Below are 144,179 nucleotides of genomic sequence, written 5' to 3'. Positions count from 1 at the left end.
TTGAATAGGAAACAAACAGTACAGACAGAACTTAGAACTGCTTTATTGTGTCAAGTTCCAAGGAGCTAACAAAAACCGTGTTGGATTTAGCGTTCCAAATTCATCTATCAATATAGGAGAAACCAGAGTGAAACATAAAAATTGAAACTGTTACTGCAGAGGAATGCTTCAAGCTATAAGAACGAAATTTGGTGAGTCAAGTGGGAATGGTGTACTGATCATTACCTCCAAGTATCATAAAGATTGGGTGAAAGAACATTTGCTCAGATTTCAGGAAACTCGTAGTTTTTTGGAAGCAGAGGAATGCTTCAAGCTATAAGAACCAAATTTGGTGAGTCAAGTGGGAATGGTGTACTGATCATTACCTCCAAGTATCATCAAGATTGGGTGAAATAACATTTGCTGAGATTTAAGGAAACTCGTAGTTTTTTGGAAGCTAGGCAACCCGTTTCAGAGGAATTTGGTTTTCATCAGTCTCTGCTTAGGGCTACTTGAACAGGAAACAAACAGTACAGACACAACTTAGAACTGCTTTATTTTGTCAAGTTTCAAGGAGCTAGCACAAACCGTGTTGGATTTAGAGTTCCAAATTCATCTATCAATATAGGAGAAAACAGAGTGAAACCTAAAAATTCAAACTGTTACTGCAGAGGAATGCTTCAAGCTATAAGAACGAAATTTGGTGAGTCAAGTGGGAATGGTGTACTGATCATTCCCTCCAAGTATCATCAAGATTGGGTGAAATAACATTTGCTGAGATTTCAGGAAACTCGTAGTTTTTTGGAAGCTAGGCAACCCCTTTCAGACGAATTTGGTTTTCATCAGTCTCTGCTTAGGGCTACTTGAATAGGAAACAAACTGTATAGTTAGAACTTAGAACTACTTTATAGTGTCAAGTTTTAAGTAGCTAGCACAAACTGTGTTGGATTTAGAGTTCCAAATTCATCTATCTATATACTAGAAAACAGAGAGAAACCTAAAAATTCAAACTGTTACTGCAGAGGAATGCTTCAAGCTATAAGAACAAAATTTGGTGAGTCAAGTGGGAATGGTGTACTGATCATTACCTCCAAGTATCATCAAGATTGGGTGAAACAACATTTGCTGAGATTTCAGGAAACTCGTAGTTTTTTGGAAGCTAGGCAACCCGTTTCAGACGAATTTGGTTTTCATCAGTCTCTGCTTAGGGCTACTTGAATAGGAAACAAACAGTACAGACACAACTTAGAACTGCTTTATTTTGTCAAGTTTTAAGGAGCTAGCACAAACCGTGTTGGATTTAGTGTTCCAAATTCATCTATCAATATAGGAGAAAACAGAGTGAAACCTAAAAATTCAAACTGTTACTGCAGAGGAATGCTTCAAGCTATTAGATCGAAATTTGGTGAGTCTAGTGGGAATGGTGTACTGATCATTACCTCCAAGTATCATCAAGAATGGGTGAAATAACATTTGCTGAGATTTCAGGAAACTTGTAGTTTTTTGGAAGCAAGGCAACCCCTTTCAGACGAATTTGGTTTTCATCAGTCTCTGCTTAGGGCTACTTGAATAGGAAACAATCTGTATAGTTAGAAATTAGAACTACTTTATTGTGTCAAGTTTCATGGAGCTAGCACAAACCGTGTTGGATTTAGAGTTCCAATTCATCTATCAAAATAGGAGAAAACAGAGTGAAACCTAAAAATTCAAACTGTTACTGCAGAGGAATGCTTCAAGCTATAAGAACGAAATTTGGTGAGTCAAGTGGGAATGGTGTACTGATCATTACCTCCAAGTATCATCAAGATTGGGTGAAACAACATTTGCTGAGATTTCAGGAAACTCGTAGTTTTTTGGAAGCTAGGCAACCCGTTTCAGAGGAATTTGGTTTTCATCAGTCTCTGCTTAGGGCTACTTCAATAGGAAACAAACAGTACAGACACAACTTAGAACTGCTTTATTTTGTCAAGTTTCAAGGAGCTAGCACAAACTGTGTTGGATTTAGAGTTCCAAATTCATCTATCTATATACTAGAAAACAGAGAGAAACCAAAAAATTCAAACTGTTACTGCAGAGGAATGCTTCAAGCTATAAGAACAAAATTTGGTGAGTCAAGTGGGAATGGTGTACTGATCATTACCTCCAAGTATCATCAAGATTGGGTGAAATAACATTTGCTGAGATTTCAGGAAACTCGTAGTTTTTTGGAAGCTAGGCAACCCCTTTCAGACGAATTTGGTTTTCATCAGTCTCTGCCTAGGGCTACTTGAATAGGAAACAAACTGTATAGTTAGAACATAGAACTACTTTATTGTGTCAAGTTTCAAGGAGCTAGCACAAACTGTGTTGGATTTAGAGTTCCAAATTCATCTATCAATATAGTAGAAATCAGAGTGAAACGTAAAAATTCAAACTGTTACTGCAGAGGAATGCTTCAAGCTATAAGAACGAAATTTGGTGAGTCAAGTTGGAATGGTGTACTGATCATTACCTCCAAGTATCATCAAGATTGGGTGAAATAACATTTGCTGAGATTTCAGGAAACTCGTAGTTTTTTGGAAGCTAGGCAACCCCTTTCAGACGAATTTGGTTTTCATCAGTCTCTGCTTAGGGCTACTTGAATAGGAAACAAACTGTATAGTTAAAACTTAGAACTACATTATTGTGTCAAGTTTCAAGGAGCTAGCAAACCGTGTTGGATTTAGAGTTCCAAATTCATCTATCAATATAGGAGAAAACAGAGTGAAACCTAAAAATTCAAACTGTTACTGCAGAGGAATGCTTCAAGCTCTAAGAACGAAATTTGGTGAGTCAAGTCGGAATGGTGTACTGATCATTACCTCCAAGTATCATCAAGATTGCGTGAAATAACATTTGCTGACATTTCAGGAAACTCGTAGTTGTTTGGAAGCTCGGCAACCCCTTTCAGACGAATTTGGTTTTCATCAGTCTCTGCTTAGGGCTACTTGAATAGGAAACAAACAGTACAGACAGAACTTAGAACTGCTTTAATGTGTCAAGTTCCAAGGAGCTAACAAAAACCGTGTTGGATTTAGCGTTCCAAATTCATCTATCAATATAGGAGAAACCAGAGTGAAACATAAAAATTGAAACTGTTACTGCAGAGGAATGCTTCAAGCTATAAGAACGAAATTTGGTGAGTCAAGTGGGAATGGTGTACTGATCATTACCTCCAAGTATCATAAAGATTGGGTGAAAGAACATTTGCTCAGATTTCAGGAAACTCGTAGTTTTTTGGAAGCTAGGCAACCCCTTTCAGACGAATTTGGTTTTCATCAGTCTCTGCTTAGGGCTACTTGAATAGGAAACAAACAGTACAGACAGAACTTAGAATTGCTTTATTTTGTCAAGTTTCAAGGAGCTAGCACAAACTGTGTTGGATTTAGAGTTCCAAATTCATCTATCAATATAGGAGAAAACAGAGTGAAACCTAAAAATTCAAACTGTTACTGCAGAGGAATGCTTCAAGCTATAAGAACGAAATTTGGTGAGTCAAGTGGGAATGGTGTACTGATCATTACGTCCAAGTATCTTCAAGATTGGGTGAAATAACATTTGCTGAGATTTCAGGAAACTCGTAGTTTTTTCGAAACTAGGCAACCCCTTTCAGACGAATTTGGTTTTCATCAGTCTCTGCTTAGGGCTACTTGAATAGGAAACAAACTAAATATTTAGAACTTAGAACTACTTTATTGTGTCAAGTTTCAAGGAGCTAGCACAAACTGTGTTGGATTTAGAGTTCCAAATTCATCTATCAGTATAGGAGAAAACAGAGTGAAACCTAAAAATTCAAACTCTTACTGCAGAGGAATGCTTCAAGCTATAAGAACAAAATTTGGTGAGTCAAGTGGGAATGGTGTACTGATCATTACCTCCAAGTATCATCAAGATTGCGTGAAATAACATTTGCTGAGATTTCAGGAAACTCCTAGTTTTTTGGAATCTAGGCAACCCCTTTCAGACGAATTTGGTTTTCATCAGTCTCTGCTTAGGGCTACATGAATAGGAAACAAACAGTACAGACAGAACTTAGAACTGCTTTATTGTGTCAAGTTCCAAGGAGCTAACGAAAACCGTGTTGGATTTAGCGTTCCAAATTCATCTATCAATATAGGAGAAACCAGAGTGAAACATAAAAATTGAAACTGTTACTGCAGAGGAATGCTTCAAGCTATAAGAACGAAATTTGGTGAGTCAAGTGGGAATGGTGTACTGATCATTACCTCCAAGTATCATAAAGATTGGGTGAAAGAACATTTGCTCAGATTTCAGGAAACTCGTAGTTTTTTGGAAGCAGAGGAATGCTTCAAGCTATAAGAACAAAATTTGGTGAGTCAAGTGGGAATGGTGTACTGATCATTACCTCCAAGTATCATCAAGATTGGGTGAAATAACATTTGCTGAGATTTAAGGAAACTCGTAGTTTTTTGGAAGCTAGGCAACCCGTTTCAGAGGAATTTGGTTTTCATCAGTCTCTGCTTAGGGCTACTTGAATAGGAAACAAACAGTACAGACACAACTTAGAACTGCTTTATTTTGTCAATTTTCAAGGAGCTAGCACAAACCGTGTTGGATTTAGAGTTCCAAATTCATCTATCAATATAGGAGAAAACAGAGTGAAACCTAAAAATTCAAATTGTTACTGCTGAGGAATGCTTCAAGCTATAAGAACGAAATTTGGTGAGTCAAGTGGGAATGGTGTACTGATCATTCCCTCCAAGTATCATCAAGATTGGGTGAAATAACATTTGCTGAGATTTCAGGAAACTCGTAGTTTTTTGGAAGCAAGGCAACCCGTTTCAGAGGAATTTGGTTTTCATCAGTCTCTGCTTAGGGCTACTTGAATAGGAAACAAACAGTACAGACACAACTTAGAACTACTTTATTGTGTCAAGTTTCAAGTAGCTAGCACAAACTGTGTTGGATTTAGAGTTCCAAATTCATCTATCAATATAGGAGAAAACAGAGTGAAACCTAAAAATTCAAACTGTTACTGCAGAGGAATGCTTCAAGCTATAAGAACGAAATTTGGTGAGTCAAGTGGGAATGGTGTACTGATCATTACGTCCAAGTATCTTCAAGATTGGGTGAAATAACATTTGCTGAGATTTCAGGAAACTCGTAGTTTTTTCGAATCTAGGCAACCCCTTTAAGACGAAATTGGTTTTCATCAGTCTCTGCTTAGGGCTACTTGAATAGGAAACAAACTGTATAGTTAGAACTTAGAACTACTTTATTGTGTCAAGTTTCAAGGAGCTAGCACAAACCGTGTTGGATTTAGAGTTCCAAATGCATCTATCAATATAGGAGAAAACAGAGTGAAACCTAAAAATTCAAACTGTTACTGCAGAGGAATGCTTCAAGCTATAAGAACGAAATTTGGTGAGTCAAGTGGGAATGGTGTACTGATCATTACCTCCAAGTATCATCAAGATTGGGTGAAATAACATTTGCTGAGATTTCAGGAAACTCGTAGTTTTTTGGAAGCTAGGCAACCCCTTTCAGACGAATTTGGTTTTCATCAGTCTCTGCTTAGGGCTACTTGAATAGGAAACAAACTGTATAGTTAGAACTTAGAACTACTTTGTTGTGTCAAGTTTCAAGGAGCTAGCAAAAACTGTGTTGGATTTAGAGTTCCAAATTCATCTATCTATATACTAGAAAACAGAGAGAAACCTAAAAATTCAAACTGTTACTGCAGAGGAATGCTTCAAGGTATAAGAACAAAATTTGGTGAGTCAAGTGGGAATGGTGTACTGATCATTACCTCCAAGTATCATCAAGATTGGGTGAAATAACATTTGCTGAGATTTCAGGAAACTCGTAGTTTTTTGGAAGCTAGGCAACCCCTTTCAGACGAATTTGGTTTTCATCAGTCTCTGCTTAGGGCTACTTGAATAGGAAACAAACAGTACAGACACAACTTAGAACTGCTTTATTTTGTCAAGTTTCAAGGAGCTAGCACAAACCGTGTTGGATTTAGAGTTCCAAATTCATCTATCAATATAGGAGAAAACAGAGTGAAACCTAAAAATTCAAATTGTTACTGCTGAGGAATGCTTCAAGCTATAAGAACGAAATTTGGTGAGTCAAGTGGGAATGGTGTACTGATCATTCCCTCCAAGTATCATCAAGATTGGGTGAAATAACATTTGCTGAGATTTCAGGAAACTCGTAGTTTTTTGGAAGCTAGGCAACCCCTTTCAGACGAATTTGGTTTTCATCAGTCTCTGCTTAGGGCTACTTGAATAGGGAACAAACTGTATAGTTAGAACTTAGAACTACTTTATTGTGTCAAGTTTCAAGTAGCTAGCACAAACTGGGTTGGATTTAGAGTTCCAAATTCATCTATCTATATACTAGAAAACAGAGAGAAACCTAAAAATTCAAACTGTTACTGCAGAGGAATGCTTCAAGCTATAAGAACAAAATTTGGTGAGTCAAGTGGGAATGGTGTACTGATCATTACCTCCAAGTATCATCAAGATTGGGTGAAATAACATTTGCTGAGATTTCAGGAAACTCGTAGTTTTTTGGAAGCTAGGCAACCGTTTCAGACGAATTTGGTTTTCATCAGTCTCTGCTTAGGGCTACTTGAATAGGAAACAAACAGTACAGACACAACTTAGAACTGCTTTATTTTGTCAAGTTTTAAGGAGCTAGCACAAACCGTGTTGGATTTAGTGTTCCAAATTCATCTATCAATATAGGAGAAAACAGAGTGAAACCTAAAAATTCAAACTGTTACTGCAGAGGAATGCTTCAAGCTATTAGATCGAAATTTGGTGAGTCTAGTGGGAATGGTGTACTGATCATTACCTCCAAGTATCATCAAGAATGGGTGAAATAACATTTGCTGAGATTTCAGGAAACTTGTAGTTTTTTGGAAGCAAGGCAACCCCTTTCAGACGAATTTGGTTTTCATCAGTCTCTGCTTAGGGCTACTTGTATAGAAAACAAACAGTACAGACAGAACTTAGAACTGCTTTATTTTGTCAAGTTTCAAGGAGCTAGCACAAACCGTGTTGGATTTAGAGTTCCAAATTCATCTATCAGTATAGGAGAAAACAGAGTGAAACCTGAAAATTCAAACTGTTACTGCAGAGAAATGCTTCAAGCTATAAGAACGAAATTTGGTGAGTCAAGTGGGAATGGTGTACTGATCATTACCTCCAAGTATCATCAAGATTGGGTGAAATAACATTTGCTGAGATTTCAGGAAACTCGTAGTTTTTTGGAAGCTAGGCAACCCCTTTCAGACGAAAGTGGTTTTCATCAGTCTCTGCTTAGGGCTACTTGTATAGAAAACAAACAGTACAGACAGAACTTAGAACTGCTTTATTTTGTCAAGTTTCAAGGAGCTAGCACAAACCGTGTTGGATTTAGAGTTCCAAATTCATCTATCAATATAGGAGAAAACAGAGTGAAACCTAAAAATTCAAACTGTTACTGCAGATTAATACTTCAAGCTATAAGAACGAAATTTGGTGAGTCAAGTGGGAATGGTGTACTGATCATTACCTCCAAGTATCATCAAGATTGGGTGAAATAACATTTGCTGAGATTTGAGGAAACTCGTAGTTTTTTGGAAGCTAGGCAACCCCTTTCAGACGAATTTGGTTTTCATCAGTCTCTGCTTAGGGCTACTTGAATAGGAAACAAACTATATAGTTAGAACTTAGAACTACTTTATTGTGTCAAGTTTCAAGAAGCTAGCACAAACCGTGTTGGATTTAGAGTTCCAAATGCATCTATCAGTATAGGAGAAAACAGAGTGAAACCTAAAAATTCAAACTGTTACTGCAGATTAATACTTCAAGCTATAAGAACGAAATTTGGTGAGTCAAGTGGGAATGGTGTACTGATCGTTACCTCCAAGTATCATCAAGATTGGGTGAAACAACATTTGCTGAGATTTCAGGAAACTCGTAGTTTTTTGGAAGATAGGCAACCCCTTTCAGACGAATTTGGTTTTCATCAGTCTCTGCTTAGGGCTACTTGAATAGGAAACAAACTGTATAGTTAGAACTTAGAACGACTTTATTGTGTCAAGTTTCAAGGAGCTAGCACAAACTGTGTTGGATTTAGAGTTCCAAATTCATCTATCAATATAGGAGAAAACAGAGTGAAACCTAAAAATTCAAATTGTTACTGCTGCGGGATGCTTCAAGCTATAAGAACGAAATTTGGTGAGTCAAGTGGGAATGGTGTACTGATCATTACCTCCAAGTATCATCAAGATTGGGTGAAAGAACATTTGCTGAGATTTCAGGAAACTCGTAGTTTTTTGGAAGCTAGACAACCCCTTTCAGACGAATTTGGTTTTCATCAGTCTCTGCTTAGGGCTACTTGAATAGGAAACAAACAGTACAGACACAACTTAGAACTGCTTTATTTTGTCAAGTTTCAAGGAGCTAGCACAAACCGTGTCAGATTTAGAGTTCCAAATTCATCTATCAATATAGGAGAAAACAGAGTGAAACCTAAAAATTCAAACTGTTACTGCAGAGGAATGCTTCAAGCTATAAGAACGAAATTTGGTGAGTCAAGTGGGAATGGTGTACTGATCATTATGTCCAAGTATCTTCAAGATTGGGTGAAATAACATTTGCTGAGATTTCAGGAAACTCGTAGTTTTTTCGAATCTAGGCAACCCCTTTCAGACGAAATTGGTTTTCATCAGTCTCTGCTTAGGGCTACTTGAATAGGAAACAAACTGTATTGTTAGAACTTAGAACTACTTTATTGTGTCAAGTTTCAAGGAGCTAGCACAAACCGTGTTGGATTTAGAGTTCCAAATGCATCTATCAATATAGGAGAAAACAGAGTGAAACCTAAAAATTCAAATTGTTACTGCTGAGGAATGCTTCAAGCTATAAGAACGAAATTTGGTGAGTCAAGTGGGAATGGTTTACTGATCATAACCTCCAAGTATCGTCAAGATTGGGTGAAATAACATTTGCTGAGATTTCAGGAAACTCGTAGTTATTTGGAAGCTAGGCAACCCCTTTCAGACGAATTTGGTTTTCATCAGTCTCTGCTTAGGGCTACTTGAATAGGAAACAAACAGTACAGACAGAACTTAGAACTGCTTTATTGTGTCAAGTTTCAAGGAGCTAACACAAACCGTGTTGGATTTAGAGTTCCAAATTAATCTATCAATATAGGAGAAAACAGAGTGAAACATAAAAATTCAAACTGTTACTGCAGAGGAATGCTTCAAGCTGTAAGAACCAAATTTGGTGAGTCAAGTGGGAATGGTGTACTGATCATTACCTCCAAGTATCATCAAGATTGGGTGAAATAACATTTGCTGAGATTTCAGGAAACTCGTAGTTATTTGGAAGCTAGGCAACCCCTTTCAGACGAATTTGGTTTTCATCAGTCTCTGCTTAGGGCTACTTGAATAGGAAACAAACAGTACAGACACAACTTATAACTGCTTTATTTTGTCAAGTTTCAAGGAGCTAGCAGAAACTGTGTTGGATTTAGAGTTCCAAATTCATCTATCAATATAGGAGAAAACAGAGTGAAACCTAAAAATTCAAACTGTTACTGCAGAGGAATGCTTCAAGCTATAAGAACGAAATTTGGTGAGTCAAGTGGGAATGGTGTACTGATCATTACCTCCAACTATCTTCAAGATTGGGTGAAATAACATTTGCTGAGATTTCAGGAAACTCGTAGTTTTTTCGAATCTAGGCAACCCCTTTCAGACGAATTTGGTTTTCATCAGTCTCTGCTTAGGGCTACTTGAATAGGAAACAAACTGTATAGTTAGAACTTAGAAATACTTTATTGTGTCAAGTTTCAAGGAGCTAGCACAAACTGTGTTGGATTTAGAGTTCCAAATTCATCTATCAATATAGGAGAAAACAGAGTGAAACCTAAAAATTCAAACTGTTACTGCAGAGGAATGCTTCAAGCTATAAGAACAAAATTTGGTGAGTCAAGTGGGAATGGTGTACTGATCATTACCTCCAAGTATCATCAAGATTGGGTGAAATAACATTTGCTGAGATTTGAGGAAACTCGTAGTTTTTTGGAAGCTAGGCAACCCCTTTCAGACGAATTTGGTATTCATCAGTCTCTGCTTAGGGCTACTTGAATAGGAAACAAACAGTACAGACACAACTTAGAACTGCTTTATTGTGTCAAGTTTCAAGGAGCTAGCACAAACCGTGTTGGATTTAGAGTTCCAAATTCATCTATCAATATAGGAGAAAACAGAGTGAAACCTAAAAATTCAAACTGTTACTGCAGAGGAATTCTTCAAGCTATAAGAAAGAAATTTGGTGAGTCAAGTGGGAATGGTGTACTGATCCTTACCTCCAGGTATCATCAAGATTGGGTGAAATAACATTTGCTGAGATTTCAGGAATCTCGTAGTTTTTTGGAAGCTAGGCGACCCCTTTAAATGAAAGTGGTTTTTCTTGGGCTGTGCTTAGGGTTACTTGAATAGGAAACAAACAGTACAGACAGATCTTAGAACTACTTTATTGTGTCAAGATTCAAGGAGCTAGCACAAACCGTGTTGGATTTAGAGTTCCAAATTCATCTGTCAATATAGGAGAAAACAGAGTGAAACCTAAAAATTCAAACTGTTACTGCAGAGGAATGCTTCAAGCTATAAGAAGGAAATTTGGTGAGTCACGTGGGAATGGTGTACTGATCATTACCTCCAAGTATCATCAAGATTGGGTGAAATAACATTTGCTGAGATTCAGGAAACTCGTAGTTTTTTGGAAGCTAGGCAACCCCTTTCAGACGAAAGTTGTTTTTCTAAGGCTGTGCTAAGGGTTACTCGAATAGGAAACAAACTGTATAGTTAGAACTTAGAACTACTTTATTGTGTCAAGTGTCGAGGAGCTAGCACAAATCGTGTTGGATTTAGAGTTCCAAATTCATCTATCAATATAGGAGAAAACAGAGTGAAACCTAAAAATTCAAACTGTTACTGCAGAGGAATGCTTCAAGCTATAAGAACGAAATTTGGTGAGTCAAGTGGGAATGGTGTACTGATCATTACCTCCCAGTATCATCAAGATTGGGTGAAATAACATTTGCTGAGATTCAGGAAACTCCTAGTTTTTTGGAAGCTAGGCAACCCCTTTCAGATGAAAGTGGTTTTTCTCGGGCTGTGCTTAGGGTTACTTGAACAGGAAAAAAACTGTATAGCTAGAACTTAGAAGTACTTTATTGTGTCAAGTTTCAAGGAGCTAGCACAAACCGTGTTGGATTTAGAGTTCCAAATTCATCTATCAATATAGGAGAAAACAGAGTGAAACCTAAAAATTCAAACTGTTACTGCAGAGGAATGCTTCAAGCTATAAGAAAGAAATTTGGTGAGTCAAGTGGGAATGGTGTACTGATCATTACCTCCAAGTATCATCAAGATTGGGTGAAATAATATTTGCTGAGATTTCAGGAATCTCGTAGTTTTCTGGAAGCTAGGCAACCCCTTTCAGATGAAAGTGGTTTTTCTCGGGCTGTGCTTAGGGTTACTTGAATAGGAAACAAACAGTACAGACAGAACTTAGAACTACTTTATTGTGTCAAGTTTCAAGGAGCTAGCACAAACCGTGTTGGATTTAGAGTTCCAAATTCATCTATCAATATAGGAGAAAACAGAGTGAAACCTAAAAATTCAAACTGTTACTGCAGAGGAATGCTTCAAGGTATAAGAACGAAATTTGGTGAGTGAAGTGGGAATGGTGTACTGATCATTACCTCCAAGTATCATCAAGATTGGGTGAAATAACATTTGCTGAGATTCAGGAAACTCGTAGTTTTTTGGAAGCTAGGCAACCCCTTTCAGACGAAAGTGGTTTTTCTCAGGCTGTACTTAGGGTTACTTGAATAGGAAACAAACTTTATAGTTAGAACTTAGAACTACTTTATTGTGTCAAGTTTCAAAGAGCTAGCACATACCATGTTGTATTTCGAGTTCCAAATTCATCTATCAATATAGGAGAAAACAGAGTGAAACCTAAAAATTCAAACTGTTACTGCAGAGGAATGCTTCAAGCTATAAGAACGACATTTGGTGAGTGAAGTGGGAATGGTGTACTGATCATTACCTCCAAGTATCATCAAGATTGTGTTAAATAACTTTTGCTGAGATTTCAGGAATCTCATAGTTTTTTGGAAGCTAGGCAACCCCTTTCAGATGAAAGTGGTTTTTCTCAGGCTGTGCTTAGGGTTACTTGAATAGGAAACAAACTGTATAGTTAGAACTTAGAACTAATTTATGGTTTCAAGTTTCAAGGAGCTAGCACAAAACGTGGTGGATTTAGAGTTCCAAATTCATCAATCAATATAGGAGAAAACAGAGTGAAACCTAAAAATTCAAACTGTTACTGCAGAGGAATGCTTCAAGCTATAAGAAGGAAATTTGGTGAGTCACGTGGGAATGGTGTACTGATCATTACCTCCAAGTATCATCAAGATTGGGTGAAATAACATTTGCTGAGATTCAGGAAACTCGTAGTTTTTTGGAAGCTAGGCAACCCCTTTCAGACGAAAGTTGTTTTTCTAAGGCTGTGCTAAGGGTTACTCGAATAGGAAACAAACTGTATAGTTAGAACTTAGAACTACTTTATTGTGTCAAGTGTCGAGGAGCTAGCACAAATCGTGTTGGATTTAGAGTTCCAAATTCATCTATCAATATAGGAGAAAACAGAGTGAAACCTAAAAATTCAAACTGTTACTGCAGAGGAATGCTTCAAGCTATAAGAACGAAATTTGGTGAGTCAAGTGGGAATGGTGTACTGATCATTACCTCCAAGTATCATCAAGATTGGGTGAAATAACATTTGCTGAGATTTCAGGAATCTCGTAGTTTTTTGGAAGCTAGGCAACCCCTTTCAGACGAAAGTGGTTTTTCTAGGGCTGTGCTTAGTGTTACTTGAATAGGAAACAAACAGTACAGAGAGAACTTAGAACTACTTTATTGTGTCAAGTTTCAAGGAGCTGGCACAAACTGTGTTGGATTTAGAGTTCCAAATTCATCTATCAACATATGAGAAAACAGAGTGAAACCTAAAAATTCAAACTGTTACTGCAGAGGAATGCTTCAAGCTATAAGAACAAAATTTGGTGATTCAAGTGGGATGGTGTACTGATCATTACCTCCACGTATCATCAAGATTGGGTGAAATAACATTTGCTGAGATTCAGGAAACTCGTAGTTTTTTGGAAGCTAGGCAACCCCTTTCAGATGAAAGTGGTTTTTCTCAGGCTGTGCTTAGGCTTACTTGAATAGGAAACAAACTGTATAGTTAGAACTTAGAACTACTTTATTGTGTCAAGTTTCAAGGAGGTAGCACAAACCGCGTTGGATTTACAGTTCCAAATTCATCTATCAATATAGGAGAAAACAGAGTGAAACCTAAAAATTCAAACTGTTACTGCAGAGGAATGCTTCAAGCTATAAGAACGAAATTTGGTGAGTCAAGTGGGAATGATGTCCTGATCATTACCTCCAAGTATCATCAAGATTGGGTGAAATAACATTTGCTGAGATTTCAGGAAACTCGTAGTTTTTTGGAAGCTAGGCAACCCCTTTCAGACGAATTTGGTTTTCATCAGTCTCTGCTTAGGTCTACTTGAATAGGAAACAAACAGTACACACAGAACTTAGAACTGCTTTATTTTGTCAAGTTTCAAGGAGCTAGCACAAACCGTGTTGGATTTAGAGTTCCAAATTCATATATCAATATAGGAGAAAACAGAGTGAAACCTAAAAATTCAAACTGTTACTGCAGAGGAATGCTTCAAGCTATAAGAACGAAATTTGGTGAGTGAAGTGGGAATGGTGTACTGATCATTACCTCCAAGTATCATCAAGATTGGGTGAAATAACATTTGCTGAGATTTCAGGAATCTCGTAGTTTTTTGGAAGCTAGGCAACCCCTTTCAGATGAAAGTGGTTTTTCTTGGGCTGTGTTTAGGGTTACTTGAATAGGAAACAAACAGTACAGACAGATCTTAGAACTACTTTATTGTGTCAAGTTTCAAGGAGCTATCACAAACCATGTTGGATTTAGAGTTCCAAATTCATCTATCAATATAGGATAAAACAGAGTGAAACCTAAAAATTCAAACTGTTACTGCAGAGGAATGCTTCAAGCTATAAGAACGACATTTTGGGAGTCAAGTGGGAATGATGTACTGATCATTACCTCCAAGTATCATCAATATTGGGTGAAATTACTTTTGCTGAGATTTCAGGAAAGTCGTAGTTTTTTGGAAGCTAGGCAACCCCTTTCAGAGGAATTTGGTTTTCATCAGTCTCTGCTTAGGGCTACTTGAATAGGAAACAAACAGTACAGACAGAACTTAGAACTGCTTTATTTCGTCAAGTTTCAAGGAGCTAGCACAAACCGTGTTGGATTTAGAGTTCCAAATTCATCTATCAATATCGGAGAAAACAGAGTGAAACCTAAAAATTCAAACTGTTACTGCAGAGGAATGCTTCAAGCTATAAGAAAGAAATTTGGTGAGTCAAGTGGGAATGGTGTACTGATCATTACCTCCAAGTATCATCAAGATTGGGTGAATTAACATTTGCTGAGATTTCAGGAAACTCGTAGTTTTTTGGAAGCTAGGCAACCCCTTTCAGACGAATTTGGTTTTCATCAGTCTCTGCTTAGGGCTACTTGAATAGGAAACAAACAGTACAGACAGATCTTAGAACTACTTTATTGTGTCAAGTTTCAAGGAGCTAGCACAAACCGTGTTGGATTTAGAGTTCCAAATTCATCTATCAATATAGGAGAAAACAGAGTGAAACCTAAAAATTCAAACTGTTACTGCAGAGGAATGCTTCAAGCTATAAGAACGAAATTTGGTGTGTCAAGTGGGAATTGTGTACTGATCATTTCCTCCAAGTATCATCAAGATTGGGTGAAATAACATTTGCTGAGATTTCAGAAAACTCGTGTTTGTTTGGAAGCTAGGCAACCCCTTTCAGACCAATTAGGTTTTCATCAGTCTCTGCTTAGGGCTACTTGAATAGGAAACAAACAGTACAGACAGAGCTTAGAATTGCTTTATTTTGTGATGTTTCAAGGAGCTAGCACAAACCGTGTTGGATTTACAGTTCCAAATTCATCTATCAATATAGGAGAAAACAGAGTGAAACCTAAAAATTCAAACTGTTACTGCAGAGGAATGCTTCAAGCTATAAGAACGAAATTTGGTGAGTGAAATGGGAATGGTGTACTGATCATTACCTCCAAGTATCATCAAGATTGGGTGAAATAACATTTGCTGAGATTTCAGGAATCTCGTAGTTTTTTGGAAGCTAGGCAACCCCTTTCAGATGAAAGTGGTTTTTCTCGGGCTGTGCTTAGGGTTACTTGAATAGAAAACAAACAGTACAGACAGATCTTAGAACTACTTTATTGTGTCAAGTGTCAAGGAGCTAGCACAAACCAAGTTGGATTTAGAGTTCCAAATTCATCTATCAATATAGGAGAAAACAGAGTGAAACCTAAAAATTCAAACTGTTACTGCAGAGGAATGCTTCAAGCTATAAGAAAGAAATTTGGTGAGTCAAGTGGGAATGGTGTCCTGATCATTACCTCCTAGTATCATCAAGATTGGGTGAAATAACATTTGCTGAGATTTCAGGAAACTCGTAGTTTTTTGGAAGCTAGGCAACCCCTTTCAGACGAATTTGGTTTTCCTCAGTCTCTGCTTAGGGCTACTTGAATAGGAAACAAACAGTACAGACAGAACTTAGAACTGCGTTATTTTGTCAAGTTTCAAGGAGCTAGCACAAACCGTGTTGGATTTAGAGTTCCAAATTCATCTATCAATATAGGAGAAAACAGAGTGAAACCTAAAAATTCAAACTGTTACTGCAGAGGAATGCTTCAAGCTATAAGAACGAAATTTTGTGAGTGAAATGGGAATGGTGTACTGATCATTACCTCCAAGTATCATCAAGATTGGGTGAAATAACATTTGCTGAGATTTCAGGAATCTCGTAGTTTTTTGGAAGCTAGGCAACCCCTTTCAGATGAAAGTGGTTTTTCTCGGGCTGTGCTTAGGGTTACTTGAATAGGAAACAAACAGTACAGACAGAACTTAGAACTACTTTATTGTGTCAAGTTTCAAGGAGCTAGCACAAACCGTGTTGGATTTAGAGTTCCAAATTCATCTATCAATATAGGAGAAAACAGAGTGAAACCTAAAAATTCAAACTGTTACTGAAGAGGAATGCTTCAAGCTATAAGAACGAAATTTGGTGAGTCAAGTGGGAATGGTGTACTGATCTTTTCCTCCAAGTATCATCAAGATTGGTTGAAATAATATTTGCTGAGATTTCAGGAAATTCGTAGTTTTTTGGAAGCTAGGCAACCCCTTTCAGACGAATTTGGTATTCATCAGTCTCTGCTTAGGGCTACTTGAATAGGAAACAAACAGTACAGACAGAACTTAGAACTGCTTTATTGTGTCAAGTTTCAAGGAGCTAGCACAAACCGTGTTGGATTTAGAGTTCCAAATTCATCTATCAATATAGGAGAAAACAGAGTGAAACCTAAAAATATAAACTGTTACTGCAGAGGAATTCTTCAAGCTATAAGAAAGAAATTTGGTGAGTCAAGTGGGAATGGTGTACTGATCCTTACCTCCAAGTATCATCAAGATTGGGTGAAATAACATTTGCTGAGATTTCAGGAATCTCGTAGTTTTTTGGAAGCTAGGCGACCCCTTTAAATGAAAGTGGTTTTTCTTGGGCTGTGCTTAGGGTTACTTGAATAGGAAACAAACAGTACAGACAGATCTTAGAACTACTTTATTGTGTCAAGATTCAAGGAGCTAGCACAAACCGTGTTGGATTTAGAGTTCCAAATTCATCTGTCAATATAGGAGAAAACAGAGTGAAACCTAAAAATTCAAACTGTTACTGCAGAGGAATGCTTCAAGCTATAAGAACGAAATTTGGTGAGTCACGTGGGAATGGTGTACTGATCATTACCTCCAAGTATCATCAAGATTGGGTGAAATAACATTTGCTGAGATTCAGGAAACTCGTAGTTTTTTGGAAGCTAGGCAACCCCTTTCAGACGAAAGTTGTTTTTCTAAGGCTGTGCTAAGGGTTACTTGAATAGGAAACAAACTGTATAGTTAGAACTTAGAACTACTTTATTGTGTCAAGTTTCGAGGAGCTAGCACAAACCGTGTTGGATTTAGAGTTCCAAATTCATCTATCAATATAGGAGAAAACAGAGTGAAACCTAAAAATTCAAACTGTTACTGCAGAGGAATGCTTCAAGCTATAAGAACGAAATTTGGTGAGTCAAGTGGGAATGGTGTACTGATCATTACCTCCCAGTATCATCAAGATTGGGTGAAATAACATTTGCTGAGATTCAGGAAACTCCTAGTTTTTTGGAAGCTAGGCAACCCCTTTCAGATGAAAGTGGTTTTTCTCGGGCTGTGCTTAGGGTTACTTGAACAGGAAAAAAACTGTATAGCTAGAACTTAGAAGTACTTTATTTTGTCAAGTTTCAAGGAGCTAGCACAAACCATGTTGGATTTAGAGTTCCAAATTCATCTATCAATATAGGAGAAAACAGAGTGAAACCTAAAAATTCAAACTGTTACTGCAGAGGAATGCTTCAAGCTATAAGAACGAAATTTGGTGACTCAAGTGGGAATGGTGTACTGATCATTACCTCCAAGTATCATCAAGATAGGGTTAAATAACATTTGCTGAGATTTCAGGAATCTTGTAGTTTTTTGGAAGCTAGGCGACCCCTTTCAGATGAAAGTGGTTTTTCTCGGGCTGTGCTTAGGGTTACTTGAATAGGAAACAAACAGTACAGACAGATCTTAGAACTACTTTATTGTGTCAAGTTTCAAGGAGCTAGCACAAACTGTGTTGGATTTAGAGTTCCAAATTCATCTATCAATATAGGAGAAAACAGAGTGAAACCTAAAAATTCAAACTGTTACTGCAGAGGAATGCTTCAAGCTATAAGAACGACATTTTGGGAGTCAAGTGGGAATGATGTACTGATCATTACCTCCAAGTATCATCAATATTGGGTGAAATTACTTTTGCTGAGATTTCAGGAAAGTCGTAGTTTTTTGGAAGCTAGGCAACCCCTTTCAGAGGAATTTGGTTTTCATCAGTCTCTGCTTAGGGCTACTTGAATAGGAAACAAACAGTACAGACAGAACTTAGAACTGCTTTATTTCGTCAAGTTTCAAGGAGCTAGCACAAACCGTGTTGGATTTAGAGTTCCAAATTCATCTATCAATATCGGAGAAAACAGAGTGAAACCTAAAAATTCAAACTGTTACTGCAGAGGAATGCTTCAAGCTATAAGAAAGAAATTTGGTGAGTCAAGTGGGAATGGTGTACTGATCATTACCTCCAAGTATCATCAAGATTGGGTGAATTAACATTTGCTGAGATTTCAGGAAACTCGTAGTTTTTTGGAAGCTAGGCAACCCCTTTCAGACGAATTTGGTTTTCATCAGTCTCTGCTTAGGGCTACTTGAATAGGAAACAAACAGTACAGACAGATCTTAGAACTACTTTATTGTGTCAAGTTTCAAGGAGCTAGCACAAACCGTGTTGGATTTAGAGTTCCAAATTCATCTATCAATATAGGAGAAAACAGAGTGAAACCTAAAAATTCAAACTGTTACTGCAGAGGAATGCTTCAAGCTATAAGAACGAAATTTGGTGTGTCAAGTGGGAATTGTGTACTGATCATTTCCTCCAAGTATCATCAAGATTGGGTGAAATAACATTTGCTGAGATTTCAGAAAACTCGTGTTTGTTTGGAAGCTAGGCAACCCCTTTCAGACCAATTAGGTTTTCATCAGTCTCTGCTTAGGGCTACTTGAATAGGAAACAAACAGTACAGACAGAACTTAGAATTGCTTTATTTTGTGATGTTTCAAGGAGCTAGCACAAACCGTGTTGGATTTACAGTTCCAAATTCATCTATCAATATAGGAGAAAACAGAGTGAAACCTAAAAATTCAAACTGTTACTGCAGAGGAATGCTTCAAGCTATAAGAACGAAATTTGGTGAGTGAAATGGGAATGGTGTACTGATCATTACCTCCAAGTATCATCAAGATTGGGTGAAATAACATTTGCTGAGATTTCAGGAATCTCGTAGTTTTTTGGAAGCTAGGCAACCCCTTTCAGATGAAAGTGGTTTTTCTCGGGCTGTGCTTAGGGTTACTTGAATAGGAAACAAACAGTACAGACAGATCTTAGAACTACTTTATTGTGTCAAGTTTCAAGGAGCTAGCACAAACCGTGTTGGATTTAGAGTTCCAAATTCATCTATCAATATAGGAGAAAACAGAGTGAAACCTAAAAATTCAAACTGTTACTGCAGAGGAATGCTTCAAGCTATAAGAACGAAATTTGGTGTGTCAAGTGGGAATTGTGTACTGATCATTTCCTCCAAGTATCATCAAGATTGGGTGAAATAACATTTGCTGAGATTTCAGAAAACTCGTGTTTGTTTGGAAGCTAGGCAACCCCTTTCAGACCAATTAGGTTTTCATCAGTCTCTGCTTAGGGCTACTTGAATAGGAAACAAACAGTACAGACAGAACTTAGAACTGCGTTATTTTGTCAAGTTTCAAGGAGCTAGCACAAACCGTGTTGGATTTAGAGTTCCAAATTCATCTATCAATATAGGAGAAAACAGAGTGAAACCTAAAAATTCAAACTGTTACTGCAGAGGAATGCTTCAAGCTATAAGAACGAAATTTGGTGAGTGAAATGGGAATGGTGTACTGATCATTACCTCCAAGTATCATCAAGATTGGGTGAAATAACATTTGCTGAGATTTCAGGAATCTCGTAGTTTTTTGGAAGCTAGGCAACCCCTTTCAGATGAAAGTGGTTTTTCTCGGGCTGTGCTTAGGGTTACTTGAATAGGAAACAAACAGTACAGACAGAACTTAGAACTACTTTATTGTGTCAAGTTTCAAGGAGCTAGCACAAACCGTGTTGGATTTAGAGTTCCAAATTCATCTATCAATATAGGAGAAAACAGAGTGAAACCTAAAAATTCAAACTGTTACTGAAGAGGAATGCTTCAAGCTATAAGAACGAAATTTGGTGAGTCAAGTGGGAATGGTGTACTGATCATTTCCTCCAAGTATCATCAAGATTGGGTGAAATAATATTTGCTGAGATTTCAGGAAATTCGTAGTTTTTTGGAAGCTAGGCAACCCCTTTCAGACGAATTTGGTATTCATCAGTCTCTGCTTAGGGCTACTTGAATAGGAAACAAACAGTACAGACAGAACTTAGAACTGCTTTATTGTGTCAAGTTTCAAGGAGCTAGCACAAACCGTGTTGGATTTAGAGTTCCAAATTCATCTATCAATATAGGAGAAAACAGAGTGAAACCTAAAAATATAAACTGTTACTGCAGAGGAATTCTTCAAGCTATAAGAAAGAAATTTGGTGAGTCAAGTGGGAATGGTGTACTGATCCTTACCTCCAAGTATCATCAAGATTGGGTGAAATAACATTTGCTGAGATTTCAGGAATCTCGTAGTTTTTTGGAAGCTAGGCGACCCCTTTAAATGAAAGTGGTTTTTCTTGGGCTGTGCTTAGGGTTACTTGAATAGGAAACAAACAGTACAGACAGATCTTAGAACTACTTTATTGTGTCAAGATTCAAGGAGCTAGCACAAACCGTGTTGGATTTAGAGTTCCAAATTCATCTGTCAATATAGGAGAAAACAGAGTGAAACCTAAAAATTCAAACTGTTACTGCAGAGGAATGCTTCAAGCTATAAGAACGAAATTTGGTGAGTCACGTGGGAATGGTGTACTGATCATTACCTCCAAGTATCATCAAGATTGGGTGAAATAACATTTGCTGAGATTCAGGAAACTCGTAGTTTTTTGGAAGCTAGGCAACCCCTTTCAGACGAAAGTTGTTTTTCTAAGGCTGTGCTAAGGGTTACTTGAATAGGAAACAAACTGTATAGTTAGAACTTAGAACTACTTTATTGTGTCAAGTTTCGAGGAGCTAGCACAAACCGTGTTGGATTTAGAGTTCCAAATTCATCTATCAATATAGGAGAAAACAGAGTGAAACCTAAAAATTCAAACTGTTACTGCAGAGGAATGCTTCAAGCTATAAGAACGAAATTTGGTGAGTCAAGTGGGAATGGTGTACTGATCATTACCTCCCAGTATCATCAAGATTGGGTGAAATAACATTTGCTGAGATTCAGGAAACTCCTAGTTTTTTGGAAGCTAGGCAACCCCTTTCAGATGAAAGTGGTTTTTCTCGGGCTGTGCTTAGGGTTACTTGAACAGGAAAAAAACTGTATAGCTAGAACTTAGAAGTACTTTATTTTGTCAAGTTTCAAGGAGCTAGCACAAACCATGTTGGATTTAGAGTTCCAAATTCATCTATCAATATAGGAGAAAACAGAGTGAAACCTAAAAATTCAAACTGTTACTGCAGAGGAATGCTTCAAGCTATAAGAACGAAATTTGGTGACTCAAGTGGGAATGGTGTACTGATCATTACCTCCAAGTATCATCAAGATAGGGTTAAATAACATTTGCTGAGATTTCAGGAATCTTGTAGTTTTTTGGAAGCTAGGCGACCCCTTTCAGATGAAAGTGGTTTTTCTCGGGCTGTGCTTAGGGTTACTTGAATAGGAAACAAACAGTACAGACAGATCTTAGAACTACTTTATTGTGTCAAGATTCAAGGAGCTAGCACAAACCGTGTTGGATTTAGAGTTCCAAATTCATATATCAATATACGAGAAAACAGAGTGAAACCTAAAAATTCAAACTGTTACTGCAGAGGAATGCTTCAAGCTATAAGAACGAAATTTGGTGTGTCAAGTGGGAATTGTGTACTGATCATTTCCTCCAAGTATCATCAAGATTGGGTGAAATAACATTTGCTGAGATTTCAGGAAATTCGTAGTTTTTTTGAAGCTAGGCAACCCCTTTCAGATGAATTTGGTATTCATCAGTCTCTCCTTAGGGCTACTTGAATAGGAAACAAACAGTACAGACAGAACTTAGAACTGCTTTATTGTGTCAAGTTTCAAGGAGCTAGCACAAACCATGTTGGATTTAGAGTTCCAAATTCATCTATCAATATAGGAGAAAACAGAGTGAAACTTAAAAATTCAAACTGTTACTGCAGAGGAATGCTTCAAGCTATAAAAACAAAATTTGGTGATTCAAGTGGGAATGGTGTACTGATCATTACCTCCAAGTATCATCAAGATTGTGTGAAATAACATTTGCTGAGATTTCAGGAATCTTGTAGTTTTTTGGAAGCTAGGCAACCCCTTTCAGATGAAAGTGGTTTTTCTCGGGCTGCGTTTAGGGTTACTTGAATAGGAAACAAACAGTACAGACAGATCTTAGAACTACTTTATTGTGTCTAGTTTCAAGGAGCTATCACAAACCATGTTGGATTTAGAGTTCCAAATTCATCTATCAATATAGGAGAAAACAGAGTGAAACCTAAAAATTCAAACTGTTACTGCAGAGGAATGCTTCAAGCTATAAGAACGACATTTGGGGAGTCAAGTGGGAATGTTGTACTGATCAATACCTCCAAGTGTCATCAATATTGGGTGAAATTACTTTTGCTGAGATTTCAGGAAAGTCGTAGTTTTTTGGAAGCTAGGCAACCCCTTTCAGAGGAATTTGGTTTTCATCAGTCTCTGCTTAGGGCTAGTTGAATAGGAAAAAACAGTACAGACAGAACTTAGAACTGCTTTATTTTGTCAAGTTTCAAGGAGCTAGCACAAACCGTGTTGGATTTAGAGTTCCAAATTCATCTATCAATATAGGAGAAAACAGAGTGAAACCTAAAAATTCAAACTGTTACTGCAGAGGAATGCTTCAAGCTATAAGAACGAAATTTGGTGAGTCAAGTGGGAATGGTGTACTGATCATTACCTCTAAGTATCATCAAGATTGGGTGAAATAACATTTGCTGAGATTTCAGGAAACTCGTAGTTTTTTGGAAGCTAGGCAACCCCTTTCAGACGAATTTGGTTTTCATCAGTCTCTGCTTAGGGCTACTTGAATAGGAAACAAACTGTATAGTTAAAACTTAGAACTACATTATTGTGTCAAGTTTCAAGGAGCTAGCACAAACCGTGTTGGATTTAGAGTTCCAAATTCATCTATCAATATAGGAGAAAACAGAGTGAAACCTAAAAATTCAAACTGTTACTGCAGAGGAATGCTTCAAGGTATAAGAACGAAATTTGGTGAGTCAAGTGGGAATGGTGTACTGATCATTACCTCCAAGTATCATCAAGATTGCGTGAAATAACATTTGATGACATTTCAGGAAACTCGTAGTTATTTGGAAGCTAGGCAACCCCTTTCAGACGAATTTGGTTTTCATCAGTCTCTGCTTAGGGCTACTTGAATAGGAAACAAACTGTATAGTTAGAACTTAGAACTACTTTATTGTGTCAAGTTTCAAGGAGCTAGCACAAACTGTGTTGGATTTAGAGTTCCAAATTCATCTATCAATACAGGAGAAATCAGAGTGAAACCTAAAAATTGAAACTGTTACTGCAGAGGAATGCTTCAAGCTATAAGAACGAAATTTGGTCAGTCAAGTGGGAATGGTGTACTGATCATTACCTCCAAGTATCATCAAGATTGCGTGAAATAACATTTGCTGACATTTCAGGAAACTCGTAGTTGTTTGGAAGCTAGGCAACCCCTTTCAGACGAATTTGGTTTTCATCAGTGTCTGCTTAGGGCTAATTGAATAGGAAACAAACTGTATAGTTAGAACTTAGAATTACTTTATTGTGTCAAGTTTCAAGGAGCTAGCACAAACTGTGTTGGATTTAGAGTTCCAAATTCATCTATCAATATAGGAGAAATCAGAGTGAAACCTAAAAATTCAAATTGTTACTGCAGAGGAATGCTTCAAACTATAAGAACGAAATTTGGTGAGTCAAGTGGGAATGGTGTACTGATCATTACCTCCAAGTATCATCAAGATTGAGTGAAATAACATTTGCTGAGATTTCAGGAAACTCGTAGTTTTTTGGAAGCTAGGCAACCCCTTTCAGACGAATTTGGTTTTCATCAGTCTCTGCCTAGGGCTACTTGAATAGGAAACAAACTGTATAGTTAGAACATAGAACTACTTTATTGTGTCAAGTTTCAAGGAGCTAGCACAAACTGTGTTGGATTTAGAGTTCCAAATTCATCTATCAATATAGTAGAAATCAGAGTGAAACGTAAAAATTCAAACTGTTACTGCAGAGGAATGCTTCAAGCTATAAGAACGAAATTTGGTGAGTCAAGTTGGAATGGTGTACTGATCATTACCTCCAAGTGTCATCAAGATTGGGTGAAATAACATTTGCTGAGATTTCAGGAAACTCGTAGTTTTTAGGAAGCTAGGCAACCCCTTTCAGACGAATTTGGTTTTCATCAGTCTCTGCTTAGGGCTACTTGAATAGGAAACAAACTGTATAGTTAAAACTTAGAACTACATTATTGTGTCAAGTTTCAAGGAGCTAGCAAACCGTGTTGGATTTAGAGTTCCAAATTCATCTATCAATATAGGAGAAAACAGAGTGAAACCTAAAAATTGAAACTGTTACTGCAGAGGAATGCTTCAAGCTATAAGAACGAAATTTGGTGAGTCAAGTGGGAATGGTGTACTGATCATTACCTCCAAGTATCATCAAGATTGCGTGAAATAACATTTGCTGACATTTCAGGAAACTCGTAGTTGTTTGGAAGCTCGGCAACCCCTTTCAGACGAATTTGGTTTTCATCAGTCTCTGCTTAGGGCTACTTGAATAGGAAACAAACATTACAGACAGAACTTAGAACTGCTTTATTGTGTCAAGTTCCAAGGAGCTAACAAAAACCGTGTTGGATTTAGAGTTCCAAATTCATCTATCAATATAGGAGAAACCAGAGTGAAACATAAAAATTGAAACTGTTACTGCAGAGGAATGCTTCAAGCTATAAGAACGAAATTTGGTGAGTCAAGTGGGAATGGTGTACTGATCATTACCTCCAAGTATCATCAAGATTGGGTGAAAGAACATTTGCTCAGATTTCAGGAAACTCGTAGTTTTTTGGAAGCTGGCAACCCCTTTCAGACGAATTTGGTTTTCATCAGTCTCTGCTTAGGGCTACTTGAATAGGAAACAAACAGTACAGACAGAACTTAGAATTGCTTTATTTTGTCAAGTTTCAAGGAGCTAGCACAAACCGTGTTGGATTTAGAGTTCCAAATTCATCTATCAATATAGGAGAAAACAGAGTGAAACCTAAAAATTCAAACTGTTACTGCAGAGGAATGCTTCAAGCTATAAGAACGAAATTTGGTGAGTCAAGTGGGAATGGTGTACTGATCATTACGTCCAAGTATCTTCAAGATTGGGTGAAATAACATTTGCTGAGATTTCAGGAAACTCCTAGTTTTTTCGAATCTACGCAACCCCTTTCAGACGAATTTGGTTTTCATCAGTCTCTGCTTAGGGCTACTTGAATAGGAAACAAACTATATAGTTAGAACTTAGAACTACTTTATTGTGTCAAGTTTCAAGGAGCTAGCACAAACTGTGTTGGATTTAGAGTTCCAAATTCATCTATCAGTATAGGAGAAAACAGAGTGAAACCTAAAAATTCAAACTCTTACTGCAGAGGAATGCTTCAAGCTATAAGAACAAAATTTGGTGAGTTAAGTGGGAATGGTGTACTGATCATTACCTCCAAGTATCATCAAGATTGCGTGAAATAACATTTGATGAGATTTCAGGAAACTCCTAGTTTTTTGGAATCTAGGCAACCCCTTTCAGACGAATTTGGTTTTCATCAGTCTCTGCTTAGGGCTACTTGAATAGGAAACAAACAGTACAGACAGAACTTAGAACTGCTTTATTGTGTCAAGTTCCAAGGAGCTAACAAAAACCGTGTTGGATTTAGCGTTCCAAATTCATCTATCAATATAGGAGAAACCAGAGTGAAACATAAAAATTGAAACTGTTACTGCAGAGGAATGCTTCAAGCTATAAGAACGAAATTTGGTGAGTCAAGTGGGAATGGTGTACTGATCATTACCTCCAAGTATCATAAAGATTGGGTGAAAGAACATTTGCTCAGATTTCAGGAAACTCGTAGTTTTTTGGAAGCAGAGGAATGCTTCAAGCTATAAGAACCAAATTTGGTGAGTCAAGTGGGAATGGTGTACTGATCATTACCTCCAAGTATCATCAAGATTGGGTGAAATAACATTTGCTGAGATTTAAGGAAACTCGTAGTTTTTTGGAAGCTAGGCAACCCGTTTCAGAGGAATTTGGTTTTCATCAGTCTCTGCTTAGGGCTACTTGAATAGGAAACAAACAGTACAGACACAACTTAGAACTGCTTTATTTTTTCAAGTTTTAAGGAGCTAGCACAAACCGTGTTGGATTTAGTGTTCCAAATTCATCTATCAATATAGGAGAAAACAGAGTGAAACCTAAAAATTCAAACTGTTACTGCAGAGGAATGCTTCAAGCTATTAGATCGAAATTTGGTGAGTCTAGTGGGAATGGTGTACTGATCATTACCTCCAAGTATCATCAAGAATGGGTGAAATAACATTTGCTGAGATTTCAGGAAACTTGTAGTTTTTGGAAGCAAGGCAACCCCCTTCAGACGAATTTGGTTTTCATCAGTCTCTGCTTAGGGCTACTTGAATAGGAAACAAACTGTACAGTTAGAAATTAGAACGACTTTATTGTGTCAAGTTTCATGGAGCTAGCACAAACCGTGTTGGATTTAGAGTTCCAATTCATCTATCAAAATAGGAGAAAACAGAGTGAAACCTAAAAATTCAAACTGTTACTGCAGAGGAATGCTTCAAGCTATAAGAACGAAATTTGGTGAGTCAAGTGGGAATGGTGTACTGATCATTACCTCCAAGTATCATCAAGATTGGGTGAAATAACATTTGCTGAGATTTCAGGAAACTCGTAGTTTTTTGGAAGCTAGGCAACCCCTTTCAGACGAATTTGGTTTTCATCAGTCTCTGCTTAGGGCTACTTGAATAGGAAACAAACTATATAGTTAGAACTTAGAACTACTTTATTGTGTCAAGTTTCAAGAAGCTAGCACAAACCGTGTTGGATTTAGAGTTCCAAATGCATCTATCAGTATAGGAGAAAACAGAGTGAAACCTAAAAATTCAAACTGTTACTGCAGATTAATACTTCAAGCTATAAGAACGAAATTTGGTGAGTCAAGTGGGAATGGTGTACTGATCGTTACCTCCAAGTATCATCAAGATTGGGTGAAACAACATTTGCTGAGATTTCAGGAAACTCGTAGTTTTTTGGAAGATAGGCAACCCCTTTCAGACGAATTTGGTTTTCATCAGTCTCTGCTTAGGGCTACTTGAATAGGAAACAAACTGTATAGTTAGAACTTAGAACGACTTTATTGTGTCAAGTTTCAAGGAGCTAGCCCAAACCGTGTCAGATTTAGAGTTCCAAATTCATCTATCAATATAGGAGAAAACAGAGTGAAACCTAAAAATTCAAACTGTTACTGCAGAGGAATGCTTCAAGCTATAAGAACGAAATTTGGTGAGTCAAGTGGGAATGGTGTACTGATCATTATGTCCAAGTATCTTCAAGATTGGGTGAAATAACATTTGCTGAGATTTCAGGAAACTCGTAGTTTTTTCGAATCTAGGCAACCCCTTTCAGACGAAATTGGTTTTCATCAGTCTCTGCTTAGGGCTACTTGAATAGGAAACAAACAGTACAGACAGAACTTAGAACTGCTTTATTGTGTCAAGTTTCAAGGAGCTAACACAAACCGTGTTGGATTTAGAGTTCCAAATTCATCTATCAATATAGGAGAAAACAGAGTGAAACATAAAAATTCAAACTGTTACTGCAGAGGAATGCTTCAAGCTGTAAGAACCAAATTGGTGAGTCAAGTGGGAATGGTGTACTGATCATTACCTCCAAGTATCATCAAGATTGGGTGAAAGAACATTTGCTGAGATTTCAGGAAACTCGTAGTTATTTGGAAGCTAGGCAACCCCTTTCAGACGAATTTGGTTTTCATCAGTCTCTGCTTAGGGCTACTTGAATAGGAAACAAACAGTACAGACACAACTTAGAACTGCTTTATTTTGTCAAGTTTCAAGGAGCTAGCAGAAACTGTGTTGGATTTAGAGTTCCAAATTCATCTATCAATATAGGAGAAAACAGAGTGAAACCTAAAAATTCAAACTGTTACTGCAGAGGAATGCTTCAAGCTATAAGAACGAAATTTGGTGAGTCAAGTGGGAATGGTGTACTGATCATTACCTCCAAGTATCTTCAAGATTGGGTGAAATAACATTTGCTGAGATTTCAGGAAACTCGTAGTTTTTTCGAATCTAGGCAACCCCTTTCAGACGAATTTGGTTTTCATCAGTCTCTGCTTAAGGCTACTTGAATAGGAAACAAACAGTACAGACAGAACTTAGAACTGCTTTATTGTGTCAAGTTTCAAGGAGCTAACACAAACCGTGTTGGATTTAGAGTTCCAAATTCATCTATCAATATAGGAGAAATCAGAGTGAAACCTAAAAATTCAAACTGTTACTGCAGAGGAATGCTTCAAGCTATAAGAACGACATCTGGTGAGTCAAGTGGGAATGGTGTCCTGATCATTACCTCCAAGTATCATCAAGATTGGGTGAAATAACATTTGCTGAGATTTCAGGAAACTCGTAGTTTTTTGGAAGCTAGGCAACCCCTTTGAGACGAATTTGGTTTTCATCAGTCTCTGCTTAGGGCTACTTGAATAGGAAACAAACTGTATAGTTAAAACTTAGAACTACATTATTGTGTCAAGTTTCAAGGAGCTAGCACAAACCGTGTTGAATTTACAGTTCCAAATTCATCTATCAATATAGGAGAAAACAGAGTGAAACCTAAAAATTCAAACTGTTACTGCAGAGGAATGCTTCAAGCTATAAGAACGAAATTTGGTGAGTCAAGTGGGAATGGTGTACTGATCATTACCTCCAAGTATGATCAAGATTGCGTGAAATAACATTTGCTGACATTTCAGGAAACTCGTAGTTTTTTGGAAGCTAGGCAACCCCTTTCAGACGAATTTGGTTTTCATCAGTCTCTGCTTAGGGCTACTTGAATAGGAAACAAACTGTATAGTTAGAACTTAGAACTACTTTATTGTGTCAAGTTTCAAGGAGCTAGCACAAACTGTGTTGGATTTACAGTTCCAAATTCATCTATCAATATAGGAGAAAACAGAGTGAAACCTAAAAATTCAAACTGTTACTGCAGAGGAATGCTTCAAGCTATAAGAACGAAATTTGGTGAGTCAAGTGGGAATGGTGTACTGATCATTACCTCCAAGTATCATCAAGATTGGGTGAAATAACATTTGCTGAGATTTCAGGAAACTCGTAGTTTTTTGGAAGCTAGGCAACCCCTTTCAGACGAATTTGGTTTTCATCAGTCTCTGCTTAGGGCTACTTGAATAGGAAACAAACTGTATAGTTAGAACTTAGAACGACTTTATTGTGTCAAGTTTCAAGGAGCTAGCACAAACTGTGTTGGATTTGGAGTTCCAAATTCATCTATCAATATAGGAGAAAACAGAGTGAAACCTAAAAATTCAAATTGTTACTGCTGAGGAATGCTTCAAGCTATAAGAACGAAATTTGGTGAGTCAAGTGGGAATGGTGTACTGATCATTACCTCCAAGTATCATCAAGATTGCATGAAATAACATTTGCTGACATTTCAGGAAACTCGTGGTTTTTTGGAAGCTAGGCAACCCCTTTCAGACGAATTTGGTTTTCATCAGTCTCTGCTTAGGGCTACTTGAATAGGAAACAAATTGTATAGTTAGAACTTAGAACTACTTTATTGTGTCAAGTTTCAAGGAGCTAGCACAAAGTGTGTTGGATTTAGAGTTCCAAATTCATCTATCAATATAGGAGAAAACAGAGTGAAACCTAAAAATTCAAACTGTTACTGCAGAGGAATGCTTCAAGCTATAAGAACGACATCTGGTGAGTCAAGTGGGAATGGTGTACTGATCATTACCTCCAAGTATCATCAAGATTGGGTGAAATAACATTTTCTGAGATTTCAGAAAACTCGTAGGTTTTTGGAAGCTAGGCAACCCCTTTCAGACGAATTTGGTTTTCATCAGTCTCTGCTTAGGGCTACTTGAATAGGAAACAAACAGTACAGACACAACTTAGAACTGCTTTATTTTGTCAAGTTTCAAGGAGCTAGCAGAAACTGTGTTGGATTTAGAGTTCCAAATTCATCTATCAATATAGGAGAAAACAGAGTGAAACCTAAAAATTCAAACTGTTACTGCAGAGGAATGCTTCAAGCTATAAGAACGAAATTTGGTGAGTCAAGTGGGAATGGTGTACTGATCATTACCTCCAAGTATCTTCAAGATTGGGTGAAATAACATTTGCTGAGATTTCAGGAAACTCGTAGTTATTTCGAATCTAGGCAACCCCTTTCAGACGAATTTGGTTTTCATCAGTCTCTGCTTAGGGCTACTTGAATAGGAAACAAACTGTATAGTTAGAACTTAGAAATACTTTATTGTGTCAAGTTTCAAGGAGCTAGCACAAACTGTGTTGGATTTAGAGTTCCAAATTCATCTATCAATATAGGAGAAAACAGAGTGAAACCTAAAAATTCAAACTGTTACTGCAGAGGAATGCTTCAAGCTATAAGAACAAAATTTGGTGAGTCAAGTGGGAATGGTGTACTGATCATTACCTCCAAGTATCATCAAGATTGGGTGAAATAACATTTGCTGAGATTTCAGGAAACTCGTAGTTTTTTGGAAGCTAGGCAACCCCTTTCAGACAAATTTGGTTTTCATCAGTCTCTGCTTAGGGCTACTTGAATAGGAAACAAACAGTACAGACAGAACTTAGAACTGCTTTATTTTGTCAAGTTTCAAGGAGCTAGCACAAACTGTGTTGCATTTAGAGTTCCAAATTCATCTATCAATATAGGAGAAAACAGAGTGAAACCTAAAAATTCAAACTGTTACTGCAGAGGAATGCTTCAAGCTATAAGAACGAAATTTGGTGAGTCAAGTGGGAATGGTGTACTGATCATAACCTCCAAGTATCGTCAAGATTGGGTGAAATAACATTTGCTGAGATTTCAGGAAACTCGTAGTTATTTGGAAGCTAGGCAACCCCTTTCAGACGAATTTGGTTTTCATCAGTCTCTGCTTAGGGCTACTTGAATAGGAAACAAACAGTACAGACAGAACTTAGAACTGCTTTATTGTGTCAAGTTTCAAGGAGCTAACACAAACCGTGTTGGATTTAGAGTTCCAAATTCATCTATCAATATAGGAGAAAACAGAGTGAAACATAAAAATTCAAACTGTTACTGCAGAGGAATGCTTCAAGCTGTAAGAACCAAATTTGGTGAGTCAAGTGGGAATGGTGTACTGATCATTACCTCCAAGTATCATCAAGATTGGGTGAAAGAACATTTGCTGAGATTTCAGAAAACTCGTAGGTTTTTGGAAGCTAGGCAACCCCTTTCAGACGAATTTGGTTTTCATCAGTCTCTGCTTAGGGCTACTTGAATAGGAAACAAACAGTACAGACACAACTTAGAACTGCTTTATTTTGTCAAGTTTCAAGGAGCTAGCAGAAACTGTGTTGGATTTAGAGTTCCAAATTCATCTATCAATATAGGAGAAAACAGAGTGAAACCTAAAAATTCAAACTGTTACTGCAGAGGAATGCTTCAAGCTATAAGAACGAAATTTGGTGAGTCAAGTGGGAATGGTGTACTGATCATTACCTCCAAGTATCTTCAAGATTGGGTGAAATAACATTTGCTGAGATTTCAGGAAACTCGTAGTTTTTTCGAATCTAGGCAACCCCTTTCAGACGAATTTGGTTTTCATCAGTCTCTGCTTAGGGCTACTTGAATAGGAAACAAACTGTATAGTTAGAACTTAGAAATACTTTATTGTGTCAAGTTTCAAGGAGCTAGCACAAACTGTGTTGGATTTAGAGTTCCAAATTCATCTATCAATATAGGAGAAAACAGAGTGAAACCTAAAAATTCAAACTGTTACTGCAGAGGAATGCTTCAAGCTATAAGAACAAAATTTGGTGAGTCAAGTGGGAATGGTGTACTGATCATTACCTCCAAGTATCATCAAGATTGGGTGAAATAACATTTGCTGAGATTTCAGGAAACTCGTAGTTTTTTGGAAGCTAGGCAACCCCTTTCAGACGAATTTGGTTTTCATCAGTCTCTGCTTAGGGCTACTTGAATAGGAAACAAACAGTACAGACAGAACTTAGAACTGCTTTATTTTGTCAAGTTTCAAGGAGCTAGCACAAACTGTGTTGCATTTAGAGTTCCAAATTCATCTATCAATATAGGAGAAAACAGAGTGAAACCTAAAAATTCAAACTGTTACTGCAGAGGAATGCTTCAAGCTATAAGAACGAAATTTGGTGAGTCAAGTGGGAATGGTGTACTGATCATTACCTCCAAGTATCATCAAGATTGGGTGAAATAACATTTGCTGAGATTTCAGGAAACTCGTAGTTTTTTGGAAGCTAGGCAACCCGTTTCAGAGGAATTTGGTTTTCATCAGTCTCTGCTTAGGGCTACTTGAATAGGAAACAAACAGTACAGACACAACTTAGAACTGCTTTATTTTGTCAAGTTTCAAGGAGCTAGCACAAACCGTGTTGGATTTAGAGTTCCAAATTCATCTATCAATATAGGAGAAAACAGAGTGAAACCTAAAAATTCAAATTGTTACTGCTGAGGAATGCTTCAAGCTATAAGAACGAAATTTGGTGAGTCAAGTGGGAATGGTGTACTGATCATTCCCTCCAAGTATCATCAAGATTGGGTGAAATAACATTTGCTGAGATTTCAGGAAACTCGTAGTTTTTTGGAAGCTAGGCAACCCCTTTCAGACGAATTTGGTTTTCATCAGTCTCTGCTTAGGGCTACTTGAATAGGGAACAAACTGTATAGTTAGAACTTAGAACTACTTTATTGTGTCAAGTTTCAAGTAGCTAGCACAAACTGTGTTGGATTTAGAGTTCCAAATTCATCTATCTATATACTAGAAAACAGAGAGAAACCTAAAAATTCAAACTGTTACTGCAGAGGAATGCTTCAAGCTATAAGAACAAAATTTGGTGAGTCAAGTGGGAATGGTGTACTGATCATTACCTCCAAGTATCATCAAGATTGGGTGAAATAACATTTGCTGAGATTTCAGGAAACTCGTAGTTTTTTGGAAGCTAGGCAACCGTTTCAGACGAATTTGGTTTTCATCAGTCTCTGCTTAGGGCTACTTGAATAGGAAACAAACAGTACAGACACAACTTAGAACTGCTTTATTTTGTCAAGTTTTAAGGAGCTAGCACAAACCGTGTTGGATTTAGTGTTCCAAATTCATCTATCAATATAGGAGAAAACAGAGTGAAACCTAAAAATTCAAACTGTTACTGCAGAGGAATGCTTCAAGCTATTAGATCGAAATTTGGTGAGTCTAGTGGGAATGGTGTACTGATCATTACCTCCAAGTATCATCAAGAATGGATGAAATAACATTTGCTGAGATTTCAGGAAACTTGTAGTTTTTTGGAAGCAAGGCAACCCCCTTCAGACGAATTTGGTTTTCATCAGTCTCTGCTTAGGGCTACTTGAATAGGAAACAAACTGTATAGTTAGAAATTAGAACGACTTTATTGTGTCAAGTTTCATGGAGCTAGCACAAACCGTGTTGGATTTAGAGTTCCAATTCATCTATCAAAATAGGAGAAAACAGAGTGAAACCTAAAAATTCAAACTGTTACTGCAGAGGAATGCTTCAAGCTATAAGAACGAAATTTGGTGAGTCAAGTGGGAATGGTGTACTGATCATTACCTCCAAGTATCATCAAGATTGGGTGAAATAACATTTGCTGAGATTTGAGGAAACTCGTAGTTTTTTGGAAGCTAGGCAACCCCTTTCAGACGAATTTGGTTTTCATCAGTCTCTGCTTAGGGCTACTTGAATAGGAAACAAACTATATTGTTAGAACTTAGAACTACTTTATTGTGTCAAGTTTCAAGAAGCTAGCACAAACCGTGTTGGATTTAGAGTTCCAAATGCATCTATCAGTATAGGAGAAAACAGAGTGAAACCTAAAAATTCAAACTGTTACTGCAGATTAATACTTCAAGCTATAAGAACGAAATTTGGTGAGTCAAGTGGGAATGGTGTACTGATTGTTACCTCCAAGTATCATCAAGATTGGGTGAAACAACATTTGCTGAGATTTCAGGAAACTCGTAGTTTTTTGGAAGATAGGCAACCCCTTTCAGACGAATTTGGTTTTCATCAGTCTCTGCTTAGGGCTACTTGAATAGGAAACAAACTGTATAGTTAGAACTTAGAACGACTTTATTGTGTCAAGTTTCAAGGAGCTAGCACAAACTGTGTTGGATTTAGAGTTCCAAATTCATCTATCAATATAGGAGAAAACAGAGTGAAACCTAAAAATTCAAATTGTTACTGCTGCGGGATGCTTCAAGCTATAAGAACGAAATTTGGTGAGTCAAGTGGGAATGGTGTACTGATCATTACCTCCAAGTATCATCAAGATTGGGTGAAAGAACATTTGCTGAGATTTCAGGAAACTCGTAGTTTTTTGGAAGCTAGGCAACCCCTTTCAGACGAATTTGGTTTTCATCAGTCTCTGCTTAGGGCTACTTGAATAGGAAACAAACAGTACAGACACAACTTAGAACTGCTTTATTTTGTCAAGTTTCAAGGAGCTAGCACAAACCGTGTCAGATTTAGAGTTCCAAATTCATCTATCAATATAGGAGAAAACAGAGTGAAACCTAAAAATTCAAACTGTTACTGCAGAGGAATGCTTCAAGCTATAAGAACGAAATTTGGTGAGTCAAGTGGGAATGGTGTACTGATCATTATGTCCAAGTATCTTCAAGATTGGGTGAAATAACATTTGCTGAGATTTCAGGAAACTCGTAGTTTTTTCGAATCTAGGCAACCCCTTTCAGACGAAATTGGTTTTCATCAGTCTCTGCTTAGGGCTACTTGAATAGGAAACAAACTGTATTGTTAGAACTTAGAACTACTTTATTGTGTCAAGTTTCAAGGAGCTAGCACAAACCGTGTTGGATTTAGAGTTCCAAATGCATCTATCAATATAGGAGAAAACAGAGTGAAACCTAAAAATTCAAACTGTTACTGCAGAGGAATGCTTCAAGCTATAAGAACGAAATTTGGTGTGTCAAGTGGGAATTGTGTACTGATCATTTCCTCCAAGTATCATCAAGATTGGGTGAAATAACATTTGCTGAGATTTCAGAAAACTCGTGTTTGTTTGGAAGCTAGGCAACCCCTTTCAGACCAATTAGGTTTTCATCAGTCTCTGCTTAGGGCTACTTGAATAGGAAACAAACAGTACAGACAGAACTTAGAATTGCTTTATTTTGTGATGTTTCAAGGAGCTAGCACAAACCGTGTTGGATTTACAGTTCCAAATTCATCTATCAATATAGGAGAAAACAGAGTGAAACCTAAAAATTCAAACTGTTACTGCAGAGGAATGCTTCAAGCTATAAGAACGAAATTTGGTGAGTGAAATGGGAATGGTGTACTGATCATTACCTCCAAGTATCATCAAGATTGGGTGAAATAACATTTGCTGAGATTTCAGGAATCTCGTAGTTTTTTGGAAGCTAGGCAACCCCTTTCAGATGAAAGTGGTTTTTCTCGGGCTGTGCTTAGGGTTACTTGAATAGGAAACAAACAGTACAGACAGATCTTAGAACTACTTTATTGTGTGAAGTGTCAAGGAGCTAGCACAAACCATGTTGGATTTAGAGTTCCAAATTCATCTATCAATATAGGAGAAAACAGAGTGAAACCTAAAAATTCAAACTGTTACTGCAGAGGAATGCTTCAAGGTATAAGAAAGAAATTTGGTGAGTCAAGTGGGAATGGTGTCCTGATCATTACCTCCAAGTATCATCAAGATTCGGTGAAATAACATTTGCTGAGATTTCAGGAAACTCGTAGTTTTTTGGAAGCTAGGCAACCCCTTTCAGACGAATTTGGTTTTCCTCAGTCTCTGCTTAGGGCTACTTGAATAGGAAACAAACAGTACAGACAGAACTTAGAACTGCGTTATTTTGTCAAGTTTCAAGGAGCTAGCACAAACCGTGTTGGATTTAGAGTTCCAAATTCATCTATCAATATAGGAGAAAACAGAGTGAAACCTAAAAATTCAAACTGTTACTGCAGAGGAATGCTTCAAGCTATAAGAACGAAATTTGGTGAGTGAAATGGGAATGGTGTACTGATCATTACCTCCAAGTATCATCAAGATTGGGTGAAATAACATTTGCTGAGATTTCAGGAATCTCGTAGTTTTTTGGAAGCTAGGCAACCCCTTTCAGATGAAAGTGGTTTTTCTCGGGCTGTGCTTAGGGTTACTTGAATAGGAAACAAACAGTACAGACAGAACTTAGAACTACTTTATTGTGTCAAGTTTCAAGGAGCTAGCACAAACCGTGTTGGATTTAGAGTTCCAAATTCATCTATCAATATAGGAGAAAACAGAGTGAAACCTAAAAATTCAAACTGTTACTGAAGAGGAATGCTTCAAGCTATAAGAACGAAATTTGGTGAGTCAAGTGGGAATGGTGTACTGATCATTTCCTCCAAGTATCATCAAGATTGGGTGAAATAATATTTGCTGAGATTTCAGGAAATTCGTAGTTTTTTGGAAGCTAGGCAACCCCTTTCAGACGAATTTGGTATTCATCAGTCTCTGCTTAGGGCTACTTGAATAGGAAACAAACAGTACAGACAGAACTTAGAACTGCTTTATTGTGTCAAGTTTCAAGGAGCTAGCACAAACCGTGTTGGATTTAGAGTTCCAAATTCATCTATCAATATAGGAGAAAACAGAGTGAAACCTAAAAATATAAACTGTTACTGCAGAGGAATTCTTCAAGCTATAAGAAAGAAATTTGGTGAGTCAAGTGGGAATGGTGTACTGATCCTTACCTCCAAGTATCATCAAGATTGGGTGAAATAACATTTGCTGAGATTTCAGGAATCTCGTAGTTTTTTGGAAGCTAGGCGACCCCTTTAAATGAAAGTGGTTTTTCTTGGGCTGTGCTTAGGGTTACTTGAATAGGAAACAAACAGTACAGACAGATCTTAGAACTACTTTATTGTGTCAAGATTCAAGGAGCTAGCACAAACCGTGTTGGATTTAGAGTTCCAAATTCATCTGTCAATATAGGAGAAAACAGAGTGAAACCTAAAAATTCAAACTGTTACTGCAGAGGAATGCTTCAAGCTATAAGAACGAAATTTGGTGAGTCACGTGGGAATGGTGTACTGATCATTACCTCCAAGTATCATCAAGATTGGGTGAAATAACATTTGCTGAGATTCAGGAAACTCGTAGTTTTTTGGAAGCTAGGCAACCCCTTTCAGACGAAAGTTGTTTTTCTAAGGCTGTGCTAAGGGTTACTTGAATAGGAAACAAACTGTATAGTTAGAACTTAGAACTACTTTATTGTGTCAAGTTTCGAGGAGCTAGCACAAACCGTGTTGGATTTAGAGTTCCAAATTCATCTATCAATATAGGAGAAAACAGAGTGAAACCTAAAAATTCAAACTGTTACTGCAGAGGAATGCTTCAAGCTATAAGAACGAAATTTGGTGAGTCAAGTGGGAATGGTGTACTGATCATTACCTCCCAGTATCATCAAGATTGGGTGAAATAACATTTGCTGAGATTCAGGAAACTCCTAGTTTTTTGGAAGCTAGGCAACCCCTTTCAGATGAAAGTGGTTTTTCTCGGGCTGTGCTTAGGGTTACTTGAACAGGAAAAAAACTGTATAGCTAGAACTTAGAAGTACTTTATTTTGTCAAGTTTCAAGGAGCTAGCACAAACCATGTTGGATTTAGAGTTCCAAATTCATCTATCAATATAGGAGAAAACAGAGTGAAACCTAAAAATTCAAACTGTTACTGCAGAGGAATGCTTCAAGCTATAAGAACGAAATTTGGTGACTCAAGTGGGAATGGTGTACTGATCATTACCTCCAAGTATCATCAAGATAGGGTTAAATAACATTTGCTGAGATTTCAGGAATCTTGTAGTTTTTTGGAAGCTAGGCGACCCCTTTCAGATGAAAGTGGTTTTTCTCGGGCTGTGCTTAGGGTTACTTGAATAGGAAACAAACAGTACAGACAGATCTTAGAACTACTTTATTGTGTCAAGATTCAAGGAGCTAGCACAAACCGTGTTGGATTTAGAGTTCCAAATTCATATATCAATATACGAGAAAACAGAGTGAAACCTAAAAATTCAAACTGTTACTGCAGAGGAATGCTTCAAGCTATAAGAACGAAATTTGGTGTGTCAAGTGGGAATTGTGTACTGATCATTTCCTCCAAGTATCATCAAGATTGGGTGAAATAACATTTGCTGAGATTTCAGGAAATTCGTAGTTTTTTTGAAGCTAGGCAACCCCTTTCAGATGAATTTGGTATTCATCAGTCTCTCCTTAGGGCTACTTGAATAGGAAACAAACAGTACAGACAGAACTTAGAACTGCTTTATTGTGTCAAGTTTCAAGGAGCTAGCACAAACCATGTTGGATTTAGAGTTCCAAATTCATCTATCAATATAGGAGAAAACAGAGTGAAACTTAAAAATTCAAACTGTTACTGCAGAGGAATGCTTCAAGCTATAAAAACAAAATTTGGTGATTCAAGTGGGAATGGTGTACTGATCATTACCTCCAAGTATCATCAAGATTGTGTGAAATAACATTTGCTGAGATTTCAGGAATCTTGTAGTTTTTTGGAAGCTAGGCAACCCCTTTCAGATGAAAGTGGTTTTTCTCGGGCTGCGTTTAGGGTTACTTGAATAGGAAACAAACAGTACAGACAGATCTTAGAACTACTTTATTGTGTCTAGTTTCAAGGAGCTATCACAAACCATGTTGGATTTAGAGTTCCAAATTCATCTATCAATATAGGAGAAAACAGAGTGAAACCTAAAAATTCAAACTGTTACTGCAGAGGAATGCTTCAAGCTATAAGAACGACATTTGGGGAGTCAAGTGGGAATGTTGTACTGATCAATACCTCCAAGTGTCATCAATATTGGGTGAAATTACTTTTGCTGAGATTTCAGGAAAGTCGTAGTTTTTTGGAAGCTAGGCAACCCCTTTCAGAGGAATTTGGTTTTCATCAGTCTCTGCTTAGGGCTAGTTGAATAGGAAAAAACAGTACAGACAGAACTTAGAACTGCTTTATTTTGTCAAGTTTCAAGGAGCTAGCACAAACCGTGTTGGATTTAGAGTTCCAAATTCATCTATCAATATAGGAGAAAACAGAGTGAAACCTAAAAATTCAAACTGTTACTGCAGAGGAATGCTTCAAGCTATAAGAACGAAATTTGGTGAGTCAAGTGGGAATGGTGTACTGATCATTACCTCCCAGTATCATCAAGATTGGGTGAAATAACATTTGCTGAGATTTCAGGAAACTCGTAGTTTTTTGGAAGCTAGGCAACCCCTTTCAGACGAATTTGGTTTTCATCAGTCTCTGCTTAGGGCTACTTGAATAGGAAACAAACTGTATAGTTAAAACTTAGAACTACATTATTGTGTCAAGTTTCAAGGAGCTAGCACAAACCGTGTTGGATTTAGAGTTCCAAATTCATCTATCAATATAGGAGAAAACAGAGTGAAACCTAAAAATTCAAACTGTTACTGCAGAGGAATGCTTCAAGGTATAAGAACGAAATTTGGTGAGTCAAGTGGGAATGGTGTACTGATCATTACCTCCAAGTATCATCAAGATTGCGTGAAATAACATTTGATGACATTTCAGGAAACTCGTAGTTATTTGGAAGCTAGGCTACCCCTTTCAGACGAATTTGGTTTTCATCAGTCTCTGCTTAGGGCTACTTGAATAGGAAACAAACTGTATAGTTAGAACTTAGAACTACTTTATTGTGTCAAGTTTCAAGGAGCTAGCACAAACTGTGTTGGATTTAGAGTTCCAAATTCATCTATCAATACAGGAGAAATCAGAGTGAAACCTAAAAATTGAAACTGTTACTGCAGAGGAATGCTTCAAGCTATAAGAACGAAATTTGGTCAGTCAAGTGGGAATGGTGTACTGATCATTACCTCCAAGTATCATCAAGATTGCGTGAAATAACATTTGCTGACATTTCAGGAAACTCGTAGTTGTTTGGAAGCTAGGCAACCCCTTTCAGACGAATTTGGTTTTCATCAGTGTCTGCTTAGGGCTAATTGAATAGGAAACAAACTGTATAGTTAGAACTTAGAATTACTTTATTGTGTCAAGTTTCAAGGAGCTAGCACAAACTGTGTTGGATTTAGAGTTCCAAATTCATCTATCAATATAGGAGAAATCAGAGTGAAACCTAAAAATTCAAATTGTTACTGCAGAGGAATGCTTCAAACTATAAGAACGAAATTTGGTGAGTCAAGTGGGAATGGTGTACTGATCATTACCTCCAAGTATCATCAAGATTGAGTGAAATAACATTTGCTGAGATTTCAGGAAACTCGTAGTTTTTTGGAAGCTAGGCAACCCCTTTCAGACGAATTTGGTTTTCATCAGTCTCTGCCTAGGGCTACTTGAATAGGAAACAAACTGTATAGTTAGAACATAGAACTACTTTATTGTGTCAAGTTTCAAGGAGCTAGCACAAACTGTGTTGGATTTAGAGTTCCAAATTCATCTATCAATATAGTAGAAATCAGAGTGAAACGTAAAAATTCAAACTGTTACTGCAGAGGAATGCTTCAAGCTATAAGAACGAAATTTGGTGAGTCAAGTTGGAATGGTGTACTGATCATTACCTCCAAGTGTCATCAAGATTGGGTGAAATAACATTTGCTGAGATTTCAGGAAACTCGTAGTTTTTAGGAAGCTAGGCAACCCCTTTCAGACGAATTTGGTTTTCATCAGTCTCTGCTTAGGGCTACTTGAATAGGAAACAAACTGTATAGTTAAAACTTAGAACTACATTATTGTGTCAAGTTTCAAGGAGCTAGCAAACCGTGTTGGATTTAGAGTTCCAAATTCATCTATCAATATAGGAGAAAACAGAGTGAAACCTAAAAATTGAAACTGTTACTGCAGAGGAATGCTTCAAGCTATAAGAACGAAATTTGGTGAGTCAAGTGGGAATGGTGTACTGATCATTACCTCCAAGTATCATCAAGATTGCGTGAAATAACATTTGCTGACATTTCAGGAAACTCGTAGTTGTTTGGAAGCTCGGCAACCCCTTTCAGACGAATTTGGTTTTCATCAGTCTCTGCTTAGGGCTACTTGAATAGGAAACAAACATTACAGACAGAACTTAGAACTGCTTTATTGTGTCAAGTTCCAAGGAGCTAACAAAAACCGTGTTGGATTTAGAGTTCCAAATTCATCTATCAATATAGGAGAAACCAGAGTGAAACATAAAAATTGAAACTGTTACTGCAGAGGAATGCTTCAAGCTATAAGAACGAAATTTGGTGAGTCAAGTGGGAATGGTGTACTGATCATTACCTCCAAGTATCATCAAGATTGGGTGAAAGAACATTTGCTCAGATTTCAGGAAACTCGTAGTTTTTTGGAAGCTGGCAACCCCTTTCAGACGAATTTGGTTTTCATCAGTCTCTGCTTAGGGCTACTTGAATAGGAAACAAACAGTACAGACAGAACTTAGAATTGCTTTATTTTGTCAAGTTTCAAGGAGCTAGCACAAACCGTGTTGGATTTAGAGTTCCAAATTCATCTATCAATATAGGAGAAAACAGAGTGAAACCTAAAAATTCAAACTGTTACTGCAGAGGAATGCTTCAAGCTATAAGAACGAAATTTGGTGAGTCAAGTGGGAATGGTGTACTGATCATTACGTCCAAGTATCTTCAAGATTGGGTGAAATAACATTTGCTGAGATTTCAGGAAACTCCTAGTTTTTTCGAATCTACGCAACCCCTTTCAGACGAATTTGGTTTTCATCAGTCTCTGCTTAGGGCTACTTGAATAGGAAACAAACTATATAGTTAGAACTTAGAACTACTTTATTGTGTCAAGTTTCAAGGAGCTAGCACAAACTGTGTTGGATTTAGAGTTCCAAATTCATCTATCAGTATAGGAGAAAACAGAGTGAAACCTAAAAATTCAAACTCTTACTGCAGAGGAATGCTTCAAGCTATAAGAACAAAATTTGGTGAGTTAAGTGGGAATGGTGTACTGATCATTACCTCCAAGTATCATCAAGATTGCGTGAAATAACATTTGATGAGATTTCAGGAAACTCCTAGTTTTTTGGAATCTAGGCAACCCCTTTCAGACGAATTTGGTTTTCATCAGTCTCTGCTTAGGGCTACTTGAATAGGAAACAAACAGTACAGACAGAACTTAGAACTGCTTTATTGTGTCAAGTTCCAAGGAGCTAACAAAAACCGTGTTGGATTTAGCGTTCCAAATTCATCTATCAATATAGGAGAAACCAGAGTGAAACATAAAAATTGAAACTGTTACTGCAGAGGAATGCTTCAAGCTATAAGAACGAAATTTGGTGAGTCAAGTGGGAATGGTGTACTGATCATTACCTCCAAGTATCATAAAGATTGGGTGAAAGAACATTTGCTCAGATTTCAGGAAACTCGTAGTTTTTTGGAAGCAGAGGAATGCTTCAAGCTATAAGAACCAAATTTGGTGAGTCAAGTGGGAATGGTGTACTGATCATTACCTCCAAGTATCATCAAGATTGGGTGAAATAACATTTGCTGAGATTTAAGGAAACTCGTAGTTTTTTGGAAGCTAGGCAACCCGTTTCAGAGGAATTTGGTTTTCATCAGTCTCTGCTTAGGGCTACTTGAATAGGAAACAAACAGTACAGACACAACTTAGAACTGCTTTATTTTTTCAAGTTTTAAGGAGCTAGCACAAACCGTGTTGGATTTAGTGTTCCAAATTCATCTATCAATATAGGAGAAAACAGAGTGAAACCTAAAAATTCAAACTGTTACTGCAGAGGAATGCTTCAAGCTATTAGATCGAAATTTGGTGAGTCTAGTGGGAATGGTGTACTGATCATTACCTCCAAGTATCATCAAGAATGGGTGAAATAACATTTGCTGAGATTTCAGGAAACTTGTAGTTTTTGGAAGCAAGGCAACCCCCTTCAGACGAATTTGGTTTTCATCAGTCTCTGCTTAGGGCTACTTGAATAGGAAACAAACTGTACAGTTAGAAATTAGAACGACTTTATTGTGTCAAGTTTCATGGAGCTAGCACAAACCGTGTTGGATTTAGAGTTCCAATTCATCTATCAAAATAGGAGAAAACAGAGTGAAACCTAAAAATTCAAACTGTTACTGCAGAGGAATGCTTCAAGCTATAAGAACGAAATTTGGTGAGTCAAGTGGGAATGGTGTACTGATCATTACCTCCAAGTATCATCAAGATTGGGTGAAATAACATTTGCTGAGATTTCAGGAAACTCGTAGTTTTTTGGAAGCTAGGCAACCCCTTTCAGACGAATTTGGTTTTCATCAGTCTCTGCTTAGGGCTACTTGAATAGGAAACAAACTATATAGTTAGAACTTAGAACTACTTTATTGTGTCAAGTTTCAAGAAGCTAGCACAAACCGTGTTGGATTTAGAGTTCCAAATGCATCTATCAGTATAGGAGAAAACAGAGTGAAACCTAAAAATTCAAACTGTTACTGCAGATTAATACTTCAAGCTATAAGAACGAAATTTGGTGAGTCAAGTGGGAATGGTGTACTGATCGTTACCTCCAAGTATCATCAAGATTGGGTGAAACAACATTTGCTGAGATTTCAGGAAACTCGTAGTTTTTTGGAAGATAGGCAACCCCTTTCAGACGAATTTGGTTTTCATCAGTCTCTGCTTAGGGCTACTTGAATAGGAAACAAACTGTATAGTTAGAACTTAGAACGACTTTATTGTGTCAAGTTTCAAGGAGCTAGCACAAACCGTGTCAGATTTAGAGTTCCAAATTCATCTATCAATATAGGAGAAAACAGAGTGAAACCTAAAAATTCAAACTGTTACTGCAGAGGAATGCTTCAAGCTATAAGAACGAAATTTGGTGAGTCAAGTGGGAATGGTGTACTGATCATTATGTCCAAGTATCTTCAAGATTGGGTGAAATAACATTTGCTGAGATTTCAGGAAACTCGTAGTTTTTTCGAATCTAGGCAACCCCTTTCAGACGAAATTGGTTTTCATCAGTCTCTGCTTAGGGCTACTTGAATAGGAAACAAACTGTATTGTTAGAACTTAGAACTACTTTATTGTGTCAAGTTTCAAGGAGCTAGCACAAACCGTGTTGGATTTAGAGTTCCAAATGCATCTATCAATATAGGAGAAAACAGAGTGAAACCTAAAAATTCAAATTGTTACTGCTGAGGAATGCTTCAAGCTATAAGAACGAAATTTGGTGAGTCAAGTGGGAATGGTTTACTGATCATAACCTCCAAGTATCGTCAAGATTGGGTGAAATAACATTTGCTGAGATTTCAGGAAACTCGTAGTTATTTGGAAGCTAGGCAACCCCTTTCAGACGAATTTGGTTTTCATCAGTCTCTGCTTAGGGCTACTTGAATAGGAAACAAACAGTACAGACAGAACTTAGAACTGCTTTATTGTGTCAAGTTTCAAGGAGCTAACACAAACCGTGTTGGATTTAGAGTTCCAAATTCATCTATCAATATAGGAGAAAACAGAGTGAAACATAAAAATTCAAACTGTTACTGCAGAGGAATGCTTCAAGCTGTAAGAACCAAATTGGTGAGTCAAGTGGGAATGGTGTACTGATCATTACCTCCAAGTATCATCAAGATTGGGTGAAAGAACATTTGCTGAGATTTCAGGAAACTCGTAGTTATTTGGAAGCTAGGCAACCCCTTTCAGACGAATTTGGTTTTCATCAGTCTCTGCTTAGGGCTACTTGAATAGGAAACAAACAGTACAGACACAACTTAGAACTGCTTTATTTTGTCAAGTTTCAAGGAGCTAGCAGAAACTGTGTTGGATTTAGAGTTCCAAATTCATCTATCAATATAGGAGAAAACAGAGTGAAACCTAAAAATTCAAACTGTTACTGCAGAGGAATGCTTCAAGCTATAAGAACGAAATTTGGTGAGTCAAGTGGGAATGGTGTACTGATCATTACCTCCAAGTATCTTCAAGATTGGGTGAAATAACATTTGCTGAGATTTCAGGAAACTCGTAGTTTTTTCGAATCTAGGCAACCCCTTTCAGACGAATTTGGTTTTCATCAGTCTCTGCTTAAGGCTACTTGAATAGGAAACAAACAGTACAGACAGAACTTAGAACTGCTTTATTGTGTCAAGTTTCAAGGAGCTAACACAAACCGTGTTGGATTTAGAGTTCCAAATTCATCTATCAATATAGGAGAAATCAGAGTGAAACCTAAAAATTCAAACTGTTACTGCAGAGGAATGCTTCAAGCTATAAGAACGACATCTGGTGAGTCAAGTGGGAATGGTGTCCTGATCATTACCTCCAAGTATCATCAAGATTGGGTGAAATAACATTTGCTGAGATTTCAGGAAACTCGTAGTTTTTTGGAAGCTAGGCAACCCCTTTGAGACGAATTTGGTTTTCATCAGTCTCTGCTTAGGGCTACTTGAATAGGAAACAAACTGTATAGTTAAAACTTAGAACTACATTATTGTGTCAAGTTTCAAGGAGCTAGCACAAACCGTGTTGAATTTACAGTTCCAAATTCATCTATCAATATAGGAGAAAACAGAGTGAAACCTAAAAATTCAAACTGTTACTGCAGAGGAATGCTTCAAGCTATAAGAACGAAATTTGGTGAGTCAAGTGGGAATGGTGTACTGATCATTACCTCCAAGTATGATCAAGATTGCGTGAAATAACATTTGCTGACATTTCAGGAAACTCGTAGTTTTTTGGAAGCTAGGCAACCCCTTTCAGACGAATTTGGTTTTCATCAGTCTCTGCTTAGGGCTACTTGAATAGGAAACAAACTGTATAGTTAGAACTTAGAACTACTTTATTGTGTCAAGTTTCAAGGAGCTAGCACAAACTGTGTTGGATTTACAGTTCCAAATTCATCTATCAATATAGGAGAAAACAGAGTGAAACCTAAAAATTCAAACTGTTACTGCAGAGGAATGCTTCAAGCTATAAGAACGAAATTTGGTGAGTCAAGTGGGAATGGTGTACTGATCATTACCTCCAAGTATCATCAAGATTGGGTGAAATAACATTTGCTGAGATTTCAGGAAACTCGTAGTTTTTTGGAAGCTAGGCAACCCCTTTCAGACGAATTTGGTTTTCATCAGTCTCTGCTTAGGGCTACTTGAATAGGAAACAAACTGTATAGTTAGAACTTAGAACGACTTTATTGTGTCAAGTTTCAAGGAGCTAGCACAAACTGTGTTGGATTTGGAGTTCCAAATTCATCTATCAATATAGGAGAAAACAGAGTGAAACCTAAAAATTCAAATTGTTACTGCTGAGGAATGCTTCAAGCTATAAGAACGAAATTTGGTGAGTCAAGTGGGAATGGTGTACTGATCATTACCTCCAAGTATCATCAAGATTGCATGAAATAACATTTGCTGACATTTCAGGAAACTCGTGGTTTTTTGGAAGCTAGGCAACCCCTTTCAGACGAATTTGGTTTTCATCAGTCTCTGCTTAGGGCTACTTGAATAGGAAACAAACTGTATAGTTAGAACTTAGAACTACTTTATTGTGTCAAGTTTCAAGGAGCTAGCACAAAGTGTGTTGGATTTAGAGTTCCAAATTCATCTATCAATATAGGAGAAAACAGAGTGAAACCTAAAAATTCAAACTGTTACTGCAGAGGAATGCTTCAAGCTATAAGAACGACATCTGGTGAGTCAAGTGGGAATGGTGTACTGATCATTACCTCCAAGTATCATCAAGATTGGGTGAAATAACATTTTCTGAGATTTCAGAAAACTCGTAGGTTTTTGGAAGCTAGGCAACCCCTTTCAGACGAATTTGGTTTTCATCAGTCTCTGCTTAGGGCTACTTGAATAGGAAACAAACAGTACAGACACAACTTAGAACTGCTTTATTTTGTCAAGTTTCAAGGAGCTAGCAGAAACTGTGTTGGATTTAGAGTTCCAAATTCATCTATCAATATAGGAGAAAACAGAGTGAAACCTAAAAATTCAAACTGTTACTGCAGAGGAATGCTTCAAGCTATAAGAACGAAATTTGGTGAGTCAAGTGGGAATGGTGTACTGATCATTACCTCCAAGTATCTTCAAGATTGGGTGAAATAACATTTGCTGAGATTTCAGGAAACTCGTAGTTATTTCGAATCTAGGCAACCCCTTTCAGACGAATTTGGTTTTCATCAGTCTCTGCTTAGGGCTACTTGAATAGGAAACAAACTGTATAGTTAGAACTTAGAAATACTTTATTGTGTCAAGTTTCAAGGAGCTAGCACAAACTGTGTTGGATTTAGAGTTCCAAATTCATCTATCAATATAGGAGAAAACAGAGTGAAACCTAAAAATTCAAACTGTTACTGCAGAGGAATGCTTCAAGCTATAAGAACAAAATTTGGTGAGTCAAGTGGGAATGGTGTACTGATCATTACCTCCAAGTATCATCAAGATTGGGTGAAATAACATTTGCTGAGATTTCAGGAAACTCGTAGTTTTTTGGAAGCTAGGCAACCCCTTTCAGACAAATTTGGTTTTCATCAGTCTCTGCTTAGGGCTACTTGAATAGGAAACAAACAGTACAGACAGAACTTAGAACTGCTTTATTTTGTCAAGTTTCAAGGAGCTAGCACAAACTGTGTTGCATTTAGAGTTCCAAATTCATCTATCAATATAGGAGAAAACAGAGTGAAACCTAAAAATTCAAACTGTTACTGCAGAGGAATGCTTCAAGCTATAAGAACGAAATTTGGTGAGTCAAGTGGGAATGGTGTACTGATCATAACCTCCAAGTATCGTCAAGATTGGGTGAAATAACATTTGCTGAGATTTCAGGAAACTCGTAGTTATTTGGAAGCTAGGCAACCCCTTTCAGACGAATTTGGTTTTCATCAGTCTCTGCTTAGGGCTACTTGAATAGGAAACAAACAGTACAGACAGAACTTAGAACTGCTTTATTGTGTCAAGTTTCAAGGAGCTAACACAAACCGTGTTGGATTTAGAGTTCCAAATTCATCTATCAATATAGGAGAAAACAGAGTGAAACATAAAAATTCAAACTGTTACTGCAGAGGAATGCTTCAAGCTGTAAGAACCAAATTTGGTGAGTCAAGTGGGAATGGTGTACTGATCATTACCTCCAAGTATCATCAAGATTGGGTGAAAGAACATTTGCTGAGATTTCAGAAAACTCGTAGGTTTTTGGAAGCTAGGCAACCCCTTTCAGACGAATTTGGTTTTCATCAGTCTCTGCTTAGGGCTACTTGAATAGGAAACAAACAGTACAGACACAACTTAGAACTGCTTTATTTTGTCAAGTTTCAAGGAGCTAGCAGAAACTGTGTTGGATTTAGAGTTCCAAATTCATCTATCAATATAGGAGAAAACAGAGTGAAACCTAAAAATTCAAACAGTTACTGCAGAGGAATGCTTCAAGCTATAAGAACGAAATTTGGTGAGTCAAGTGGGAATGGTGTACTGATCATTACCTCCAAGTATCTTCAAGATTGGGTGAAATAACATTTGCTGAGATTTCAGGAAACTCGTAGTTTTTTCGAATCTAGGCAACCCCTTTCAGACGAATTTGGTTTTCATCAGTCTCTGCTTAGGGCTACTTGAATAGGAAACAAACTGTATAGTTAGAACTTAGAAATACTTTATTGTGTCAAGTTTCAAGGAGCTAGCACAAACTGTGTTGGATTTAGAGTTCCAAATTCATCTATCAATATAGGAGAAAACAGAGTGAAACCTAAAAATTCAAACTGTTACTGCAGAGGAATGCTTCAAGCTATAAGAACAAAATTTGGTGAGTCAAGTGGGAATGGTGTACTGATCATTACCTCCAAGTATCATCAAGATTGGGTGAAATAACATTTGCTGAGATTTCAGGAAACTCGTAGTTTTTTGGAAGCTAGGCAACCCCTTTCAGACGAATTTGGTTTTCATCAGTCTCTGCTTAGGGCTACTTGAATAGGAAACAAACAGTACAGACAGAACTTAGAACTGCTTTATTTTGTCAAGTTTCAAGGAGGTAGCACAAACTGTGTTGCATTTAGAGTTCCAAATTCATCTATCAATATAGGAGAAAACAGAGTGAAACCTAAAAATTCAAACTGTTACTGCAGAGGAATGCTTCAAGCTATAAGAACGAAATTTGGTGAGTCAAGTGGGAATGGTGTACTGATCATTACCTCCAAGTATCATCAAGATTGGGTGAAATAACATTTGCTGAGATTTCAGGAAACTCGTAGTTTTTTGGAAGCTAGGCAACCCGTTTCAGAGGAATTTGGTTTTCATCAGTCTCTGCTTAGGGCTACTTGAATAGGAAACAAACAGTACAGACACAACTTAGAACTGCTTTATTTTGTCAAGTTTCAAGGAGCTAGCACAAACCGTGTTGGATTTAGAGTTCCAAATTCATCTATCAATATAGGAGAAAACAGAGTGAAACCTAAAAATTCAAATTGTTACTGCTGAGGAATGCTTCAAGCTATAAGAACGAAATTTGGTGAGTCAAGTGGGAATGGTGTACTGATCATTCCCTCCAAGTATCATCAAGATTGGGTGAAATAACATTTGCTGAGATTTCAGGAAACTCGTAGTTTTTTGGAAGCTAGGCAACCCCTTTCAGACGAATTTGGTTTTCATCAGTCTCTGCTTAGGGCTACTTGAATAGGGAACAAACTGTATAGTTAGAACTTAGAACTACTTTATTGTGTCAAGTTTCAAGTAGCTAGCACAAACTGTGTTGGATTTAGAGTTCCAAATTCATCTATCTATATACTAGAAAACAGAGAGAAACCTAAAAATTCAAACTGTTACTGCAGAGGAATGCTTCAAGCTATAAGAACAAAATTTGGTGAGTCAAGTGGGAATGGTGTACTGATCATTACCTCCAAGTATCATCAAGATTGGGTGAAATAACATTTGCTGAGATTTCAGGAAACTCGTAGTTTTTTGGAAGCTAGGCAACCGTTTCAGACGAATTTGGTTTTCATCAGTCTCTGCTTAGGGCTACTTGAATAGGAAACAAACAGTACAGACACAACTTAGAACTGCTTTATTTTGTCAAGTTTTAAGGAGCTAGCACAAACCGTGTTGGATTTAGTGTTCCAAATTCATCTATCAATATAGGAGAAAACAGAGTGAAACCTAAAAATTCAAACTGTTACTGCAGAGGAATGCTTCAAGCTATTAGATCGAAATTTGGTGAGTCTAGTGGGAATGGTGTACTGATCATTACCTCCAAGTATCATCAAGAATGGATGAAATAACATTTGCTGAGATTTCAGGAAACTTGTAGTTTTTTGGAAGCAAGGCAACCCCCTTCAGACGAATTTGGTTTTCATCAGTCTCTGCTTAGGGCTACTTGAATAGGAAACAAACTGTATAGTTAGAAATTAGAACGACTTTATTGTGTCAAGTTTCATGGAGCTAGCACAAACCGTGTTGGATTTAGAGTTCCAATTCATCTATCAAAATAGGAGAAAACAGAGTGAAACCTAAAAATTCAAACTGTTACTGCAGAGGAATGCTTCAAGCTATAAGAACGAAATTTGGTGAGTCAAGTGGGAATGGTGTACTGATCATTACCTCCAAGTATCATCAAGATTGGGTGAAATAACATTTGCTGAGATTTGAGGAAACTCGTAGTTTTTTGGAAGCTAGGCAACCCCTTTCAGACGAATTTGGTTTTCATCAGTCTCTGCTTAGGGCTACTTGAATAGGAAACAAACTATATTGTTAGAACTTAGAACTACTTTATTGTGTCAAGTTTCAAGAAGCTAGCACAAACCGTGTTGGATTTAGAGTTCCAAATGCATCTATCAGTATAGGAGAAAACAGAGTGAAACCTAAAAATTCAAACTGTTACTGCAGATTAATACTTCAAGCTATAAGAACGAAATTTGGTGAGTCAAGTGGGAATGGTGTACTGATTGTTACCTCCAAGTATCATCAAGATTGGGTGAAACAACATTTGCTGAGATTTCAGGAAACTCGTAGTTTTTTGGAAGATAGGCAACCCCTTTCAGACGAATTTGGTTTTCATCAGTCTCTGCTTAGGGCTACTTGAATAGGAAACAAACTGTATAGTTAGAACTTAGAACGACTTTATTGTGTCAAGTTTCAAGGAGCTAGCACAAACTGTGTTGGATTTAGAGTTCCAAATTCATCTATCAATATAGGAGAAAACAGAGTGAAACCTAAAAATTCAAATTGTTACTGCTGCGGGATGCTTCAAGCTATAAGAACGAAATTTGGTGAGTCAAGTGGGAATGGTGTACTGATCATTACCTCCAAGTATCATCAAGATTGGGTGAAAGAACATTTGCTGAGATTTCAGGAAACTCGTAGTTTTTTGGAAGCTAGGCAACCCCTTTCAGACGAATTTGGTTTTCATCAGTCTCTGCTTAGGGCTACTTGAATAGGAAACAAACAGTACAGACACAACTTAGAACTGCTTTATTTTGTCAAGTTTCAAGGAGCTAGCACAAACCGTGTCAGATTTAGAGTTCCAAATTCATCTATCAATATAGGAGAAAACAGAGTGAAACCTAAAAATTCAAACTGTTACTGCAGAGGAATGCTTCAAGCTATAAGAACGAAATTTGGTGAGTCAAGTGGGAATGGTGTACTGATCATTATGTCCAAGTATCTTCAAGATTGGGTGAAATAACATTTGCTGAGATTTCAGGAAACTCGTAGTTTTTTCGAATCTAGGCAACCCCTTTCAGACGAAATTGGTTTTCATCAGTCTCTGCTTAGGGCTACTTGAATAGGAAACAAACTGTATTGTTAGAACTTAGAACTACTTTATTGTGTCAAGTTTCAAGGAGCTAGCACAAACCGTGTTGGATTTAGAGTTCCAAATGCATCTATCAATATAGGAGAAAACAGAGTGAAACCTAAAAATTCAAATTGTTACTGCTGAGGAATGCTTCAAGCTATAAGAACGAAATTTGGTGAGTCTAGTGGGAATGGTTTACTGATCATAACCTCCAAGTACCATCAAGATTGGGTGAAATAACATTTGCTGAGATTTCAGGAAACTCGTAGTTATTTGGAAGCTAGGCAACCCCTTTCAGACGAATTTGGTTTTCATCAGTCTCTGCTTAGGGCTACTTGAATAGGAAACAAACAGTACAGACAGAACTTAGAACTGCTTTATTGGGTCAAGTTTCAAGGAGCTAACACAAACCGTGTTGGATTTAGAGTTCCAAATTCATCTATCAATATAGGAGAAAACAGAGTGAAACATAAAAATTCAAACTGTTACTGCAGAGGAATGCTTCAAGCTGTAAGAACCAAATTTGGTGAGTCAAGTGGGAATGGTGTACTGATCATTACCTCCAAGTATCATCAAGATTGGGTGAAAGAACATTTGCTGAGATTTCAGGAAACTCGTAGTTATTTGGAAGCTAGGCAACCCCTTTCAGACGAATTTGGTTTTCATCAGTCTCTGCTTAGGGCTACTTGAATAGGAAACAAACAGTACAGACACAACTTAGAACTGCTTTATTTTGTCAAGTTTCAAGGAGCTAGCAGAAACTGTGTTGGATTTAGAGTTCCAAATTCATCTATCAATATAGGAGAAAACAGAGTGAAACCTAAAAATTCAAACTGTTACTGCAGAGGAATGCTTCAAGCTATAAGAACGAAATTTGGTGAGTCAAGTGGGAATGGTGTACTGATCATTACCTCCAAGTATCTTCAAGATTGGGTGAAATAACATTTGCTGAGATTTCAGGAAACTCGTAGTTTTTTCGAATCTAGGCAACCCCTTTCAGACGAATTTGGTTTTCATCAGTCTCTGCTTAGGGCTACTTGAATAAAAAACAAACTGTATAGTTAGAACTTAGAAATACTTTATTGTGTCAAGTTTCAAGGAGCTAGCACAAACTGTGTTGGATTTAGAGTTCCAAATTCATCTATCAATATAGGAGAAAACAGAGTGAAACCTAAAAATTCAAACTGTTACTGCAGAGGAATGCTTCAAGCTATAAGAACAAAATTTGGTGAGTCAAGTGGGAATGGTGTACTGATCATTACCTCCAAGTATCATCAAGATTGGGTGAAATAACATTTGCTGAGATTTCAGGAAACTCGTAGTTTTTTGGAAGCTAGGCAACCCCTTTCAGACGAATTTGGTTTTCATCAGTCTCTGCTTAGGGCTACTTGAATAGGAAACAAACAGTACAGACAGAACTTAGAACTGCTTTATTTTGTCAAGTTTCAAGGAGGTAGCACAAACTGTGTTGCATTTAGAGTTCCAAATTCATCTATCAATATAGGAGAAAACAGAGTGAAACCTAAAAATTCAAACTGTTACTGCAGAGGAATGCTTCAAGCTATAAGAACGAAATTTGGTGAGTCAAGTGGGAATGGTGTACTGATCATTACCTCCATGTATCATCAAGATTGGGTGAAATAACATTTGCTGAGATTTCAGAAAACTCGTAGGTTTTTGGAAGCTAGGCAACCCCTTTCAGAAGAAAGTGGTTTTCATCAGTCTCTGCTTAAGGCTACTTGAATAGGAAACAAACAGTACAGACAGAACTTAGAACTGCTTTATTGTGTCAAGTTTCAAGGAGCTAATACAAACCGTGTTGGATTTAGAGTTCCAAATTCATCTATCAATATAGGAGAAATCAGAGTGAAACCTAAAAATTCAAACTGTTACTGCAGAGGAATGCTTCAAGCTATAAGAACGACATCTGGTGAGTCAAGTGGGAATGGTGTCCTGATCATTACCTCCAAGTATCATCAAGATTGGGTGAAATAACATTTGCTGAGATTTCAGGAAACTCGTAGTTTTTTGGAAACTAGGCAACCCCTTTCAGACGAATTTGGTTTTCATCAGTCTCTGCTTAGGGCTACTTGAATAGGAAACAAACTGTATAGTTAAAACTTAGAACTACATTATTGTGTCAAGTTTCAAGGAGCTAGCACAAACCGTGTTGGATTTACAGTTCCAAATTCATCTATCAATATAGGAGAAAACAGAGTGAAACCTAAAAATTCAAACTGTTACTGCAGAGGAATGCTTCAAGCTATAAGAACGAAATTTGGTGAGTCAAGTGGGAATGGTGTACTGATCATTACCTCCAAGTATGATCAAGATTGGGTGAAATAACATTTGCTGACATTTCAGGAAACTCGTAGTTTTTTGGAAGCTAGGCAACCCCTTTCAGACGAATTTGGTTTTCATCAGTCTCTGCTTAGGGCTACTTGAATAGGAAACAAACTGTATAGTTAGAACTTAGAACTACTTTATTGTGTCAAGTTTCAAGGAGCTAGCACAAACTGTGTTGGATTTAGAGTTCCAAATTCATCTATCAATATAGGAGAAAACAGAGTGAAACCTAAAAATTCAAACTGTTACTGCAGAGGAATGCTTCAAGCTATAAGAACGAAATTTGGTGAGTCAAGTGGGAATGGTGTACTGATCATTACCTCCAAGTATCATCAAGATTGGGTGAAATAACATTTGCTGAGATTTCAGGAAACTCGTAGTTTTTTGGAAGCTAGGCAACCCCTTTCAGACGAATTTGGTTTTCATCAGTCTCTGCTTAGGGCTACTTGAATAGGAAACAAACTGTATAGTTAGAACTTAGAACGACTTTATTGTGTCAAGTTTCAAGGAGCTAGCACAAACTGTGTTGGATTTGGAGTTCCAAATTCATCTATCAATATAGGAGAAAACAGAGTGAAACCTAAAAATTCAAATTGTTACTGCTGAGGAATGCTTCAAGCTATAAGAACGAAATTTGGTGAGTCAAGTGGGAATGGTGTACTGATCATTACCTCCAAGTATCATCAAGATTGCATGAAATAACATTTGCTGACATTTCAGGAAACTCGTAGTTTTTTGGAAGCTAGGCAACCCCTTTCAGACGAATTTGGTTTTCATCAGTCTCTGCTTAGGGCTACTTGAATAGGAAACAAACTGTATAGTTAGAACTTAGAACTACTTTATTGTGTCAAGTTTCAAGGAGCTAGCACAAAGTGTGTTGGATTTAGAGTTCCAAATTCATCTATCAATATAGGAGAAAACAGAGTGAAACCTAAAAATTCAAACTGTTACTGCAGAGGAATGCTTCAAGCTATAAGAACGACATCTGGTGAGTCAAGTGGGAATGGTGTACTGATCATTACCTCCAAGTATCATCAAGATTGGGTGAAATAACATTTTCTGAGATTTCAGAAAACTCGTAGGTTTTTGGAAGCTAGGCAACCCCTTTCAGACGAATTTGGTTTTCATCAGTCTCTGCTTAGGGCTACTTGAATAGGAAACAAACAGTACAGACACAACTTAGAACTGCTTCATTTTGTCAAGTTTCAAGGAGCTAGCAGAAACTGTGTTGGATTTAGAGTTCCAAATTCATCTATCAATATAGGAGAAAACAGAGTGAAACCTAAAAATTCAAACTGTTACTGCAGAGGAATGCTTCAAGCTATAAGAACGAAATTTGGTGAGTCAAGTGGGAATGGTGTACTGATCATTACCTCCAAGTATCTTCAAGATTGGGTGAAATAACATTTGCTGAGATTTCAGGAAACTCGTAGTTTTTTGGAAGCTACGCAACCCCTTTCAGACGAATTTGGTTTTCATCAGTCTCTGCTTAGGGCTACTTGAATAGGAAACAAACTGTATAGTTAGAACTTAGAACTACTTTATTGTGTCAAGTTTCAAGGAGCTAGCACAAACTGTGTTGGATTTAGAGTTCCAAATGCATCTATCAATATAGGAGAAAACAGAGTGAAACCTAAAAATTCAAACTGTTACTGCAGATTAATACTTCAAGCTATAAGAACGAAATTTGGTGAGTCAAGCGGGAATGGTGTTCTGATCATTACCTCCAAGTATCATCAAGATTGGGTGAAATAACATTTGCTGAGATTTCAGGAAACTCGTAGTTTTTTGGAAGCTAGGCAACCCCTTTCAGACGAATTTGGTTTTCATCAGTCTCTGCTTAGGGCTACTTGAATAGGAAACAAACTGTATAGTTAGAACTTAGAACGACTTTATTGTGTCAAGTTTCAAGGAGCTAGCACAAACTGTGTTGGATTTGGAGTTCCAAATTCATCTATCAATATAGGAGAAAACAGAGTGAAACCTAAAAATTCAAATTGTTACTGCTGAGGAGTGCTTCAAGCTATAAGAACGAAATTTGGTGAGTCAAGTGGGAATGGTGTACTCATAATTACCTCCAAGTATCATCAAGATTGGGTGAAATAACATTTGCTGAGATTTCAGGAAACTCGTAGTTTTTTGGAAGCTAGGCAACCCCTTTCAGACGAATTTGGTTTTCATCAGTCTCTGCTTAGGGCTACTTGAATAGGAAACAAACAGTACAGACAAAACTTAGAACTGCTTTATTTTGTCAAGTTTCAAGGAGCTAGCACAAACCGTGTTGGATTTAGAGTTCCAAATTCATCTATCAATATAGGAGAAAACAGAGTGAAACCTAAAAATTCAAACTGTTACTGCAGAGGAATGCTTCAAGCTATAAGAACGAAATTTGGTGAGTCTAGTGGGAATGGTGTACTGATCATTACCTCCAAGTATCATCAAGAATGGGTGAAATAACATTTGCTGAGATTTCAGGAAACTCGTAGTTTTTTGGAAGCAAGGCATCCCCTTTCAGACGAATTTGGTTTTCATCAGTCTCTGCTTAGGGCTACTTGAATAGGAAACAAACTGTATAGTTAGAACTTAGAAGTACTTTATTGTGTCAAGTTTCAAGGAGCTAGCACAAACCGTGTTGGATATAGAGTTCCAAATGCATCTATCAATATAGGAGAAAACAGAGTGAAACCTAAAAATTCAAATTGTTACTGCGGAGGAATGCTTCAAGCTATAAGAACGAAATTTGGTGAGTCAAGTGGGAATGGTGTACTGATCATTACCTCCAAGTATCGTCAAGATTGGGTGAAATAACATTTGCTGAGATTTCAGGAAACTCGTAGTTTTTTGGAAGCTAGGCAACCCCTTTCAGACGAATTTGGTTTTCATCAGTCTCTGCTTAGGGCTACTTGAATAGGAAACAAACTATATAGTTAGAACTTAGAACTACTTTATTGTGTCAAGTTTCAAGAAGCTAGCACAAACCGTGTTGGATTTAGAGTTCCAAATGCATCTATCAGTATAGGAGAAAACAGAGTGAAACCTAAAAATTCAAACTGTTACTGCAGATTAATACTTCAAGCTATAAGAACGAAATTTGGTGAGTCAAGTGGGAATGGTGTACTGATCGTTACCTCCAAGTATCATCAAGATTGGGTGAAACAACATTTGCTGAGATTTCAGGAAACTCGTAGTTTTTTGGAAGATAGGCAACCCCTTTCAGACGAATTTGGTTTTCATCAGTCTCTGCTTAGGGCTACTTGAATAGGAAACAAACTGTATAGTTAGAACTTAGAACGACTTTATTGTGTCAAGTTTCAAGGAGCTAGCACAAACTGTGTTGGATTTAGAGTTCCAAATTCATCTATCAATATAGGAGAAAACAGAGTGAAACCTAAAAATTCAAATTGTTACTGCTGCGGGATGCTTCAAGCTATAAGAACGAAATTTGGTGAGTCAAGTGGGAATGGTGTACTGATCATTACCTCCAAGTATCATCAAGATTGGGTGAAAGAACACTTGCTGAGATTTCAGGAAACTCGTAGTTTTTTGGAAGCTAGGCAACCCCTTTCAGACGAATTTGGTTTTCATCAGTCTCTGCTTAGGGCTACTTGAATAGGAAACAAACAGTACAGACACAACTTAGAACTGCTTTATTTTGTCAAGTTTCAAGGAGCTAGCACAAACCGTGTCAGATTTAGAGTTCCAAATTCATCTATCAATATAGGAGAAAACAGAGTGAAACCTAAAAATTCAAACTGTTACTGCAGAGGAATGCTTCAAGCTATAAGAACGAAATTTGGTGAGTCAAGTGGGAATGGTGTACTGATCATTATGTCCAAGTATCTTCAAGATTGGGTGAAATAACATTTGCTGAGATTTCAGGAAACTCGTAGTTTTTTCGAATCTAGGCAACCCCTTTCAGACGAAATTGGTTTTCATCAGTCTCTGCTTAGGGCTACTTGAATAGGAAACAAACTGTATTGTTAGAACTTAGAACTACTTTATTGTGTCAAGTTTCAAGGAGCTAGCACAAACCGTGTTGGATTTAGAGTTCCAAATGCATCTATCAATATAGGAGAAAACAGAGTGAAACCTAAAAATTCAAATTGTTACTGCTGAGGAATGCTTCAAGCTATAAGAACAAAATTTGGTGAGTCAAGTGGGAATGGTTTACTGATCATAACCTCCAAGTATCGTCAAGATTGGGTGAAATAACATTTGCTGAGATTTCAGGAAACTCGTAGTTATTTGGAAGCTAGGCAACCCCTTTCAGACGAATTTGGTTTTCATCAGTCTCTGCTTAGGGCTACTTGAATAGGAAACAAACAGTACAGACAGAACTTAGAACTGCTTTATTGTGTCAAGTTTCAAGGAGCTAACACAAACCGTGTTGGATTTAGAGTTCCAAATTCATCTATCAATATAGGAGAAAACAGAGTGAAACATAAAAATTCAAACTGTTACTGCAGAGGAATGCTTCAAGCTGTAAGAACCAAATTTGGTGAGTCAAGTGGGAATGGTGTACTGATCATTACCTCCAAGTATCATCAAGATTGGGTGAAAGAACATTTGCTGAGATTTCAGGAAACTCGTAGTTATTTGGAAGCTAGGCAACCCCTTTCAGACGAATTTGGTTTTCATCAGTCTCTGCTTAGGGCTACTTGAATAGGAAACAAACAGTACAGACACAACTTAGAACTGCTTTATTTTGTCAAGTTTCAAGGAGCTAGCAGAAACTGTGTTGGATTTAGAGTTCCAAATTCATCTATCAATATAGGAGAAAACAGAGTGAAACCTAAAAATTCAAACTGTTACTGCAGAGGAATGCTTCAAGCTATAAGAACGAAATTTGGTGAGTCAAGTGGGAATGGTGTACTGATCATTACCTCCAAGTATCTTCAAGATTGGGTGAAATAACATTTGCTGAGATTTCAGGAAACTCGTAGTTTTTTCGAATCTAGGCAACCCCTTTCAGACGAATTTGGTTTTCATCAGTCTCTGCTTAGGGCTACTTGAATAGGAAACAAACTGTATAGTTAGAACTTAGAAATACTTTATTGTGTCAAGTTTCAAGGAGCTAGCACAAACTGTGTTGGATTTAGAGTTCCAAATTCATCTATCAATATAGGAGAAAACAGAGTGAAACCTAAAAATTCAAACTGTTACTGCAGAGGAATGCTTCAAGCTATAAGAACAAAATTTGGTGAGTCAAGTGGGAATGGTGTACTGATCATTACCTCCAAGTATCATCAAGATTGGGTGAAATAACATTTGCTGAGATTTGAGGAAACTCGTAGTTTTTTGGAAGCTAGGCAACCCCTTTCAGACGAATTTGGTTTTCATCAGTCTCTGCTTAGGGCTACTTGAATAGGAAACAAACAGTACAGACAGAACTTAGAACTGCTTTATTTTGTCAAGTTTCAAGGAGGTAGCACAAACTGTGTTGCATTTAGAGTTCCAAATTCATCTATCAATATAGGAGAAAACAGAGTGAAACCTAAAAATTCAAACTGTTACTGCAGAGGAATGCTTCAAGCTATAAGAACGAAATTTGGTGAGTCAAGTGGGAATGGTGTACTGATCATTACCTCCAAGTATCATCAAGATTGGGTGAAATAACATTTGCTGAGATTTCAGGAAACTCGTAGTTTTTTGGAAGCTAGGCAACCCGTTTCAGAGGAATTTGGTTTTCATCAGTCTCTGCTTAGGGCTACTTGAATAGGAAACAAACAGTACAGACACAACTTAGAACTGCTTTATTTTGTCAAGTTTCAAGGAGCTAGCACAAACCGTGTTGGATTTAGAGTTCCAAATTCATCTATCAATATAGGAGAAAACAGAGTGAAACCTAAAAATTCAAATTGTTACTGCTGAGGAATGCATCAAGCTATAAGAACGAAATTTGGTGAGTCAAGTGGGAATGGTGTACTGATCATTCCCTCCAAGTATCATCAAGATTGGGTGAAATAACATTTGCTGAGATTTCAGGAAACTCATAGTTTTTTGGAAGCTAGGCAACCCCTTTCAGACGAATTTGGTATTCATCAGTCTCTGCTTAGGGCTACTTGAATAGGAAACAAACAGTACAGACACAACTTAGAACTGCTTTATTGTGTCAAGTTTCAAGGAGCTAGCACAAACCGTGTTGGATTTAGAGTTCCAAATTCATCTATCAATATAGGATAAAACAGAGTGAAACCTAAAAATTCAAACTGTTACTGCAGAGGAATGCTTCAAGCTATAAGAACGACATTTTGGGAGTCAAGTGGGAATGATGTACTGATCATTACCTCCAAGTATCATCAATATTGGGTGAAATTACTTTTGCTGAGATTTCAGGAAAGTCGTAGTTTTTTGGAAGCTAGGCAACCCCTTTCAGACGAATTTGGTTTTCATCAGTCTCTGCTTAGGGCTACTTGAATAGGAAACAAACTGTATAGTTAGAACTTAGAACGACTTTATTGTGTCAAGTTTCAAGGAGCTAGCACAAACTGTGTTGGATTTGGAGTTCCAAATTCATCTATCAATATAGGAGAAAACAGAGTGAAACCTAAAAATTCAAATTGTTACTGCTGAGGAATGCTTCAAGCTATAAGAACGAAATTTGGTGAGTCAAGTGGGAATGGTGTACTGATCATTACCTCCAAGTATCATCAAGATTGCATGAAATAACATTTGCTGACATTTCAGGAAACTCGTAGTTTTTTGGAAGCTAGGCAACCCCTTTCAGACGAATTTGGTTTTCATCAGTCTCTGCTTAGGGCTACTTGAATAGGAAACAAACTGTATAGTTAGAACTTAGAACTACTTTATTGTGTCAAGTTTCAAGGAGCTAGCACAAAGTGTGTTGGATTTAGAGTTCCAAATTCATCTATCAATATAGGAGAAAACAGAGTGAAACCTAAAAATTCAAACTGTTACTGCAGAGGAATGCTTCAAGCTATAAGAACGACATCTGGTGAGTCAAGTGGGAATGGTGTACTGATCATTACCTCCAAGTATCATCAAGATTGGGTGAAATAACATTTTCTGAGATTTCAGAAAACTCGTAGGTTTTTGGAAGCTAGGCAACCCCTTTCAGACGAATTTGGTTTTCATCAGTCTCTGCTTAGGGCTACTTGAATAGGAAACAAACAGTACAGACACAACTTAGAACTGCTTCATTTTGTCAAGTTTCAAGGAGCTAGCAGAAACTGTGTTGGATTTAGAGTTCCAAATTCATCTATCAATATAGGAGAAAACAGAGTGAAACCTAAAAATTCAAACTGTTACTGCAGAGGAATGCTTCAAGCTATAAGAACGAAATTTGGTGAGTCAAGTGGGAATGGTGTACTGATCATTACCTCCAAGTATCTTCAAGATTGGGTGAAATAACATTTGCTGAGATTTCAGGAAACTCGTAGTTTTTTGGAAGCTACGCAACCCCTTTCAGACGAATTTGGTTTTCATCAGTCTCTGCTTAGGGCTACTTGAATAGGAAACAAACTGTATAGTTAGAACTTAGAACTACTTTATTGTGTCAAGTTTCAAGGAGCTAGCACAAACTGTGTTGGATTTAGAGTTCCAAATGCATCTATCAATATAGGAGAAAACAGAGTGAAACCTAAAAATTCAAACTGTTACTGCAGATTAATACTTCAAGCTATAAGAACGAAATTTGGTGAGTCAAGCGGGAATGGTGTTCTGATCATTACCTCCAAGTATCATCAAGATTGGGTGAAATAACATTTGCTGAGATTTCAGGAAACTCGTAGTTTTTTGGAAGCTAGGCAACCCCTTTCAGACGAATTTGGTTTTCATCAGTCTCTGCTTAGGGCTACTTGAATAGGAAACAAACTGTATAGTTAGAACTTAGAACGACTTTATTGTGTCAAGTTTCAAGGAGCTAGCACAAACTGTGTTGGATTTGGAGTTCCAAATTCATCTATCAATATAGGAGAAAACAGAGTGAAACCTAAAAATTCAAATTGTTACTGCTGAGGAGTGCTTCAAGCTATAAGAACGAAATTTGGTGAGTCAAGTGGGAATGGTGTACTCATAATTACCTCCAAGTATCATCAAGATTGGGTGAAATAACATTTGCTGAGATTTCAGGAAACTCGTAGTTTTTTGGAAGCTAGGCAACCCCTTTCAGACGAATTTGGTTTTCATCAGTCTCTGCTTAGGGCTACTTGAATAGGAAACAAACAGTACAGACAAAACTTAGAACTGCTTTATTTTGTCAAGTTTCAAGGAGCTAGCACAAACCGTGTTGGATTTAGAGTTCCAAATTCATCTATCAATATAGGAGAAAACAGAGTGAAACCTAAAAATTCAAACTGTTACTGCAGAGGAATGCTTCAAGCTATAAGAACGAAATTTGGTGAGTCTAGTGGGAATGGTGTACTGATCATTACCTCCAAGTATCATCAAGAATGGGTGAAATAACATTTGCTGAGATTTCAGGAAACTCGTAGTTTTTTGGAAGCAAGGCATCCCCTTTCAGACGAATTTGGTTTTCATCAGTCTCTGCTTAGGGCTACTTGAATAGGAAACAAACTGTATAGTTAGAACTTAGAAGTACTTTATTGTGTCAAGTTTCAAGGAGCTAGCACAAACCGTGTTGGATATAGAGTTCCAAATGCATCTATCAATATAGGAGAAAACAGAGTGAAACCTAAAAATTCAAATTGTTACTGCGGAGGAATGCTTCAAGCTATAAGAACGAAATTTGGTGAGTCAAGTGGGAATGGTGTACTGATCATTACCTCCAAGTATCGTCAAGATTGGGTGAAATAACATTTGCTGAGATTTCAGGAAACTCGTAGTTTTTTGGAAGCTAGGCAACCCCTTTCAGACGAATTTGGTTTTCATCAGTCTCTGCTTAGGGCTACTTGAATAGGAAACAAACTATATAGTTAGAACTTAGAACTACTTTATTGTGTCAAGTTTCAAGAAGCTAGCACAAACCGTGTTGGATTTAGAGTTCCAAATGCATCTATCAGTATAGGAGAAAACAGAGTGAAACCTAAAAATTCAAACTGTTACTGCAGATTAATACTTCAAGCTATAAGAACGAAATTTGGTGAGTCAAGTGGGAATGGTGTACTGATCGTTACCTCCAAGTATCATCAAGATTGGGTGAAACAACATTTGCTGAGATTTCAGGAAACTCGTAGTTTTTTGGAAGATAGGCAACCCCTTTCAGACGAATTTGGTTTTCATCAGTCTCTGCTTAGGGCTACTTGAATAGGAAACAAACTGTATAGTTAGAACTTAGAACGACTTTATTGTGTCAAGTTTCAAGGAGCTAGCACAAACTGTGTTGGATTTAGAGTTCCAAATTCATCTATCAATATAGGAGAAAACAGAGTGAAACCTAAAAATTCAAATTGTTACTGCTGCGGGATGCTTCAAGCTATAAGAACGAAATTTGGTGAGTCAAGTGGGAATGGTGTACTGATCATTACCTCCAAGTATCATCAAGATTGGGTGAAAGAACACTTGCTGAGATTTCAGGAAACTCGTAGTTTTTTGGAAGCTAGGCAACCCCTTTCAGACGAATTTGGTTTTCATCAGTCTCTGCTTAGGGCTACTTGAATAGGAAACAAACAGTACAGACACAACTTAGAACTGCTTTATTTTGTCAAGTTTCAAGGAGCTAGCACAAACCGTGTCAGATTTAGAGTTCCAAATTCATCTATCAATATAGGAGAAAACAGAGTGAAACCTAAAAATTCAAACTGTTACTGCAGAGGAATGCTTCAAGCTATAAGAACGAAATTTGGTGAGTCAAGTGGGAATGGTGTACTGATCATTATGTCCAAGTATCTTCAAGATTGGGTGAAATAACATTTGCTGAGATTTCAGGAAACTCGTAGTTTTTTCGAATCTAGGCAACCCCTTTCAGACGAAATTGGTTTTCATCAGTCTCTGCTTAGGGCTACTTGAATAGGAAACAAACTGTATTGTTAGAACTTAGAACTACTTTATTGTGTCAAGTTTCAAGGAGCTAGCACAAACCGTGTTGGATTTAGAGTTCCAAATGCATCTATCAATATAGGAGAAAACAGAGTGAAACCTAAAAATTCAAATTGTTACTGCTGAGGAATGCTTCAAGCTATAAGAACAAAATTTGGTGAGTCAAGTGGGAATGGTTTACTGATCATAACCTCCAAGTATCGTCAAGATTGGGTGAAATAACATTTGCTGAGATTTCAGGAAACTCGTAGTTATTTGGAAGCTAGGCAACCCCTTTCAGACGAATTTGGTTTTCATCAGTCTCTGCTTAGGGCTACTTGAATAGGAAACAAACAGTACAGACAGAACTTAGAACTGCTTTATTGTGTCAAGTTTCAAGGAGCTAACACAAACCGTGTTGGATTTAGAGTTCCAAATTCATCTATCAATATAGGAGAAAACAGAGTGAAACATAAAAATTCAAACTGTTACTGCAGAGGAATGCTTCAAGCTGTAAGAACCAAATTTGGTGAGTCAAGTGGGAATGGTGTACTGATCATTACCTCCAAGTATCATCAAGATTGGGTGAAAGAACATTTGCTGAGATTTCAGGAAACTCGTAGTTATTTGGAAGCTAGGCAACCCCTTTCAGACGAATTTGGTTTTCATCAGTCTCTGCTTAGGGCTACTTGAATAGGAAACAAACAGTACAGACACAACTTAGAACTGCTTTATTTTGTCAAGTTTCAAGGAGCTAGCAGAAACTGTGTTGGATTTAGAGTTCCAAATTCATCTATCAATATAGGAGAAAACAGAGTGAAACCTAAAAATTCAAACTGTTACTGCAGAGGAATGCTTCAAGCTATAAGAACGAAATTTGGTGAGTCAAGTGGGAATGGTGTACTGATCATTACCTCCAAGTATCTTCAAGATTGGGTGAAATAACATTTGCTGAGATTTCAGGAAACTCGTAGTTTTTTCGAATCTAGGCAACCCCTTTCAGACGAATTTGGTTTTCATCAGTCTCTGCTTAGGGCTACTTGAATAGGAAACAAACTGTATAGTTAGAACTTAGAAATACTTTATTGTGTCAAGTTTCAAGGAGCTAGCACAAACTGTGTTGGATTTAGAGTTCCAAATTCATCTATCAATATAGGAGAAAACAGAGTGAAACCTAAAAATTCAAACTGTTACTGCAGAGGAATGCTTCAAGCTATAAGAACAAAATTTGGTGAGTCAAGTGGGAATGGTGTACTGATCATTACCTCCAAGTATCATCAAGATTGGGTGAAATAACATTTGCTGAGATTTGAGGAAACTCGTAGTTTTTTGGAAGCTAGGCAACCCCTTTCAGACGAATTTGGTTTTCATCAGTCTCTGCTTAGGGCTACTTGAATAGGAAACAAACAGTACAGACAGAACTTAGAACTGCTTTATTTTGTCAAGTTTCAAGGAGGTAGCACAAACTGTGTTGCATTTAGAGTTCCAAATTCATCTATCAATATAGGAGAAAACAGAGTGAAACCTAAAAATTCAAACTGTTACTGCAGAGGAATGCTTCAAGCTATAAGAACGAAATTTGGTGAGTCAAGTGGGAATGGTGTACTGATCATTACCTCCAAGTATCATCAAGATTGGGTGAAATAACATTTGCTGAGATTTCAGGAAACTCGTAGTTTTTTGGAAGCTAGGCAACCCGTTTCAGAGGAATTTGGTTTTCATCAGTCTCTACTTAGGGCTACTTGAATAGGAAACAAACAGTACAGACACAACTTAGAACTGCTTTATTTTGTCAAGTTTCAAGGAGCTAGCACAAACCGTGTTGGATTTAGAGTTCCAAATTCATCTATCAATATAGGAGAAAACAGAGTGAAACCTAAAAATTCAAATTGTTACTGCTGAGGAATGCATCAAGCTATAAGAACGAAATTTGGTGAGTCAAGTGGGAATGGTGTACTGATCATTCCCTCCAAGTATCATCAAGATTGGGTGAAATAACATTTGCTGAGATTTCAGGAAACTCGTAGTTTTTTGGAAGCTAGGCAACCCCTTTCAGACGAATTTGGTATTCATCAGTCTCTGCTTAGGGCTACTTGAATAGGAAACAAACAGTACAGACACAACTTAGAACTGCTTTATTGTGTCAAGTTTCAAGGAGCTAGCACAAACCGTGTTGGATTTAGAGTTCCAAATTCATCTATCAATATAGGATAAAACAGAGTGAAACCTAAAAATTCAAACTGTTACTGCAGAGGAATGCTTCAAGCTATAAGAACGACATTTTGGGAGTCAAGTGGGAATGATGTACTGATCATTACCTCCAAGTATCATCAATATTGGGTGAAATTACTTTTGCTGAGATTTCAGGAAAGTCGTAGTTTTTTGGAAGCTAGGCAACCCCTTTCAGAGGAATTTGGTTTTCATCAGTCTCTGCTTAGGGCTACTTGAATAGGAAACAAACAGTACAGACAGAACTTAGAACTGCTTTATTTCGTCAAGTTTCAAGGAGCTAGCACAAACCGTGTTGGATTTAGAGTTCCAAATTCATCTATCAATATCGGAGAAAACAGAGTGAAACCTAAAAATTCAAACTGTTACTGCAGAGGAATGCTTCAAGCTATAAGAAAGAAATTTGGTGAGTCAAGTGGGAATGGTGTACTGATCATTACCTCCAAGTATCATCAAGATTGGGTGAATTAACATTTGCTGAGATTTCAGGAAACTCGTAGTTTTTTGGAAGCTAGGCAACCCCTTTCAGACGAATTTGGTTTTCATCAGTCTCTGCTTAGGGCTACTTGAATAGGAAACAAACAGTACAGACAGATCTTAGAACTACTTTATTGTGTCAAGTTTCAAGGAGCTAGCACAAACCGTGTTGGATTTAGAGTTCCAAATTCATCTATCAATATAGGAGAAAACAGAGTGAAACCTAAAAATTCAAACTGTTACTGCAGAGGAATGCTTCAAGCTATAAGAACGAAATTTGGTGTGTCAAGTGGGAATTGTGTACTGATCATTTCCTCCAAGTATCATCAAGATTGGGTGAAATAACATTTGCTGAGATTTCAGAAAACTCGTGTTTGTTTGGAAGCTAGGCAACCCCTTTCAGACCAATTAGGTTTTCATCAGTCTCTGCTTAGGGCTACTTGAATAGGAAACAAACAGTACAGACAGAACTTAGAATTGCTTTATTTTGTGATGTTTCAAGGAGCTAGCACAAACCGTGTTGGATTTACAGTTCCAAATTCATCTATCAATATAGGAGAAAACAGAGTGAAACCTAAAAATTCAAACTGTTACTGCAGAGGAATGCTTCAAGCTATAAGAACGAAATTTGGTGAGTGAAATGGGAATGGTGTACTGATCATTACCTCCAAGTATCATCAAGATTGGGTGAAATAACATTTGCTGAGATTTCAGGAATCTCGTAGTTTTTTTGGAAGCTAGGCAACCCCTTTCAGATGAAAGTGGTTTTTCTCGGGCTGTGCTTAGGGTTACTTGAATAGAAAACAAACAGTACAGACATATCTTAGAACTACTTTATTGTGTCAAGTGTCAAGGAGCTAGCACAAACCATGTTGGATTTAGAGTTCCAAATTCATCTATCAATATAGGAGAAAACAGAGTGAAACCTAAAAATTCAAACTGTTACTGCAGAGGAATGCTTCAAGCTATAAGAAAGAAATTTGGTGAGTCAAGTGGGAATGGTGTCCTGATCATTACCTCCAAGTATCATCAAGATTCGGTGAAATAACATTTGCTGAGATTTCAGGAAACTCGTAGTTTTTTGGAAGCTAGGCAACCCCTTTCAGACGAATTTGGTTTTCCTCAGTCTCTGCTTAGGGCTACTTGAATAGGAAACAAACAGTACAGACAGAACTTAGAACTGCGTTATTTTGTCAAGTTTCAAGGAGCTAGCACAAACCGTGTTGGATTTAGAGTTCCAAATTCATCTATCAATATAGGAGAAAACAGAGTGAAACCTAAAAATTCAAACTGTTACTGCAGAGGAATGCTTCAAGCTATAAGAACGAAATTTGGTGAGTGAAATGGGAATGGTGTACTGATCATTACCTCCAAGTATCATCAAGATTGGGTGAAATAACATTTGCTGAGATTTCAGGAATCTCGTAGTTTTTTGGAAGCTAGGCAACCCCTTTCAGATGAAAGTGGTTTTTCTCGGGCTGTGCTTAGGGTTACTTGAATAGGAAACAAACAGTACAGACAGAACTTAGAACTACTTTATTGTGTCAAGTTTCAAGGAGCTAGCACAAACCGTGTTGGATTTAGAGTTCCAAATTCATCTATCAATATAGGAGAAAACAGAGTGAAACCTAAAAATTCAAACTGTTACTGAAGAGGAATGCTTCAAGCTATAAGAACGAAATTTGGTGAGTCAAGTGGGAATGGTGTACTGATCATTTCCTCCAAGTATCATCAAGATTGGTTGAAATAATATTTGCTGAGATTTCAGGAAATTCGTAGTTTTTTGGAAGCTAGGCAACCCCTTTCAGACGAATTTGGTATTCATCAGTCTCTGCTTAGGGCTACTTGAATAGGAAACAAACAGTACAGACAGAACTTAGAACTGCTTTATTGTGTCAAGTTTCAAGGAGCTAGCACAAACCGTGTTGGATTTAGAGTTCCAAATTCATCTATCAATATAGGAGAAAACAGAGTGAAACCTAAAAATATAAACTGTTACTGCAGAGGAATTCTTCAAGCTATAAGAAAGAAATTTGGTGAGTCAAGTGGGAATGGTGTACTGATCCTTACCTCCAAGTATCATCAAGATTGGGTGAAATAACATTTGCTGAGATTTCAGGAATCTCGTAGTTTTTTGGAAGCTAGGCGACCCCTTTAAATGAAAGTGGTTTTTCTTGGGCTGTGCTTAGGGTTACTTGAATAGGAAACAAACAGTACAGACAGATCTTAGAACTACTTTATTGTGTCAAGATTCAAGGAGCTAGCACAAACCGTGTTGGATTTAGAGTTCCAAATTCATCTGTCAATATAGGAGAAAACAGAGTGAAACCTAAAAATTCAAACTGTTACTGCAGAGGAATGCTTCAAGCTATAAGAACGAAATTTGGTGAGTCACGTGGGAATGGTGTACTGATCATTACCTCCAAGTATCATCAAGATTGGGTGAAATAACATTTGCTGAGATTCAGGAAACTCGTAGTTTTTTGGAAGCTAGGCAACCCCTTTCAGACGAAAGTTGTTTTTCTAAGGCTGTGCTAAGGGTTACTTGAATAGGAAACAAACTGTATAGTTAGAACTTAGAACTACTTTATTGTGTCAAGTTTCGAGGAGCTAGCACAAACCGTGTTGGATTTAGAGTTCCAAATTCATCTATCAATATAGGAGAAAACAGAGTGAAACCTAAAAATTCAAACAGTTACTGCAGAGGAATGCTTCAAGCTATAAGAACGAAATTTGGTGAGTCAAGTGGGAATGGTGTACTGATCATTACCTCCCAGTATCATCAAGATTGGGTGAAATAACATTTGCTGAGATTCAGGAAACTCCTAGTTTTTTGGAAGCTAGGCAACCCCTTTCAGATGAAAGTGGTTTTTCTCGGGCTGTGCTTAGGGTTACTTGAACAGGAAAAAAACTGTATAGCTAGAACTTAGAAGTACTTTATTTTGTCAAGTTTCAAGGAGCTAGCACAAACCATGTTGGATTTAGAGTTCCAAATTCATCTATCAATATAGGAGAAAACAGAGTGAAACCTAAAAATTCAAACTGTTACTGCAGAGGAATGCTTCAAGCTATAAGAACGAAATTTGGTGACTCAAGTGGGAATGGTGTACTGATCATTACCTCCAAGTATCATCAAGATAGGGTTAAATAACATTTGCTGAGATTTCAGGAATCTTGTAGTTTTTTGGAAGCTAGGCGACCCCTTTCAGATGAAAGTGGTTTTTCTCGGGCTGTGCTTAGGGTTACTTGAATAGGAAACAAACAGTACAGACAGATCTTAGAACTACTTTATTGTGTCAAGTTTCAAGGAGCTATCACAAACCATGTTGGATTTAGAGTTCCAAATTCATCTATCAATATAGGATAAAACAGAGTGAAACCTAAAAATTCAAACTGTTACTGCAGAGGAATGCTTCAAGCTATAAGAACGACATTTTGGGAGTCAAGTGGGAATGATGTACTGATCATTACCTCCAAGTATCATCAATATTGGGTGAAATTACTTTTGCTGAGATTTCAGGAAAGTCGTAGTTTTTTGGAAGCTAGGCAACCCCTTTCAGAGGAATTTGGTTTTCATCAGTCTCTGCTTAGGGCTACTTGAATAGGAAACAAACAGTACAGACAGAACTTAGAACTGCTTTATTTCGTCAAGTTTCAAGGAGCTAGCACAAACCGTGTTGGATTTAGAGTTCCAAATTCATCTATCAATATCGGAGAAAACAGAGTGAAACCTAAAAATTCAAACTGTTACTGCAGAGGAATGCTTCAAGCTATAAGAAAGAAATTTGGTGAGTCAAGTGGGAATGGTGTACTGATCATTACCTCCAAGTATCATCAAGATTGGGTGAATTAACATTTGCTGAGATTTCAGGAAACTCGTAGTTTTTTGGAAGCTAGGCAACCCCTTTCAGACGAATTTGGTTTTCATCAGTCTCTGCTTAGGGCTACTTGAATAGGAAACAAACAGTACAGACAGATCTTAGAACTACTTTATTGTGTCAAGTTTCAAGGAGCTAGCACAAACCGTGTTGGATTTAGAGTTCCAAATTCATCTATCAATATAGGAGAAAACAGAGTGAAACCTAAAAATTCAAACTGTTACTGCAGAGGAATGCTTCAAGCTATAAGAACGAAATTTGGTGTGTCAAGTGGGAATTGTGTACTGATCATTTCCTCCAAGTATCATCAAGATTGGGTGAAATAACATTTGCTGAGATTTCAGAAAACTCGTGTTTGTTTGGAAGCTAGGCAACCCCTTTCAGACCAATTAGGTTTTCATCAGTCTCTGCTTAGGGCTACTTGAATAGGAAACAAACAGTACAGACAGAACTTAGAATTGCTTTATTTTGTGATGTTTCAAGGAGCTAGCACAAACCGTGTTGGATTTACAGTTCCAAATTCATCTATCAATATAGGAGAAAACAGAGTGAAACCTAAAAATTCAAACTGTTACTGCAGAGGAATGCTTCAAGCTATAAGAACGAAATTTGGTGAGTGAAATGGGAATGGTGTACTGATCATTACCTCCAAGTATCATCAAGATTGGGTGAAATAACATTTGCTGAGATTTCAGGAATCTCGTAGTTTTTTGGAAGCTAGGCAACCCCTTTCAGATGAAAGTGGTTTTTCTCGGGCTGTGCTTAGGGTTACTTGAATAGGAAACAAACAGTACAGACAGATCTTAGAACTACTTTATTGTGTCAAGTGTCAAGGAGCTAGCACAAACCATGTTGGATTTAGAGTTCCAAATTCATCTATCAATATAGGAGAAAACAGAGTGAAACCTAAAAATTCAAACTGTTACTGCAGAGGAATGCTTCAAGCTATAAGAAAGAAATTTGGTGAGTCAAGTGGGAATGGTGTCCTGATCATTACCTCCAAGTATCTTCAAGATTGGGTGAAATAACATTTGCTGAGATTTCAGGAAACTCGTAGTTTTTTGGAAGCTAGGCAACCCCTTTCAGACCAATTTGGTTTTCCTCAGTCTCTGCTTAGGGCTACTTGAATAGGAAACAAACAGTACAGACAGAACTTAGAACTGCGTTATTTTGTCAAGTTTCAAGGAGCTAGCACAAACCGTGTTGGATTTAGAGTTCCAAATTCATCTATCAATATAGGAGAAAACAGAGTGAAACCTAAAAATTCAAACTGTTACTGCAGAGGAATGCTTCAAGCTATAAGAACGAAATTTGGTGAGTGAAATGGGAATGGTGTACTGATCATTACCTCCAAGTATCATCAAGATTGGGTGAAATAACATTTGCTGAGATTTCAGGAATCTCGTAGTTTTTTGGAAGCTAGGCAACCCCTTTCAGATGAAAGTGGTTTTTCTCGGGCTGTGCTTAGGGTTACTTGAATAGGAAACAAACAGTACAGACAGAACTTAGAACTACTTTATTGTGTCCAGTTTCAAGGAGCTAGCACAAACCGTGTTGGATTTAGAGTTCCAAATTCATCTGTCAATATAGGAGAAAACAGAGTGAAACCTAAAAATTCAAACTGTTACTGAAGAGGAATGCTTCAAGCTATAAGAACGAAATTTGGTGAGTCAAGTGGGAATGGTGTACTGATCATTTCCTCCAAGCATCATCAAGATTGGGTGAAATAATATTTGCTGAGATTTCAGGAAATTCGTAGTTTTTTGGAAGCTAGGCAACCCCTTTCAGACGAATTTGGTATTCATCAGTCTCTGCTTAGGGCTACTTGAATAGGAAACAAACAGTACAGACAGAACTTAGAACTGCTTTATTGTGTCAAGTTTCAAGGAGCTAGCACAAACCGTGTTGGATTTAGAGTTCCAAATTCATCTATCAATATAGGAGAAAACAGAGTGAAACCTAAAAATATAAACTGTTACTGCAGAGGAATTCTTCAAGCTATAAGAAAGAAATTTGGTGAGTCAAGTGGGAATGGTGTACTGATCCTTACCTCCAAGTATCATCAAGATTGGGTGAAATAACATTTGCTGAGATTTCAGGAATCTCGTAGTTTTTTGGAAGCTAGGCGACCCCTTTAAATGAAAGTGGTTTTTCTTGGGCTGTGCTTAGGGTTACTTGAATAGGAAACAAACAGTACAGACAGATCTTAGAACTACTGTATTGTGTCAAGATTCAAGGAGCTAGCACAAACCGTGTTGGATTTAGAGTTCCAAATTCATCTGTCAATATAGGAGAAAACAGAGTGAAACCTAAAAATTCAAACTGTTACTGCAGAGGAATGCTTCAAGCTATAAGAACGAAATTTGGTGAGTCACGTGGGAATGGTGTACTGATCATTACCTCCAAGTATCATCAAGATTGGGTGAAATAACATTTGCTGAGATTCAGGAAACTCGTAGTTTTTTGGAAGCTAGGCAACCCCTTTCAGACGAAAGTTGTTTTTCTAAGGCTGTGCTAAGGGTTACTTGAATAGGAAACAAAATGTATAGTTAGAACTTAGAACTACTTTATTGTGTCAAGTTTCGAGGAGCTAGCACAAACCGTGTTGGATTTAGAGTTCCAAATTCATCTATCAATATAGGAGAAAACAGAGTGAAACCTAAAAATTCAAACTGTTACTGCAGAGGAATGCTTCAAGCTATAAGAACGAAATTTGGTGAGTCAAGTGGGAATGGTGTACTGATCATTACCTCCCAGTATCATCAAGATTGGGTGAAATAACATTTGCTGAGATTCAGGAAACTCCTAGTTTTTTGGAAGCTAGGCAACCCCTTTCAGATGAAAGTGGTTTTTCTCGGGCTGTGCTTAGGGTTACTTGAACAGGAAAAAAACTGTATAGCTAGAACTTAGAAGTACTTTATTTTGTCAAGTTTCAAGGAGCTAGCACAAACCATGTTGGATTTAGAGTTCCAAATTCATCTATCAATATAGGAGAAAACAGAGTGAAACCTAAAAATTCAAACTGTTACTGCAGAGGAATGCTTCAAGCTATAAGAACGAAATTTGGTGACTCAAGTGGGAATGGTGTACTGATCATTACCTCCAAGTATCATCAAGATAGGGTTAAATAACATTTGCTGAGATTTCAGGAATCTTGTAGTTTTTTGGAAGCTAGGCGACCCCTTTCAGATGAAAGTGGTTTTTCTCGGGCTGTGCTTAGGGTTACTTGAATAGGAAACAAACAGTACAGACAGATCTTAGAACTACTTTATTGTGTCAAGATTCAAGGAGCTAGCACAAACCGTGTTGGATTTAGAGTTCCAAATTCATATATCAATATACGAGAAAACAGAGTGAAACCTAAAAATTCAAACTGTTACTGCAGAGGAATGCTTCAAGCTATAAGAACGAAATTTGGTGTGTCAAGTGGGAATTGTGTACTGATCATTTCCTCCAAGTATCATCAAGATTGGGTGAAATAACATTTGCTGAGATTTCAGGAAATTCGTAGTTTTTTTGAAGCTAGGCAACCCCTTTCAGATGAATTTGGTATTCATCAGTCTCTCCTTAGGGCTACTTGAATAGGAAACAAACAGTACAGACAGAACTTAGAACTGCTTTATTGTGTCAAGTTTCAAGGAGCTAGCACAAACCATGTTGGATTTAGAGTTCCAAATTCATCTATCAATATAGGAGAAAACAGAGTGAAACTTAAAAATTCAAACTGTTACTGCAGAGGAATGCTTCAAGCTATAAAAACAAAATTTGGTGATTCAAGTGGGAATGGTGTACTGATCATTACCTCCAAGTATCATCAAGATTGTGTGAAATAACATTTGCTGAGATTTCAGGAATCTTGTAGTTTTTTGGAAGCTAGGCAACCCCTTTCAGATGAAAGTGGTTTTTCTCGGGCTGCGTTTAGGGTTACTTGAATAGGAAACAAACAGTACAGACAGATCTTAGAACTACTTTATTGTGTCTAGTTTCAAGGAGCTATCACAAACCATGTTGGATTTAGAGTTCCAAATTCATCTATCAATATAGGAGAAAACAGAGTGAAACCTAAAAATTCAAACTGTTACTGCAGAGGAATGCTTCAAGCTATAAGAACGACATTTGGGGAGTCAAGTGGGAATGTTGTACTGATCAATACCTCCAAGTGTCATCAATATTGGGTGAAATTACTTTGCTGAGATTTCAGGAAAGTCGTAGTTTTTTGGAAGCTAGGCAACCCCTTTCAGAGGAATTTGGTTTTCATCAGTCTCTGCTTAGGGCTAGTTGAATAGGAAAAAACAGTACAGACAGAACTTAGAACTGCTTTATTTTGTCAAGTTTCAAGGAGCTAGCACAAACCGTGTTGGATTTAGAGTTCCAAATTCATCTATCAATATAGGAGAAAACAGAGTGAAACCTAAAAATTCAAACTGTTACTGCAGAGGAATGCTTCAAGCTATAAGAACGAAATTTGGTGAGTCAAGTGGGAATGGTGTACTGATCATTACCTCTAAGTATCATCAAGATTGGGTGAAATAACATTTGCTGAGATTTCAGGAAACTCGTAGTTTTTTGGAAGCTAGGCAACCCCTTTCAGACGAATTTGGTTTTCATCAGTCTCTGCTTAGGGCTACTTGAATAGGAAACAAACTGTATAGTTAAAACTTAGAACTACATTATTGTGTCAAGTTTCAAGGAGCTAGCACAAACCGTGTTGGATTTAGAGTTCCAAATTCATCTATCAATATAGGAGAAAACAGAGTGAAACCTAAAAATTCAAACTGTTACTGCAGAGGAATGCTTCAAGGTATAAGAACGAAATTTGGTGAGTCAAGTGGGAATGGTGTACTGATCATTACCTCCAAGTATCATCAAGATTGCGTGAAATAACATTTGATGACATTTCAGGAAACTCGTAGTTATTTGGAAGCTAGGCAACCCCTTTCAGACGAATTTGGTTTTCATCAGTCTCTGCTTAGGGCTACTTGAATAGGAAACAAACTGTATAGTTAGAACTTAGAACTACTTTATTGTGTCAAGTTTCAAGGAGCTAGCACAAACTGTGATGGATTTAGAGTTCCAAATTCATCTATCAATATAGTAGAAATCAGAGTGAAACGTAAAAATTCAAACTGTTACTGCAGAGGAATGCTTCAAGCTATAAGAACGAAATTTGGTGAGTCAAGTTGGAATGGTGTACTGATCATTACCTCCAAGTATCATCAAGATTGGGTGAAATAACATTTGCTGAGATTTCAGGAAACTCGTAGTTTTTAGGAAGCTAGGCAACCCCTTTCAGACGAATTTGGTTTTCATCAGTCTCTGCTTAGGGCTAATTGAACAGGAAACAAACTGTATAGTTAGAACTTAGAATTACTTTATTGTGTCAAGTTTCAAGGAGCTAGCACAAACTGTGTTGGATTTAGAGTTCCAAATTCATCTATCAATATAGGAGAAATCAGAGTGAAACCTAAAAATTCAAATTGTTACTGCAGAGGAATGCTTCAAACTATAAGAACGAAATTTGGTGAGTCAAGTGGGAATGGTGTACTGATCATTACCTCCAAGTATCATCAAGATTGAGTGAAATAACATTTGCTGAGATTTCAGGAAACTCGTAGTTTTTTGGAAGCTAGGCAACCCCTTTCAGACGAATTTGGTTTTCATCAGTCTCTGCCTAGGGCTACTTGAATAGGAAACAAACTGTATAGTTAGAACATAGAACTACTTTATTGTGTCAAGTTTCAAGGAGCTAGCACAAACTGTGTTGGATTTAGAGTTCCAAATTCATCTATCAATATAGTAGAAATCAGAGTGAAACGTAAAAATTCAAACTGTTACTGCAGAGGAATGCTTCAAGCTATAAGAACGAAATTTGGTGAGTCAAGTTGGAATGGTGTACTGATCATTACCTCCAAGTATCATCAAGATTGGGTGAAATAACATTTGCTGAGATTTCAGGAAACTCGTAGTTTTTAGGAAGCTAGGCAACCCCTTTCAGACGAATTTGGTTTTCATCAGTCTCTGCTTAGGGCTACTTGAATAGGAAACAAACTGTATAGTTAAAACTTAGAACTACATTATTGTGTCAAGTTTCAAGGAGCTAGCAAACCGTGTTGGATTTAGAGTTCCAAATTCATCTATCAATATAGGAGAAAACAGAGTGAAACCTAAAAATTGAAACTGTTACTGCAGAGGAATGCTTCAAGCTATAAGAACGAAATTTGGTGAGTCAAGTGGGAATGGTGTACTGATCATTACCTCCAAGTATCATCAAGATTGCGTGAAATAACATTTGCTGACATTTCAGGAAACTCGTAGTTATTTGGAAGCTAGGCAACCCCTTTCAGACGAATTTGGTTTTCATCAGTCTCTGCTTAGGGCTACTTGAATAGGAAGCAAACATTACAGACAGAACTTAGAACTGCTTTATTGTTTCAAGTTCCAAGGAGCTAACAAAAACCGTGTTGGATTTAGAGTTCCAAATTCATCTATCAATATAGGAGAAACCAGAGTGAAACATAAAAATTGAAACTGTTACTGCAGAGGAATGCTTCAAGCTATAAGAACGAAATTTGGTGAGTCAAGTGGGAATGGTGTACTGATCATTACCTCCAAGTATCATAAAGATTGGGTGAAAGAACATTTGCTCAGATTTCAGGAAACTCGTAGTTTTTTGGAAGCTGGCAACCCCTTTCAGACGAATTTGGTTTTCATCAGTCTCTGCTTAGGGCTACTTGAATAGGAAACAAACAGTACAGACAGAACTTAGAATTGCTTTATTTTGTCAAGTTTCAAGGAGCTAGCACAAACCGTGTTGGATTTAGAGTTCCAAATTCATCTATCAATATAGGAGAAAACAGAGTGAAACCTAAAAATTCAAACTGTTACTGCAGAGGAATGCTTCAAGCTATAAGAACGAAATTTGGTGAGTCAAGTGGGAATGGTGTACTGATCATTACGTCCAAGTATCTTCAAGATTGGGTGAAATAACATTTGCTGAGATTTCAGGAAACTCCTAGTTTTTTCGAATCTACGCAACCCCTTTCAGACGAATTTGGTTTTCATCAGTCTCTGCTTAGGGCTACTTGAATAGGAAACAAAATGTATAGTTAGAACTTAGAACTACTTTATTGTGTCAAGTTTCGAGGAGCTAGCACAAACCGTGTTGGATTTAGAGTTCCAAATTCATCTATCAATATAGGAGAAAACAGAGTGAAACCTAAAAATTCAAACTGTTACTGCAGAGGAATGCTTCAAGCTATAAGAACGAAATTTGGTGAGTCAAGTGGGAATGGTGTACTGATCATTACCTCCCAGTATCATCAAGATTGGGTGAAATAACATTTGCTGAGATTCAGGAAACTCCTAGTTTTTTGGAAGCTAGGCAACCCCTTTCAGATGAAAGTGGTTTTTCTCGGGCTGTGCTTAGGGTTACTTGAACAGGAAAAAAAACTGTATAGCTAGAACTTAGATGTACTTTATTTTGTCAAGTTTCAAGGAGCTAGCACAAACCATGTTGGATTTAGAGTTCCAAATTCATCTATCAATATAGGAGAAAACAGAGTGAAACCTAAAAATTCAAACTGTTACTGCAGAGGAATGCTTCAAGCTATAAGAACGAAATTTGGTGACTCAAGTGGGAATGGTGTACTGATCATTACCTCCAAGTATCATCAAGATAGGGTTAAATAACATTTGCTGAGATTTCAGGAATCTTGTAGTTTTTTGGAAGCTAGGCGACCCCTTTCAGATGAAAGTGGTTTTTCTCGGGCTGTGCTTAGGGTTACTTGAATAGGAAACAAACAGTACAGACAGATCTTAGAACTACTTTATTGTGTCAAGATTCAAGGAGCTAGCACAAACCGTGTTGGATTTAGAGTTCCAAATTCATATATCAATATACGAGAAAACAGAGTGAAACCTAAAAATTCAAACTGTTACTGCAGAGGAATGCTTCAAGCTATAAGAACGAAATTTGGTGTGTCAAGTGGGAATTGTGTACTGATCATTTCCTCCAAGTATCATCAAGATTGGGTGAAATAACATTTGCTGAGATTTCAGGAAATTCGTAGTTTTTTTGAAGCTAGGCAACCCCTTTCAGATGAATTTGGTATTCATCAGTCTCTCCTTAGGGCTACTTGAATAGGAAACAAACAGTACAGACAGAACTTAGAACTGCTTTATTGTGTCAAGTTCCAAGGAGCTAACAAAAACCGTGTTGGATTTAGCGTTCCAAATTCATCTATCAATATAGGAGAAACCAGAGTGAAACATAAAAATTGAAACTGTTACTGCAGAGGAATGCTTCAAGCTATAAGAACGAAATTTGGTGAGTCAAGTGGGAATGGTGTACTGATCATTACCTCCAAGTATCATAAAGATTGGGTGAAAGAACATTTGCTCAGATTTCAGGAAACTCGTAGTTTTTTGGAAGCAGAGGAATGCTTCAAGCTATAAGAACCAAATTTGGTGAGTCAAGTGGGAATGGTGTACTGATCATTACCTCCAAGTATCATCAAGATTGGGTGAAATAACATTTGCTGAGATTTAAGGAAACTCGTAGTTTTTTGGAAGCTAGGCAACCCGTTTCAGAGGAATTTGGTTTTCATCAGTCTCTGCTTAGGGCTACTTGAACAGGAAACAAACAGTACAGACACAACTTAGAACTGCTTTATTTTGTCAAGTTTCAAGGAGCTAGCACAAACCGTGTTGGATTTAGAGTTCCAAATTCATCTATCAATATAGGAGAAAACAGAGTGAAACCTAAAAATTCAAACTGTTACTGCAGAGGAATGCTTCAAGCTATAAGAACGAAATTTGGTGAGTCAAGTGGGAATGGTGTACTGATCATTACCTCCAAGTATCATCAAGATTGGGTGAAACAACATTTGCTGAGATTTCAGGAAACTCGTAGTTTTTTGGAAGCTAGGCAACCCCTTTCAGACGAATTTGGTTTTCATCAGTCTCTGCTTAGGGCTACTTGAATAGGAAACAAACTGTATAGTTAGAACTTAGAACTACTTTATAGTGTCAAGTTTTAAGTAGCTAGCACAAACTGTGTTGGATTTAGAGTTCCAAATTCATCTATCTATATACTAGAAAACAGAGAGAAACCTAAAAATTCAAACTGTTACTGCAGAGGAATGCTTCAAGCTATAAGAACAAAATTTGGTGAGTCAAGTGGGAATGGTGTACTGATCATTACCTCCAAGTATCATCAAGATTGGGTGAAACAACATTTGCTGAGATTTCAGGAAACTCGTAGTTTTTTGGAAGCTAGGCAACCCGTTTCAGACGAATTTGGTTTTCATCAGTCTCTGCTTAGGGCTACTTGAATAGGAAACAAACAGTACAGACACAACTTAGAACTGCTTTATTTTGTCAAGTTTTAAGGAGCTAGCACAAACCGTGTTGGATTTAGTGTTCCAAATTCATCTATCAATATAGGAGAAAACAGAGTGAAACCTAAAAATTCAAACTGTTACTGCAGAGGAATGCTTCAAGCTATTAGATCGAAATTTGGTGAGTCTAGTGGGAATGGTGTACTGATCATTACCTCCAAGTATCATCAAGAATGGGTGAAATAACATTTGCTGAGATTTCAGGAAACTTGTAGTTTTTTGGAAGCAAGGCAACCCCTTTCAGACGAATTTGGTTTTCATCAGTCTCTGCTTAGGGCTACTTGAATAGGAAACAATCTGTATAGTTAGAAATTAGAACTACTTTATTGTGTCAAGTTTCATGGAGCTAGCACAAACCGTGTTGGATTTAGAGTTCCAATTCATCTATCAAAATAGGAGAAAACAGAGTGAAACCTAAAAATTCAAACTGTTACTGCAGAGGAATGCTTCAAGCTATAAGAACGAAATTTGGTGAGTCAAGTGGGAATGGTGTACTGATCATTACCTCCAAGTATCATCAAGATTGGGTGAAACAACATTTGCTGAGATTTCAGGAAACTCGTAGTTTTTTGGAAGCTAGGCAACCCGTTTCAGAGGAATTTGGTTTTCATCAGTCTCTGCTTAGGGCTACTTCAATAGGAAACAAACAGTACAGACACAACTTAGAACTGCTTTATTTTGTCAAGTTTCAAGGAGCTAGCACAAACTGTGTTGGATTTAGAGTTCCAAATTCATCTATCTATATACTAGAAAACAGAGAGAAACCAAAAAATTCAAACTGTTACTGCAGAGGAATGCTTCAAGCTATAAGAACAAAATTTGGTGAGTCAAGTGGGAATGGTGTACTGATCATTACCTCCAAGTATCATCAAGATTGGGTGAAATAACATTTGCTGAGATTTCAGGAAACTCGTAGTTTTTTGGAAGCTAGGCAACCCCTTTCAGACGAATTTGGTTTTCATCAGTCTCTGCCTAGGGCTACTTGAATAGGAAACAAACTGTATAGTTAGAACATAGAACTACTTTATTGTGTCAAGTTTCAAGGAGCTAGCACAAACTGTGTTGGATTTAGAGTTCCAAATTCATCTATCAATATAGTAGAAATCAGAGTGAAACGTAAAAATTCAAACTGTTACTGCAGAGGAATGCTTCAAGCTATAAGAACGAAATTTGGTGAGTCAAGTTGGAATGGTGTACTGATCATTACCTCCAAGTATCATCAAGATTGGGTGAAATAACATTTGCTGAGATTTCAGGAAACTCGTAGTTTTTTGGAAGCTAGGCAACCCCTTTCAGACGAATTTGGTTTTCATCAGTCTCTGCTTAGGGCTACTTGAATAGGAAACAAACTGTATAGTTAAAACTTAGAACTACATTATTGTGTCAAGTTTCAAGGAGCTAGCAAACCGTGTTGGATTTAGAGTTCCAAATTCATCTATCAATATAGGAGAAAACAGAGTGAAACCTAAAAATTCAAACTGTTACTGCAGAGGAATGCTTCAAGCTCTAAGAACGAAATTTGGTGAGTCAAGTCGGAATGGTGTACTGATCATTACCTCCAAGTATCATCAAGATTGCGTGAAATAACATTTGCTGACATTTCAGGAAACTCGTAGTTGTTTGGAAGCTCGGCAACCCCTTTCAGACGAATTTGGTTTTCATCAGTCTCTGCTTAGGGCTACTTGAATAGGAAACAAACAGTACAGACAGAACTTAGAACTGCTTTAATGTGTCAAGTTCCAAGGAGCTAACAAAAACCGTGTTGGATTTAGCGTTCCAAATTCATCTATCAATATAGGAGAAACCAGAGTGAAACATAAAAATTGAAACTGTTACTGCAGAGGAATGCTTCAAGCTATAAGAACGAAATTTGGTGAGTCAAGTGGGAATGGTGTACTGATCATTACCTCCAAGTATCATAAAGATTGGGTGAAATAACATTTGCTCAGATTTCAGGAAACTCGTAGTTTTTTGGAAGCTAGGCAACCCCTTTCAGACGAATTTGGTTTTCATCAGTCTCTGCTTAGGGCTACTTGAATAGGAAACAAACAGTACAGACAGAACTTAGAATTGCTTTATTTTGTCAAGTTTCAAGGAGCTAGCACAAACTGTGTTGGATTTAGAGTTCCAAATTCATCTATCAATATAGGAGAAAACAGAGTGAAACCTAAAAATTCAAACTGTTACTGCAGAGGAATGCTTCAAGCTATAAGAACGAAATTTGGTGAGTCAAGTGGGAATGGTGTACTGATCATTACGTCCAAGTATCTTCAAGATTGGGTGAAATAACATTTGCTGAGATTTCAGGAAACTCGTAGTTTTTTCGAATCTAGGCAACCCCTTTCAGACGAATTTGGTTTTCATCAGTCTCTGCTTAGGGCTACTTGAATAGGAAACAAACTAAATATTTAGAACTTAGAACTACTTTATTGTGTCAAGTTTCAAGGAGCTAGCACAAACTGTGTTGGATTTAGAGTTCCAAATTCATCTATCAGTATAGGAGAAAACAGAGTGAAACCTAAAAATTCAAACTCTTACTGCAGAGGAATGCTTCAAGCTATAAGAACAAAATTTGGTGAGTCAAGTGGGAATGGTGTACTGATCATTACCTCCAAGTATCATCAAGATTGCGTGAAATAACATTTGCTGAGATTTCAGGAAACTCCTAGTTTTTTGGAATCTAGGCAACCCCTTTCAGACGAATTTGGTTTTCATCAGTCTCTGCTTAGGGCTACTTGAATAGGATACAAACAGTACAGACAGAACTTAGAACTGCTTTATTGTGTCAAGTTCCAAGGAGCTAACGAAAACCGTGTTGGATTTAGCGTTCCAAATTCATCTATCAATATAGGAGAAACCAGAGTGAAACATAAAAATTGAAACTGTTACTGCAGAGGAATGCTTCAAGCTATAAGAACGAAATTTGGTGAGTCAAGTGGGAATGGTGTACTGATCATTACCTCCAAGTATCATAAAGATTGGGTGAAAGAACATTTGCTCAGATTTCAGGAAACTCGTAGTTTTTTGGAAGCAGAGGAATGCTTCAAGCTATAAGAACAAAATTTGGTGAGTCAAGTGGGAATGGTGTACTGATCATTACCTCCAAGTATCATCAAGATTGGGTGAAATAACATTTGCTGAGATTTAAGGAAACTCGTAGTTTTTTGGAAGCTAGGCAACCCGTTTCAGAGGAATTTGGTTTTCATCAGTCTCTGCTTAGGGCTACTTGAATAGGAAACAAACAGTACAGACACAACTTAGAACTGCTTTATTTTGTCAATTTTCAAGGAGCTAGCACAAACCGTGTTGGATTTAGAGTTCCAAATTCATCTATCAATATAGGAGAAAACAGAGTGAAACCTAAAAATTCAAATTGTTACTGCTGAGGAATGCTTCAAGCTATAAGAACGAAATTTGGTGAGTCAAGTGGGAATGGTGTACTGATCATTCCCTCCAAGTATCATCAAGATTGGGTGAAATAACATTTGCTGAGATTTCAGGAAACTCGTAGTTTTTTGGAAGCTAGGCAACCCGTTTCAGAGGAATTTGGTTTTCATCAGTCTCTGCTTAGGGCTACTTGAATAGGAAACAAACAGTACAGACACAACTTAGAACTACTTTATTGTGTCAAGTTTCAAGTAGCTAGCACAAACTGTGTTGGATTTAGAGTTCCAAATTCATCTGTCAATATAGGAGAAAACAGAGTGAAACCTAAAAATTCAAACTGTTACTGCAGAGGAATGCTTCAAGCTATAAGAACGAAATTTGGTGAGTCAAGTGGGAATGGTGTACTGATCATTACGTCCAAGTATCTTCAAGATTGGGTGAAATAACATTTGCTGAGATTTCAGGAAACTCGTAGTTTTTTCGAATCTAGGCAACCCCTTTAAGACGAAATTGGTTTTCATCAGTCTCTGCTTAGGGCTACTTGAATAGGAAACAAACTGTATAGTTAGAACTTAGAACTACTTTATTGTGTCAAGTTTCAAGGAGCTAGCACAAACCGTGTTGGATTTAGAGTTCCAAATGCATCTATCAATATAGGAGAAAACAGAGTGAAACCTAAAAATTCAAACTGTTACTGCAGAGGAATGCTTCAAGCTATAAGAACGAAATTTGGTGAGTCAAGTGGGAATGGTGTACTGATCATTACCTCCAAGTATCATCAAGATTGGGTGAAATAACATTTGCTGAGATTTCAGGAAACTCGTAGTTTTTTGGAAGCTAGGCAACCCCTTTCAGACGAATTTGGTTTTCATCAGTCTCTGCTTAGGGCTACTTGAATAGGAAACAAACTGTATAGTTAGAACTTAGAACTACTTTGTTGTGTCAAGTTTCAAGGAGCTAGCAAAAACTGTGTTGGATTTAGAGTTCCAAATTCATCTATCTATATACTAGAAAACAGAGAGAAACCTAAAAATTCAAACTGTTACTGCAGAGGAATGCTTCAAGGTATAAGAACAAAATTTGGTGAGTCAAGTGGGAATGGTGTACTGATCATTACCTCCAAGTATCATCAAGATTGGGTGAAATAACATTTGCTGAGATTTCAGGAAACTCGTAGTTTTTTGGAAGCTAGGCAACCCGTTTCAGAGGAATTTGGTTTTCATCAGTCTCTGCTTAGGGCTACTTGAATAGGAAACAAACAGTACAGACACAACTTAGAACTGCTTTATTTTGTCAAGTTTCAAGGAGCTAGCACAAACCGTGTTGGATTTAGAGTTCCAAATTCATCTATCTATATAGGAGAAAACAGAGTGAAACCTAAAAATTCAAATTGTTACTGCTGAGGAATGCTTCAAGCTATAAGAACGAAATTTGGTGAGTCAAGTGGGAATGGTGTACTGATCATTCCCTCCAAGTATCATCAAGATTGGGTGAAATAACATTTGCTGAGATTTCAGGAAACTCGTAGTTTTTTGGAAGCTAGGCAACCCCTTTCAGACGAATTTGGTTTTCATCAGTCTCTGCTTAGGGCTACTTGAATAGGGAACAAACTGTATAGTTAGAACTTAGAACTACTTTATTGTGTCAAGTTTCAAGTAGCTAGCACAAACTGTGTTGGATTTAGAGTTCCAAATTCATCTATCTATATACTAGAAAACAGAGAGAAACCTAAAAATTCAAACTGTTACTGCAGAGGAATGCTTCAAGCTATAAGAACAAAATTTGGTGAGTCAAGTGGGAATGGTGTACTGATCATTACCTCCAAGTATCATCAAGATTGGGTGAAATAACATTTGCTGAGATTTCAGGAAACTCGTAGTTTTTTGGAAGCTAGGCAACCGTTTCAGACGAATTTGGTTTTCATCAGTCTCTGCTTAGGGCTACTTGAATAGGAAACAAACAGTACAGACACAACTTAGAACTGCTTTATTTTGTCAAGTTTTAAGGAGCTAGCACAAACCGTGTTGGATTTAGTGTTCCAAATTCATCTATCAATATAGGAGAAAACAGAGTGAAACCTAAAAATTCAAACTGTTACTGCAGAGGAATGCTTCAAGCTATTAGATCGAAATTTGGTGAGTCTAGTGGGAATGGTGTACTGATCATTACCTCCATGTATCATCAAGAATGGGTGAAATAACATTTGCTGAGATTTCAGGAAACTTGTAGTTTTTTGGAAGCAAGGCAACCCCTTTCAGACGAATTTGGTTTTCATCAGTCTCTGCTTAGGGCTACTTGAATAGGAAACAAACTGTATAGTTAGAAATTAGAACGACTTTATTGTGTCAAGTTTCATGGAGCTAGCACAAACCGTGTTGGATTTAGAGTTCCAATTCATCTATCAAAATAGGAGAAAACAGAGTGAATCCTAAAAATTCAAACTGTTACTGCAGAGGAATGCTTCAAGCTATAAGAACGAAATTTGGTGAGTCAAGTGGGAATGGTGTACTGATCATTACCTCCAAGTATCATCAAGATTGGGTGAAATAACATTTGCTGAGATTTGAGGAAACTCGTAGTTTTTTGGAAGCTAGGCAACCCCTTTCAGACGAATTTAGTTTTCATCAGTCTCTGCTTAGGGCTACTTGAATAGGAAACAAACTATATAGTTAGAACTTAGAACTACTTTATTGTGTCAAGTTTCAAGAAGCTAGCACAAACCGTGTTGGATTTAGAGTTCCAAATGCATCTATCAGTATAGGAGAAAACAGAGTGAAACCTAAAAATTCAAACTGTTACTGCAGATTAATACTTCAAGCTATAAGAACGAAATTTGGTGAGTCAAGTGGGAATGGTGTACTGATCGTTACCTCCAAGTATCATCAAGATTGGGTGAAACAACATTTGCTGAGATTTCAGGAAACTCGTAGTTTTTTGGAAGATAGGCAACCCCTTTCAGACGAATTTGGTTTTCATCAGTCTCTGCTTAGGGCTACTTGAATAGGAAACAAACTGTATAGTTAGAACTTAGAACGACTTTATTGTGTCAAGTTTCAAGGAGCTAGCACAAACTGTGTTGGATTTAGAGTTCCAAATTCATCTATCAATATAGGAGAAAACAGAGTGAAACCTAAAAATTCAAATTGTTACTGCTGCGGGATGCTTCAAGCTATAAGAACGAAATTTGGTGAGTCAAGTGGGAATGGTGTACTGATCATTACCTCCAAGTATCATCAAGATTGGGTGAAATAACATTTGCTGAGATTTCAGGAAACTCGTAGTTATTTGGAAGCTAGGCAACCCCTTTCAGACGAATTTGGTTTTCATCAGTCTCTGCTTAGGGCTACTTGAATAGGAAACAAACAGTACAGACACAACTTAGAACTGCTTTATTTTGTCAAGTTTCAAGGAGCTAGCACAAACCGTGTCAGATTTAGAGTTCCAAATTCATCTATCAATATAGGAGAAAACAGAGTGAAACCTAAAAATTCAAACTGTTACTGCAGAGGAATGCTTCAAGCTATAAGAACGAAATTTGGTGAGTCAAGTGGGAATGGTGTACTGATCATTATGTCCAAGTATCTTCAAGATTGGGTGAAATAACATTTGCTGAGATTTCAGGAAACTCGTAGTTTTTTCGAATCTAGGCAACCCCTTTCAGACGAAATTGGTTTTCATCAGTCTCTGCTTAGGGCTACTTGAATAGGAAACAAACTGTATTGTTAGAACTTAGAACTACTTTATTGTGTCAAGTTTCAAGGAGCTAGCACAAACCGTGTTGGATTTAGAGTTCCAAATGCATCTATCAATATAGGAGAAAACAGAGTGAAACCTAAAAATTCAAATTGTTACTGCTGAGGAATGCTTCAAGCTATAAGAACGAAATTTGGTGAGTCAAGTGGGAATGGTTTACTGATCATAACCTCCAAGTATCGTCAAGATTGGGTGAAATAACATTTGCTGAGATTTCAGGAAACTCGTAGTTATTTGGAAGCTAGGCAACCCCTTTCAGACGAATTTGGTTTTCATCAGTCTCTGCTTAGGGCTACTTGAATAGGAAACAAACAGTACAGACAGAACTTAGAACTGCTTTATTGTGTCAAGTTTCAAGGAGCTAACACAAACCGTGTTGGATTTAGAGTTCCAAATTCATCTATCAATATAGGAGAAAACAGAGTGAAACATAAAAATTCAAACTGTTACTGCAGAGGAATGCTTCAAGCTGTAAGAACCAAATTTGGTGAGTCAAGTGGGAATGGTGTACTGATCATTACCTCCAAGTATCATCAAGATTGGGTGAAATAACATTTGCTGAGATTTCAGGAAACTCGTAGTTATTTGGAAGCTAGGCAACCCCTTTCAGACGAATTTGGTTTTCATCAGTCTCTGCTTAGGGCTACTTGAATAGGAAACAAACAGTACAGACACAACTTAGAACTGCTTTATTTTGTCAAGTTTCAAGGAGCTAGCAGAAACTGTGTTGGATTTAGAGTTCCAAATTCATCTATCAATATAGGAGAAAACAGAGTGAAACCTAAAAATTCAAACTGTTACTGCAGAGGAATGCTTCAAGCTATAAGAACGAAATTTGGTGAGTCAAGTGGGAATGGTGTACTGATCATTACCTCCAAGTATCTTCAAGATTGGGTGAAATAACATTTGCTGAGATTTCAGGAAACTCGTAGTTTTTTCGAATCTAGGCAACCCCTTTCAGACGAATTTGGTTTTCATCAGTCTCTGCTTAGGGCTACTTGAATAGGAAACAAACTGTATAGTTAGAACTTAGAAATACTTTATTGTGTCAAGTTTCAAGGAGCTAGCACAAACTGTGTTGGATTTAGAGTTCCAAATTCATGTATCAATATAGGAGAAAACAGAGTGAAACCTAAAAATTCAAACTGTTACTGCAGAGGAATGCTTCAAGCTATAAGAACAAAATTTGGTGAGTCAAGTGGGAATGGTGTACTGATCATTACCTCCAAGTATCATCAAGATTGGGTGAAATAACATTTGCTGAGATTTGAGGAAACTCGTAGTTTTTTGGAAGCTAGGCAACCCCTTTCAGACAAATTTGGTTTTCATCAGTCTCTGCTTAGGGCTACTTGAATAGGAAACAAACAGTACAGACAGAACTTAGAACTGCTTTATTTTGTCAAGTTTCAAGGAGGTAGCACAAACTGTGTTGCATTTAGAGTTCCAAATTCATCTATCAATATAGGAGAAAACAGAGTGAAACCTAAAAATTCAAACTGTTACTGCAGAGGAATGCTTCAAGCTATAAGAACGAAATTTGGTGAGTCAAGTGGGAATGGTGTACTGATCATTACCTCCAAGTATCATCAAGATTGGGTGAAATAACATTTGCTGAGATTTCAGGAAACTCGTAGTTTTTTGGAAGCTAGGCAACCCGTTTCAGAGGAATTTGGTTTTCATCAGTCTCTGCTTAGGGCTACTTGAATAGGAAACAAACAGTACAGACACAACTTAGAACTGCTTTATTTTGTCAAGTTTCAAGGAGCTAGCACAAACCGTGTTGGATTTAGAGTTCCAAATTCATCTATCAATATAGGAGAAAACAGAGTGAAACCTAAAAATTCAAATTGTTACTGCAGAGGAATGCTTCAAGCTATAAGAACGAAATTTGGTGAGTCAAGTGGGAATGGTGTACTGATCATTCCCTCCAAGTATCATCAAGATTGGGTGAAATAACATTTGCTGAGATTTCAGGAAACTCGTAGTTTTTTGGAAGCTAGGCAACCCCTTTCAGACGAATTTGGTTTTCATCAGTCTCTGCTTAGGGCTACTTGAATAGGGAACAAACTGTATAGTTAGAACTTAGAACTACTTTATTGTGTCAAGTTTCAAGTAGCTAGCACAAACTGTGTTGGATTTAGAGTTCCAAATTCATCTATCTATATACTAGAAAACAGAGAGAAACCTAAAAATTCAAACTGTTACTGCAGAGGAATGCTTCAAGCTATAAGAACAAAATTTGGTGAGTCAAGTGGGAATGGTGTACTGATCATTACCTCCAAGTATCATCAAGATTGGGTGAAATAACATTTGCTGAGATTTCAGGAAACTCGTAGTTTTTTGGAAGCTAGGCAACCGTTTCAGACGAATTTGGTTTTCATCAGTCTCTGCTTAGGGCTACTTGAATAGAAAACAAACAGTACAGACACAACTTAGAACTGCTTTATTTTGTAAAGTTTTAAGGAGCTAGCACAAACCGTGTTGGATTTAGTGTTCCAAATTCATCTATCAATATAGGAGAAAACAGAGTGAAACCTAAAAATTCAAACTGTTACTGCAGAGGAATGCTTCAAGCTATTAGATCGAAATTTGGTGAGTCTAGTGGGAATGGTGTACTGATCATTACCTCCAAGTATCATCAAGAATGGGTGAAATAACATTTGCTGAGATTTCAGGAAACTTGTAGTTTTTTGGAAGCAAGGCAACCCCCTTCAGACGAATTTGGTTTTCATCAGTCTCTGCTTAGGGCTACTTGAATAGGAAACAAACTGTATAGTTAGAAATTAGAACGACTTTATTGTGTCAAGTTTCATGGAGCTAGCACAAACCGTGTTGGATTTAGAGTTCCAATTCATCTATCAAAATAGGAGAAAACAGAGTGAAACCTAAAAATTCAAACTGTTACTGCAGAGGAATGCTTCAAGCTATAAGAACGAAATTTGGTGAGTCAAGTGGGAATGGTGTACTGATCATTACCTCCAAGTATCATCAAGATTGGGTGAAATAACATTTGCTGAGATTTCAGGAAACTCGTAGTTTTTTGGAAGCTAGGCAACCCCTTTCAGACGAATTTGGTTTTCATCAGTCTCTGCTTAGGGCTACTTGAATAGGAAACAAACAGTACAGACAGAACTTAGAACTACTTTATTGTGTCAAGTTTCAAGAAGCTAGCACAAACCGTGTTGGATTTAGAGTTCCAAATGCATCTATCAGTATAGGAGAAAACAGAGTGAAACCTAAAAATTCAAACTGTTACTGCAGATTAATACTTCAAGCTATAAGAACGAAATTTGGTGAGTCAAGTGGGAATGGTGTACTGATCTTTACCTCCAAGTATCATCAAGATTGGGTGAAACAACATTTGCTGAGATTTCAGGAAACTCGTAGTTTTTTGGAAGATAGGCAACCCCTTTCAGACGAATTTGGTTTTCATCAGTCTCTGCTTAGGGCTACTTGAATAGGAAACAAACTGTATAGTTAGAACTTAGAACGACTTTATTGTGTCAAGTTTCAAGGAGCTAGCACAAACTGTGTTGGATTTAGAGTTCCAAATTCATCTATCAATATAGGAGAAAACAGAGTGAAACCTAAAAATTCAAATTGTTACTGCTGCGGGATGCTTCAAGCTGTAAGAACGAAATTTGGTGAGTCAAGTGGGAATGGTGTACTGATCATTACCTCCAAGTATCATCAAGATTGGGTGAAAGAACATTTGCTGAGATTTCAGGAAACTCGTAGTTTTTTGGAAGCTAGGCAACCCCTTTCAGACGAATTTGGTTTTCATCAGTCTCTGCTTAGGGCTACTTGAATAGGAAACAAACAGTACAGACACAACTTAGAACTGCTTTATTTTGTCAAGTTTCAAGGAGCTAGCACAAACCGTGTCAGATTTAGAGTTCCAAATTCATCTATCAATATAGGAGAAAACAGAGTGAAACCTAAAAATTCAAACTGTTACTGCAGAGGAATGCTTCAAGCTATAAGAACGAAATTTGGTGAGTCAAGTGGGAATGGTGTACTGATCATTATGTCCAAGTATCTTCAAGATTGGGTGAAATAACATTTGCTGAGATTTCAGGAAACTCGTAGTTTTTTCGAATCTAGGCAACCCCTTTCAGACGAAATTGGTTTTCATCAGTCTCTGCTTAGGGCTACTTGAATAGGAAACAAACTGTATTGTTAGAACTTAGAACTACTTTATTGTGTCAAGTTTCAAGGAGCTAGCACAAACCGTGTTGGATTTAGAGTTCCAAATGCATCTATCAATATAGGAGAAAACAGAGTGAAACCTAAAAATTCAAATTGTTACTGCTGAGGAATGCTTCAAGCTATAAGAACGAAATTTGGTGAGTCAAGTGGGAATGGTTTACTGATCATAACCTCCAAGTATCGTCAAGATTGGGTGAAATAACATTTGCTGAGATTTCAGGAAACTCGTAGTTATTTGGAAGCTAGGCAACCCCTTTCAGACGAATTTGGTTTTCATCAGTCTCTGCTTAGGGCTACTTGAATAGGAAACAAACAGTACAGACACAACTTAGAACTGCTTTATTTTGTCAAGTTTCAAGGAGCTAGCAGAACCTGTGTTGGATTTAGAGTTCCAAATTCATCTATCAATATAGGAGAAAACAGAGTGAAACCTAAAAATTCAAACTGTTACTGCAGAGGAATGCTTCAAGCTATAAGAACGAAATTTGGTGAGTCAAGTGGGAATGGTGTACTGATCATTACCTCCAAGTATCTTCAAGATTGGGTGAAATAACATTTGCTGAGATTTCAGGAAACTCGTAGTTTTTTCGAATCTAGGCAACCCCTTTCAGACGAATTTGGTTTTCATCAGTCTCTGCTTAAGGCTACTTGAATAGGAAACAAACAGTACAGACAGAACTTAGAACTGCTTTATTGTGTCAAGTTTCAAGGAGCTAACACAAACCGTGTTGGATTTAGAGTTCCAAATTCATCTATCAATATAGGAGAAATCAGAGTGAAACCTAAAAATTCAAACTGTTACTGCAGAGGAATGCTTCAAGCTATAAGAACGACATCTGGTGAGTCAAGTGGGAATGGTGTCCTGATCATTACCTCCAAGTATCATCAAGATTGCGTGAAATAACATTTGCTGACATTTCAGGAAACTCGTAGTTTTTTGGAAGCTAGGCAACCCCTTTCAGACGAATTTGGTTTTCATCAGTCTCTGCTTAGGGCTACTTGAATAGGAAACAAACTGTATAGTTAGAACTTAGAACTACTTTATTGTGTCAAGTTTCAAGGAGCTAGCACAAACTGTGTTGGATTTACAGTACCAAATTCATCTATCAATATAGGAGAAAACAGAGTGAAACCTAAAAATTCAAACTGTTACTGCAGAGGAATGCTTCAAGCTATAAGAACGAAATTTGGTGAGTCAAGTGGGAATGGTGTACTGATCATTACCTCCAAGTATCATCAAGATTGGGTGAAATAACATTTGCTGAGATTTCAGGAAACTCGTAGTTTTTTGGAAGCTAGGCAACCCCTTTCAGACGAATTTGGTTTTCATCAGTCTCTGCTTAGGGCTACTTGAATAGGAAACAAACAGTACAGACAGAACTTAGAACTGCTTTATTTTGTCAAGTTTCAAGGAGGTAGCACAAACTGTGTTGCATTTAGAGTTCCAAATTCATCTATCAATATAGGAGAAAACAGAGTGAAACCTAAAAATTCAAACTGTTACTGCAGAGGAATGCTTCAAGCTATAAGAACGAAATTTGGTGAGTCAAGTGGGAATGGTGTACTGATCATTACCTCCAAGTATCATCAAGATTGGGTGAAATAACATTTGCTGAGATTTCAGGAAACTCGTAGTTTTTTGGAAGCTAGGCAACCCGTTTCAGACGAATTTGGTTTTCATCAGTCTCTGCTTAGGGCTACTTGAATAGGAAACAAACTGTATAGTTAGAACTTAGAACGACTTTATTGTGTCAAGTTTCAAGGAGCTAGCACAAACTGTGTTGGATTTGGAGTTCCAAATTCATCTATCAATATAGGAGAAAACAGAGTGAAACCTAAAAATTCAAATTGTTACTGCTGAGGAATGCTTCAAGCTATAAGAACAAAATTTGGTGAGTCAAGTGGGAATGGTGTACTTATCATTACCTCCAAGTATCATCAAGATTGCATGAAATAACATTTGCTGACATTTCAGGAAACTCGTAGTTTTTTGGAAGCTAGGCAACCCCTTTCAGACGAATTTGGTTTTCATCAGTCTCTGCTTAGGGCTACTTGAATAGGAAACAAACTGTATAGTTAGAACTTAGAACTACTTTATTGTGTCAAGTTTCAAGGAGCTAGCACAAAGTGTGTTGGATTTAGAGTTCCAAATTCATCTATCAATATAGGAGAAAACAGAGTGAAACCTAAAAATTCAAACTGTTACTGCAGAGGAATGCTTCAAGCTATAAGAACGACATCTGGTGAGTCAAGTGGGAATGGTGTACTGATCATTACCTCCAAGTATCATCAAGATTGGGTGAAATAACATTTTCTGAGATTTCAGAAAACTCGTAGGTTTTTGGAAGCTAGGCAACCCCTTTCAGACGAATTTGGTTTTCATCAGTCTCTGCTTAGGGCTACTTGAATAGGAAACAAACAGTACAGACACAACTTAGAACTGCTTTATTTTGTCAAGTTTCAAGGAGCTAGCAGAAACTGTGTTGGATTTAGAGTTCCAAATTCATCTATCAATATAGGAGAAAACAGAGTGAAACCTAAAAATTCAAACTGTTACTGCAGAGGAATGCTTCAAGCTATAAGAACGAAATTTGGTGAGTCAAGTGGGAATGGTGTACTGATCATTACCTGCAAGTATCTTCAAGATTGGGTGAAATAACATTTGCTGAGATTTCAGGAAACTCGTAGTTTTTTCGAATCTAGGCAACCCCTTTCAGACGAATTTGGTTTTCATCAGTCTCTGCTTAGGGCTACTTGAATAGGAAACAAACTGTATAGTTAGAACTTAGAAATACTTTATTGTGTCAAGTTTCAAGGAGCTAGCACAAACTGTGTTGGATTTAGAGTTCCAAATTCATCTATCAATATAGGAGAAAACAGAGTGAAACCTAAAAATTCAAACTGTTACTGCAGAGGAATGCTTCAAGCTATAAGAACAAAATTTGGTGAGTCAAGTGGGAATGGTGTACTGATCATTACCTCCAAGTATCATCAAGATTGGGTGAAATAACATTTGCTGAGATTTCAGGAAACTCGTAGTTTTTTGGAAGCTAGGCAACCCCTTTCAGACAAATTTGGTTTTCATCAGTCTCTGCTTAGGGCTACTTGAATAGGAAACAAACAGTACAGACAGAACTTAGAACTGCTTTATTTTGTCAAGTTTCAAGGAGGTAGCACAAACTGTGTTGCATTTAGAGTTCCAAATTCATCTATCAATATAGGAGAAAACAGAGTGAAACCTAAAAATTCAAACTGTTACTGCAGAGGAATGCTTCAAGCTATAAGAACGAAATTTGGTGAGTCAAGTGGGAATGGTTTACTGATCATAACCTCCAAGTATCGTCAAGATTGGGTGAAATAACATTTGCTGAGATTTCAGGAAACTCGTAGTTATTTGGAAGCTAGGCAACCCCTTTCAGACGAATTTGGTTTTCATCAGTCTCTGCTTAGGGCTACTTGAATAGGAAACAAACAGTACAGACAGAACTTAGAACTGCTTTATTGTGTCAAGTTTCAAGGAGCTAACACAAACCGTGTTGGATTTAGAGTTCCAAATTCATCTATCAATATAGGAGAAAACAGAGTGAAACATAAAAATTCAAACTGTTACTGCAGAGGAATGCTTCAAGCTGTAAGAACCAAATTTGGTGAGTCAAGTGGGAATGGTGTACTGATCATTACCTCCAAGTATCATCAAGATTGGGTGAAAGAACATTTGCTGAGATTTCAGGAAACTCGTAGTTATTTGGAAGCTAGGCAACCCCTTTCAGACGAATTTGGTTTTCATCAGTCTCTGCTTAGGGCTACTTGAATAGGAAACAAACAGTACAGACACAACTTAGAACTGCTTTATTTTGTCAAGTTTCAAGGAGCTAGCAGAAACTGTGTTGGATTTAGAGTTCCAAATTCATCTATCAATATAGGAGAAAACAGAGTGAAACCTAAAAATTCAAACTGTTACTGCAGAGGAATGCTTCAAGCTATAAGAACGAAATTTGGTGAGTCAAGTGGGAATGGTGTACTGATCATTACCTCCAAGTATCTTCAAGATTGGGTGAAATAACATTTGCTGAGATTTCAGGAAACTCGTAGTTTTTTCGAATCTAGGCAACCCCTTTCAGACGAATTTGGTTTTCATCAGTCTCTGCTTAGGGCTACTTGAATAGGAAACAAACTGTATAGTTAGAACTTAGAAATACTTTATTGTGTCAAGTTTCAAGGAGCTAGCACAAACTGTGTTGGATTTAGAGTTCCAAATTCATCTATCAATATAGGAGAAAACAGAGTGAAACCTAAAAATTCAAACTGTTACTGCAGAGGAATGCTTCAAGCTATAAGAACAAAATTTGGTGAGTCAAGTGGGAATGGTGTACTGATCATTACCTCCAAGTATCATCAAGATTGGGTGAAATAACATTTGCTGAGATTTCAGGAAACTCGTAGTTTTTTGGAAGCTAGGCAACCCCTTTCAGACGAATTTGGTTTTCATCAGTCTCTGCTTAGGGCTACTTGAATAGGAAACAAACAGTACAGACAGAACTTAGAACTGCTTTATTGTGTCAAGTTTCAAGGAGCTAACACAAACCGTGTTGGATTTAGAGTTCCAAATTCATCTATCAATATAGGAGAAAACAGAGTGAAACATAAAAATTCAAACTGTTACTGCAGAGGAATGCTTCAAGCTGTAAGAACCAAATTTGGTGAGTCAAGTGGGAATGGTGTACTGATCATTACCTCCAAGTATCATCAAGATTGGGTGAAAGAACATTTGCTGAGATTTCAGGAAACTCGTAGTTATTTGGAAGCTAGGCAACCCCTTTCAGACGAATTTGGTTTTCATCAGTCTCTGCTTAGGGCTACTTGAATAGGAAACAAACAGTACAGACACAACTTAGAACTGCTTTATTTTGTCAAGTTTCAAGGAGCTAGCAGAAACTGTGTTGGATTTAGAGTTCCAAATTCATCTATCAATATAGGAGAAAACAGAGTGAAACCTAAAAATTCAAACTGTTACTGCAGAGGAATGCTTCAAGCTATAAGAACGAAATTTGGTGAGTCAAGTGGGAATGGTGTACTGATCATTACCTCCAAGTATCTTCAAGATTGGGTGAAATAACATTTGCTGAGATTTCAGGAAACTCGTAGTTTTTTCGAATCTAGGCAACCCCTTTCAGACGAATTTGGTTTTCATCAGTCTCTGCTTAGGGCTACTTGAATAGGAAACAAACTGTATAGTTAGAACTTAGAAATACTTTATTGTGTCAAGTTTCAAGGAGCTAGCACAAACTGTGTTGGATTTAGAGTTCCAAATTCATCTATCAATATAGGAGAAAACAGAGTGAAACCTAAAAATTCAAACTGTTACTGCAGAGGAATGCTTCAAGCTATAAGAACAAAATTTGGTGAGTCAAGTGGGAATGGTGTACTGATCATTACCTCCAAGTATCATCAAGATTGGGTGAAATAACATTTGCTGAGATTTCAGGAAACTCGTAGTTTTTTGGAAGCTAGGCAACCCCTTTCAGACGAATTTGGTTTTCATCAGTCTCTGCTTAGGGCTACTTGAATAGGAAACAAACAGTACAGACAGAACTTAGAACTGCTTTATTTTGTCAAGTTTCAAGGAGGTAGCACAAACTGTGTTGCATTTAGAGTTCCAAATTCATCTATCAATATAGGAGAAAACAGAGTGAAACCTAAAAATTCAAACTGTTACTGCAGAGGAATGCTTCAAGCTATAAGAACGAAATTTGGTGAGTCAAGTGGGAATGGTGTACTGATCATTACCTCCAAGTATCATCAAGATTGGGTGAAATAACATTTGCTGAGATTTCAGGAAACTCGTAGTTTTTTGGAAGCTAGGCAACCCGTTTCAGAGGAATTTGGTTTTCATCAGTCTCTGCTTAGGGCTACTTGAATAGGAAACAAACAGTACAGACACAACTTAGAACTGCTTTATTTTGTCAAGTTTCAAGGAGCTAGCACAAACCGTGTTGGATTTAGAGTTCCAAATTCATCTATCAATATAGGAGAAAACAGAGTGAAACCTAAAAATTCAAATTGTTACTGCTGAGGAATGCTTCAAGCTATAAGAACGAAATTTGGTGAGTCAAGTGGGAATGGTGTACTGATCATTACCTCCAAGTATCTTCAAGATTGGGTGAAATAACATTTGCTGAGATTTCAGGAAACTCGTAGTTTTTTCGAATCTAGGCAACCCCTTTCAGACGAATTTGGTTTTCATCAGTCTCTGCTTAGGGCTACTTGAATAGGAAACAAACTGTATAGTTAGAACTTAGAACTACTTTATTGTGTCAAGTTTCAAGTAGCTAGCACAAACTGTGTTGGATTTAGAGTTCCAAATTCATCTATCTATATACTAGAAAACAGAGAGAAACCTAAAAATTCAAACTGTTACTGCAGAGGAATGCTTCAAGCTATAAGAACAAAATTTGGTGAGTCAAGTGGGAATGGTGTACTGATCATTACCTCCAAGTATCATCAAGATTGGGTGAAATAACATTTGCTGAGATTTCAGGAAACTCGTAGTTTTTTGGAAGCTAGGCAACCGTTTCAGACGAATTTGGTTTTCATCAGTCTCTGCTTAGGGCTACTTGAATAGGAAACAAACAGTACAGACACAACTTAGAACTGCTTTATTTTGTCAAGTTTTAAGGAGCTAGCACAAACCGTGTTGGATTTAGTGTTCCAAATTCATCTATCAATATAGGAGAAAACAGAGTGAAACCTAAAAATTCAAACTGTTACTGCAGAGGAATGCTTCAAGCTATTAGATCGAAATTTGGTGAGTCTAGTGGGAATAGTGTACTGATCATTACCTCCAAGTATCATCAAGAATGGGTGAAATAACATTTGCTGAGATTTCAGGAAACTTGTAGTTTTTTGGAAGCAAGGCAACCCCCTTCAGACGAATTTGGTTTTCATCAGTCTCTGCTTAGGGCTACTTGAATAGGAAACAAACTGTATAGTTAGAAATTAGAACGACTTTATTGTGTCAAGTTTCATGGAGCTAGCACAAACCGTGTTGGATTTAGAGTTCCAATTCATCTATCAAAATAGGAGAAAACAGAGTGAAACCTAAAAATTCAAACTGTTACTGCAGAGGAATGCTTCAAGCTATAAGAACGAAATTTGGTGAGTCAAGTGGGAATGGTGTACTGATCATTACCTCCAAGTATCATCAAGATTGGGTGAAATAACATTTGCTGAGATTTGAGGAAACTCGTAGTTTTTTGGAAGCTAGGCAACCCCTTTCAGACGAATTTGGTTTTCATCAGTCTCTGCTTAGGGCTACTTGAATAGGAAACAAACTATATTGTTAGAACTTAGAACTACTTTATTGTGTCAAGTTTCAAGAAGCTAGCACAAACCGTGTTGGATTTAGAGTTCCAAATGCATCTATCAGTATAGGAGAAAACAGAGTGAAACCTAAAAATTCAAACTGTTACTGCAGATTAATACTTCAAGCTATAAGAACGAAATTTGGTGAGTCAAGTGGGAATGGTGTACTGATCGTTACCTCCAAGTATCATCAAGATTGGGTGAAACAACATTTGCTGAGATTTCAGGAAACTCGTAGTTTTTTGGAAGATAGGCAACCCCTTTCAGACGAATTTGGTTTTCATCAGTCTCTGCTTAGGGCTACTTGAATAGGAAACAAACTGTATAGTTAGAACTTAGAACGACTTTATTGTGTCAAGTTTCAAGGAGCTAGCACAAACTGTGTTGGATTTAGAGTTCCAAATTCATCTATCAATATAGGAGAAAACAGAGTGAAACCTAAAAATTCAAATTATTACTGCTGCGGGATGCTTCAAGCTATAAGAACGAAATTTGGTGAGTCAAGTGGGAATGGTGTACTGATCATTACCTCCAAGTATCATCAAGATTGGGTGAAAGAACATTTGCTGAGATTTCAGGAAACTCGTAGTTTTTTGGAAGCTAGGCAACCCCTTTCAGACGAATTTGGTTTTCATCAGTCTCTGCTTAGGGCTACTTGAATAGGAAACAAACAGTACAGACACAACTTAGAACTGCTTTATTTTGTCAAGTTTCAAGGAGCTAGCACAAACCGTGTCAGATTTAGAGTTCCAAATTCATCTATCAATATAGGAGAAAACAGAGTGAAACCTAAAAATTCAAACTGTTACTGCAGAGGAATGCTTCAAGCTATAAGAACGAAATTTGGTGAGTCAAGTGGGAATGGTGTACTGATCATTATGTCCAAGTATCTTCAAGATTGGGTGAAATAACATTTGCTGAGATTTCAGGAAACTCGTAGTTTTTTCGAATCTAGGCAACCCCTTTCAGACGAAATTGGTTTTCATCAGTCTCTGCTTAGGGCTACTTGAATAGGAAACAAACTGTATTGTTAGAACTTAGAACTACTTTATTGTGTCAAGTTTCAAGGAGCTAGCACAAACCGTGTTGGATTTAGAGTTCCAAATGCATCTATCAATATAGGAGAAAACAGAGTGAAACCTAAAAATTCAAATTGTTACTGCTGAGGAATGCTTCAAGCTATAAGAACGAAATTTGGTGAGTCAAGTGGGAATGGTTTACTGATCATAACCTCCAAGTATCGTCAAGATTGGGTGAAATAACATTTGCTGAGATTTCAGGAAACTCGTAGTTATTTGGAAGCTAGGCAACCCCTTTCAGACGAATTTGGTTTTCATCAGTCTCTGCTTAGGGCTACTTGAATAGGAAACAAACAGTACAGACAGAACTTAGAACTGCTTTATTGGGTCAAGTTTCAAGGAGCTAACACAAACCGTGTTGGATTTAGAGTTCCAAATTCATCTATCAATATAGGAGAAAACAGAGTGAAACATAAAAATTCAAACTGTTACTGCAGAGGAATGCTTCAAGCTGTAAGAACCAAATTTGGTGAGTCAAGTGGGAATGGTGTACTGATCATTACCTCCAAGTATCATCAAGATTGGGTGAAAGAACATTTGCTGAGATTTCAGGAAACTCGTAGTTATTTGGAAGCTAGGCAACCCCTTTCAGACGAATTTGGTTTTCATCAGTCTCTGCTTAGGGCTACTTGAATAGGAAACAAACAGTACAGACACAACTTAGAACTGCTTTATTTTGTCAAGTTTCAAGGAGCTAGCAGAAACTGTGTTGGATTTAGAGTTCCAAATTCATCTATCAATATAGGAGAAAACAGAGTGAAACCTAAAAATTCAAACTGTTACTGCAGAGGAATGCTTCAAGCTATAAGAACGAAATTTGGTGAGTCAAGTGGGAATGGTGTACTGATCATTACCTCCAAGTATCTTCAAGATTGGGTGAAATAACATTTGCTGAGATTTCAGGAAACTCGTAGTTTTTTCGAATCTAGGCAACCCCTTTCAGACGAATTTGGTTTTCATCAGTCTCTGCTTAGGGCTACTTGAATAGGAAACAAACTGTATAGTTAGAACTTAGAAATACTTTATTGTGTCAAGTTTCAAGGAGCTAGCACAAACTGTGTTGGATTTAGAGTTCCAAATTCATCTATCAATATAGGAGAAAACAGAGTGAAACCTAAAAATTCAAACTGTTACTGCAGAGGAATGCTTCAAGCTATAAGAACAAAATTTGGTGAGTCAAGTGGGAATGGTGTACTGATCATTACCTCCAAGTATCATCAAGATTGGGTGAAATAACATTTGCTGAGATTTCAGGAAACTCGTAGTTTTTTGGAAGCTAGGCAACCCCTTTCAGACGAATTTGGTTTTCATCAGTCTCTGCTTAGGGCTACTTGAATAGGAAACAAACAGTACAGACAGAACTTAGAACTGCTTTATTTTGTCAAGTTTCAAGGAGGTAGCACAAACTGTGTTGCATTTAGAGTTCCAAATTCATCTATCAATATAGGAGAAAACAGAGTGAAACCTAAAAATTCAAACTGTTACTGCAGAGGAATGCTTCAAGCTATAAGAACGAAATTTGGTGAGTCAAGTGGGAATGGTGTACTGATCATTACCTCCAAGTATCATCAAGATTGGGTGAAATAACATTTGCTGAGATTTCAGGAAACTCGTAGTTTTTTGGAAGCTAGGCAACCCGTTTCAGAGGAATTTGGTTTTCATCAGTCTCTGCTTAGGGCTACTTGAATAGGAAACAAACAGTACAGACACAACTTAGAACTGCTTTATTTTGTCAAGTTTCAAGGAGCTAGCACAAACCGTGTTGGATTTAGAGTTCCAAATTCATCTATCAATATAGGAGAAAACAGAGTGAAACCTAAAAATTCAAATTGTTACTGCTGAGGAATGCTTCAAGCTATAAGAACGAAATTTGGTGAGTCAAGTGGGAATGGTGTACTGATCATTACCTCCAAGTATCTTCAAGATTGGGTGAAATAACATTTGCTGAGATTTCAGGAAACTCGTAGTTTTTTCGAATCTAGGCAACCCCTTTCAGACGAATTTGGTTTTCATCAGTCTCTGCTTAGGGCTACTTGAATAGGAAACAAACTGTATAGTTAGAACTTAGAACTACTTTATTGTGTCAAGTTTCAAGTAGCTAGCACAAACTGTGTTGGATTTAGAGTTCCAAATTCATCTATCTATATACTAGAAAACAGAGAGAAACCTAAAAATTCAAACTGTTACTGCAGAGGAATGCTTCAAGCTATAAGAACAAAATTTGGTGAGTCAAGTGGGAATGGTGTACTGATCATTACCTCCAAGTATCATCAAGATTGGGTGAAATAACATTTGCTGAGATTTCAGGAAACTCGTAGTTTTTTGGAAGCTAGGCAACCGTTTCAGACGAATTTGGTTTTCATCAGTCTCTGCTTAGGGCTACTTGAATAGGAAACAAACAGTACAGACACAACTTAGAACTGCTTTATTTTGTCAAGTTTTAAGGAGCTAGCACAAACCGTGTTGGATTTAGTGTTCCAAATTCATCTATCAATATAGGAGAAAACAGAGTGAAACCTAAAAATTCAAACTGTTACTGCAGAGGAATGCTTCAAGCTATTAGATCGAAATTTGGTGAGTCTAGTGGGAATGGTGTACTGATCATTACCTCCAAGTATCATCAAGAATGGGTGAAATAACATTTGCTGAGATTTCAGGAAACTTGTAGTTTTTTGGAAGCAAGGCAACCCCCTTCAGACGAATTTGGTTTTCATCAGTCTCTGCTTAGGGCTACTTGAATAGGAAACAAACTGTATAGTTAGAAATTAGAACGACTTTATTGTGTCAAGTTTCATGGAGCTAGCACAAACCGTGTTGGATTTAGAGTTCCAATTCATCTATCAAAATAGGAGAAAACAGAGTGAAACCTAAAAATTCAAACTGTTACTGCAGAGGAATGCTTCAAGCTATAAGAACGAAATTTGGTGAGTCAAGTGGGAATGGTGTACTGATCATTACCTCCAAGTATCATCAAGATTGGGTGAAATAACATTTGCTGAGATTTGAGGAAACTCGTAGTTTTTTGGAAGCTAGGCAACCCCTTTCAGACGAATTTGGTTTTCATCAGTCTCTGCTTAGGGCTACTTGAATAGGAAACAAACTATATTGTTAGAACTTAGAACTACTTTATTGTGTCAAGTTTCAAGAAGCTAGCACAAACCGTGTTGGATTTAGAGTTCCAAATGCATCTATCAGTATAGGAGAAAACAGAGTGAAACCTAAAAATTCAAACTGTTACTGCAGATTAATACTTCAAGCTATAAGAACGAAATTTGGTGAGTCAAGTGGGAATGGTGTACTGATCGTTACCTCCAAGTATCATCAAGATTGGGTGAAACAACATTTGCTGAGATTTCAGGAAACTCGTAGTTTTTTGGAAGATAGGCAACCCCTTTCAGACGAATTTGGTTTTCATCAGTCTCTGCTTAGGGCTACTTGAATAGGAAACAAACTGTATAGTTAGAACTTAGAACGACTTTATTGTGTCAAGTTTCAAGGAGCTAGCACAAACTGTGTTGGATTTAGAGTTCCAAATTCATCTATCAATATAGGAGAAAACAGAGTGAAACCTAAAAATTCAAATTATTACTGCTGCGGGATGCTTCAAGCTATAAGAACGAAATTTGGTGAGTCAAGTGGGAATGGTGTACTGATCATTACCTCCAAGTATCATCAAGATTGGGTGAAAGAACATTTGCTGAGATTTCAGGAAACTCGTAGTTTTTTGGAAGCTAGGCAACCCCTTTCAGACGAATTTGGTTTTCATCAGTCTCTGCTTAGGGCTACTTGAATAGGAAACAAACAGTACAGACACAACTTAGAACTGCTTTATTTTGTCAAGTTTCAAGGAGCTAGCACAAACCGTGTCAGATTTAGTGTTCCAAATTCATCTATCAATATAGGAGAAAACAGAGTGAAACCTAAAAATTCAAACTGTTACTGCAGAGGAATGCTTCAAGCTATAAGAACGAAATTTGGTGAGTCAAGTGGGAATGGTGTACTGATCATTATGTCCAAGTATCTTCAAGATTGGGTGAAATAACATTTGCTGAGATTTCAGGAAACTCGTAGTTTTTTCGAATCTAGGCAACCCCTTTCAGACGAAATTGGTTTTCATCAGTCTCTGCTTAGGGCTACTTGAATAGGAAACAAACTGTATTGTTAGAACTTAGAACTACTTTATTGTGTCAAGTTTCAAGGAGCTAGCACAAACCGTGTTGGATTTAGAGTTCCAAATGCATCTATCAATATAGGAGAAAACAGAGTGAAACCTAAAAATTCAAATTGTTACTGCTGAGGAATGCTTCAAGCTATAAGAACGAAATTTGGTGAGTCAAGTGGGAATGGTTTACTGATCATAACCTCCAAGTATTGTCAAGATTGGGTGAAATAACATTTGCTGAGATTTCAGGAAACTCGTAGTTATTTGGAAGCTAGGCAACCCCTTTCAGACGAATTTGGTTTTCATCAGTCTCTGCTTAGGGCTACTTGAATAGGAAACAAACAGTACAGACAGAACTTAGAACTGCTTTATTGGGTCAAGTTTCAAGGAGCTAACACAAACCGTGTTGGATTTAGAGTTCCAAATTCATCTATCAATATAGGAGAAAACAGAGTGAAACATAAAAATTCAAACTGTTACTGCAGAGGAATGCTTCAAGCTGTAAGAACCAAATTTGGTGAGTCAAGTGGGAATGGTGTACTGATCATTACCTCCAAGTATCATCAAGATTGGGTGAAAGAACATTTGCTGAGATTTCAGGAAACTCGTAGTTATTTGGAAGCTAGGCAACCCCTTTCAGACGAATTTGGTTTTCATCAGTCTCTGCTTAGGGCTACTTGAATAGGAAACAAACAGTACAGACACAACTTAGAACTGCTTTATTTTGTCAAGTTTCAAGGAGCTAGCAGAAACTGTGTTGGATTTAGAGTTCCAAATTCATCTATCAATATAGGAGAAAACAGAGTGAAACCTAAAAATTCAAACTGTTACTGCAGAGGAATGCTTCAAGCTATAAGAACGAAATTTGGTGAGTCAAGTGGGAATGGTGTACTGATCATTACCTCCAAGTATCTTCAAGATTGGGTGAAATAACATTTGCTGAGATTTCAGGAAACTCGTAGTTTTTTCGAATCTAGGCAACCCCTTTCAGACGAATTTGGTTTTCATCAGTCTCTGCTTAGGGCTACTTGAATAGGAAACAAACTGTATAGTTAGAACTTAGAAATACTTTATTGTGTCAAGTTTCAAGGAGCTAGCACAAACTGTGTTGGATTTAGAGTTCCAAATTCATCTATCAATATAGGAGAAAACAGAGTGAAACCTAAAAATTCAAACTGTTACTGCAGAGGAATGCTTCAAGCTATAAGAACAAAATTTGGTGAGTCAAGTGGGAATGGTGTACTGATCATTACCTCCAAGTATCATCAAGATTGGGTGAAATAACATTTGCTGAGATTTCAGGAAACTCGTAGTTTTTTGGAAGCTAGGCAACCCCTTTCAGACGAATTTGGTTTTCATCAGTCTCTGCTTAGGGCTACTTGAATAGGAAACAAACAGTACAGACAGAACTTAGAACTGCTTTATTTTGTCAAGTTTCAAGGAGGTAGCACAAACTGTGTTGCATTTAGAGTTCCAAATTCATCTATCAATATAGGAGAAAACAGAGTGAAACCTAAAAATTCAAACTGTTACTGCAGAGGAATGCTTCAAGCTATAAGAACGAAATTTGGTGAGTCAAGTGGGAATGGTGTACTGATCATTACCTCCATGTATCATCAAGATTGGGTGAAATAACATTTGCTGAGATTTCAGAAAACTCGTAGGTTTTTGGAAGCTAGGCAACCCCTTTCAGAAGAAAGTGGTTTTCATCAGTCTCTGCTTAAGGCTACTTGAATAGGAAACAAACAGTACAGACAGAACTTAGAACTGCTTTATTGTGTCAAGTTTCAAGGAGCTAATACAAACCGTGTTGGATTTAGAGTTCCAAATTCATCTATCAATATAGGAGAAATCAGAGTGAAACCTAAAAATTCAAACTGTTACTGCAGAGGAATGCTTCAAGCTATAAGAACGACATCTGGTGAGTCAAGTGGGAATGGTGTCCTGATCATTACCTCCAAGTATCATCAAGATTGGGTGAAATAACATTTGCTGAGATTTCAGGAAACTCGTAGTTTTTTGGAAACTAGGCAACCCCTTTCAGACGAATTTGGTTTTCATCAGTCTCTGCTTAGGGCTACTTGAATAGGAAACAAACTGTATAGTTAAAACTTAGAACTACATTATTGTGTCAAGTTTCAAGGAGCTAGCACAAACCGTGTTGGATTTACAGTTCCAAATTCATCTATCAATATAGGAGAAAACAGAGTGAAACCTAAAAATTCAAACTGTTACTGCAGAGGAATGCTTCAAGCTATAAGAACGAAATTTGGTGAGTCAAGTGGGAATGGTGTACTGATCATTACCTCCAAGTATGATCAAGATTGCGTGAAATAACATTTGCTGACATTTCAGGAAACTCGTAGTTTTTTGGAAGCTAGGCAACCCCTTTCAGACGAATTTGGTTTTCATCAGTCTCTGCTTAGGGCTACTTGAATAGGAAACAAACTGTATAGTTAGAACTTAGAACTACTTTATTGTGTCAAGTTTCAAGGAGCTAGCACAAACTGTGTTGGATTTAGAGTTCCAAATTCATCTATCAATATAGGAGAAAACAGAGTGAAACCTAAAAATTCAAACTGTTACTGCAGAGGAATGCTTCAAGCTATAAATACGAAATTTGGTGAGTCAAGTGGGAATGGTGTACTGATCATTACCTCCAAGTATCATCAAGATTGGGTGAAATAACATTTGCTGGGATTTCAGGAAACTCGTAGTTTTTTGGAAGCTAGGCAACCCCTTTCAGACGAATTTGGTTTTCATCAGTCTCTGCTTAGGGCTACTTGAATAGGAAACAAACTGTATAGTTAGAACTTAGAACGACTTTATTGTGTCAAGTTTCAAGGAGCTAGCACAAACTGTGTTGGATTTGGAGTTCCAAATTCATCTATCAATATAGGAGAAAACAGAGTGAAACCTAAAAATTCAAATTGTTACTGCTGAGGAATGCTTCAAGCTATAAGAACGAAATTTGGTGAGTCAAGTGGGAATGGTGTACTGATCATTACCTCCAAGTATCATCAAGATTGCATGAAATAACATTTGCTGACATTTCAGGAAACTCGTAGTTTTTTGGAAGCTAGGCAACCCCTTTCAGACGAATTTGGTTTTCATCAGTCTCTGCTTAGGGCTACTTGAATAGGAAACAAACTGTATAGTTAGAACTTAGAACTACTTTATTGTGTCAAGTTTCAAGGAGCTAGCACAAACTGTGTTGGATTTAGAGTTCCAAATTCATCTATCAATATAGGAGAAAACAGAGTGAAACCTAAAAATTCAAACTGTTACTGCAGAGGAATGCTTCAAGCTATAAGAACGACATCTGGTGAGTCAAGTGGGAATGGTGTACTGATCATTACCTCCAAGTATCATCAAGATTGGGTGAAATAACATTTTCTGAGATTTCAGAAAACTCGTAGGTTTTTGGAAGCTAGGCAACCCCTTTCAGACGAATTTGGTTTTCATCAGTCTCTGCTTAGGGCTACTTGAATAGGAAACAAACAGTACAGACACAACTTAGAACTGCTTTATTTTGTCAAGTTTCAAGGAGCTAGCAGAAACTGTGTTGGATTTAGAGTTCCAAATTCATCTATCAATATAGGAGAAAACAGAGTGAAACCTAAAAATTCAAACTGTTACTGCAGAGGAATGCTTTAAGCTATAAGAACGAAATTTGGTGAGTCAAGTGGGAATGGTGTACTGATCATTACCTCCAAGTATCTTCAAGATTGGGTGAAATAACATTTGCTGAGATTTCAGGAAACTCGTAGTTTTTTCGAATCTAGGCAACCCCTTTCAGACGAATTTGGTTTTCATCAGTCTCTGCTTAGGGCTACTTGAATAGGAAACAAACTGTATAGTTAGAACTTAGAAATACTTTATTGTGTCAAGTTTCAAGGAGCTAGCACAAACTGTGTTGGATTTAGAGTTCCAAATTCATCTATCAATATAGGAGAAAACAGAGTGAAACCTAAAAATTCAAACTGTTACTGCTGCGGGATGCTTCAAGCTATAAGAACGAAATTTGGTGAGTCAAGTGGGAATGGTGTACTGATCATTACCTCCAAGTATCATCAAGATTGGGTGAAAGAACATTTGCTGAGATTTCAGGAAACTCGTAGTTTTTTGGAAGCTAGGCAACCCCTTTCAGACGAATTTGGTTTTCATCAGTCTCTGCTTAGGGCTACTTGAATAGGAAACAAACAGTACAGACAGAACTTAGAACTGCTTTATTTTGTCAAGTTTCAAGGAGGTAGCACAAACTGTGTTGCATTTAGAGTTCCAAATTCATCTATCAATATAGTAGAAATCAGAGTGAAACCTAAAAATTCAAACTGTTACTGCAGAGGAATGCTTCAAGCTATAAGAACGAAATTTGGTGAGTCAAGTGGGAATGGTGTACTGATCATTACCTCCATGTATCATCAAGATTGGGTGAAATAACATTTGCTGAGATTTCAGAAAACTCGTAGGTTTTTGGAAGCTAGGCAACCCCTTTCAGAAGAAAGTGGTTTTCATCAGTCTCTGCTTAAGGCTACTTGAATAGGAAACAAACAGTACAGACAGAACTTAGAACTGCTTTATTGTGTCAAGTTTCAAGGAGCTAATACAAACCGTGTTGGATTTAGAGTTCCAAATTCATCTATCAATATAGGAGAAATCAGAGTGAAACCTAAAAATTCAAACTGTTACTGCAGAGGAATGCTTCAAGCTATAAGAACGACATCTGGTGAGTCAAGTGGGAATGGTGTCCTGATCATTACCTCCAAGTATCATCAAGATTGGGTGAAATAACATTTGCTGAGATTTCAGGAAACTCGTAGTTTTTTGGAAACTAGGCAACCCCTTTCAGACGAATTTGGTTTTCATCAGTCTCTGCTTAGGGCTACTTGAATAGGAAACAAACTGTATAGTTAAAACTTAGAACTACATTATTGTGTCAAGTTTCAAGGAGCTAGCACAAACCGTGTTGGATTTACAGTTCCAAATTCATCTATCAATACAGGAGAAAACAGAGTGAAACCTAAAAATTCAAACTGTTACTGCAGAGGAATGCTTCAAGCTATAAGAACGAAATTTGGTGAGTCAAGTGGGAATGGTGTACTGATCATTACCTCCAAGTATGATCAAGATTGCGTGAAATAACATTTGCTGACATTTCAGGAAACTCGTAGTTTTTTGGAAGCTAGGCAACCCCTTTCAGACGAATTTGGTTTTCATCAGTCTCTGCTTAGGGCTACTTGAATAGGAAACAAACTGTATAGTTAGAACTTAGAACTACTTTATTGTGTCAAGTTTCAAGGAGCTAGCACAAACTGTGTTGGATTTAGAGTTCCAAATTCATCTATCAATATAGGAGAAAACAGAGTGAAACCTAAAAATTCAAACTGTTACTGCAGAGGAATGCTTCAAGCTATAAGAACGAAATTTGGTGAGTCAAGTGGGAATGGTGTACTGATCATTACCTCCAAGTATCATCAAGATTGGGTGAAATAACATTTGCTGAGATTTCAGGAAACTCGTAGTTTTTTGGAAGCTAGGCAACCCGTTTCAGACGAATTTGGTTTTCATCAGTCTCTGCTTAGGGCTACTTGAATAGGAAACAAACTGTATAGTTAAAACTTAGAACCACATTATTGTGTCAAGTTTCAAGGAGCTAGCACAAACCGTGTTGGATTTAACGTTCCAAATTCATCTATCAATAAAGGAGAAAACAGAGTGAAACCTAAAAATTCAAACTGTTACTGCAGAGGAATGCTTCAAGCTATAAGAACGAAATTTGGTGAGTCAAGTGGGAATGGTGTAGTGATCATTACGTCCAAGTATCTTCAAGATTGGGTGAAATAACATTTGCTGAGATTTCAGGAAACTCGTAGTTTTTTCGAATCTAGGCAACCCCTTTCAGACGAATTTGGTTTTCATCAGTCTCTGCTTAGGGCTACTTGAATAGGAAACAAACGGTATAGTTAAAACTTAGAACTACTTTATTGTGTCAAGTTTCAAGGAGCTAGCACAAACTGTGTTGGATTTAGAGTTCCAAATTCATCTATCAATATAGGAGAAAACAGAGTGAAACCTAAAAATTCAAACTGTTACTGCAGAGGAATGCTTCAAGCTATAAGAACGACATCTGGTGAGTCAAGTGGGAATGGTGTACTGATCATTGCCTCCAAGTGTCATCAAGATTGGGTGAAATAACATTTGCTGAGATTTCAGGAAACTCGTAGTTTTTTGGAAGATAGGCAACCCCTTTCAGACGAATTTGGTTTTCATCAGTCTCTGCTTAGGGCTACTTGAATAGGAAACAAACTGTATAGTTAGAACTTAGAACGACTTTATTGTGTCAAGTTTCAAGGAGCTAGCACAAACTGTGTTGGATTTAGAGTTCCAAATTCATCTATCAATATAGGAGAAAACAGAGTGAAACCTAAAAATTCAAATTGTTACTGCTGCGGGATGCTTCAAGCTATAAGAACGAAATTTGGTGAGTCAAGTGGGAATGGTGTACTGATCATTACCTCCAAGTATCATCAAGATTGGGTGAAAGAACATTTGCTGAGATTTCAGGAAACTCGTAGTTTTTTGGAAGCTAGGCAACCCCTTTCAGACGAATTTGGTTTTCATCAGTCTCTGCTTAGGGCTACTTGAATAGGAAACAAACAGTACAGACACAACTTAGAACTGCTTTATTTTGTCAAGTTTCAAGGAGCTAGCACAAACCGTGTCAGATTTAGAGTTCCAAATTCATCTATCAATATAGGAGAAAACAGAGTGAAACCTAAAAATTCAAACTGTTACTGCAGAGGAATGCTTCAAGCTATAAGAACGAAATTTGGTGAGTCAAGTGGGAATGGTGTACTGATCATTATGTCCAAGTATCTTCAAGATTGGGTGAAATAACATTTGCTGAGATTTCAGGAAACTCGTAGTTTTTTCGAATCTAGGCAACCCCTTTCAGACGAAATTGGTTTTCATCAGTCTCTGCTTAGGGCTACTTGAATAGGAAACAAACTGTATTGTTAGAACTTAGAACTACTTTATTGTGTCAAGTTTCAAGGAGCTAGCACAAACCGTGTTGGATTTAGAGTTCCAAATGCATCTATCAATATAGGAGAAAACAGAGTGAAACCTAAAAATTCAAATTGTTACTGCTGAGGAATGCTTCAAGCTATAAGAACGAAATTTGGTGAGTCAAGTGGGAATGGTTTACTGATCATAACCTCCAAGTATCGTCAAGATTGGGTGAAATAACATTTGCTGAGATTTCAGGAAACTCGTAGTTATTTGGAAGCTAGGCAACCCCTTTCAGACGAATTTGGTTTTCATCAGTCTCTGCTTAGGGCTACTTGAATAGGAAACAAACAGTACAGACAGAACTTAGAACTGCTTTATTGTGTCAAGTTTCAAGGAGCTAACACAAACCGTGTTGGATTTAGAGTTCCAAATTCATCTATCAATATAGGAGAAAACAGAGTGAAACATAAAAATTCAAACTGTTACTGCAGAGGAATGCTTCAAGCTGTAAGAACCAAATTTGGTGAGTCAAGTGGGAATGGTGTACTGATCATTACCTCCAAGTATCATCAAGATTGGGTGAAAGAACATTTGCTGAGATTTCAGGAAACTCGTAGTTATTTGGAAGCTAGGCAACCCCTTTCAGACGAATTTGGTTTTCATCAGTCTCTGCTTAGGGCTACTTGAATAGGAAACAAACAGTACAGACACAACTTAGAACTGCTTTATTTTGTCAAGTTTCAAGGAGCTAGCAGAAACTGTGTTGGATTTAGAGTTCCAAATTCATCTATCAATATAGGAGAAAACAGAGTGAAACCTAAAAATTCAAACTGTTACTGCAGAGGAATGCTTCAAGCTATAAGAACGAAATTTGGTGAGTCAAGTGGGAATGGTGTACTGATCATTACCTCCAAGTATCTTCAAGATTGGGTGAAATAACATTTGCTGAGATTTCAGGAAACTCGTAGTTTTTTCGAATCTAGGCAACCCCTTTCAGACGAATTTGGTTTTCATCAGTCTCTGCTTAGGGCTACTTGAATAGGAAACAAACTGTATAGTTAGAACTTAGAAATACTTTATTGTGTCAAGTTTCAAGGAGCTAGCACAAACTGTGTTGGATTTAGAGTTCCAAATTCATCTATCAATATAGGAGAAAACAGAGTGAAACCTAAAAATTCAAACTGTTACTGCAGAGGAATGCTTCAAGCTATAAGAACAAAATTTGGTGAGTCAAGTGGGAATGGTGTACTGATCATTACCTCCAAGTATCATCAAGATTGGGTGAAATAACATTTGCTGAGATTTCAGGAAACTCGTAGTTTTTTGGAAGCTAGGCAACCCCTTTCAGACGAATTTGGTTTTCATCAGTCTCTGCTTAGGGCTACTTGAATAGGAAACAAACAGTACAGACAGAACTTAGAACTGCTTTATTTTGTCAAGTTTCAAGGAGGTAGCACAAACTGTGTTGCATTTAGAGTTCCAAATTCATCTATCAATATAGGAGAAAACAGAGTGAAACCTAAAAATTCAAACTGTTACTGCAGAGGAATGCTTCAAGCTATAAGAACGAAATTTGGTGAGTCAAGTGGGAATGGTGTACTGATCATTACCTCCAAGTATCATCAAGATTGGGTGAAATAACATTTGCTGAGATTTCAAAAAACGCGTAGGTTTTTGGAAGCTAGGCAACCCCTTTCAGAAGAAAGTGGTTTTCATCAGTCTCTGCTTAAGGCTACTTGAATAGGAAACAAACAGTACAGACAGAACTTAGAACTGCTTTATTGTGTCAAGTTTCAAGGAGCTAACACAAACCGTGTTGGATTTAGAGTTCCAAATTCATCTATCAATATAGGAGAAATCAGAGTGAAACCTAAAAATTCAAACTGTTACTGCAGAGGAATGCTTCAAGCTATAAGAACGACATCTGGTGAGTCAAGTGGGAATGGTGTCCTGATCATTACCTCCAAGTATCATCAAGATTGGGTGAAATAACATTTGCTGAGATTTCAGGAAACTCGTAGTTTTTTGGAAGCTAGGCAACCCCTTTCAGACGAATTTGGTTTTCATCAGTCTCTGCTTAGGGCTACTTGAATAGGAAACAAACTGTATAGTTAAAACTTAGAACTACATTATTGTGTCAAGTTTCAAGGAGCTAGCACAAACCGTGTTGGATTTACAGTTCCAAATTCATCTATCAATATAGGAGAAAACAGAGTGAAACCTAAAAATTCAAACTGTTACTGCAGAGGAATGCTTCAAGCTATAAGAACAAAATTTGGTGAGTCAAGTGGGAATGGTGTACTGATCATTACCTCCAAGTATGATCAAGATTGCGTGAAATAACATTTGCTGACATTTCAGGAAACTCGTAGTTTTTTGGAAGCTAGGCAACCCCTTTCAGACGAATTTGGTTTTCATCAGTCTCTGCTTAGGGCTACTTGAATAGGAAACAAACTGTATAGTTAGAACTTAGAACTACTTTATTGTGTCAAGTTTCAAGGAGCTAGCACAAACTGTGTTGGATTTACAGTTCCAAATTCATCTATCAATATAGGAGAAAACAGAGTGAAACCTAAAAATTCAAACTGTTACTGCAGAGGAATGCTTCAAGCTATAAGAACGAAATTTGGTGAGTCAAGTGGGAATGGTGTACTGATCATTACCTCCAAGTATCATCAAGATTGGGTGAAATAACATTTGCTGAGATTTCAGGAAACTCGTAGTTTTTTGGAAGCTAGGCAACCCCTTTCAGACGAATTTGGTTTTCATCAGTCTCTGCTTAGGGCTACTTGAATAGGAAACAAACTGTATAGTTAGAACTTAGAACGACTTTATTGTGTCAAGTTTCAAGGAGCTAGCACAAACATGTTGGATTTGGAGTTCCAAATTCATCTATCAATATAGGAGAAAACAGAGTGAAACCTAAAAATTCAAATTGTTACTGCTGAGGAATGCTTCAAGCTATAAGAACGAAATTTGGTGAGTCAAGTGGGAATGGTGTACTGATCATTACCTCCAAGTATCATCAAGATTGCATGAAATAACATTTGCTGACATTTCAGGAAACTCGTAGTTTTTTGGAAGCTAGGCAACCCCTTTCAGACGAATTTGGTTTTCATCAGTCTCTGCTTAGGGCTACTTGAATAGGAAACAAACTGTATAGTTAGAACTTAGAACTACTTTATTGTGTCAAGTTTCAAGGAGCTAGCACAAAGTGTGTTGGATTTAGAGTTCCAAATTCATCTATCAATATAGGAGAAAACAGAGTGAAACCTAAAAATTCAAACTGTTACTGCAGAGGAATGCTTCAAGCTATAAGAACGACATCTGGTGAGTCAAGTGGGAATGGTGTACTGATCATTACCTCCAAGTATCATCAAGATTGGGTGAAATAACATTTTCTGAGATTTCAGAAAACTCGTAGGTTTTTGGAAGCTAGGCAACCCCTTTCAGACGAATTTGGTTTTCATCAGTCTCTGCTTAGGGCTACTTGAATAGGAAACAAACAGTACAGACACAACTTAGAACTGCTTTATTTTGTCAAGTTTCAAGGAGCTAGCAGAAACTGTGTTGGATTTAGAGTTCCAAATTCATCTATCAATATAGGAGAAAACAGAGTGAAACCTAAAAATTCAAACTGTTACTGCAGAGGAATGCTTCAAGCTATAAGAACGAAATTTGGTGAGTCAAGTGGGAATGGTGTACTGATCATTACCTCCAAGTATCTTCAAGATTGGGTGAAATAACATTTGCTGAGATTTCAGGAAACTCGTAGTTTTTTGGAAGCTACGCAACCCCTTTCAGAGGAATTTGGTTTTCATCAGTCTCTGCTTAGGGCTACTTGAATAGGAAACAAACTGTATAGTTAGAACTTAGAACTACTTTATTGTGTCAAGTTTCAAGGAGCTAGCACAAACTGTGTTGGATTTAGAGTTCCAAATGCATCTATCAATATAGGAGAAAACAGAGTGAAACCTAAAAATTCAAACTGTTACTGCAGATTAATACTTCAAGCTATAAGAACGAAATTTGGTGAGTCAAGCGGGAATGGTGTACTGATCATTACCTCCACGTATCATCAAGATTGGGTGAAATAACATTTGCTGAGATTTCAGGAAACTCGTAGTTTTTTGGAAGCTAGGCAACCCCTTTCAGACGAATTTGGTTTTCATCAGTCTCTGCTTAGGGCTACTTGAATAGGAAACAAACTGTATAGTTAGAACTTAGAACGACTTTATTGTGTCAAGTTTCAAGGAGCTAGCACAAACTGTGTTGGATTTGGAGTTCCAAATTCATCTATCAATATAGGAGAAAACAGAGTGAAACCTAAAAATTCAAATTGTTACTGCTGAGGAATGCTTCAAGCTATAAGAACGAAATTTGGTGAGTCAAGTGGGAATGGTGTACTCATAATTACCTCCAAGTATCATCAAGATTGGGTGAAATAACATTTGCTGAGATTTCAGGAAACTCGTAGTTTTTTGGAAGCTAGGCAACCCCTTTCAGACGAATTTGGTTTTCATCAGTCTCTGCTTAGGGCTACTTGAATAGGAAACAAACTGTATAGTTAGAACTTAGAACTACTTTATTGTGTCAAGTTTCAAGGAGCTAGCACAAACTGTGTTGGATTTAGAGTTCCAAATTCATCTATCAATATAGGAGAAAACAGAGAGAAACCTAAAAATTCAAACTGTTACTGCAGAGGAATGCTTCAAGCTATAAGAACAAAATTTGGTGACTCAAGTGGGAATGGTGTACTGATCATTACCTCCAAGTATCATCAAGATTGGGTGAAATAACATTTGCTGAGATTTCAGGAAACTCGTAGTTTTTTGGAAGCTAGGCAACCCGTTTCAGACGAATTTGGTTTTCATCAGTCTCTGCTTAGGGCTACTTGAATAGGAAACAAACAGTACAGACAAAACTTAGAACTGCTTTATTTTGTCAAGTTTCAAGGAGCTAGCATAAACCGTGTTGGATTTAGAGTTCCAAATTCATCTATCAATATAGGAGAAAACAGAGTGAAACCTAAAAATTCAAACTGTTACTGCAGAGGAATGCTTCAAGCTATAAGAACGAAATTTGGTGAGTCTAGTGGGAATGGTGTACTGATCATTACCTCCAAGTATCATCAAGAATGGGTGAAATAACATTTGCTGAGATTTCAGGAAACTCGTAGTTTTTTGGAAGCAAGGCATCCCCTTTCAGACGAATTTGGTTTTCATCAGTCTCTGCTTAGGGCTACTTGAATAGGAAACAAACTGTATAGTTAGAACTTAGAAGTACTTTATTGTGTCAAGTTTCAAGGAGCTAGCACAAACCGTGTTGGATATAGAGTTCCAAATGCATCTATCAATATAGGAGAAAACAGAGTGAAACCTAAAAATTCAAATTGTTACTGCGGAGGAATGCTTCAAGCTATAAGAACGAAATTTGGTGAGTCAAGTGGGAATGGTGTACTGATCATTACCTCCAAGTATCGTCAAGATTGGGTGAAATAACATTTGCTGAGATTTCAGGAAACTCGTAGTTTTTTGGAAGCTAGGACACCACTTTCAGACGAATTTGGTTTGCATCAGTCTCTGCTTAGGGCTACTTGAATAGGAAACAAACTGTATAGATAGAACATAGAACTACTTTATTGTGTCAAGTTTCAAGGAGCTAGCACAAACTGTGTTGGATTTAGAGTTCCAAATTCATCTATCAATATAGGAGAAAACAGAGTGAAACCTAAAAATTCAAACTGTTACTGCAGAGGAATGCTTCAAGCTATAAGAACGAAATTTGGTGAGTCAAGTGGGAATGGTGTACTGATCATTACCTCCAAGTATCATCAAGATTGGGTGAAATAACATTTGCTGAGATTTCAGGAAACTCGTAGTTTTTTGGAAGCTAGGCAACCCCTTTCAGACGAATTTGGTTTTCATCAGTCTCTGCTTAGGGCTACTTGAATAGGAAACAAACAGTACAGACACAACATAGAACTGCTTTATTTTGTCAAGTTTCAAGAAGCTAGCACAAACCGTGTTGGATTTAGAGTTCCAAATTCATCTATCAGTATAGGAAGGAAACAGAGTGAAACCTAAAAATTCAAACTGTTACTGCAGAGGAATGCTTCAAGCTATAAGAACGAAATTTGGTGAGTCTAGTGGGAATGGTGTACTGATCATTACCTCCAAGTATCATCAAGAATGGGTGAAATAACATTTGCTGAGATTTCAGGAAACTCGTAGTTTTTTGGAAGCAAGGCAACCCCTTTCAGACGAATTTGGTTTTCATCAGTCTCTGCTTAGGGCTACTTGAATAGGAAACAAACTGTATAGTTAGAACTTAGAAGTACTTTATTGTGTCAAGTTTCAAGAAGCTAGCACAAACCGTGTTGAATTTAGAGTTCCAAATGCATCTATCAATATAGGAGAAAACAGAGTGAAACCTAAAAATTCAAACTGTTACTGCAGATTAATACTTCAAGCTATAAGAACGAAATTTGGTGAGTCAAGTGGGAATGGTGTACTGATCATTACCTCCAAGTATCATCAAGATTGGGTGAAACAACATTTGCTGAGATTTCAGGAAACTCGTAGATTTTGGAAGCTAGGCAACCCCTTTCAGACGAATTTGGTTTTCATCAGTCTCTGCTTAGGGCTACTTGAATAGGAAACAAACGGTATAGTTAGAACTTAGAACGACTTTATTGTGTCAAGTTTCAAGGAGCTAGCACAAACTGTGTTGGATTTAGAGTTCCAAATTCATCTATCAATATAGGAGAAAACAGAGTGAAACATAAAAATTCAAACTGTTACTGCAGAGGAATGCTTCAAGCTATAAGAACGACATCTGGTGAGTCAAGTGGGAATGGTGTACTGATCATTACCTCCAAGTATCATCAAGATTGGGTGAAATAACATTTGCTGAGATTTCAGGAAACTCGTAGATTTTGGAAGCTAGGCAACCCCTTTCAGACGAATTTGGTTTTCATCAGTCTCTGCTTAGGGCTACTTGAATAGGAAACAAACGGTATAGTTAGAACTTAGAACGACTTTATTGTGTCAAGTTTCAAGGAGCTAGCACAAACTGTGTTGGATTTAGAGTTCCAAATTCATCTATCAATATAGGAGAAAACAGAGTGAAACATAAAAATTCAAACTGTTACTGCAGAGGAATGCTTCAAGCTATAAGAACGACATCTGGTGAGTCAAGTGGGAATGGTGTACTGATCATTACCTCCAAGTATCATCAAGATTGGGTGAAATAACATTTGCTGAGATTTCAGAAAACTCGTAGGTTTTTGGAAGCTAGGCAACCCCTTTCAGACGAATTTGGTTTTCATCAGTCTCTACTTAGGGCTACTTGAATAGGAAACAAACAGTACAGACAGAACTTAGAACTCCTTTATTGTGTCAAGTTTCAAGGAGCTAACACAAACCGTGTTGGATTTAGAGTTCCAAATTCATCTATCAATATAGGAGAAAACAGAGTGAAACATAAAAATTCAAACTGTTACTGCAGAGGAATGCTTCAAGCTATAAGAACGACATCTGGTGAGTCAAGTGGGAATGGTGTACTGATCATTACCTCCAAGTATCATCAAGATTGGGTGAAATAACATTTGCTGAGATTTCAGGAAACTCGTAGATTTTGGAAGCTAGGCAACCCCTTTCAGACGAATTTGGTTTTCATCAGTCTCTGCTTAGGGCTACTTGAATAGGAAACAAACGGTATAGTTAGAACTTAGAACGACTTTATTGTGTCAAGTTTCAAGGAGCTAGCACAAACTGTGTTGGATTTAGAGTTCCAAATTCATCTATCAATATAGGAGAAAACAGAGTGAAACATAAAAATTCAAACTGTTACTGCAGAGGAATGCTTCAAGCTATAAGAACGACATCTGGTGAGTCAAGTGGGAATGGTGTACTGATCATTACCTCCAAGTATCATCAAGATTGGGTGAAATAACATTTGCTGAGATTTCAGAAAACTCGTAGGTTTTTGGAAGCTAGGCAACCCCTTTCAGACGAATTTGGTTTTCATCAGTCTCTACTTAGGGCTACTTGAATAGGAAACAAACAGTACAGACAGAACTTAGAACTCCTTTATTGTGTCAAGTTTCAAGGAGCTAACACAAACCGTGTTGGATTTAGAGTTCCAAATTCATCTATCAATATAGGAGAAAACAGAGTGAAACATAAAAATTCAAACTGTTACTGCAGAGGAATGCTTCAAGCTGTAAGAACCAAATTTGGTGAGTCAAGTGGGAATGGTGTACTGATCATTACCTCCAAGTATCATCAAGATTGGGTGAAAGAACATTTGCTGAGATTTCAGGAAACTCGTAGTTTTTTGGAAGCTAGGCAACCCCTTTCAGACGAATTTGGTTTTCATCAGTCTCTGCTTAGGGCTACTTGAATAGGAAACAAACAGTACAGACACAACTTAGAACTGCTTTATTTTGTCAAGTTTCAAGGAGCTAGCACAAACTGTGTTGCATTTAGAGTTCCAAATTCATCTATCGATATAGGAGAAAACAGAGTGAAACCTAAAAATTCAAACTGTTACTGCAGAGGAATGCTTCAAGCTATAAGAACGAAATTTGGTGAGTCAAGTGGGAATGGTGTACTGATCATTACCTCCAAGTATCTTCAAGATTGGGTGAAATAACATTTGCTGAGATTTCAGGAAACTCGTAGTTTTTTCGAATCTAGGCAACCCCTTTCAGACGAATTTGGTTTTCATCAGTCTCTGCTTAGGGCTACTTGAATAGGAAACAAACTGTATAGTTAGAACTTAGAAGTACTTTATTGTGTCAAGTTTCAAGGAGCTAGCACAAACCGTGTTGGATATAGAGTTCCAAATGCATCTATCAATATAGGAGAAAACAGAGTGAAACCTAAAAATTCAAATTGTTACTGCGGAGGAATGCTTCAAGCTATAAGAACGAAATTTGGTGAGTCAAGTGGGAATGGTGTACTGATCATTACCTCCAAGTATCGTCAAGATTGGGTGAAATAACATTTGCTGAGATTTCAGGAAACTCGTAGTTTTTTGGAAGCTAGGACACCACTTTCAGACGAATTTGGTTTGCATCAGTCTCTGCTTAGGGCTACTTGAATAGGAAACAAACTGTATAGATAGAACATAGAACTACTTTATTGTGTCAAGTTTCAAGGAGCTAGCACAAACTGTGTTGGATTTAGAGTTCCAAATTCATCTATCAATATAGGAGAAAACAGAGTGAAACCTAAAAATTCAAACTGTTACTGCAGAGGAATGCTTCAAGCTATAAGAACGAAATTTGGTGAGTCAAGTGGGAATGGTGTACTGATCATTACCTCCAAGTATCATCAAGATTGGGTGAAATAACATTTGCTGAGATTTCAGGAAACTCGTAGTTTTTTGGAAGCTAGGCAACCCCTTTCAGACGAATTTGGTTTTCATCAGTCTCTGCTTAGGGCTACTTGAATAGGAAACAAACAGTACAGACACAACATAGAACTGCTTTATTTTGTCAAGTTTCAAGAAGCTAGCACAAACCGTGTTGGATTTAGAGTTCCAAATTCATCTATCAGTATAGGAAGGAAACAGAGTGAAACCTAAAAATTCAAACTGTTACTGCAGAGGAATGCTTCAAGCTATAAGAATGAAATTTGGTGAGTCTAGTGGGAATGGTGTACTGATCATTACCTCCAAGTATCATCAAGAATGGGTGAAATAACATTTGCTGAGATTTCAGGAAACTCGTAGTTTTTTGGAAGCAAGGCAACCCCTTTCAGACGAATTTGGTTTTCATCAGTCTCTGCTTAGGGCTACTTGAATAGGAAACAAACTGTATAGTTAGAACTTAGAAGTACTTTATTGTGTCAAGTTTCAAGAAGCTAGCACAAACCGTGTTGAATTTAGAGTTCCAAATGCATCTATCAATATAGGAGAAAACAGAGTGAAACCTAAAAATTCAAACTGTTACTGCAGATTAATACTTCAAGCTATAAGAACGAAATTTGGTGAGTCAAGTGGGAATGGTGTACTGATCATTACCTCCAAGTATCATCAAGATTGGGTGAAACAACATTTGCTGAGATTTCAGGAAACTCGTAGATTTTGGAAGCTAGGCAACCCCTTTCAGACGAATTTGGTTTTCATCAGTCTCTGCTTAGGGCTACTTGAATAGGAAACAAACGGTATAGTTAGAACTTAGAACGACTTTATTGTGTCAAGTTTCAAGGAGCTAGCACAAACTGTGTTGGATTTAGAGTTCCAAATTCATCTATCAATATAGGAGAAAACAGAGTGAAACATAAAAATTCAAACTGTTACTGCAGAGGAATGCTTCAAGCTATAAGAACGACATCTGGTGAGTCAAGTGGGAATGGTGTACTGATCATTACCTCCAAGTATCATCAAGATTGGGTGAAATAACATTTGCTGAGATTTCAGAAAACTCGTAGGTTTTTGGAAGCTAGGCAACCCCTTTCAGACGAATTTGGTTTTCATCAGTCTCTGCTTAGGGCTACTTGAATAGGAAACAAACAGTACAGACAGAACTTAGAACTGCTTTATTGTGTCAAGTTTCAAGGAGCTAACACAAACCGTGTTGGATTTAGAGTTCCAAATTCATCTATCAATATAGGAGAAAACAGAGTGAAACATAAAAATTCAAACTGTTACTGCAGAGGAATGCTTCAAGCTGTAAGAACCAAATTTGGTGAGTCAAGTGGGAATGGTGTACTGATCATTACCTCCAAGTATCATCAAGATTGGGTGAAAGAACATTTGCTGAGATTTCAGGAAACTCGTAGTTTTTTGGAAGCTAGGCAACCCCTTTCAGACGAATTTGGTTTTCATCAGTCTCTGCTTAGGGCTACTTGAATAGGAAACAAACAGTACAGACACAACTTAGAACTGCTTTATTTTGTCAAGTTTCAAGGAGCTAGCACAAACTGTGTTGCATTTAGAGTTCCAAATTCATCTATCGATATAGGAGAAAACAGAGTGAAACCTAAAAATTCAAACTGTTACTGCAGAGGAATGCTTCAAGCTATAAGAACGAAATTTGGTGAGTCAAGTGGGAATGGTGTACTGATCATTACCTCCAAGTATCTTCAAGATTGGGTGAAATAACATTTGCTGAGATTTCAGGAAACTCGTAGTTTTTTCGAATCTAGGCAACCCCTTTCAGACGAATTTGGTTTTCATCAGTCTCTGCTTAGGGCTACTTGAATAGGAAACAAACTGTATAGTTAGAACTTAGAACTACTTTATTGTGTCAAGTTTCAAGGAGCTAGCACAAACTGTGTTGGATTTAGATTTCCAAATGCATCTATCAATATAGGAGAAAACAGAGTGAAACCTAAAAATTCAAACTGTTACTGCAGATTAATACTTCAAGCTATAAGAACGAAATTTGGTGAGTCAAGCGGGAATGGTGTACTGATCATTACCTCCAAGTATCATCAAGATTGGGAGAAATAACATTTGCTGAGATTTCAGGAAACTCGTAGTTTTTTGGAAGCTAGGCAACCCCTTTCAGACGAATTTGGTTTTCATCAGTCTCTGCTTAGGGCTACTTGAATAGGAAACAAACTGTATAGTTAAAACTTAGAACTGCTTTATTGTGTCAAGTTTCAAGGAGCTAGCACAAACTGTGTTGGATTTGGAGTTCCAAATTCATCTATCAATATAGGAGAAAACAGAGTGAAACCTAAAAATTCAAATTGTTACTGCTGAGGAATGCTTCAAGCTATAAGAACGAAATTTGGTGAGTCAAGTGGGAATGGTGTACTCATAATTACCTCCAAGTATCATCAAGATTGGGTGAAATAACATTTGCTGAGATTTCAGGAAACTCGTAGTTTTTTGGAAGCTAGGCAACCCCTTTCAGACGAATTTGGTTTTCATCAGTCTCTGCTTAGGGCTACTTGAATAGGAAACAAACAGTACAGACACAACTTAGAATTGCAATATTTTGTCAAGTTTCAAGGAGCTAGCACAAACTGTGTTGCATTTAGAGTTCCAAATTCATCTATCAATATAGGAGAAAACAGAGTGAAACCTAAAAATTCAAACTGTTACTGCAGAGGAATGCTTCAAGCTATAAGAACGAAATTTGGTGAGTCAAGTGGGAATGGTGTACTGATCATTACCTCCAAGTATCATCAAGATTGGGTGAAATAACATTTGCTGAGATTTCAGGAAACTCGTAGTTTTTTGGAAGCTAGGCAACCCCTTTCAGACGAATTTGGTTTTCATCAGTCTCTGCTTAGGGCTACTTGAATAGGAAACAAACTGTATAGTTAGAACTTAGAACTACTTTATTGTGTCAAGTTTCAAGGAGCTAGCACAAACTGTGTTGGATTTAGAGTTCCAAATTCATCTATCAATATAGGAGAAAACAGAGTGAAACCTAAAAATTCAAACTGTTACTGCAGAGGAATGCTTCAAGCTATAAGAACGACATCTGGTGAGTCAAGTGGGAATGGTGTACAGATCATTACCTCCAAGTATCATCAAGATTGGGTGAAATAACATTTGCTGAGATTTCAGGAAACTCGTAGTTTTTTGGAATCTAGGCAACCCCTTTCAGACGAATTTGGTTTTCATCAGTCTCTGCTTAGGGCTACTTGAATAGGAAACAAACTGTATAGTTAGAACTTAGAACTACTTTATTGTGTCAAGTTTCAAGGAGCTAGCACAAACTGTGTTGGATTTAGAGTTCCAAATTCATCTATCAATATAGGAGAAAACAGAGAGAAACCTAAAAATTCAAACTGTTACTGCAGAGGAATGCTTCAAGCTATAAGAACAAAATTTGGTGAGTCAAGTGGGAAGGGTGTACTGATCATTACCTCCAAGTATCATCAAGATTGGGTGAAATAACATTTGCTGAGATTTCAGGAAACTCGTAGTTTTTTGGAAGCTAGGCAACGCGTTTCAGACGAATTTGGTTTTCATCAGTCTCTGCTTAGGGCTACTTGAATAGGAAACAAACAGTACAGACACAACTTAGAACTGCTTTATTTTGTCAAGTTTCAAGGAGCCTGCACAAACCGTGTTGGATTTAGAGTTACAAATTCATCTATCAATATAGGAGAAAACAGAGTGAAACCTAAAAATTCAAACTGTTACTGCAGAGGAATGCTTCAAGCTATAAGAACGAAATTTGGTGAGTCTAGTGGGAATGGTGTACTGATCATTACCTCCAAGTATCATCAAGAATGGGTGAAATAACATTTGCTGAGATTTCAGGAAACTCGTAGTTTTTTGGAAGCAAGGCAACCCCTTTCAGACATATTTGGTTTTCATCAGTCTCTGCTTAGGGCTACTTGAATAGGAAACAAACTGTATAGTTAGAACTTAGAACTACTTTATTGTGTCAAGTTTCACGGAGCTAGCACAAACCGTGTTGGATTTAGAGTTCCAAATGCATCTATAAATATAGGAGAAAACAGAGTGAAACCTAAAAATTCAAACTGTTACTGCAGAGGAATGCTTCAAGCTATAAGAACGAAATTTGGTGAGTCAAGTGGGAATGGTGTACTGATCATTACCTCCAAGTATCATCAAGATTGGGTGAAATAACATTTGCTGAGATTTCAGGAAACTCGTAGTTTTTTGGAAGCTAGGACACCCCTTTCGGACGAATTTCGTTTGCATCAGTCTCTGCTTAGGGCTACTTGAATAGGAAACAAACTGTATAGTTAGAACTTAGAACTACTTTATTGTGTCAAGTTTCAAGGAGCTAGCACAAACTGTGTTGGATTTAGAGTTCCAAATTCATCTATCAATATAGGAGAAAGCAGAGTGAAACCTAAAAATTCAAACTGTTACTGCAGAGGAATGCTTCAAGGTATAAGAACGAAATTTGGTGAGTCAAGTGGGAATGGTGTACTGATCATTACCTCCAAGTATCATCAAGATTGGGTGAAATAACATTTGCTGAGATTTCAGGAAAATCGTAGTTTTTTGGAAGCTAGGCAACCCCTTTCAGATGAATTTGGTTTTCATCAGTCTCTGCTTAGGGCTACTTGAATAGGAAACAAACTGTATAGTTAAAACTTAGAACTACATTATTGTGTCAAGTTTCAAGGAGCTAGCACAAACCGTGTTGGATTTAGAATTCCAAATTCATCTATCAATATAGGAGAAAACAGAGTGAAACCTAAATATTCAAAGTGTTACTGCAGAGGAATGCTTCAAGCTATAAGAACGACATCTGGTGAGTCAAGTGGGAATGGTGTCCTGATCATTACCTCCAAGTATCATCAAGATTGGGTGAAATAACATTTGCTGAGATTTCAGGAAACTCATAGTTTTTTGGAAGCTAGGCAACCCCTTTCAGACGAATTTGGTTTTCATCAGTCTCTGCTTAGTGCTACTTGAATAGGAAACAAACTGTATAATTAGAACTTAGAACTACTTTATTGTGTCAAGTTTCAAGGAGCTAGCACAAAGTGTGTTGGATTTAGAGTTCCAAATTCATCTATCAATATAGGAGAAAACAGAGTGAAACCTAAATATTCAAAGTGTTACTGCAGAGGAATGCTTCAAGCTATAAGAACGACATCTGGTGAGTCAAGTGGGAATGGTGTCCTGATCATTACCTCCAAGTATCATCAAGATTGGGTGAAATAACATTTGCTGAGATTTCAGGAAACTCGTAGTTTTTTGGAAGCTAGGCAACCCCTTTCAGACGAATTTGGTTTTCATCAGTCTCTGCTTAGGGCTACTTGAATAGGAAACAAACTGTATAGTTAAAACTTAGAACTACATTATTGTGTCAAGTTTCAAGGAGCTAGCACAAACCGTGTTGGATTTACAGTTCCAAATTCATCTATCAATATAGGAGAAAACAGAGTGAAACCTAAAAATTCAAACTGTTACTGCAGAGGAATGCTTCAAGCTATAAGAACGAAATTTGGTGAGTCAAGTGGGAATGGTGTACTGATCATTACCTCCAAGTATCGTCAAGATTGGGTGAAATACCATTTGCTGAGATTTCAGGAAACTCGTAGTTTTTTGGAAGCAAGGCAACCCCTTTCAGACGAATTTGGTTTTCATCAGTCTCTGCTTAGGGCTACTTGAATAGGAAACAAACTGTATAGTTAGAACTTAGAACTACTTTATTGTGTCAAGTTTCAAGGAGCTAGCACAAACTGTGTTGGATTTAGAGTTCCAAATTCATCTATCAATATAGGAGAAAACAGAGTGAAACCTAAAAATTCAAACTGTTACTGCAGAGGAATGCTTCAAGCTATAAGAACGAAATTTGGTGAGTCAAGTGGGAATGGTGTACTGATCATTACCTCCAAGTATCATCAAGATTGGCTGAAATAACATTTGCTGAGATTTCAGGAAAATCGTAGTTTTTTGGAAGTTAGGCAACCCCTTTCAGACGAATTTGGTTTTCATCAGTCTCTGCTTAGGGCTACTTGAATAGGAAACAAACAGTACAGAAACAACATAGAACTGCTTTATTTTGTCAAGTTTCAAGGAGCTAGCACAAACCGTGTTGGATTTAGAGTTCCAAATTCATCTATCAATATAGGAGAAAACAGAGTGAAACCTAAAAATTCAAACTGTTACTGCAGAGGAATGCTTCAAGCTATAAGAACGAAATTTGGTGAGTCTAGTGGGAATGGTGTACTGATCATTACCTCCAAGTATCATCAAGAATGGGTGAAATAACATTTGCTGAGATTTCAGGAAACTCGTAGTTTTTTGGAAGCAAGGCAACCCCTTTCAGACGAATTTGGTTTTCATCAGTCTCTGCTTAGGGCTACTTGAATAGGAAACAAACTGTATAGTTAGAACTTAGAAGTACTTTATTGTGTCAAGTTTCAAGAAGTTAGCACAAACCGTGTTGAATTTAGAGTTCCAAATGCATCTATCAATATAGGAGAAAACAGAGTGAAACCTAAAAATTCAAACTGTTACTGCAGATTAATACTTCAAGCTATAAGAACGAAATTTGGTGAGTCAAGTGGGAATGGTGTACTGATCATTACCTCCAAGTATCATCAAGATTGGGTGAAACAACATTTGCTGAGATTTCAGGAAACTCGTAGATTTTGGAAGCTAGGCAACCCCTTTCAGACGAATTTGGTTTTCATCAGTCTCTGCTTAGGGCTACTTGAATAGGAAACAAACGGTATAGTTAGAACTTAGAACGACTTTATTGTGTCTAGTTTCAAGGAGCTAGCACAAACTGTGTTGGATTTAGAGTTCCAAATTCATCTATCAATATAGGAGAAAACAGAGTGAAACCTAAAAATTCAAATTGTTACTGATGAGGAATGCTTCAAGCTATAAGAACGAAATTTGGTGAGTCAAGTGGGAATGGTGTACTGATCATTACCTCCAAGTATCATCAAGATTGGGTGAAATAACATTTGCTGAGATTTCAGGAATCTCGTAGTTTTTTGGAAGCTAGGCAACCCCTTTCAGACGAATTTGGTTTTCATCAGACTCTGCTTAGGGCTACTTGAATAGGAAACAAACTGTATAGTTAGAACTTAGAACTACTTTATTGTGTCAAGTTTCAAGGAGCTAGCACAAACTGTGTTGGATTTAGAGTTCCAAATTCATGTATCAATATAGGAGAAATCAGAGTGAATCCTAAAAATTCAAACTGTTACTGCAGAGGAATGCTTCAAGGTATAAGAACGACATTTGGTGAGTCAAGTGGGAATGGTGTACTGATCATTACCTCCAATTATCATCAAGATTGGGTGAAATAACATTTGCTGAGATTTCAGGAAACTCGTAGTTTTTTGGAATCTAGGCAACCCCTTTCAGACGAATTTGGTTTTCATCAGTCTCTGCTTAGGGCTACTTGAATAGGAAACAAACTGTATAGTTAGAACTTAGAACTACTTTATTGTGTCAAGTTTCAAGGAGCTAACACAAACCTTGTTAGATTTAGAGTTCCAAATTCATCTATCAATATAAGTGAAAACAGAGTGAAACATAAAAATTCAAACTGTTACTGCAGAGGAATGCTTCAAGCTGTAAGAACCAAATTTGGTGAGTTAAGTGGGAATGGTGTACTGATCATTACCTCCAAGTATCATCAAGATTGGGTGAAAGAACATTTGCTGAGATTTCAGGAAACTTGTAGTTTTTTGGAAGCTAGGCAACCCCTTTCAGACGAATTTGGTTTTCATCAGTCTCTGCTTAGGGCTACTTGAATAGGAAACAAACAGTACAGACACAACTTAGAACTGCTTTATTTTGTCAAGTTTCAAGGAGCTAGCACAAACTGTGTTGCATTTAGTGTTCCAAATTCATCTATCAATATAGGAGAAAACAGAGTGAAACCTAAAAATTCAAACTGTTACTGCAGAGGAATGCTTCAAGCTATAAGAACGAAATTTGGTGAGTCAAGTGGGAATGGTGTACTGATCATTACCTCCAAGTATCATCAAGATTGCGTGAAATAACATTTGCTGACATTTCAGGAAACTCGTAGTTTTTTCGAATCTAGGCAACCCCTTTCAGACGAATTTGGTTTTCATCAGTCTCTGCTTAGGGCTACTTGAATAGGAAACAAACTGTATAGTTAGAACTTAGAACTACTTTATTGTGTCAAGTTTCAAGGAGCTAGCAAAAACTGTGTTGGATTTAGAGTTCCAAATTCATCTATCAATATAGGAGAAAGCAGAGTGAAACCTAAAAATTCAAACTGTTACTGCAGAGGAATGCTTCAAGGTATAAGAACGAAATTTGGTGAGTCAAGTGGGAATGGTGTACTGATCATTACCTCCAAGTATCATCAAGATTGGGTGAAATAACATTTGCTGAGATTTCAGGAAACTCGTAGTTTTTTGGAAGCTAGGCAACCCCTTTCAGATGAATTTGGTTTTCATCAGTCTCTGCTTAGGGCTACTTGAATAGGAAACAAACTGTATAGTTAAAACTTAGAACTACATTATTGTGTCAAGTTTCAAGGAGCTAGCACAAACCGTGTTGGATTTAGAATTCCAAATTCATCTATCAATATAGGAGAAAACAGAGTGAAACCTAAAAATTCAAACTGTTACTGCAGAGGAATGCTTCAAGCTCTAAGAACGAAAATTGGTGAGTCAAGTGGGAATGGTGTACTGATCATTACCTCCAAGTATCATCAAGATTGGGTGAAATAACATTTGCTGAGATTTCAGGAATCTCGTAGTTTTTTGGAAGCTAGGCAACCCCTTTCAGACGAATTTGGTTTTCATCAGACTCTGCTTAGGGCTACTTGAATAGGAAACAAACTGTATAGTTAGAACTTAGAACTACTTTATTGTGTCAAGTTTCAAGGAGCTAGCACAAACTGTGTTGGATTTAGAGTTCTAAATTCATGTATCAATATAGGAGAAATCAGAGTGAATCCTAAAAATTCAAACTGTTACTGCAGAGGAATGCTTCAAGGTATAAGAACGACATTTGGTGAGTCAAGTGGGAATGGTGTACTGATCATTACCTCCAATTATCATCAAGATTGGGTGAAATAACATTTGCTGAGATTTCAGGAAACTCGTAGTTTTTTGGAATCTAGGCAACCCCTTTCAGACGAATTTGGTTTTCATCAGTCTCTCCTTAGGGCTACTTGAATAGGAAACAAACTGTATAGTTAAAACTTAGAACTACAATATTGTGTCAAGTTTCAAGGAGCTAGCACAAACCGTGTTGGATTTACAGTTCCAAATTCATCTATCAATATAGGAGAAAACAGAGTGAAACCTAAAAATTCAAACTGTTACTGCAGACGAATGCTTCAAGCTATAAGAACGAAATTTGGTGAGTCAAGTGGGAATGGTGTACTGATCATTACCTCCAAGTATCATCAAGATTGCGTGAAATAACATTTGCTGACATTTCAGGAAACTCGTAGATTTTTGGAAGCTAGGCAACCCCTTTCAGACGAATTTGGTTTTCATCAGTCTCTGCTTAGGGCTACTTGAATAGGAAACAAACTGTATAGTTAGAACTTAGAACTACTTTATTGTGTCAAGTTTCAAGGAGCTAGCACAAACCGTGTTGCATTTAGAGTTCCAAATTCATCTATCAATATAGGAGAAAACAGAGTGAAACCTAAAAATTCAAACTGTTACTGCACAGGAATGCTTCAAGCTCTAAGAACAAAATTTGGTGAGTCAAGTGGGAATGGTGTACTGATCATTACCTCCAAGTATCATCAAGATTGGGTGAAATAACATTTGCTGAGATTTCAGAAAACTCGTAGATTTTTTGGAATCTAGGCAACCCCTTTCAGAGGAAAGTGGTTTTCATCAGTCTCTGCTTAAGGCTACTTGAATAGGAAACAAACAGTACAGACAGAACTTAGAACTGCTTTATTGTGTCAAGTTTCAAGGAGCTAACACAAACCGTGTTGGATTTAGAGTTCCAAATTCATCTATCAATATAGGAGAAAACAGAGTGAAACATAAAAATTCAAACTGTTACTGCAGAGGAATGCTTCAAGGTATAAGAACGAAATTTGGTGAGTCTAGTGGGAATGGTGTACTGATCATTACCTCCAAGTATCATCAAGAATGGGTGAAATAACATTTGCTGAGATTTCAGGAAACTCGTAGTTTTTTGGAAGCTAGGCAACCCCTTTCAGACGAATTTGGTTTTCATCAGTCTCTGCTTAGGGCTACTTGAATAGGAAACAAACAGTACAGAAACAACATAGAACTGCTTTATTTTGTCAAGTTTCAAGGAGCTAGCACAAACCGTGTTGGATTTAGAGTTCCAAATTCATCTATCAATATAGGAGAAAACAGAGTGAAACCTAAAAATTCAAACTGTTACTGCAGAGGAATGCTTCAAGCTATAAGAACGAAATTTGGTGAGTCTAGTGGGAATGGTGTACTGATCATTACCTCCAAGTATCATCAAGAATGGGTGAAATAACATTTGCTGAGATTTCAGGAAACTCGTAGTTTTTTGGAAGCAAGGCAACCCCTTTCAGACGAATTTGGTTTTCATCAGTCTCTGCTTAGGGCTACTTGAATAGGAAACAAACTGTATAGTTAGAACTTAGAAGTACTTTATTGTGTCAAGTTTCAAGAAGCTAGCACAAACCGTGTTGAATTTAGAGTTCCAAATGCATCTATCAATATAGGAGAAAACAGAGTGAAACCTAAAAATTCAAATTGTTACTGATGAGGAATGCTTCAAGCTATAAGAACGAAATTTGGTGAGTCAAGTGGGAATGGTGTACTGATCATTACCTCCAAGTATCATCAAGATTGGGTGAAATAACATTTGCTGAGATTTCAGGAATCTCGTAGTTTTTTGGAAGCTAGGCAACCCCTTTCAGACGAATTTGGTTTTCATCAGACTCTGCTTAGGGCTACTTGAATAGGAAACAAACTGTATAGTTAGAACTTAGAACTACTTTATTGTGTCAAGTTTCAAGGAGCTAGCACAAACTGTGTTGGATATAGAGTTCCAAATTCATGTATCAATATAGGAGAAATCAGAGTGAATCCTAAAAATTCAAACTGTTACTGCAGAGGAATGCTTCAAGGTATAAGAACGACATTTGGTGAGTCAAGTGGGAATGGTGTACTGATCATTACCTCCAAGTATCATCAAGATTGCGTGAAATAACATTTGCTGACATTTCAGGAAACTCGTAGTTTTTTGGAAGCTAGGCAACCCCTTTCAGACGAATTTGGTTTTCATCAGTCTCTGCTTAGGGCTACTTGAATAGGAAACAAACTGTATAGTTAGAACTTAGAACTATTTTATTGTGTCAAGTTTCAAGGTTCTAACACAAACCTTGTTGGATTTAGACTTCCAAATTCATCTATCAATATAGGAGAAAACAGAGTGAAACATAAAAATTCAAACTGTTACTGCAGAGGAATGCTTCAAGCTGTAAGAACCAAATTTGGTGAGTTAAGTGGGAATGGTGTACTGATCATTACCTCCAAGTATCATCAAGATTGGGTGAAAGAACATTTGCTGAGTTTTCAGGAAACTCGTAGTTTTTTGGAAGCTAGGCAACCCCTTTCAGACGAATTTGGTTTTCATCAGTCTCTGCTTAGGGCTACTTGAATAGGAAACAAACTGTATAGTTAGAACTTAGAACTACTTTATTGTGTCAAGTTTCAAGGAGCTAGCACAAACTGTGTTGGATTTAGAGTTCCAAATTCATCTATCAATATAGGAGAAAGCAGAGTGAAACCTAAAAATTCAAACTGTTACTGCAGAGGAATGCTTCAAGGTATAAGAACGAAATTTGGTGAGTCAAGTGGGAATGGTGTACTGATCATTACCTCCAAGTATCATCAAGATTGGGTGAAATAACATTTGCTGAGATTTCAGGAAACTCGTAGTTTTTTGGAAGCTAGGCAACCCGTTTCAGACGAATTTGGTTTTCATCAGTCTCTGCTTAGGGCTACTTGAATAGGAAACAAACAGTACAGACACAACTTAGAACTGCTTTATTTTGTTAAGTTTCAAGGAGCTAGCACAAACCGTGTTGGATTTAGAGTTCCAAATTCATCTATCAATATAGGAGAAAACAGAGTGAAACCTAAAAATTCAAATTGTTACTGATGAGGAATGCTTCAAGCTATAAGAACGAAATTTGGTGAGTCAATTGGGAATGGTGTACTGATCATTACCTCCAAGTATCATCAAGATTGGGTGAAATAACATTTGCTGAGATTTCAGGAATCTCGTAGTTTTTTGGAAGCTAGGCAACCCCTTTCAGACGAATTTGGTTTTCATCAGACTCTGCTTAGGGCTACTTGAATAGGAAACAAACTGTATAGTTAGAACTTAGAACTACTTTATTGTGTCAAGTTTCAAGGAGCTAGCACAAACTGTGTTGGATTTAGAGTTCCAAATTCATGTATCAATATAGGAGAAATCAGAGTGAATCCTAAAAATTCAAACTGTTACTGCAGAGGAATGCTTCAAGGTATAAGAACGACATTTGGTGAGTCAAGTGGGAATGGTGTACTGATCATTACCTCCAATTATCATCAAGATTGGGTGAAATAACATTTGCTGAGATTTCAGGAAACTCGTAGTTTTTTGGAATCTAGGCAACCCCTTTCAGACGAATTTGGTTTTCATCAGTCTCTGCTTAGGGCTACTTGAATAGGAAACAAACTGTATAGTTAGAACTTAGAACTACTTTATTGTGTCAAGTTTCAAGGAGCTAACATAAACCTTGTTGGATTTAGAGTTCCAAATTCATCTATCAATATAAGAGAAAACAGAGTGAAACATAAAAATTCAAACTGTTACTGCAGAGGAATGCTTCAAGCTGTAAGAACCAAATTTGGTGAGTTAAGTGGGAATGGTGTACTGATCATTACCTCCAAGTATCATCAAGATTGGGTGAAAGAACATTTGCTGAGATTTCAGGAAACTCGTAGTTTTTTGGAAGCTAGGCAACCCCTTTCAGACGAATTTGGTTTTCATCAGTCTCTGCTTAGGGCTACTTGAATAGGAAACAAACAGTACAGACACAACTTAGAACTGCTTTATTTTGTCAAGTTTCAATGAGCTAGCACAAACTGTGTTGCATTTAGAGTTCCAAATTCATCTATCAATATAGGAGAAAACAGAGTGAAACCTAAAAATTCAAACTGTTACTGCAGAGGAATGCTTCAAGCTATAAGAACGAAATTTGGTGAGTCAAGTGGGAATGGTGTACTGATCATTACCTCCAAGTATCATCAAGATTGCGTGAAATAACATTTGCTGACATTTCAGGAAACTCTTAGTTTTTTCGAATCTAGGCAACCCCTTTCAGACGAATTTGGTTTTCATCAGTCTCTGCTTAGGGCTACTTGAATAGGAAACAAACTGTATAGTTAGAACTTAGAACTACTTTATTGTGTCAAGTTTCAAGGAGCTAGCACAAACTGTGTTGGATTTAGAGTTCCAAATTCATCTATCAATATAGGAGAAAGCAGAGTGAAACCTAAAAATTCAAACTGTTACTGCAGAGGAATGCTTCAAGGTATAAGAACGAAATTTGGTGAGTCAAGTGGGAATGGTGTACTGATCATTACCTCCAAGTATCATCAAGATTGGGTGAAATAACATTTGCTGAGATTTCAGGAAACTCGTAATTTTTTGGAAGCTAGGCAACCCGTTTCAGACGAATTTGGTTTTCATCAGTCTCTGCTTAGGGCTACTTGAATAGGAAACAAACAGTACAGACACAACTTAGAACTGCTTTATTTTGTTAAGTTTCAAGGAGCTAGCACAAACCGTGTTGGATTTAGAGTTCCAAATTCATCTATCAATATAGGAGAAAACAGAGTGAAACCTAAAAATTCAAACTGTTACTGCAGAGGAATGCTTCAAGCTATAAGAACGAAATTTGGTGAGTCAAGTGGGAATGGTGTACTGATCATTACCTCCAAGTATCATCAAGATTGGGTGAAATAACATTTGCTGAGATTTCAGGAAACTCGTAGTTTTTTGGAAGCTAGGCAACCCCTTTCAGACGAATTTGGTTTTCATCAGTCTCTGCTTAGGGCTACTTGAATAGGAAACAAACGGTATAGTTAGAACTTAGAACGACTTTATTGTGTCTAGTTTCAAGGAGCTAGCACAAACTGTGTTGGATTTAGAGTTCCAAATTCATCTATCAATATAGGAGAAAACAGAGTGAAACCTAAAAATTCAAATTGTTACTGAGGAGGAATGCTTCAAGCTATAAGAACGAAATTTGGTGAGTCAAGTGGGAATGGTGTACTGATCATTACCTCCAAGTATCATCAAGATTGGGTGAAATAACATTTGCTGAGATTTCAGGAATCTCGTAGTTTTTTGGAAGCTAGGCAACCCCTTTCAGACGAATTTGGTTTTCATCAGACTCTGCTTAGGGCTACTTGAATAGGAAACAAACTGTATAGTTAGAACTTAGAACTACTTTATTGTGTCAAGTTTCAAGGAGCTAGCACAAACTGTGTTGGATTTAGAGTTCCAAATTCATGTATCAATATAGGAAAAATCAGAGTGAATCCTAAAAATTCAAACTGTTACTGCAGAGGAATGCTTCAAGGTATAACAACGACATTTGGTGAGTCAAGTGGGAATGGTGTACTGATCATTACCTCCAAGTATCATCAAGATTGCGTGAAATAACATTTGCTGAGATTTCAGGAAACTCGTAGTTTTTTGGAATCTAGGCAACCCCTTTCAGACGAATTTGGTTTTCATCAGTCTCTGCTTAGGGCTACTTGAATAGGAAACAAACTGTATAGTTAGAACTTAGAACTACTTTATTGTGTCAAGTTTCAAGGAGCTAACACAAACCTTGTTGGATTTAGAGTTCCAAATTCATCTATCAATATAAGAGAAAACAGAGTGAAACATAAAAATTCAAACTGTTACTGCAGAGGAATGCTTCAAGCTGTAAGAACCAAATTTGGTGAGTTAAGTGGGAATGGTGTACTGATCATTACCTCCAAGTATCATCAAGATTGGGTGAAAGAACATTTGCTGAGATTTCAGGAAACTCGTAGTTTTTTGGAAGCTAGGCAACCCCTTTCAGACGAATTTGGTTTTCATCAGTCTCTGCTTAGGGCTACTTGAATAGGAAACAAACAGTACAGACACAACTTAGAACTGCTTTATTTTGTCAAGTTTCAAGGAGCTAGCACAAACTGTGTTGCATTTAGAGTTCCAAATTCGTCTATCAATATAGGAGAAAACAGAGTGAAACCTAAAAATTCAAACTGTTACTGCAGAGGAATGCTTCAAGCTATAAGAACGAAATTTGGTGAGTCAAGTGGGAATGGTGTACCGATCATTACCTCCAAGTATCATCAAGATTGCGTGAAATAACATTTGCTGACATTTCAGGAAACTCGTAGTTTTTTCGAATCTAGGCAACCCCTTTCAGACGAATTTGGTTTTCATCAGTCTCTGCTTAGGGCTACTTGAATAGGAAACAAACTGTACAGTTAGAACTTAGAACTACTTTATTGTGTCAAGTTTCAAGGAGCTAGCACAAACTGTGTTGGATTTAGAGTTCCAAATTCATCTATCAATATAGGAGAAAGCAGAGTGAAACCTAAAAATTCAAACTGTTACTGCAGAGGAATGCTTCAAGGTATAAGAACGAAATTTGGTGAGTCAAGTGGGAATGGTGTACTGATCATTACTTCCAAGTATCATCAAGATTGGGTGAAATAACATTTGCTGAGATTTCAGGAAAATCGTAGTTTTTTGGAAGCTAGGCAACCCCTTTCAGATGAATTTGGTTTTCATCAGTCTCTGCTTAGGGCTACTTGAATAGGAAACAAACTGTATAGTTAAAACTTAGAACTACATTATTGTGTCAAGTTTCAAGGAGCTAGCACAAACCGTGTTGGATTTAGAATTCCAAATTCATCTATCAATATAGGAGAAAACAGAGTGAAACCTAAAAATTCAAACTGTTACTGCAGAGGAATGCTTCAAGCTCTAAGAACGAAATTTGGTGAGTCAAGTCGGAATGGTGTACTGATCATTACCTCCAAGTATCATCAAGATTGGGTGAAATAACATTTGCTGAGATTTCAGGAAACTCGTAGTTTTTTGGAAGCTAGGCAACCCCTTTCAGACGAATTTGGTTTTCATCAGTCCCTGCTTAGTGCTACTTGAATAGGAAACAAACTGTATAGTTAGAACTTAGAACTACTTTATTGTGTCAAGTTTCAAGGAGCTAGCACAAAGTGTGTTGGATTTAGAGTTCCAAATTCATCTATCAATATAGGAGAAAACAGAGTGAAACCTAAATATTCAAAGTGTTACTGCAGAGGAATGCTTCAAGCTATAAGAACGACATCTGGTGAGTCAAGTGGGAATGGTGTCCTGATCATTACCTCCAAGTATCATCAAGATTGGGTGAAAGAACATTTGCTGAGATTTCAGGAAACTCGTAGTTTTTTGGAAGCTAGGCAACCCCTTTCAGACGAATTTGGTTTTCATCAGTCTCTGCTTAGGGCTACTTGAATAGGAAACAAACTGTATAGTTAAAACTTAGAACTACATTATTGTGTCAAGTTTCAAGGAGCTAGCACAAACCGTGTTGGATTTACAGTTCCAAATTCATCTATCAATATAGGAGAAAACAGAGTGAAACCTAAAAATTCAAACTGTTACTGCAGAGGAATGCTTCAAGCTATAAGAACGAAATTTGGTGAGTCAAGTGGGAATGGTGTACTGATCATTACCTCCAAGTATCATCAAGATTGCGTGAAATAACATTTGCTGACATTTCAGGAAACTCGTAGATTTTTGGAAGCTAGGCAACCCCTTTCAGACGAATTTGGTTTTCATCAGTCTCTGCTTAGGGCTACTTGAATAGGAAACAAACAGTACAGAAAGAACTTAGAACTACTTTATTGTGTCAAGTTTCAAGGAGCTAGCACAAAGTGTGTTGGATTTAGAGTTCCAAATTCATCTATCAATATAGGAGAAAACAGAGTGAAACCTAAAAATTCAAACTGTTACTGCAGAGGAATGCTTCAAGGTATAAGAACGACATCTGGTGAGTCAAGTGGGAATGGTGTACTGATCATTACCTCCAAGTATCATCAAGATTGGGTGAAATAACATTTGCTGAGATTTCAGAAAACTCGTAGGTTTTTGGAAGCTAGGCAACCCCTTTCAGAGGAAAGTGGTTTTCATCAGTCTCTGCGTAAGGCTACTTGAATAGGAAACAAACAGTACAGACAGAACTTAGAACTGCTTTATTGTGTCAAGTTTCAAGGAGCTAACACAAACCGTGTTGGATTTAGAGTTCCAAATTCATCTATCAATATAGGAGAAATCAGAGTGAAACCTAAAAATTCAAACTGTTACTGCAGAGGAATGCTTCAAGCTATAAGAACGACATCTGGTGAGTCAAGTGGGAATGGTGTCCTGATCATTACCTCCAAGTATCATCAAGATTGGGTGAAATAACATTTGCTGAGATTTCAGGAAACTCGTAGTTCTTTGGAAGCTACGCAACCCCTTTCAGACGAATTTGGTTTTCATCAGTCTCTGCTTAGGGCTACTTGAATAGGAAACAAACTGTATAGTTAAAACTTAGAACTACATTATTGTGTCAAGTTTCAAGGAGCTAGCACAAACCGTGTTGGATTTACAGTTCCAAATTCATCTATCAATATAGGAGAAAACAGAGTGAAACCTAAAAATTCAAATTGTTACTGATGAGGAATGCTTCAAGCTATAAGAACGAAATTTGGTGAGTCAAGTGGGAATGGTGTACTGATCATTACCTCCAAGTATCATCAAGATTGGGTGAAATAACATTTGCTGAGATTTCAGGAATCTCGTAGTTTTTTGGAAGCTAGGCAACCCCTTTCAGACGAATTTGCTTTTCATCAGACTCTGCTTAGGGCTACTTGAATAGGAAACAAACTGTATAGTTAGAACTTAGAACTACTTTATTGTGTCAAGTTTCAAGGAGCTAACACAAACCTTGTTGGATTTAGAGTTCCAAATTCATCTATCAATATAAGAGAAAACAGAGTGAAACATAAAAATTCAAACTGTTACTGCAGAGGAATGCTTCAAGCTGTAAGAACCAAATTTGGTGAGTTAAGTGGGAATGGTGTACTGATCATTACCTCCAAGTATCATCAAGATTGCGTGAAATAACATTTGCTGACATTTCAGGAAACTCGTAGTTTTTTCGAATCTAGGCAACCCCTTTCAGACGAATTTGGTTTTCATCAGTCTCTGCTTAGGGCTACTTGAATAGGAAAAAAACTGTACAGTTAGAACTTAGAACTACTTTATTGTGTCAAGTTTCAAGGAGCTAGCACAAACTGTGTTGGATTTAGAGTTCCAAATTCATCTATCAATATAGGAGAAAGCAGAGTGAAACCTAAAAATTCAAACTGTTACTGCAGAGGAATGCTTCAAGGTATAAGAACGAAATTTGGTGAGTCAAGTGGGAATGGTGTACTGATCATTACCTCCAAGTATCATCAAGATTGGGTGAAATAACATTTGCTGAGATTTCAGGAAATTCGTAGTTTTTTGGAAGCTAGGCAACCCCTTTCAGATGAATTTGGTTTTCATCAGTCTCTGCTTAGGGCTACTTGAATAGGAAACAAACTGTATAGTTAAAACTTAGAACTACATTATTGTGTCAAGTTTCAAGGAGCTAGCACAAACCGTGTTGGATTTAGAATTCCAAATTCATCTATCAATATAGGAGAAAACAGAGTGAAACCTAAATATTCAAAGTGTTACTGCAGAGGAATGCTTCAAGCTATAAGAACGACATCTGGTGAGTCAAGTGGGAATGGTGTCCTGATCATTACCTCCAAGTATCATCAAGATTGGGTGAAATAACATTTGCTGAGATTTCAGGAAACTCGTAGTTTTTTGGAAGCTAGGCAACCCCTTTCAGACGAATTTGGTTTTCATCAGTCTCTGCTTAGGGCTACTTGAATAGGAAACAAACTGTATAGTTAAAACTTAGAACTACATTTTTGTGTCAAGTTTCAAGGAGCTAGCACAAACCGTGTTGGATTTACAGTTCCAAATTCATCTATCAATATAGGAGAAAACAGAGTGAAACCTAAAAATTCAAACTGTTACTGCAGAGGAATGCTTCAAGCTATAAGAACGAAATTTGGTGAGTCAAGTGGGAATGGTGTACTGATCATTACCTCCAAGTATCATCAAGATTGCGTGAAATAACATTTGCTGACATTTCAGGAAACTCGTAGATTTTTGGAAGCTAGGCAACCCCTTTCAGACGAATTTGGTTTTCATCAGTCTCTGCTTAGGGCTACTTGAATAGGAAACAAACTGTATAGTTAGAACTTAGAACGACTTTATTGTGTCAAGTTTCAAGGAGCTAGCACAAAGTGTGTTGGATTTAGAGTTCCAAATTCATCTATCAATATAGGAGAAAACAGAGTGAAACCTAAAAATTCAAACTGTTACTGCAGAGGAATGCTTCAAGGTATAAGAACGACATCTGGTGAGTCAAGTGGGAATGGTGTACTGATCATTACCTCCAAGTATCATCAAGATTGGGTGAAACAACATTTGCTGAGATTTCAGAAAACTCGTAGGTTTTTGGAAGCTAGGCAACCCCTTTCAGAGGAAAGTGGTTTTCATCAGTCTCTGCTTAAGGCTACTTGAATAGGAAACAAACAGTACAGACAGAACTTAGAACTGCTTTATTGTGTCAAGTTTCAAGGAGCTAACACAAACCGTGTTGGATTTAGAGTTCCAAATTCATCTATCAATATAGGAGAAAACAGAGTGAAACATAAAAATTCAAACTGTTACTGCAGAGGAATGCTTCAAGCTATAAGAACGAAATTTGGTGAGTCAAGTGGGAATGGTGTACTGATCATTACCTCCAAGTATCATCAAGATTGGGTGAAAGAACATTTGCTGAGATTTCAGGAAACTCGTAGTTTTTTGGAAGCTAGGCAACCCCTTTCAGACGAATTTGGTTTTCATCAGTCTCTGCTTAGGGCTACTTGAATAGGAAACAAACAGTACAGACACAACTTAGAACTGCTTTATTTTGTCAAGTTTCAAGGAGCTAGCACAAACTGTGTTGCATTTAGAGTTCCAAATTCATCTATCAATATAGGAGAAAACAGAGTGAAACCTAAAAATTCAAACTGTTACTGCAGAGGAATGCTTCAAGCTATAAGAACGAAATTTGGTGAGTCAAGTGGGAATGGTGTACTGATCCTTACCTCCAAGTATCTTCAAGATTGGGTGAAATAACATTTGCTGAGATTTCAGGAAACTCGTATTTTTTTCGAATCTAGTCAACCCCTTTCAGACGAATTTGGTTTTCATCAGTCTCTGCTTAGGGCTACTTGAATAGGAAACAAACTGTATAGTTAGAACTTAGAAATACTTTATTGTGTCAAGTTTCAAGGAGCTAGCACAAACTGTGTTGGATTTAGAGTTCCAAATTCATCTATCAATATAGGAGAAAACAGAGTGAAACCTAAAAATTCAAACTGTTACTGCAGAGGAATGCTTCAAGCTATAAGAACAAAATTTGGTGAGTCAAGTGGGAATGGTGTACTGATCATTACCTCCAAGTATCATCAAGATTGGGTGAAATAACATTTGCTGAGATTTCAGGAAACTCGTAGTTTTTTGGAAGCTAGGCAACCCCTTTCAGACGAATTTGGTTTTCATCAGTCTCTGCTTAGGGCTACTTGAATAGGAAACAAACTGTATAGTTAGAACTTAGAACTACTTTATTGTGTCAAGTTTCAAGGAGCTAACATAAACCTTGTTGGATTTAGAGTTCCAAATTCATCTATCAATATAAGAGAAAACAGAGTGAAACATAAAAATTCAAACTGTTACTGCAGAGGAATGCTTCAAGCTGTAAGAACCAAATTTGGTGAGTTAAGTGGGAATGGTGTACTGATCATTACCTCCAAGTATCATCAAGATTGGGTGAAAGAACATTTGCTGAGATTTCAGGAAACTCGTAGTTTTTTGGAAGCTAGGCAACCCCTTTCAGACGAATTTGGTTTTCATCAGTCTCTGCTTAGGGCTACTTGAATAGGAAACAAACAGTACAGACACAACTTAGAACTGCTTTATTTTGTCAAGTTTCAATGAGCTAGCACAAACTGTGTTGCATTTAGAGTTCCAAATTCATCTATCAATATAGGAGAAAACAGAGTGAAACCTAAAAATTCAAACTGTTACTGCAGAGGAATGCTTCAAGCTATAAGAACGAAATTTGGTGAGTCAAGTGGGAATGGTGTACTGATCATTACCTCCAAGTATCATCAAGATTGCGTGAAATATCATTTGCTGACATTTCAGGAAACTCGTAGTTTTTTGGAAGCCAGGCAACCCCTTTCAGACGAATTTGGTTTGCATCAGTCTCTGCTTAGTGCTACTTGAATAGGAAACAAACTGTATAGTTAGAACTTAGAACTACTTTATTGTGTCAAGTTTCAAGGAGCTAGCACAAACTGTGTTGGATTTACAGTTCCAAATTCATCTATCAATATAGGAGAAAACAGAGTGAAACCTAAAAATTCAAACTGTTACTGCAGAGGAATGCTTCAAGCTATAAGAACGAAATTTGGTGAGTCAAGTGGGAATGGTGTACTGATCATTACCTCCAAGTATCATCAAGATTGGGTGAAATAACATTTGCTGAGATTTCAGGAAACTCGTAGTTTTTTGGAAGCTAGGCAACCCCTTTCAGACGAATTTGGTTTTCATCAGTCTCTGCTTAGGGCTACTTGAATAGGAAACAAACTGTATAGTTAGAACTTAGAACGACTTTATTGTGTGAAGTTTCAAGGAGCTAGCACAAACTGTGTTGGATTTGGAGTTCCAAATTCATCTATCAATATAGGAGAAAACAGAGTGAAACCTAAAAATTCAAACTGTTACTGCAGAGGAGTGCTTCAAGGTATAAGAACGACATCTGGTGAGTCAAGTGGGAATGGTGTACTGATCATTACCTCCAAGTATCATCAAGATTGGGTGAAACAACATTTGCTGAGATTTCAGAAAACTCGTAGGTTTTTGGAAGCTAGGCAACCCCTTTCAGAGGAAAGTGGTTTTCATCAGTCTCTGCTTAAGGCTACTTGAATAGGAAACAAACAGTACAGACAGAACTTAGAACTGCTTTATTGTGTCAAGTTTCAAGGAGCTAACACAAACCGTGTTGGATTTAGAGTTCCAAATTCATCTATCAATATAGGAGAAAACAGAGTGAAACATAAAAATTCAAACTGTTACTGCAGAGGAATGCTTCAAGCTATAAGAACGAAATTTGGTGAGTCTAGTGGGAATGGTGTACTGATCATTACCTCCAAGTATCATCAAGAATGGGTGAAATAACATTTGCTGAGATTTCAGGAAACTCGTAGTTTTTTGGAAGCTAGGCAACCCCTTTCAGACGAATTTGGTTTTCATCAGTCTCTGCTTAGGGCTACTTGAATAGGAAACAAACAGTACAGAAACAACATAGAACTGCTTTATTTTGTCAAGTTTCAAGGAGCTAGCACAAACTGTGTTGCATTTAGAGTTCCAAATTCATCTATCAATATAGGAGAAAACAGAGTGAAACATAAAAATTCAAACTGTTACTGCAGAGGAATGCTTCAAGCTATAAGACCGACATCTGGTGAGTCAAGTGGGAATGGTGTACTGATCATTACCACCAAGTATCATCAAGATTGGGTGAAATAACATTTGCTGAGATTTCAGAAAACTCGTAGGTTTTTGGAAGCTAGGCAACCCCTTTCAGACGAATTTGGTTTTCATCAGTCTCTGCTTAGGGCTACTTGAATAGGAAACAAACAGTACAGACAGAACTTAGAACTGCTTTATTGTGTCAAGTTTCAAGGAGCTTACACAAACCGTGTTGGATTTAGAGTTCCAAATTCATCTATCAATATAGGAGAAAACAGAGTGAAACCTAAAAATTCAAACTGTTACTGCAGAGGAATGCTTCAAGCTGTAAGAACCAAATTTGGTGAGTCAAGTGGGAATGGTGTACTGATCATTACCTGCAAGTATCATCAAGATTGGGTGAAAGAACATTTGCTGAGATTTCAGGAAACTCGTAGTTTTTTGGAAGCTAGGCAACCCCTTTCAGACGAATTTGGTTTTCATCAGTCTCTGCTTAGGGCTACTTGAATAGGAAACAAACAGTACAGACACAACTTAGAACTGCTTTATTTTGTCAAGTTTCAAGGAGCTAGCACAAACTGTGTTGCATTTAGAGTTCCAAATTCATCTATCAATATAGGAGAAAACAGAGTGAAACCTAAAAATTCAAACTGTTACTGCAGAGGAATGCTTCAAGCTATAAGAACGAAATTTGGT

This window comes from Spermophilus citellus, assembly GCF_964194105.1.
Source record: "Spermophilus citellus genome assembly, chromosome: 18".
NCBI lineage: Eukaryota > Metazoa > Chordata > Mammalia > Rodentia > Sciuridae > Spermophilus > Spermophilus citellus.
This window is presented reverse-complemented; position numbering follows the sequence as displayed.